Source organism: Phoenix dactylifera, chromosome 1 (genome assembly GCF_009389715.1).
Source record: "Phoenix dactylifera cultivar Barhee BC4 chromosome 1, palm_55x_up_171113_PBpolish2nd_filt_p, whole genome shotgun sequence".
Lineage (NCBI taxonomy): Eukaryota > Viridiplantae > Streptophyta > Magnoliopsida > Arecales > Arecaceae > Phoenix > Phoenix dactylifera.
In genome coordinates, this window is record NC_052392.1 from 5,168,919 (window position 1) to 5,281,717 (window position 112,799).

At 41.2% G+C, this 112,799-nt stretch overlaps 5 protein-coding genes and 1 long non-coding RNA gene across 16 annotated transcripts; 4 read left to right on the forward strand and 2 right to left on the reverse strand.

Moving 5' to 3' along the window:
* The first annotated feature begins 11,807 nt into the window (after positions 1-11,807).
* Positions 11,808-16,198, forward strand: LOC120110229 (probable mannitol dehydrogenase). Its single transcript, XM_039124577.1, has 5 exons — positions 11,808-12,022; positions 13,871-13,984; positions 14,904-15,417; positions 15,500-15,653; positions 15,754-16,198. Exons 1-5 carry the CDS (start codon positions 11,898-11,900, stop codon positions 15,954-15,956), a joined length of 1,110 nt encoding a protein of 369 aa, XP_038980505.1. The 5' UTR covers positions 11,808-11,897; the 3' UTR covers positions 15,957-16,198.
* A 17,884-nt stretch (positions 16,199-34,082) lies between these two features.
* On the forward strand, positions 34,083-42,063 carry LOC103721081 (pentatricopeptide repeat-containing protein At1g79490, mitochondrial). Of its 4 annotated transcripts, none has more exons than XM_039124579.1 (3): positions 34,083-36,319; positions 36,571-36,794; positions 41,695-42,063. In XM_039124579.1, exons 1-3 carry the CDS (start codon positions 34,166-34,168, stop codon positions 41,756-41,758), a joined length of 2,442 nt encoding a protein of 813 aa, XP_038980507.1. In that variant the 5' UTR covers positions 34,083-34,165; the 3' UTR covers positions 41,759-42,063. The 4 variants fall into 4 exon arrangements, with proteins under 4 accessions (XP_038980507.1, XP_038980512.1, XP_038980508.1 ...); XM_039124584.1 differs by having other exon boundaries at positions 41,705-42,063; XM_039124580.1 differs by having other exon boundaries at positions 41,767-42,063.
* Positions 42,064-48,189: 6,126 nt separating this feature from the next.
* LOC120104236 (protein ABERRANT PANICLE ORGANIZATION 1-like) lies at positions 48,190-49,380 on the forward strand. The gene has a single exon (XM_039115063.1). The coding sequence runs from the start codon at positions 48,190-48,192 to the stop codon at positions 49,378-49,380; it is 1,191 nt and encodes a 396-aa protein (XP_038970991.1).
* Positions 49,381-60,937: 11,557 nt separating this feature from the next.
* LOC103721085 (protein SUPPRESSOR OF FRI 4-like) lies at positions 60,938-78,107 on the reverse strand. 6 transcript variants are annotated; one of them, XM_039124623.1, is made up of 8 exons: positions 77,729-78,107; positions 74,308-74,405; positions 69,915-70,041; positions 69,345-69,763; positions 62,301-62,458; positions 62,152-62,184; positions 62,009-62,072; positions 60,938-61,349 (listed from the first exon to the last, which is right to left on the reverse strand). In XM_039124623.1, the coding sequence occupies exons 1-7, from the start codon at positions 77,917-77,919 to the stop codon at positions 62,055-62,057; spliced, it is 1,044 nt and encodes a 347-aa protein (XP_038980551.1). In that variant the 5' UTR covers positions 77,920-78,107; the 3' UTR covers positions 60,938-61,349; positions 62,009-62,054. The 6 variants fall into 6 exon arrangements, 5 of the variants coding, with proteins under 5 accessions (XP_038980551.1, XP_038980544.1, XP_038980542.1 ...); XR_005511012.1 differs by having other exon boundaries at positions 61,490-62,184; XM_039124616.1 differs by having other exon boundaries at positions 60,938-62,072.
* Positions 78,108-78,368: 261 nt separating this feature from the next.
* On the forward strand, positions 78,369-82,234 carry LOC113463648. The gene is made up of 2 exons (XR_003388304.2): positions 78,369-78,660; positions 79,056-82,234. It is a non-coding gene; the product is annotated as an uncharacterized LOC113463648 (long non-coding RNA).
* LOC103721080 (allantoate deiminase 2) lies at positions 82,228-100,462 on the reverse strand. 3 transcript variants are annotated; one of them, XM_026810017.2, is made up of 12 exons: positions 100,241-100,462; positions 100,053-100,147; positions 97,877-97,980; positions 97,719-97,803; positions 97,527-97,643; positions 85,054-85,163; positions 84,867-84,972; positions 84,702-84,788; positions 83,163-83,402; positions 82,918-83,043; positions 82,664-82,825; positions 82,228-82,584 (listed from the first exon to the last, which is right to left on the reverse strand). In XM_026810017.2, the coding sequence occupies exons 1-12, from the start codon at positions 100,422-100,424 to the stop codon at positions 82,447-82,449; spliced, it is 1,554 nt and encodes a 517-aa protein (XP_026665818.2). In that variant the 5' UTR covers positions 100,425-100,462; the 3' UTR covers positions 82,228-82,446. The 3 variants fall into 3 exon arrangements, 2 of the variants coding, with proteins under 2 accessions (XP_026665818.2, XP_038980554.1); XR_005511016.1 differs by having other exon boundaries at positions 82,290-82,584; positions 82,664-82,815; XM_039124626.1 differs by lacking the exons at positions 84,702-84,788; positions 84,867-84,972; positions 85,054-85,163.
* Between the last annotated feature and the right edge of the window lie 12,337 nt (positions 100,463-112,799).

Here is a 112,799-nt window from a genome sequence, read left to right on the forward strand (position 1 = left end):
ACTATCATCTTGGCCACCCTTTTTTTATCTCGCTTAGAATTAGTAGCAGTTCTGTTTTTAGTATTTCCCTCTCTTCAAATTATCATTGTGCTGTTTGCCCTCTTGCAAAACAGCATCGTTTATCCTTTCCACTTAGTTATATCAAATCAAAACATGCATTTGACTTAATTCATGTTGATATTTGGAGACCGTTTTCTACAGTTTCTCGTGATGGCTCTCAATATTTTTTTAACTATTATCGATGATTTTACACGTTGCACATGGGTCTATCTCATGCGCACCAAGTATGAAACCCACTCTCTTATTCGATCTTTTTTTGCACTTGTCTCTACTCAATTCAATGCAACCATTAAACAAGTGCATAGTGATAAGGGCTTTGAATTCGACATGCGAGATTTCTTTACTGAAAAGGGAGTTATTCATCAACGGAGTTGCGTCAACACACCCCAACAAAATGGAGTTGTTGAACGCAAACACTAACACATACTCAATGTTGCTCGTGCACTCCGTTTCCAAGCTAACCTCCCTCTTCAATTTTGGAGAGATTGCATACTTACAGCCACGTATCTTATCAATCGCCTCCCAACTCCACTTCTCTCGGGCAAGTCTCCTTACGAACTTCTTTTTTCTTCCAAGCCATCGTATTCCCATTTGCGCATTTTTGGATGCTTGTGTTATGCTTCCACTAATGCTACCAATCGTTCCAAGTTTGACGCCCGTGCTAGGCGTGGTCTTTTCTTAGGTTATGCATATGGTGTCAAAGGTTACAAAATCCTTGACCTTGACACTCATGCAACTTTCATTTCTCGGGACGTTGTTTTTTCATGAAACAATATTTTCCTACCACAATCATTCTCCTGAACCATCAATTGTGCTTCCTCGCCCCATTCCTGAACACGTGCCAACTTCCTCCTCGCCTCCACCCCGCACCACCACTGCTCTTTCAACCCTGCCATCGAACCTTTCCAACCCAAGGCGATCTTCACGGCCACGGCAACAACCATGATACTTGCAGGACTATCATTGCCATCTGGCATCATCTCCTCATTCTTCCCAATCATCCACCATGCGGTAGGGTCTCCAGCAGTCAGGTACTCCTCATGATCTTTCTTTATCACTCTTATGATCGTTTGTCTCCCACTCACCGTGCTTTTGCTTTAGCTATATCTTCCCATGTCAAACCTCGCACCTTTCAGCAGGCTGTTAAACATGCTCACTGGCGTGATGCCATGGCTACTGAGATTCGAGCACTTGAGGAGAACAATACTTGGACAATCACTACTCTTCCCCCTAACAAGCATCCAGTCGGCTGCAAGTGGATTTATAAAATCAAGTACAAATCCGACGACACTATCGAGCGTTACAAAGCTCGCTTAGTGGCCAAAGGTTATACGCAACGAGAAGGTTTTGTCTACCATGACACATTTCTCCTGTAGCCAAATTAACTATTGTCCGGTGTCTTCTGGCCATAGCAGCTATCAAGAATTGGGAGTTGCACCAACTTGATGTCATCAACGCCTTCCTTCATGGTGACCTCCATGAGAAAGTATACATGTCCCTTCCACCGGGTTTTTCTAGTCAGGGGGAGCATCAGGTGTGTCGACTCAACAAATCCCTTTATGGCTTGAAACAAGCCTCTCAGTAGTGGTTCTTTAAATTCTCCCACACTCTTCAAGAGCATGGCTTTCTACAAGCCTCATGTGATCATTCCCTTTTTACACGGGTACACGGTACTTCTTTTACAGCTCTCCTTGTTTATGTCGACGATATTATTATCGCTGGCAATGATAATGCTTCTATTGCCGACCTCAAAGCCTTATTCATAGTCATTTTAAGACTAAAGATCTGGGTCCTCTCAAATATTTCTTGGGTTTAGAAGTAGCTCGTACTTCCAAAAAATTTCTTTATGCCAGCGCAAGTATGCTCTGAAAATTGTTGCAGATTGTGGTCTTCTTGGCTCCAAACCTGTCACTTTTCCCATGGTTCAAAATCTGAAGCTCACCAAGACAGATGGCCCCTCTCTGGGTAATCCCACAAGTTATCGCTGACTAATTGGACGTTTACTGTATCTCACGATTACCCGCCCGGACCTATCCTATGCTATTCAGATTCTCAGTCAATTTATGGATAGCCCTTGTCAACCTCACATGGATGCAGCTACACGGGTTATTCGTTATATCAAAGGGACCCCAGGTCAAGAAATTCTTTTTCCTTCATCTTCTCCTCTACATTTGAAGGCTTTTTGTGACTCAGATTGGGCTGGTTGTCCTGATACTCGCCGCTCTGTCACCGGGTACTGCATTTTTCTTGGTGATTCTCCTATTTCTTGGCAATCAAAGAAACAAAGTATTGTGTCTTGTTCTTCGGCAGAAGCTGAGTATCGCGCAATGATTTCCACTTGTTGCAAACTTACTTGGTTGTTAACTGTTCTACAAACCTTCCAGATCCAACATCCCCAACCTGCTCTCTTATTTTGTGACAACCAAGCTGCCTTGCACATTGCTGTGAATCCCATCTTCCACGAATGAACCAAACATATAGAAATTGACTGTCATCTCATTCGTAAAAAAATGCAAGCTGGTATCGTTCGCACTCTTCATGTTTCTTCTCAGCATCATATTGGTGATCTTTTCACAAAAGCATTAGGTTCCGATTAGTTTAATTTTCTCATCCGCAAGCTGGGCGTGCATAACATACACACTCCACCTTGAGGGGGAGTCTTAAAGTATGATAGGCTAGCAGAGCAACGGCTACTATTCTTAATGTATGACAGGCTATTCTAGCAGGAAGCAACGGCTAGCTATTCCAACCGCTAGCTATTTCTCTCATTTAGTTCTTTCTTTCTTTTGTTTCTTTCTTTCTTTAGCCCTTAATTGTAGCCATTGATTATTTTACACTCTTGTATATATTGAACAAAGCATACATCAATACAAAGAAAGAACACAGAGCATCTTTCCTCCAATCTTAGTTTACTTCACATTTGTCAAGTTGGGATTGTCTGTCTGTTAGTGCTGGCCTTATTTTTATTTAGATTGCATTTTAAGTTTAATATATTTAAGTTTGTTTTTCTAATTAGAGTGGGTTATTGATATTTTCAGCTTTTAGTGGAGGAGTGTGGTTTATAAATTGGAGAAGAGAGTTATGTGAAAAGTAGGAAAGAATTATTTTTGGTTAGACGTGGCTTCTAAATGAGAGGGAGCCAATCTCATTGTTTTGACCTTTGTTTTTTCGAATAAATTTATTTTTCTCTTCCACGATTATTTTCTTTGGGCAATTCTTTACAATATATATTTTTTATTTTGGTGTTTGTTCTAGATCTTGGGCCGGTATGGTCGATTTACTCCAGATAGCATCTCGTTCTACATTGCTAGTAGATGATGCGAGAGATAAATCACCAATTTAGAGAAGTAAAAGAAAGAAGAAACCAATTGACATGTGTGAAGATTGAGATTATTCTTCTATTGCTTATTCTTATTGTTATACTTTTACTGTTGTTGATTAGCTGAACCCATTTCACATGATGAGGCCAAAGGCAATGGTGTTTTGGAGGATATCATAAAAAAAAGAGATTTCAACTCTTAAGAGGAATGCAATATGGAATTTGGTTTCTTTGTCCAGTGGTGTTCCTCCTATTTCTCATAAGTAGGTTTATAAGGTGAGGAAAAAAAGGAAAGTTTTCAATAAAAGAGCAAGTGGTGGATATCTTCACTAATGGATTGGTGATTGAGCGGGTTGAAAATTTGCATAGCTAGTTCAACATTGTTAGCCTTGATTTCTTAATGAGGAGTGTTGAGAATCATTACTTGTTTTACTTGTGTTAGGATTCTATTCCATGTTTATCTTAGCTCCTTATTTAGGGTTGGAAGTGGGCCGGGCAAGGCCATATGGCCCTACTCGAACCCGAACCAATTTTTTTGGGCTTCAAGCCGGGCTTAGGCTTGAAAATTCTTAGATAATTTAGGCCTGAGCCCAACCTAAACTTAGGCTTGAGCCTGGCCCAAATTACTTGTTTGGGGAAAAAATAGGTCCATCCCAAACCTGATCGAAGTTTAATATTCATAATATTGCTTCACAAGTAAATAAGCTAGTTAAAAATTAAGCTCTCTCCTATAACTCAAATAAATGATACATAATACATTATTCTCAATTAAATTCATTTTACCTTTACTTTCTCATTATTCAGTTTAAATAATAATATACAAAAGCAAATTGATTTGGGCCTGAATTCGGGCTCTGTTTGGAACTTGTTCGGGCTCGAGCTTAGGCTGGGCCAATGACATCTACTGGAGCCTGGCCCGAAAAATAAATAAGCTCTACATTTAAGCCCAAATCTAATCTAAACTTTTTCGGACTTAGCCCAAAGTCTGGCCCGAGCTTATTTCCAGTCATATTCTTTTTCCAACTTTAGTTGGGATAATTTGCCTTTTAGTACCATGTAAGCCTTAACTTAATATATTTGAGTTGGTTTTTTAGTCAGAATGGAATATTTTTTTGGTGGGACAAGGAGCGTGGAAACTTTCTGGTTGCTGGCACCGCCTTCCCGGTCAACCTCCTGTTTGCGGCCTCCGTTGCCTGCTACACCTCCGCCGCCGGCCTCCCTCCTTCCAGTCCTGCCGGGCGACTGCGAGACGTGGACAGGTGGCAGTGCGAGCGCCCTCCGCGGCCGCAACGCTAGTCTTCCCGGGTGCCAATGGATAGTGCGACGTGGGATTCTGCGTCCGACTTTGGTGGTTGACGTGCATCTAGGGAATTGACCTGGAGCGAGCACCGCAGTTAAACATGGATTAGAAGCAAAGAGCCAAGTAAGTACACACAACCTGCAACAGAAACTTGGAGTTATTACCTCCCAACAAAACTTCGTCACATTGTCATCTTGTCATGACAGTGGCTTCTGTCCGTCGATTGTTGTACTAGGTAATGGTCCTGGCTGTTGGGTTTATTATCACCGGCTTCAGATCTATCATCACCAGAAAAAGTGAAAAATACCAGCATATACATGCCGACGCTAGATAAAGACGTCGATAACTCTAGCTCTGGCGCCAAAATTTGCCAACATTTCAAAATAGCAACGGCAGGCATGAAAATGTGATGACACTAATAAGCGTAATGGAAAGCACAATGCTTATTAGTGTCATCAGAGGCCAAGAACTTAAGGAGGGAAAGAAGCAGATGATGCTTAAAAGTATCGTCGGAATCCTACGCCCCTGTAGCCTTGGACCTAAGACGACATTTATAAGCATCGTCGAAGGCCTCTGATGATGCTTTGAAGCGTCGTCATCGTCGGAAGCTGACACTTAATATGACGCTTATAAGTATCGCCGGAGGTCTAGACCTAAGACAACGCACATAAGCGTCGTCGGAGGGCAACTGTCCCAACCAACAAAACTCCAGCACCCAACTTGAAGCCCTCATTTTCCACTGGCACTAGCCCCTTTTTCTCCTCTCCGGCGCCCACCGACCGATCCCAAGTCCTAATGGATCTCCTCCTCCCTCCTTTTCGGCGCTGATCGACCGACCCCAACCCCTGATCCAGCTCTGCCTCTACCTGAGGTATCTTTCTCATCCTCCCTCCTCTCTAGCGTGGACCGACCGGCCCCAAGCCCCGATCGAGCTCTGCCTCGGCCAAACGTATTTGTCTCCTCCTCCCACCTCTCCGGCGCCGACCAACCGACCCCAACTCCTGATCGAGCTCTGCCTCCGCCCGAGGTATCTTTTTCCTCCTCCCCCCTCTCCGACGCCTCTTCTCTTTAATCGTTTGTATGCTTTAGATTCAATTTACAAATATTTTTTACACATAAATCCTAATGAGAAGGGCAATGTTGGGAGTGAATGGAATCTGTAAAAGGCTCAATAGGAAGAGTGTGGAGTAAAGATCTTTGCATCTATATCACCTTGCTCTTTGCTTAATTATGGACAACACCTTGGTTTTCTACTTTAAAGGGGACAATCATAAAAGTTTACAAACGAATGTTATTCTTGTTTTCTTTTTTTTTGTTAGGGCATTTTTATCTCTCTACTATTATCATAATGGTGAAAATAAGCAGTCACCTGCCACTGCTCTATCCAACTCTTCTTTAGAGACTGCCAATTGCATTTTGATCCATTTCTCTCTATCAAGAGAGAACCGCAGAGTAGTTGCATTGTAATAAAAAGTTGGTATTCATAACCTCCTTGGTACCATTTCAAGACACACCAGCATTCAGTGTAAACCTAACCCCAGATGGCAAATTTGCCTTGCTGACTGGTTTGGGGATTTTATAGAACTAGCTCAAGCTTTCGAGTTGGTGCTAAGTGAAATATAGAACAAAGATAATATTGTGATGCTTTATTTAATTAATGATAGCTATTATTCCACCGAGGAGGAGAAATAACCTTGGCTTTTCTTTTGTATTTTAATGTCTTTTTTGAGAAAGAAGTTGAAATCTTGATTAATTAACTGGTAGAAAGTAATAAAGATTGATGATGATCTTTTTTTTATTATTTTCCATTGTTTGTTTTCAGAAGAATGCTTGGTTGCCATGTATCTTGTTTTCACTTTTGTTAGGAAATTGGACTCTGTGTTAGTTAATTTTTCAAAATAAAACCTCTAAAAATTCAAAAAATAAAAGATTGTAAGTTCGATGGTTCTCTGAATAGCAAGACATATAAGGGACATATAAATCCACATGTTCATTAACATCTTCTTCTTTGATCTTTTCGTCAAATAAATTTTATGCCATCCTTCTTCATATCCTTATTTTGTTTACCTTTTTTAGATAAGTTGCAGTTCAATTAGTTTTCTAATAGAATGGACAAAAGTTGGATAAATAAGTCGAGATCCATTGCCGAATATTTGGATGGAGTTTACAATTTTATTATATTTGCTTTTGAGAAATCTAATATGAATATGAAGATTTTATGTCCATGTCAAAAATATGTAAATAGTTCTTCTCTTGTGCCAAAAACTGTTGAAGAATATTTGGTGTGGAATGATTTTCTAAAGGATTATACTGAATGGGTATTTTATAGAGAGTCCATATTGTCGTCTCTATGTAACCAACCCTCTTATATAGAACACACCTCTAGTTTTGAATCCAGTAACATGGAAACAAATTATGTAGAAGAAGATGATATAGGAGGCTTACTCAGATATGCTCTTGGACATATTATTAAAAAATTAACAAATTTTAGTAGATGACAAGAATCAGCTGTAATAGGTGATGAGCGTACAGTTACCGATTCTATACATGTTGAGAAACTTATACATTCTGATGATACAGCTCAGTATCATACTTAGAGAAATATTGTGATCAAGAACTATATCCGGGTTGTAAGAATTTTATAAATATTTTTTTTTGTGCATTTATTCTATTTGAAATATTTGAATTGATGATCTAGCAAGTCTTTTACTATGCTTCTTCAATCATTAAAGGATGCATTTCGGAAGGTGTTACTTTGCCATCCTTCTTATGAAGCCAAAAACTAGTAAAAAAATTAGATCTTGGATACAAGAAGACACACAGTTGTCCGAATGACTATATTTTATAACGTGATGAAAATATTAACCAAGAGTCATGCCGAATATCTTCACGATGGAAAAAAATATAAAGAAGACGAGCATAATTTGTTAAATGAAGTGGATGTTGCACAGATTAAAAAAAAATCGGCTAAAGTTTTGAGTATTTTCCTCTCATACTTAGATTGAAAAGGATGTATGCATCATTGAAGACAGCTTCCTCGATGAGATAGCATAACGAAAGCCGTACAAAGAATGGAATGTTAAGACACCCAGCGGATAGTTTAGTATGAAAAATATTTGATGATAGGCATCACAAAGTTGCTTCTGATGTTCACAGTATTAGGCTAGGTTTAGCTACTGAAGGTTTATTGTGCACTTAAAGGATTATGTACTCAATCGAGCATATCTCGAAGGCTCGATTGCTAAAGAATATATTGTTGAGGAGTGTTTGACAGTTTGTTCGAGATATCTTGGAAGTGTTGAAACTGCTTTCAATCGACCTTAAACGAATTATGGTATTATAGAGAATGCAGATGTTTACAAGTTCTCATCTAGTGAAAAATTTTTGAAAAAAGTTGAAAGTGTTATTCTCGACCAAAAATCGTTGGCACAGGCTATGTTTTACTTCAAAGTGACTTAATATCCGAGTATCACAGGTTAGTGTGGTTATAATATTAGATATAATATTTTTAACTAAAGATTTTTTGATCGTTCAGAGAATTTTTAATAGCTCAGCGAAGCGTCAACATTCGTCCTAACCCAAGGATTGAGCAAAAATGGTTGGTTGAGTTATTTCTTGAATAGCTTTTCAAACAGATTAGATGTTTAATACATTAATTTATGTGGACATTAACATTGAATAATTAATCATTACTTCTATCATTTTTTAGGTACCAACAATGATGGAGAGAAATTATTCTGATGAATTAATAATCATTGCTCGAGATCCGAACAATATTGTCAACAGATATGATGGGTTCATTATAAATAATTTTAAATTTCATACTAAAGAGCGTGAGAAATTTAGAAAAATCCAAAATAGTAGGATTATGGTTGAGGTGGACGAAAAACTTATTATGATGCCCTAACATATATTTATGAGATGGATTATTATGGAAAGTTAAAGGTAGTATTATTTCGATGTGATTGGGTGGATATAAACTCACCTAGTTGAGGCAAGATATAAATGGCTTCACATTTGTAAATTTTTCAAGGTTACTATATACTGGTATGCTATTGAAAGAGCCCATTCGTTTTTTTCATTTCAATCTCAACAAATGCTTTTCGTGCAAAAATCAAAAGATAAAGATTGGTTTGTTGTCATTAAGACTAAACCTAAAGACTCATATAATATGAAAAAAAGGGTTGGAAGAAGAGGATGACGAAGTTGTAGACGAGCTACAAGCGCGAGGGCATGACAAGGGAGGAGGTTGCTCGTGTTTGTCCTTCTGATGTATACCCTCATTAGTGGAGGGAGCTTTTCACTACTGGTTTTCTGAGAGAGAGGACAGGTTGTATATATTGTTTCAATACCTTATGTTGTGGTTCAAATTTGGCTCGAGGGTGACCATGCCGAGGGAGTCAAGGGAGCTGCCGGCTGGGGCGGAGAAAGAGAGGCCACCTCATGCGCGGCGGTGTACCTGCACAAAGACTCACGGGTGGTTCCGGTGAGGGCCCTCCGATGCTCAAGTTAGGGTGGATCTTAGTTGGTCTAAAAAGTTCCTTTTGTGTTACCTGATGGGGCTATTTATAGTCCTCGTAGAGGTGTCCAGGTGGCGGAGGTATGGCCCATCCTCGTCATGGGAGGAGATAGGTTTTAGACAGATAGCGCGCAGCTAGAGCTTGCTTGAGGCGCACGGCATAGGTCGTTCCTATAAATGGTGAGGCGTTAATAGGTGTGACGGGATATGGCTGGAGCAGCATAGCGTTGTCCTTGACTGTCGTTGGCGAGTAAGCAAAGCATGGCACGGTGACGTTGTAATGTACAGCCACGTAGGCTGGCATGGGTACGCACGTGGGTGCGACTGTGGGCAAGGTCGAGCTTGATGAGGGGTCGCATCATATATTCAGAGAGGTTAGCTTGGCGGGTGCTGAGGTCCACCTCGCTTTTCGGTCCCGAGGTCGTTCAGTAGAGCTTCCCGAGCTCAAGGGTCGAGGGGCGTTGATGGATAAGACGCCCCAAGCTCGGTCGAGGCGCGTCAGCGAACATAAAGGGTGTCCTGAGCTCAGTTGGGGCGAGTCGGCGAATATATAGGGCGCCCCGAGCTCGGTTGGGGTGTGTCGGCGAATATATAAAGGGGCACCCCGGACTCGGTTAGGGCGCATCGGTGAGTATAGTTCTATGGTCGAATGAGCTCTTGGGCTCGCAGCTGATACAGTGGGGTGTTCCGAGCTCGGGCCCGGGACGTCATTATAAGCATCAGAAGAGATTACTGGAGGCCGTGGTAGCGGAGAGATCCGGCCAAGGTCAGCTGAGCCTTCGGTGGAGTCCGAGATCGGGTTGATTTTGAGCAGGACTGTGGTCCTATCTAGTCGACGTTGTGGTCTGCTCAGCCGGGACGGGACGATCCCTTGCCTTGAGCGGGACGATCCATTTTGCCCCCCATCACCTTATATTCTATTTATTATTAATATGAATTGCAAATATATACATCGAATATATTACATTGTTTACTTTTTTTTTGGCAGATATATTCCGACATTGGTAGAACAGTACGAGCATCTCAGGCAGTTCCTCACACTTTAGTCTCGAAGAGTTATGCGAGGCGTAGAGATGAATTCATAAGTTTTTTTGAAACTCTTTGAAACTTTTCTATCATATAGCATATATCATGATATATAGTTTGCCAATATACTTTGTTGTAGATTGAAGAGCATGGTAGAGAGTCTAGTGAGGTGGAGTTCTATAGGATGACTCATACCCACCGAGATGGCAGCTTTTTCGGAAAGAGTCGAGAGATTTAGTTGTATGTATTCATCTTTGATTTGTGCAACAATTTTTTTATTAGTTTCATTTTTTCAAACATTAATATGTGCTATTTTTTGAGAGATATAGGACAAAATTGCATCCCTTATTTCAGAGCATATTAGGGAGTCATCATCATCCGGTGCAACTAGTCGCGTCGAAGCTCAGGTGTCCGCCAAATTGGTGAGCCCGAAGTGTTATAGTCGAGTGAGGGGTTATGGTGCTAAAGTTACTACCATTTAGTTGTCTGCAGTAAGAAGATATACCCAAAATGCTATTGCTAGATAAGGTATTAGCACTGTAGATATTTGTGGTCTGAAGGCAGCGATGGAAAAAATGAGGCAGAGCCATCAGACAGAGTTAGAGCAGATAATGCAAAGCTATCATACCGATATAGTGGAGTTGACGTAGAGCCATCAGACTGAGATACAATTTTGATAGAAATACAATTTTTAGGGGCTCAGCTTGACCAGATTTCATCTATGTTGCATAGATTTGCCCTTTCTCAGATAAATAACTACATCAATTTGAATATTTTATATAATTATAACATATTTTTGTATGAACTTAATAATTCTCGTATTCTTAACTTCTAAAGTTTCTATTTTTTTCTTATAGGTTCCCGATACTTCATCAAATCGTAGAGATGATAATGATGCCATCGATCCCCAATACCTCATAGACCGTTTATTTAGAAGTTTGATATATATATTTTTTATATTTATATGTTGCATTTTGTAAAGTCCACACCAACAACCAGTTAAATTGAAGATGTTAGTAAAACTGTTTACTTTTGGTGAAAAATTAAATTTTCATTTTATTAGTGGAGATGCACATATTTTCTTATATTTTTGGATTGTCGATATATTACTTAAGACTTTTTTTTTTTTAATGTGGCATTTAGATCTTATATAAAGTTAATGATTTAATTAATATGTTATTAAATTATATGTTAAAGTATGGGATAAAAATAAAATATAGAAGGATAATTTTTTAAAAAAATTAATTATAATTTACCTTCCTGTACCACATCAATCTCGGATTATCGTATCGGCTTGGTAAAGTAGGCGGCGGTTGGAAGTTGATTAGTAGTAGAATTTTTTTTTTTTTTCAAATTTCTATCATATTTATTAGCAAAAGCTAGGAGAAACGCCAAAAGCTGAACGCGTTTCCCATGTAATTTTATTTCCCCCTTCCCAAGTAAGGGCAACCATTTTCCAATCAATTAATGTCATCACTCACGTCATCGGCCATTACTCCCCTTTCTATATAATGCTGGTCACCTCCTAGCCTGTAGCGATACTTGAAGACCAGAAGCCTCTCTTCCCTTCTCCACATCCTCCGAATCTTTTCGTCCTTCCTCTCTCGTTCCTTCCTTTCCCCATTGTTTCCATCACACTCTCTCTGCCGGGGTCGCCGAGGAAACGAAAAGAAATGGGGTCGGTGACGGAGGAGAACGGAGTGAAGGCATCGCCGGAAACGCAGCACCCCCGGAAGGCCTTCGGGTGGGCGGCCAGAGATAACTCCGGCGTCCTCTCTCCCTTCTCCTTCTCTCGAAGGTACCATTCTTTTTCTCTTCCGTCTCCTCTTTTTTAAGAACACATGAGCTAAAACTTAGAATCCTAGCTCCTTTTTGTTTCTTCTTTGTTATTTTGGTTTATTTTCTTAATGTTATAGAAAACCCCATGGGATTCTTTCTTTCTTTCTCCCTCTCAAGTATTCCTGGCGTCATTTCTTTAGATTTGCATCGATTTTGTTCTTTCTACCGATTTTTCTATTATTTTATTTGTGTCCAAGGATAGATGGTGCGAGATTCTTTCTTTATATTGTTTATGTTATTCTAGACAATTTTATTGATATCGTTTTTAAGGTGGAAAATAATGGAAATATTTTTAAAATGAAGCAAAGCTTGGAAAGAAAAGATTAGTGGGTGTGCTATGTTTATAAACCCTTTTTGCACCTACTCCATGACCTGCCCACTTGTTATGTTTATGACCATGGTCTGAGGTCTATTTGGACCTGGTTTTATCTTTTCTTGTTTATGAACAAGCTCGGCCAAAACCTACACCATTGATCAACAACATAATTTGAGCCCAATATAATCTGATCAAATTGCACTGTCCATACTAACGCCCCATTTGGGGGAGCGGTTGGTAGCAGAGTTTTTGAAAGTAGAACTTTTGAAAGTAGAGTTTTTTGAAGTACAACTTTTATAAAAAGCTATTTGCTATTTGGTAACTACATTTCTAAAGTGTTTTGCCATTTTAACATGTGTTTGATAAACAAATTGAGAAAGTATTTTTGGTATGATAAAATAACCATAAAGGATATTGCATGGTATTATACAACAAAGCATAATAAAATATAATATATATATTAATACATAAATATATAATATAAGATAATATTACTGTAATGTAATATAAAATTATTATATTATAGTAATATAATATTGCAAAATATAGCATAATAATTAAATATAATATTAAATTATTTAACATAACATATCAATGTATTATGATATAATGCAATATAATATTATATTTATAGTATAATACAATAATAAAGATATAAAATATTATAATTATTAGCGTAAATTAATTTCTCATGATATAACAAATTTTCTAGCTAGGTGATAAAATTGGTTAAACAATTATTAAAGAGATATTTTGTGTAATTGTTATATTTTATCACGGGTATTTTGGTCAAAAAAACAGCTTTCCGACTGGGTCTAAAAGTGTTTTTTCGAAAAGCTTCAAAATAGAGCTTTCCCAAAAAGCTGTTTTTAGCTTTCTGGAAAAGCTAAAATAGCTCTCCGAAATTTTACCAAACATTCCTATTTCATCTAAAAGTCTTTTTGGAGGGCCAGAAAATGCTTTTTGGCTCTCCAAAAGCTCCTCCAAATAGGGCCTAAGGATTCAAGTTTTGGTGGGGACATCCCGCAGGTCACCAAGATGAGGTACTGTCCTATATATCGGGATAAGACCGTCTCGCCATCATCCTAGCGTCTCGATCAGCGTATCGATATTCTCTATCTCAAATGTCAGGAAGCGGCGGGACGGCGGTGCATCCCATTCAATTAGAAAATCGGGACAGCCCCGTCTGCCTTAAATGCTTGATTGATTGGTCAATGGCCATGATGGATTCAATCCTTTAGTTGAGAGGGACGAATGATAGTTTGCCTTCTAAAATAAAATTATCAAGGGGAAGTCATCTGATGAAACATGGGTAGTTTGCCTCGTGCTTAGATAACTGGCTAAGTATCTGGATATTGTTGGAATCTAATAATTATGATCTTATATTGTTTTTGTGATTGTCCGTGATTCCTGCGGTAGTTGATTGAAATCTTTAAACATTTCTTGTCTGTGAATAAATGACTAATAGCAGGACAATTGACTGGCCTACAGGAACAATGGAGATGACGATGTCACCATAAAGATACTATACTGTGGGATCTGCCACTCAGATCTTCATAGCATAAAGAATGAATGGACAAATACCATCTACCCGATTGTCCCAGGGTATGTACCTCTGAACACCAACAAACATTTTTATCCATAATGCAACCTTTCTCTAATACTCATTTAGATGAGATTAAAGAAAATGGAAAATGCATATTTTGATTATTTTTGCTGAAAAACAGCATTCTCTTTCAATGATACAGTTGCGTGTTGTAATTTACTTGTTACTAGCAGGAAGTTTCTACTCATGGTGCTGCGCCCGCTTCAGAATCTTAGGAAATTTGCTCCTCTACCTACTTCCTAAGCACTTCCAATTCTAAATTTTTTTTGAGAGACCTGCTTTTGTGCACCCGCATATGCAACTAAATCTGCTCCTGCAGCCAACCCAGTTTCTGGTAACTAAGCTTTACGTGATCTGCTTTCTTTTATTCAATGGTATGATTAGAGTCGATTTTATTTACGATATGACGCAATTATAGCGTGACTTGTCAGCATTGGAGACTCACCATAGCCATTGCATATCAATGGACACCAAAAGACTTTTGAATGCTTGCCACATAAAATAGGACCTGGAGTAAAATCTTTTAGCTTTTGCAAAATTTTGTTAGCATAATAAAATCTTTTATTTCAATTGCTGATGCATGTGCTGGCTAATAATTATCTCAAGAATCTGGTTGACTGCACCTATAAATGTTAAATGTGAAGATCTGGCCTGCTAACTGTGGCAAGTGCTCGTTTGTAATGATGTCATGGTCTGTCATGGTTTTCATCTTACTATTGCTGTTGCAGTCATGCCTGTGCATGGAGTATCAGTGCATTCATCCTTAGGGAAGCAGAAATTTTCAATATTGCTTCACTCTCAACATCATTCACATGAGCACAAAAAAATATTCACCATTGCACAAAGCAACCATTTGATAGACATCCCCCATATACATGAAAGTACATGAAGATTCACCAAAAAGAAGTAACTTTGCAGGCATGAGATTGTTGGCGCCGTTACTGAAGTGGGGAGCAATGTACGTAAGTTCAAGGTTGGAGACAAGGTGGGAGTGGGCTGCTTGGTTAATTCTTGCCGTTCCTGTGACGGCTGCAAACAAGGTTTCGAGAACTACTGTCCGAGAATGATACTTACGTACAATTCCATCGACGCTGATGGAACAATGACCTATGGAGGGTACTCTGACATGGTAGTCGTCAAAGAGCATTTCGTTATGCGGATCCCTGACACCATGCCCCTAGACAAGTGTGCCCCACTGCTTTGTGCTGGCATCACTGTATACAGCCCATTGAAGTATTTTGGACTCAATGAGCCGGGGAAGCATCTTGGGGTGGTCGGGCTCGGAGGGCTCGGCCATGTAGCTGTGAAGTTTGCCAAGGCATTTGGAGTGAAGGTCACAGTGATTAGCTCGTCCCCGAGGAAGGAGAAGGAAGCAATTGAACATTTGGGAGCTGATGCTTTCATGATCAGCAGCAACCCTGAGCAGATGCAGGTAAAATAGAGCAATTCCAACTACAAAATCCACAGCAACCAACACTTGTATCTTACTCTTGTATGTTATCTTGTCCTGTTAGGCTGCCATGGGCACGATGGATGGTATTATCAATACAGTATCTGCGGTCCATTCCCTCATGCCACTACTCTTTCTGCTGAAGACCCATGGGAAGATGATCATGGTGGGTGCTCCAGACAAGCCCCTGGAGCTACCAGTTTTCTCTTTGATCATGGGTAAGTAAAGTGCTGTTTCTTAAATGTGCTGTAAGATTGGTGTTTCCTATGTTCTACTTGATGGTGTTTTGATGAAATGAATTGCTGGATCTGCCTATAGGTGGGAAAATTGTGGCGGGCAGTTGCATTGGAGGAATGCAGGATACCCAGGAGATGTTGGACTTTGCTGCAAAGCACAATGTAACAGCGGACATCGAGCTCATTGGTATGGATTACGTGAACAAGGCGATGGAGCGACTTGCCAAGTCAGATGTCAGATATCGATTTGTCATTGATATCGCCAACACCTTGACCGCCGCTTAGATTTGGGGTTGCAAAGATTGCTATATCCCATTATTTAGGACTTTCTGGTTGCTATCGTAATGTTCTTTCCATGTTGTTGGATTGTTGTTGGTCATTCTATCCTATGTTTGCCTTACTACATCATGTCCTTATCATCTGAGATTTTGGGAGAAGCTGCTGTTTGATGGTCGTTGCTTTATAATGTGAGGTTCTGTTCTTAGTACATTGAGAATTTAATAACATATGGTGTGCCCCTCAACATATGCTTGATGGATTCCACATGTTTTAACCTGTTATTAGATGTCGAGCAAGCAGATTATTACATAATTGCATGAATGAGGAGCGTTGTATGTTGTTTCTGCCATTATTGTTGTTATATGTTTGCAAGGAAAATCCTGATGGGTATGGTAATGTGTGTATTAAACGGTATGAATGTGAGAAAAAAGTGAGGTCTGCCCAAGATATATAAGAATATATTTACATCTTAGTGAGAAAGAACTTAGGGATCAGCCTAGACTTTAAGTGCGAATTTGGTTTCCTGAGGCTGTGAAAGAATTTAGCGAACATACGGGACGATCTGAGGCAGAGTTGATACTCCAGTCTTCTCTAAAATTTGTCTTGCTGCTCTCAACTCTCTTTGTGCAATATCTGCTGGCTGCTAGAACCATAGTGGTTCTGTTGTTATTGTTGCTTTCTAGGCACTTCCTCTATATTTTTCTATCTTTTGAGGTCTGTGTTTCTTCTGATCTAGTCCCTAAATCTTATGCTCTCTTCCCTGTTATTGTTGCTATTTTGCCTCCAAATCCTGGCTGATAATGCTCTGGCTCGGTAAACAATGACCTCCAAATCATGCAAACAGTCCATACAAACATGATGAATAAAAGCACTGCAACTAAAACTTGCAGAATTGAATTCATGAAGTTTGCTGCAGAGCCTTCCATTCTGTCATCTGCTTGTCAGGAGTGGCTAGATAATTACATATATCCACAATCACCAGGTGATATTTCCTGATCTTGATGGGTTATCTGTTGATCTAATCAGTAACAGTAGAGTAGTCGCTCCCTTCCATACTCAAAGTAGGCCAAAAGATCTCAGTGCCATACGCTTGACCTTCCAAAAGTTGCTCTCAATTAAATAGATGGAACAGTAGATGGATTCGATCAGGAGTCGACCGATGTGATCTCTGAGAACAAGCTGCTTCAGTTTGTCGAAAGTTTGCTTGGTATCTTGAACAATTTTACGTCCAAGTTGCGCCAAGAGCTATTGCGATTTGGCCCAGTGTATTTATTTCCCTTTTACCTTCAGTAAAATGAAACAGAATTATAGCACCGATGCACCAGCATGCTCGCAACAGGGAAAACCGATCGATGAATTTAGCCTCATTCTCAAGATCACTTGTTAGATATGATCAGTTTGAAATAATGTGGGGCACACCAGGATAGTGCCAAATTTGCATCTGGAATAAGATTCTTTGTCTCAATTTAAGCATTGTGTTGTTTCCAATTACAGCTGAGTTGCTATCATCTGTGTAAAAAGTCAAATGTGTGCTTGCTTTCTGGTTACTTTTTTGTTAGTTTTACTAACCAAGTGGGGATGAAATGTAGGGTTGGTGAAACTTTGAGGACCCTTGGAAGGTCAATCCCTGGTTTTCCATAGCCTGACTAAATTGTTGGAACTTGGAGTTGGCAATTTCACCTTACAATTTTGGTAGGTTTGGCATTTATCCCAGGGATAAAACAGGATAAATGCATGCTTTATCCCTCCAATTATGTCGTTTCCAAACAATGTCGATTAATTAGCGCCGCCCGCTTCACAACGAATTGCTTTGAAGGATGCAATGATAGAAGGGTTAATTGAAGAGGATAGATCCGGAAAATTATAAATACGAATGCCAATCCTTATATTTATACACTATATACACTGGTAGGGGTTGATCAGGCTAATCCCAAAGCTTACCCCCCAATAACTGCCAGATTGCTCTACTGACCTTCTATCTCTTTAAACTCGCCGAACCTTCTTAGAAACTCCTTTTGCACTGATAACATAATTCATCACCGTTCTTCTCACAAGAAAGCAAGCAAGGTATGTTGACCGAATCTTCTTTCACATCCAGAAGAGAGGCAATAAGCTATCTGAGAGAGTGGTTCAGATGACTACTGGAGTCATTGATTAAGCAGGTCAGATGAGCTTAGTGTGGCATGCCAAACCCTACATAAAAACACTATCTAAGCAATTTGATATCATTATACCAAATGATATAATTAAGTTGGTTCATAAAAATCTTCAAACTAGGCTATATTTGATGGACGATGGCACAAACTAGGATCCTTTATGGTGTAGACCATGCATTGTATAGTACTATGCATCCCTGAATGGCTATTATCAGAAGATGAATGGCCATTAAACAATGTGTATTGTGCATAATACGACAAATGCTCGTGGACTATTTTGTTTGATGGTTGTCCATTTTTGATAGCGGCCATTTATAGCTGCACACCACTCTACGATGTCAGATACATATTACAGAGAATTTGTGCTCCAATGGCACAAGCTCGAACTCGAACCGAATCCTCGGTCCTCCATCAAGACGTCAAACGGAGCTCCTCCGCACGTCAATTTTAAAATTTCTAAATCATTCTTCCAATTACGAATTGGAAAAGGGCGCCCAATATAAATCCTTCTCCGAGTCGGAATAAGACGTTATATTATGCTTTTTAATTTGGTACTTTGCAGAACCAAAACCTAACTTTGCTCATCTCTTATAAATAGAGCTCCTTCCGCTGCTCCTCCCTCCACTAGGCTTTATACTTCTTTTCTTCTCCATGGCGAATCCCTCGGAGATCTCTTCTTCGGAGAGCATCCCAAGAGACGCACTGGGGCTCGTCTTTCGTTGCCTAAGCTCAAGAAGCCAGATCAATTTCAGCAGGGCCTGCAAGGCTTGGAAGGCCGCGGCCGATGCGTTCCCTCCGATCCCCAGGCGAAGAAGCGGAGGCCGGGGATACCGCTCGGAATTCTCACCCTCCTCTCCACTGGGCGATCCACGGCGTAAGATGGTGAGGACTTGGGACTCGCGTCGACTTCGTTCGAGTAGAAAGATTTAGAAATCTACATTTCGTTCTCTTCTTCTTCTTCTTTTCTGTTCTTTCTTTTTTTTTCCATTAGTAGTGGGTTTACGAAGCAGACAGAAGTTGTAATCCAAAGAGCAGTTGGGAGTGGTTTGTGTTCTGAATGATGAAATCTTCGCTCTGTTGATCTTTTGATGTATTCTGATTCCCAGTTCGTTCATCTTTCCATGGATCAGTGTTTAGTTTTTCATTGAACTGCATATTCTTATCAGTGAATTGTTCAGTTTCTATTACAATTCTTCTTGTGTTCTCATCTCCCTTCTTTCTATAATAACAATACTTTATATATATATATATCTACTCAGCTAATGTGAAACTAAACACATGTCCACACGAATTTTCACATACTTTTTCGTTCAATCCTTAACCTCTTCGTCAGGCTAAGGGTTCAAATCCATTCAAGTCTAATCACAAACACCACAATCGGCCTGTGGTCGGCCCCAATAGATCCATATTGCAGTGTCTCCTATTCCATATACGTTATAGGTCGGATTTACTTTGATACCATTTGTAACAATTCAGGTGCTCACCTAAAACGGCTAATTAGAAAGTATTATTTAAGATTTCTTAATCCTGTATATGTACCCAAGATCTACTTAGCGAATAACCGATGTAGGATTAAACACATATGTGCACGGATTCTTAGAGTATGTTTTCATTTTCACTAATTCCTAATTTTGTTTAAAAATATACATTTGTTGCTGGTGGTCCAAACCGAGAACGATTGGCACAGCGGTGTGAACGGGGTTCCGTTTGAGTTGCCTTGGTTGGTGTTGATTGCGCTCCACCTTCCACCGGGAAACCTGCAAGCAAGCCTCGCACCACCACTGGGGCAGTGGGGGCCCTCCGACGATCAAGTCAGAGGAGATTGGAGGAGAAGGAGAGATAATAGTAGCAAGTAAGAGAATGCTCTGGAAGTTCTCGCTTACCCCCCCTCCTCCCCCAGCCGCATATATACCAGGCTGGGGGGTCTTTCAGGGGGGTTCGTCATCGTGGGGCACGATGGAGCTGCCACTGACACAGCCGTTACAGGGCGTCGTGGGGCAGCGCTGGGTACGGCCATGACAGGGCGTAGTGGAGCTCCGCCTTGTACGGCTGTTACAGGGGATCGTGGAGCAGCGCCAGATACAACCGTTGCAGGGAGTAGTGGAGCAGGAGGCTGCGGCGTGCCTCTGGGGAATAGCCTGTCGTTGTCGAGAGATGTCCGACTCGGGGTCGGGCTGCGGAGACGAAGATGTCCGACTCGGGGTCGGATTGCTGGATCAAGGGGCAGCCGACTCGGGGTCGGGCTGCGGAGCCGAAGATATCCGACTCGGGGTCGGATTGCTGGATCAAGGGGCTGCCGACTCGGGGTCGGGCTGCGGAGCCGAAGATGTCCGACTCGGGGTCGGATTGCTGGATCAAGGGGCCGCCGTAGTCTTCCTGGGCGCGCGTGCCGGTCACGTGGGGCATGGTGGCTAAGTTCCCCCGTAACAGTAGCCCCCCACTTCCGAGCCCGGAACCAGAAGGGGAACGGGTGAAGGGAGTGATGCTTCGAGATTGCCGCCATCCCTCGGAGAGGCGCGCGCGCTTCGAGCTCCCCGCCTTCTTTATGGCGTATGGCGGTTGTTGCTGACCTGGCAGTCTGAGGATTTCGGCGGACATCCTTCCTTAATGGCGTCGATTCGCCTTTGGGGCGCGAGCGACCCTTCGGCAGCCAGGCATCACCGAGGCGTCACCCACCTTTCCGCCTATTTAACCGGGGGCCCTCCTCCGTCCGCCTTTCTCTTTACAGACATCTTCGAGTTTCTCCTTTGCGCTGCCGTCATTGCCGTCGGACTGTTCGCTTGCTCCTCCTTTGACGCTCTCGGAGCCGTTCTTCCTTCTCTTCCGGTAAGTTGCCCCATTCTTCAATTTAAGGCTCTCCATACTTTCTCCTTTTGTATTAGTGTACTCCAGTCGTTCCGGTCCTTTCCCCCTTCTTGACCCCGTCCTGACCGTAGATACACTGGCCATTAGGGATGGGCGAAGTGAGAGCAGACCGCATTAAGTCGGAGCTGGTCGCCGAAGACCTAGATAGGTTCGTGGCTCGATACCACCTTCCCGAGGCCTGCAATGTTACGCTCCCGGGGCCTGAGGAGAGGATGTCCCATCCTCCTCCAGGGAAGGTTGCCATCAATGAGGGCATTCTTCAGGCCGGGTTCCGCTTTCCCCCCTCGGACTTAGTCGTTCAGGTGCTTCGGGGTTTAAGAGTGGCGCCGACGCAACTGGTGCCGAACTCATGGCGCGCCCTGACGGCCTTTCAGGTTCTCTGCCGCATGCACGAGGTTCCCGCCACCCTGAATGTCTTTTGGGAATGCTACGGCCTGAGCGGCCACCCCCAGGACAAAGAGTGGTGGTGCTTTGCGGCGCGGCGAGGGTGCGGCCTCGTCAAGGAGGCTCCTACCTCCATTCACGGCTGGAAGGGGCGCTTCTTTTTCGTTGACGCAGATCCCTCTTGGGGAATCAGGGCAACCTGGGAGACGCCGATGAAGTCCCCGATTGGCCTATCGAGGTTGTCGAGGGAGGAATTCGATGGCGTCGCCGTCTTGAAGGGGTTGGTTGCCGAGGGCCGGCTCCCCCCGGTGGCTCGCCTTATTTCAGAGGATACCTTGGTGAACGTCGGTCTGAGCTCGGTCCCCGCTGACCGTGAGCCCGCCACCATTTCTTTTTTAGCTCTTTTCTCCTCTTTCGTCTCGTTCTTTCCTTCAGTTTCTCAACCTCCGACCACCTCGTCCTTTTTGCAGAGATCGACGACGTCATGCGGTCGGACAAGGCAACGGCTGTTGGTAGGACATCCCTGCTGGAAGCAGTCCGGAGGAAGAAACGAGCTCCTCCGAGCGGGGCCCCACCGGCGAAGAAGTCCCGCCGGTAGGCGACTCCGACGCCGATAGACGGGTCCGGACCCACCGATCGGGGGGACGCCGCGGGCGCGGACCGGCAGTTGACGCTGTATCAGCCCTCCGATGCCGAGACTATCGTTTCTCCGGAGGCATCACCCGGGCGCGCCCGAGATGGACGGGTCGGACGTGATCGGTCTCTAGCCCAGCCTTCGACTCGGTCGGCTCCGGATGATACGAGGAGGGACGCGCCGAGGCCCCGGCCGAGCGGGACCCTGTCAATTCCAGGGGCGGTCCCCGCCCCGAGCATGGTCAGCATGACTCTTCCCCAAGCGATGGGTAAGGGTAAGGCTGCAGAACCACCGTCCGACTCCGGGGAGAAGTCGGGGTCGGCCTTCACTTTCGCCGGCGCCCGAAACCTCATCGAGACGGTGCTGCTGGAGAAGGACCGCAGGCAGGTCCGGGAGATGAGGGTCCCTGACGTTGGGGCTGCCAGCTGCGTCTGTCTCATGTCGGTGAGTGTTCTTTTGGTCGCTTTCATCATTTATAGGCTCTGTTGATCCCCGCCTGACGCCCTCGTTTTTTCTATCTCTTAGCTCGCCCAGTACATGATCCGCCTGGAGGAGTGCTACGAGGAACAGGCGAGGCTTCTGGCGAGGGCCGAGAGCCAACTGAAGGCAGTAGAGGAGGGAGGTCAGGCTGCGGCGGGGAGGACGACCAGGGACCTCGAGATGAGGCTCCAGGTGGCCGAAGAGCGGGCACTCGGCTTCGTCACCCTCGAGAAGCAACTGTTGGAGGCTCAGGAGCAACTCAAGGTTGCCTCGGGTCTCGAGGGCGAGATCAAGAAGGCGGAGGAGCGGGCCGAGAAGCAGTCCCGGAAGGCTGCCGACTACCGGGAGAGGTGGGAGAAGGCCCAGCGGTCAGCCGACAACGCCCGCAACCGAACCCGGTCTCTTGAAGCCAAGCTGGGCGAATTGGAGTCGGCCTTGGAGAAGTTCCGCGCGAGCGACCAGGAGCTTCATTCGCGCCTGGAGGAGGCTGAGGCTGCTCGCATTGCTGCCGAGGCGAAGCACAAGGAGGCTCAGGCTGATCTGCTGAGGGTCTCCTCCGAGGCGGACGACCGGATTGTGGCGAAGGTCTTGGAGGCAAAAGCTCAGATTATGGAGCGGGCAGAGGCGGCGCTGGCCGAGAAGAGTGCGGAAATCGGGCGTCAGGCGGTACAGGCTTATCGTCAGTCCGCCGAGTTCACCCGTGATATGTCGGAGGCGGTACAGGCCTATCGTCAGTCTGACGAGTTCGTCCGTGACATGTCGGACGCGGGGTCCGACTCCTTTATCTTAGGCTTCGAGGAAGGGCTGACAAGGGTGTCGGCTAAGTACCCCGAAATTGACCTAAGTGGGATCTCTCTTCTAGACTCCTCTCCGGCGCCATTGCCTGTTGATTCTCCAACCGCCTCCCTACCCCCTGCGGACGTGCCCGGCGTTCCCGACCCGGGGGTTCCTCCAAGCTGACCTTCTGTATTTTTGTTCTTTTCTTTGTGTGTTGGCGTTTTGCCAAGTTGTATGGGTCTCGGCCCTGAAACAATGAAAGTTAATGCAAATAGAGTTTCTTCATTTCACTTTCGTCCTTCTTCCTTTTAACTCTTGGTAGCGTCTCGCTGACTCCCGACTCTTGAAATTCTTCTGGCGCTAGGCCAGGTATCTGAGGGTTAGGCCTCAGGGAATTCTTCCGGCGCTAAGCCAGGCATCCGAGGGTTAGGCCTCAGGAACTTCTTCCGGCGCTAAGCCAGGCATCCGAGGGTTAGGCCTCAGGAAATTCTTCTGGCGCTAGGCCAGGCATCCGAGGGTTAGGCTTCAGGGAATTCTTCCGGCGCTAAGCCAGGCATCCGAGGGTTAGGCCTCAGGAACTTCTTCCGGCGCTAAGCCAGGCATCCGAGGGTTAGGCCTCAGGAACTTCTTCCGGCGCTAGGCCAGGCATCCGAGGGTTAGGCCTCAGGAACTTCTTCCGGCGCTAGGCCAGGCATCCGAGGGTTAGGCCTCAGGAAATTCCGCTCGTTGGTCGGCCAAGGCTGGCGCAAGCCGAGGCGACCGGTCGGGGCTTCAGGCTAGTCTGCTCCCGGGATGATCATCGGGTTAGCCTGGCATCCGAGGGCCGAGCCTCGGGAGATTCCGCTCGTTGGTCGGCCAAGGCTGGCGCAAGCCGAGGCGACCGGTCGGGGCTTCAGGCTAGTCTGCTCCCGGGATGACCATCGGGTTAGCCTGGCATCCGAGGGCCGAGCCTCGGGAAATTCCGCTCGTTGGTCGGCCAAGGCTGGCGCAAGCCGAGGCGACCGGTCGGGGCTTCAGGCTAGTCTGCTCCCGGGATGATCATCGGGTTAGCCTGGCATCTGAGGGTTGTCAGGCCTCAGGAAATTCCGCTCGTTGGTCGGCCAAGGCTGGCGCAAGCCGAGGCGACCGGTCGGGGCTTCAGGCTAGTCTGCTCCCGGGATGATCATCGGGTTAGCCTGGCATCCGAGGGCCGAGCCTCGGGAGATTCCGCTCGTTGGTCGGCCAAGGCTGGCACAAGCCGAGGCGACCGGTCGGGGCTTCAGGCTAGTCTGCTCCCGGGATGACCATCGGGTTAGCCTGGCATCCGAGGGCCGAGCCTCGGGAGATTCCGCTCGTTGGTCGGCCAAGGCTGGCGCAAGCCGAGGCGACCGGTCGGGGCTTCAGGCTAGTCTGCTCCCGGGATGATCATCGGGTTAGCCTGGCATCTGAGGGTTGTCAGGCCTCAGGAAATTCCACTCGTTGGTCGGCCAAGGCTGGCGCAAGCCGAGGCGACCGGTCGGGGCTTCAGGCTAGTCTGCTCCCGGGATGATCATCGGGTTAGCCTGGCATCCGAGGGCCGAGCCTCGAGAAATTCCGCTCGTTGGTCGGCCAAGGCTGGCGCAAGCCGAGGCGACCGGTCGGGGCTTCAGGCTAGTCTGCTCCCGGGATGATCATCGGGTTAGCCTGGCATCCGAGGGCCGGGCCTCGGGAAATTCCGCTCGTTGGTCGGCCAAGGCTGGCGCAAGCCGAGGCGACCGGTCGGGGCTTCAGGCTAGTCTGCTCCCGGGATGATCATCGGGTTAGCCTGGCATCCGAGGGCCGGGCCTCGGGAAATTCCGCTCGTTGGTCGGCCAAGGCTGGCGCAAGCCGAGGCGACCGGTCGGGGCTTCAGGCTAGTCTGCTCCCGGGATGATCATCGGGTTAGCCTGGCATCCGAGGGCCGAGCCTCGGGAAATTCCGCTCGCTGGTCGTGCGCCTGTCGCTTGCCGTCCGACGGGATTTCTCCGTGGCCAGCTGCGATCGTGTTTCTCCTCCTCTCCAAGCGTCGCCTGGGGAACACCAGATGGGCATTAAATGCTAATTGAGGGGTTACCTGGGAAATCGGATCGCCAGTTGCTGCTTGCGAGGAGTGTCAGTTAAGCGGCCGCGATACGCGCGTTCTTCGAGGCGGATGCGGCCTGGACGCGAGCGGAGATATGTGGACCTAGGGGTACAAGCCACCCGGAGTGTCTTGCACAAAGAATGCGATTAAGGAGAATAACGCTTAGAAAATCGCGGAAAGATACGCCTCGAGAGCCGGATCGGCTCCGGATTCAATGCGCCCGCATTTATTGGAGCCACCCGCATCGGAACGACCGGGGGGGCGCAGTTTGGCTATAAATATAGGTGCAGGTGCGATGGAGCCTGCCAAGCCGGAGCTGTTCAGGTTGCCATGGATTGTGGGCCTCCTCTCCGGCGCATGGTTGAGAGACCCCTACCGAAGGAACGGGAGGCGCGCCCTTCGCGACTTCCGCCAACTAGCCGTTTCATCTGGGATCAACAAGGAGGTTCTCCCCGGCGGAACTCCGCTCTAGGCGTTTCATCCGGGATCACGTCTCCCCTCCTTGAAGTTCAGCCTCCCGATTGAGCTCCGCGCCAGACGCTTGATCCGGGACCGCGCCTCCATATGCTCTTCTCCCTTGTATTCCTTCTCTCCCCTAACACTGGGGAGGACCGGAATATCCCTTGGAGGTGGCGTTCCCCTGGAGGCAGCGGGAGCTTCTTCTGCGGCGGCTCCTCGTCTTTTTCGTGAGGCGTGGATGGCGCCTCTGGGTAGGAGCAGTGTGGACTTCTCCTTCGTCCACTTCTTCTTCATCCGTGCTGGCTCTTCGTCTTTTTCGTGAGACGTCGATGGCGCCTCCGGTTGGAAGCACCCACTTCCGGTGGGATTGCAGCCGCTTCGGATGGAGGTTTCGGGATCCCAGATCTTCAGCTCCTCGGAGTCTCCACCTCTTCTTTACTTTCTTTACACCCTAATTCTCCTCTGGGAATTCCTTGTAATCACACGAGCACGCCATTGTAACCAGAAATTATTGAAATGAAAAGTGTTATACATTTTTGAACTGTCTTTCTGGCATTGTCGTTCTACTGGTAATACATCCGCAGGTTAGCGGAATTCCAGCTTCTTGGAATTTCTCGACCATCTAGGGCCTCCAACTGGTAGGAGCCAGGTCGGTTTACCCAGCGAACCCTATACGGGCCTTCCCAATTTGGCGCTAGCTTCCCACCTTCCGCAGGTTGAGATGCTTTAGCTCGCCTTAACACCAGATCTCCGATTCTGAAAAGCTTCGGTTGGACCTTGGAGTTGTAATATCGGGCCACCCTCCGCTGATACATCGCCATCCGAACCTGCGCCATTTCCCTCGCTTCTTCCAAGAGATCCAGGTTCCCTCGGAGTTGCTCCGAATTGGCCTCGGGTCGGTGCGCGGCCACCCGAGGTGAGGGGAGTCCGAGCTCCACGGGGACAACGGCTTCCGTGCCATAGGTTAGGCTGAAAGGCGTCTCCCCGGTAGGGGTCCGATGCGTGGTCCGATACGCCCAAAGGACATTCTCGAGTTCTTCGACCCAAGCTTGCCCCGTCCGACCGATTCGCGCTTTGATTCCTTGGAGGATTGTCCGATTTGTGACCTCGGCTTCGCCGTTGGTTTGGGGATGCGACACAGATGTGAACCGATGCTCGATCCCGAACTCCTCGCAGAAGTCACGAAAATGCTTGTTGTCGAACTGTCGACCATTATCCGAGATGAGGACCCGAGGTACCCCAAATCGGACAATGATGTTCTTCTTCACGAACTTCCGGACTTGCGCCTCCGTGATAGTGGCCAGCGGCTCTGCCTCCACCCACTTGGTGAAGTAGTCGATTGCAACAATCAAAAATTTCCGCTGAGCTAAAGCGACGGGGAATGGTCCGAGGATATCCATTCCCCACTGGGTGAAGGGCCAGGGTGCAGTGATTGGTGCCAAGGGGACAGAAGGGACTCTCTGGACGTTGGCGTGGCGCTGGCAGGCGTCGCATTTCCGTACATGATCCTTTGAGTCCTCCAACAAGGTAGGCCAATAATAGCCTTGCCTCATGATCTTGTGCGCCAAGGACCTAGCCCCCAAGTGTGATCCGCAAACGCCTTCGTGGACTTCGCCGAGGACGTAGGCCGCTTCCGAGGGGCGGAGGCACTTTAAGAGGGGGGCGGTGAACGAGGTCCGATACAGCCTCCCTTCATAGAGTACGTAGTGGGCGGACTTCATAACAAGTCGCCGAGCTTGATCTTCGTCTTCAGGGAGGATCCCTTCGGCGAGGTAGGCGACAAGCGGGTCCATCCAAGACGGCTCCGGATCAATCGCCATCACCGCTCCAGCCTCGCCGATGCTCGGGGCATCCAGGGTCTCCAGGTAGATCGCCCTCGACAAGTTGTGCGCGTCTGCGCCCACTAAGCGGGACAACCTGTCGGCCCTGGCATTTTCACTTCTTGGGACCTGCTGGATGTCGACACTGCCGAGGTCGGGAATGAGTGCTTGCACCTTCCGGACGTAATTCTGCATGGTCGGGTTCCGGGCCTCGAACTCCCCACGGACCTGCCCGACCACCAGCTGGGAGTCGGTGAAGACCTTCAGGCGCCGGATGCCGAGCTCCTTGGTGAGTTTGAGTCCCGTGACTAGGGCCTCGTACTCCGCCTCGTTGTTGGTCACTGGAAATCCGAACCTCAAGGCATACTCGGCTATTACTCCATCAGGATTGGTAAGGACCAGCCCGGCCCCTCCACCTTCGGGGTTCGACGACCCATCGATGTGAAGCGTCCAAATCGGGAGGTCGAGGCTGGGTGTTTCCGGCGACCTAGGTTCCGCCTCCTGCACCGTGCACTCAGCGAGGAAATCCGCGAGCGCCTGGGCCTTGATGGCGGGTCGGGGCTGGTAGCGGATGTCGAACTCACCAAGTTCTACTGCCCACTTCACCAGCCGTCCCGCATTCTCAGGATTGCTGAGGATCTGCCGCAGCGGTTGATCGGTCAAGAAGGTGACAGAATGGGCCTGGAAATAGGGGCGAAGCCTCCTGGTCGCGGTCAGCAGCGCGAAGGCGATCTTTTCAGCCTTCGTATACCGCGTCTCGGCATCCCGTAGGACCCGGCTGATGTAGTACACAGGCTTCTGGAGCTTTGCCTCTTCCCGAACCAGTACCGCACTGACTGCGGTTGGGGAGACCGCCAGATAGAGGTAGAGCATCTCCCCTTCTTGCGGCTTGGACAGCAGGGGAGGAGACGCCAAGTATTCCTTGAGCTGGTCGAATGCTGCTTGACATTCGGCCGTCCAGAGGAAGTCTTTCGGGCGTTTCAACACCTTGAAGAAAGGTTGGCAGCGTTCGGCCGATTTTGCCACAAATCGTCCGAGCGCGGCGACCCTCCCAGCGAGCTCCTGAACCTCCTTCACTTTGGTCGGAGGGGACATATCTTGGATGGCCTTGATTTTGTCCGGGTTGGCTTCGATCCCCCGCTGGTTGACAATGAAATCGAGGAACCTCCCGGCCGAAGCGCCAAAGGCGCACTTCGCTTGGTTCAGCTTCATGCGAAACTTCCGCAAGGTGGCGAAAGTCTCCTCCAGATCCGCGATGTGCTGGTCTGCATGGCGGCTCTTCACCAGCATATCGTCCACGTACACCTCCATGTTCTGGCCGATTTGCTCTTTGAAGATTTTGTTGACGAGGCGCTGGTAAGTGGCGCCAGCATTCTTCAGACTGAAGGGCATTACCTTGTAACAGTACAGCCCCCGGTCTGTTATAAAGGCAGTTTTCTCCTCGTCCTGTGGAGCCATCATTATCTGGTTGTAGCCGGAGAAGGCGTCCATAAAAGACAGCAGCTGATATCCGGAAGTCGCGTCGACCAGTTGGTCTATCCGCGGAAGCGGAAAGCTATCCTTGGGGCATGCCTTGTTCAGGTCGGTGTAGTCGACGCACATCCTCCACTTTTCGCTCGCCTTCCGGACAAGTACGACATTTGCCAGCCATTCGGGGTAGCTGACCTCCCTTATGAATCCTGCCTCCAAGAGCTTGTCTACCTCCTGGTCGACCACTCGGATCCGATCCGGGGCACAGTGTCTCTTCTTCTGTTTTACCGGTCGGTGGGTCGGGTCGACGTTGAGGGCGTGAGAAATGACCTCCGGGTCGATCCCAGGTACATCGGCCGCCGACCAGGCAAACACATCGACATTGGCTCGGAGGAATTCCACCAACCGGGCCCGAGCTCCCGGGTCGAGATTGGCGCCGACCCGGATCGTCCTGTCCGGGCGATCTTCCTCGAGGGGAACTTCGATCACACCCTCGGCCGGCTCCCCGTGCCGCAAGGCCACCTCGTCTCTGGCGTCGAGGGACTCGACGCTTAAGGCTTCTACGGGCTTCTTCCCTTTGAGAGTTGCTAGGAAACATTGCCTTGCGGTCGGTTGGTCACCTCGGACCTCTCCAATCCCGGCCGCCGTGGGGAACCGCATGAGCAAGTGGTACGTAGAGACCACCGCGCGAAGGGCGTTCAGTCCGGGTCGTCCGAGGATAGCGTTGTAGGCCGAGGGAACACGGACGATCAAGAACCCGAGCCACACCGTGGCTTCTGCGGGTGCAACGCCCGCAGTCACAGGCAGCTCAACGACACCTTCGGCCGAGATAGCGTCACCAGTGAATCCTATGAGGGGGGTGGATGTTTTGTGCAACAATTGTCTGGACAAGCTCATCTTTTGGAAGGCCTCGTAAAACAAAATATCAGCTGAGCTTCCACTATCCACAAGAACACGCCTTACATCATAGTTTGCCATAGTGAGGGAGATCACCATGGCGTCATCGTGGGGGGTCTGAACCCCCTTTACATCTTCATCACAAAAAGTGATTACATTACCGACCCTTTGCCTTTTTGCGACGGCTGCCCCTGACGCTTCAGTCGAGCCCCCTGCGTTCCTCTCGGGCCGGGGGCAGCCCCCAGTGATAGTGTGGATCACGCCCGCGACGGGTCGATTCTGCTCCCGAGGCTCCTGAGGGGCCGGGTCGGCCGGACGCGGGTCTGCGGGGGGACGTCGGTCGTTCACATATCGACCGAGACGCCCTCGGCGGATGAGAGCCTCGATCTCGTCCCGAAGCTGGAAGCAGTCTTCGGTGTCGTGGCCGTGGTCCCGGTGGTACTCACAGTACGCCCGAGAGGGCCTCCTCCCAGGAATCTTCTTCATCTGTCTCGGGACCGGGAGGTCCTCCCGCCCCTTGATTTCCATGAGGATCTGGGCCCGGGGAGTCAGGAGAGGAGTGTACCGGTTGAAACGTCGGGGCGGAGAACGAGGGCGTAGGGCGCCGTGGTTCCTCGCCGGCGACAGGCTTCTGCGCCGACGTTGAGGCGTCGGGCTCCTCCTCTGGTGTGCCTCTTTTCGCCTTTTCTTCCCGAGCTTTGGAGGGATCTCGGCGGCCTCCTTGCTCCGGTGGGCGGCCACCTCCTCGGCGTCGGCATACTGGTTCGCCCGGGACAACAGCTCCGGGAAGCTCCGCGGCAGGCGTTTGTCCAGGGAGAAGGTGAGTCTGCCCTTTCGGAAGCCACGCTTCAGGGCTGAAAGAGCCACCTCCTGGCTCAGGTTCCGGACTTCCAGCGTAGCCTTGTTGAAGCGGGTAAGATAATCCCGCAAGCTTTCTCCCTCGTTTTGCCGGACATCAAAGAGGGAGTCGGAGACCAGTCGCCGCCGGCTACTGACGGCGAAATGGGTGATGAAGAGGCGAGTAAACTGGTCGAAGGACTGGATTGAGTTAGCCTCCAAGCCGGCGAACCACGCCCTTGCCGGGCCACGGAGGGTCGCCGGGAAGGCCTTGCAGAGGAGAGGATCTGATGCTCCGTGGAGGAGCATAAGGGTCCTGAAACTCTCGACGTGATCCCGCGGGTCCGCCGCCCCGTCATAGGGCTCGATCGCCGGCATTTTAAACCCCGGCGGATTCGGAGTCCGCAGGATCCTCGAGGCAAGCGCCGGCTGGGAGGAGATCTCCAAGTCGGCGAAGGGATCTTTGGAGTGGCCCTTCAGGACCTGGAGTTGTCGGTGGAGATCGTCCACCCGCCGGTCCAGGGAGCGCGATCGATGGGTGGGAGACAAGGAGCACCGAGAGGGGGACCGACTGGAGCGCGGGTTCCTTGAGGACTGGGGGGTCTGGGAACGCGCCCGGGCCCGCCTCTCGTACCCCGCGCAGCTCCGATGGGAAGGTCCCGGCAGAATGGACCGTGCTCGAGAATCTTCCTCGCGCCGGCGCTCCTCCCCATGGGAGAGGAAGGAGCGCGGGTTGAGGAGGACAGGTGAGCGCTCAGGGAGCAGCGGCTCCTGGGGCCCGCTGCGGCGCCCGAGACATCACACCCTGCAGGTTCTGCACTGCCTCCGCGAGGGTGCGAACCTGCTGGGCTAACTAGTCGAACTGAGCGGCTTCGACCATCTGAATGGGAGGTGGAGCGGTGGAGTGTTGCTGAGAATGTGTTGGAGACGCAGCGGCCTCCCGGCCGGAGGCGCGAGAGGCCCCGCGACCGGAGGCATTGGAAGCTCCACGACCACCTCGCCGTGCCATTACGATCGCTCTGAGATTCGTGCCCTCCTTCTAGCGCCAACTGTTGCTGGTGGTCCAAACCGAGAACGATTGGCACAGCGGTGTGAACGGGGTTCCGTTTGAGTTGCCTTGGTTGGTGTTGATTGCGCTCCACCTTCCACCGGGAAACCTGCAAGCAAGCCTCGCACCACCACTGGGGCAGTGGGGGCCCTCCGACGATCAAGTCAGAGGAGATTGGAGGAGAAGGAGAGATAATAGTAGCAAGTAAGAGAATGCTCTGGAAGTTCTCGCTTACCCCCCCTCCTCCCCCCAGCCGCATATATACCAGGCTGGGGGGTCTTTCAGGGGGGTTCGTCATCGTGGGGCACGATGGAGCTGCCACTGACACGGCCGTTACAGGGCGTCGTGGGGCAGCGCTGGGTACGGCCATGACAGGGCGTAGTGGAGCTCCGCCTTGTACGGCTGTTACAGGGGATCGTGGAGCAGCGCCAGATACAACCGTTGCAGGGAGTAGTGGAGCAGGAGGCTGCGGCGTGCCTCTGGGGAATAGCCTGTCGTTGTCGAGAGATGTCCGACTCGGGGTCGGGCTGCGGAGACGAAGATGTCCGACTTGGGGTCGGATTGCTGGATCAAGGGGCAGCCGACTCGGGGTCGGGCTGCGGCGCCGAAGATGTCCGACTCGGGGTCGGATTGCTGGATCAAGGGGCTGCCGACTCGGGGTCGGGCTGCGGAGCCGAAGATGTCCGACTCGGGGTCGGATTGCTGGATCAAGGGGCCGCCGTAGTCTTCCTGGGCGCGCGTGCCGGTCACGTGGGGCATGGTGGCTAAGTTCCCCCGTAACAACATTGATTGCAAGGATCCGTGGAGGTATATGTTTAGCCGCGACATCAGCTATGTATTGAATAGATATTGGATACTTACATAGAATCACAAAACTCAAATAATAATTTTTTTAGCCAACTGTTTTTTTTTAGATCTATTATGCTTTGGAAGCAGAAAATTGTGATGTTAAATTGTCAGGGGGACAATGGATTAACACTTCTTTAAGATAAAAGGCAATATGCGAAAACTTATAACGCGGTTATTTAGTCTTCAGTAATGTTAGGCATGCGCTTAATTGGAGTTGATTGAGTCGATATACTACTATATTTGATAATAAATCAAATCAATGATGCCAATTAAGAGAGGGAAAGAGGACATGAACCTCTTGACTAACCTTCGATTGTCAACTGGTGAAAGATCATGTTAAAGGATAGATCAACCCCTTAGATTTGCCAATCACATATGGTAAATTTCGCAAGGTGGATGAATCTCTAAATAATTAGTACACTATGAAACATCTTCTATACATATAATGGTCATAAATTTATAAAAATCAATGCAACAACTTTAGTCTATCTACATCACATCATTAAGTCTATATATCATGTAAAAGAAATAAGCGTACATTACTGCTTTATAAAGTGTGTGTCCAGACAAAGTGTGGATCAGCATGATGAATAACTGTATATTAATAAAAATCTCGCAACATCCTCCATGACTCCTTCCTCCACTCTGACCCTCGTTCTCATCCATTGCCTCGATCTAATTCGCTGCTTCACTGAATCATGCTGCAAAGAAAAGCATCAAACACATGCAAAAGCTACCCTATAATTAGCATTACATGAGTCAAGATGATGCAAGGTTCTTTTTTATAATTTTAGCAAGTCAAGTACCTTGAAGTAGCCGAGTATAGATACAACTCATAGCATTTGAAACTGTAAGATCATAATGCTCTGTAGGAATTGATTGTGGCATGGTCTGCTCCAAACTCGGCTGCCCAATTGGCCGATTTGAGGCTTTGAGAGGAAGAAGGTATCCAACAACATGGGATGCCAATCAGTGGCGGGTGAAGTATAGCTTTTGATTCAATTGACAATATTAGAGAAATCATTCTCGAGCCAAATGCAATTAATCTAGAGTCATTCAATGGCAAAGGTAATACCACTAGTATGTTCTTGTACAAGAAAAGTAAATTTACACCCATCTGAGCCATGTTATAAGGTTCGAATCGTATCTTTCATATAAAAGAAGGATTTATTTTTCTTTACATGAATCTATGATTCAATTGTGTGATGATAGTTTCGAAAAAGATGCAGGTGATGGACGAGTCAATTTGGAGTGTTTGGAGATCTGTGCATGATATGATTCACTGATTGACGTTGTGGAAGAACAGGAATCATTGCTTCGGACAAATGCAATCCTTACCTAATTTATATATCCCATTGTCCTCGTCCCAACCCTAACCCACATCCCCAGTGAGCCAAAGGCTTTCCATACTCTCACTTCTCGCCTGCTTTACCGTTCCAGATTCCAGACCAAGAAAACGATGCTCCTTCGCCTTCGAAACCTCAAGCTATCCCCAACCCATCTCCAAACTCTCCCCTTCCTCGTCTCCACGAAAATCCTAAACCCTAAACCCTTCTCCTCCTCCGAACCCCACTCCGACGCCGGCCCGCCCGAGTGGACCGACGAGATCCTCTACCTCGACGAGTCCGGCGGCGTCATCGGCTCCGGCCGCGGCCTCCGCCCCACCGAGCCCGGACGCGACGACCACATCCTCGCCGGCGGCCTCCGCCGCCCACTCCCCCGCTCTGCCGCCGTCTCCAAGCTCGTCGAGCTCGCCTGCCGCTGGCGCTGGGGCCCCGACCTCGACGCCCACCTGGACCGCCTCCCCTTCCCCCCCGACCCCTCCCTTCTCTACTCTGCCCTCGCCGCCCTCCCTGCCGCCGACCCAGAGCCCTCCCTCTCCCTCTTCCGCTGGGCCCGCCGCCAGCCCTGGTTCTCCGCCTCCGACGCCACCTACTCTCTCCTCCTCCATCGCCTCGCGGCCTCCTCCGACCTCGACGCCGTCCTATCCCTTTTCGACGACATCCTCACAGCTGCCACCTTTAGCGGTAGCGAGCTCTCTCCGGCCTCCTTCTCCTCTTCCCTCAACCTCGCCATCCAGTATTTGTGCCGGGCGTCGAAGCTCGAGGTCGCCTTTTGTTGCTTCAAGAAGCTCCGGGACCTTGGCTTCAAGGGGGTCACCACCCAGACCTACAATTCCCTCATAACCCTCTTCTTGAGCAAGGGATTGCCCTACAAGGCCTTCGAGATCTATGAATCCATGGAGGTCAGCGGGTGCTCCCTCGATGCCTCCACCTATGATTTGATGGTGCCTTCCCTTGCCAGGTCCGGTCGGCTCGATGCCGCCCTCCGTCTGTTCGAAGAAATGAAGACAAGAGATGGTGGCGGCCGGCCAGGGTTCAGCATTTACCTTGCGCTGGTGGACTCGATGGGCAAGGCTGGGAGGCTGGATGCTGCCATAGGGGTGTATCGGGAGATGCAGATGGCCGGGTACAAGCCGTCCATCATGATGTACGTTTCGATGATCGAATCTTTGGTGAAGGCTGGGAAGCTTGATGCTGGTGTAAAGATTTGGGATGAGATGAAGGCCGCTGGGTTTCGTCCAAATTTTGGTCTTTATACCATGATGGTGGAAGCACAGGCGAGGTCAGGGAGGTTAGAGGCTGCTGCCGCCCTTTTTGGTGATATGGAGAAGGCCGGGTTCCTCCCATCGCCGTCCACTTATGCTTGCCTCATCGAGATGCAGTCTGCCGCTGGTCAGGTGGATCCAGCAATGAGGCTTTACAATTCGATGAGCAATGCTGGCCTCCGGCCTGGGTTGAGTACCTTCACCTTGCTGCTGACTGTTGTTGCTAAAAGAAAGCTCTTGGATTTGGCTGCTAAGATCCTGCTCGAGATGAAGTCTGTTGGCTTTTCGGTGGATGTGAATGCAAGTGATGTGCTGATGATTTATATCAAGGATGGGTCGACGGATCTGGCATTGAGGTGGCTGCGATTTATGGGTTCAGCTGGAATTAGGACTAACAATTTTATCATCAGGCAGCTTTTTGAGTCTTGCATGAAGGCCGGGCTTTATGAGTCGGCCCGGCCATTGGTTGAGACATATGTAGGATCAGCAGCAAAGGTGGATTTGATACTCTACACTTCGATTCTTGCCCATTTGGTGCGGTGCCAGGATGAGAAGAATGAGCGAGCTATAATGGACATTATGAGTGCCACGAAGCACACAGCTCACGAGTTCATGTCTGGTCTGTTCACTGGACCAGAGCAGAGGGGGAAGCCCGTGTTGTTATTTGTTAGGGAGTTCTTTCAAGGAATTGATTATGAGGTGGAGGAGAGCGCTGCTAGATACTTTGTGAATGTGCTTCTAAATTATTTAGTGCTGATGGGCCAGATGAACAGGGCAAGATGCGTTTGGAAGGTGGCCTATGAGAATAAGTTGTTTCCAAAGGCAATTGTGTTCGACCAGCACATTGCATGGTCTTTGGATGTTCGGAACCTGTCAGTAGGGGCTGCACTGGTGGCTGTAGTGCACACCCTGCACCGATTTAGAAAGAGGATGCTGTACTATGGAGTGGTGCCCCGGCGCATCAAATTGGTCACAGGGTCCACACTTAAGATGGTTGTGGCGCAAATGCTTGAGTCAGTTGAGTCTCCATTTGAGGTGAGCAAGGTCGTGCTGAGGGCACCAGGGGATTCAGTGCTGGAGTGGTTCAAGAAGCCTATAGTACAGCAGTTCTTGTTAAATGAAATACCCTCGAAAGCAGACGTTCTGATGCACAAACTTAATGTTCTTTTCCCAAGCTCTGCACCAGAGGTTCGATCACTTTCTCCTTCAAAGGCATTGGCCATGTCAAGGTGAATATGGATTATATTTTTGGGCAAATGCTTGAGTCAGTTGAGTCTCCATTTGAGGTGAGCAAGGTCGTGCTGAGGGCACCAGGGGATTCAGTGCTGGAGTGGTTCAAGAAGCCTATAGTCCAGCAGTTCTTGTTAAATGAAATACCCTCGAAAGCAGATGTTCTGATGCACAAACTTAATGTTCTTTTTCCATGCTCTGTGCCAGAGGCTCGATCACTTTCTCCTTCAAAGGCATTGGCCATGTCAAGGTGAATATGGATTATATTTTTGAATTCCTTTGATTATATTCATTTGGAATGAAAAGAAAATTAATAAATAGTTCGGTACTAACTGTATGTATGGAAAACAAAATATTTTCCAAATGTGCTTCTGATAGAGGAATTATTGCTTATGCCCACAGTTCAGGACTTCTGTTTTTCTAAGTTCTCTCAGGGTTCATAACTGCCAGCATGCAATTAACACAGCATGTTAGAGGTGTGGGATTTTTTTTTCATGTTTGCTATTCAGTCATACCTTTAATAACTACAGCTGGAGGAAAATAGGAAAAAGAAGTGTAACATTTGTTATTGAAACAAAGTATGAATTGTTTTCTCATAAATTCTTTATTCAGTTTTAGATTGTAAAATGATTGTAACATCTGGATTTCTTTTAGAAAACTACCTGTGTTACATGATAATCATCTATATTTCATGTATTTTCTTAGGCTTAGTGCACTATCACAAGGGAATTCTGAAATCTAGCAGTCAGAGAAGCTTTCATTCTCAATCTGTAGAATTGTTAGATATCCATCTGTTTATACTTTCAACGTAATCTTTTCGATCTTCTCAAGGAAATTCATTGATAACTTGACCTTCTACTCATCCTCATCCTCTGGCTATTATCATGTCCAAATGGCTGCTCCATTCTGTTGTAAACATGTTGCTTACCTTGCCAGTGCCCTTAAACAAGCATGGGTTTTCACTCACAGCGTTTGTCTTGCTCCTCTCTTTAGTAAGTTGGATGAAGGTTTTAGGTGTCATTTGGCACTTATTCAAATATAACCAGCTTTCTCCCTCTGACTGCTTTCAAAGTCCTTGCCACTTCCATCAACTTGTTATCCTTGTCTCTTCAACATCCTTTAGGGTATTCATATCTTCGTTTTCCCACTAGTGGTGTGTTACTCATGGGGCTTTGTAGATGAAGGATCATAAGGGACCCATGGATTTCTAATCCTCACCCTCGCCATGAAGTTCCGCTTTGTAAACAATCTCTATTATATGCTTTTTCTGTCTTTCCCACCTTTAACCTTATGTTCATGGTCATTCCATGTTCCTCGATCCCCCCTACTTCTAAAGTTAGTTTCCTTATATCTGTGAGCATTTGTGTTGTCATAAATGACTGATTCCTGTGTCATACCAGTTGGAATTGATTGTTTACAAGAAGTTGACGTCCAACATCTTTACTGGATGTGAAAGATGAGAGCAATGGTTGGCCAAACTATCGCAAGCTGCCCTGTTCGGAGTGTACTAACCTGAACCGGTCAGTTACGGAACAAAACCGACTTTGGGGCTTTATGAAGTTTGATTCGGCTCATCTCCTCATTGGATCATGTTAACGCTTCTAGCTCATCTCTATTTCCACTCTCTCGCGAAGCATTTGGCTCATCTCCTTACTGCCCTCATCTCTCACCTTGCCATCCTCTCCAATGCTTCGTCCGCCACTTTCACGATGACCTCAGCTATTGCGGAACCCGTCGCTACTACCTCGAGTCTAGGCCTCTTAGATGATGATGCTCCTCCCATCCAGGTTTTGCCCGTTCATCCTCTTAATGGCATCCCTCATTGAGGGCTTATTCCTGAAGGTCATGAATCTAAAGCCCCATGGCCTCCCTTATCTCCCGGTTGTTGATGATCTCCACCAAAAAAATAACTAAAAGCCGTCATATCTGATATGAAGAAATTGAGAAAGCTTGGATTCGAGGATCTTTCTAGGTTGGATCGAAGGATTGAATCTTGGATTAGATGATCTCGCTGTCCTCTTGAGGGAGGTGTTGTTCATGGTCCAGGCGACCTTCTCTCTCTCTCTCTCCTCTCTCTTCTCCCTCTCCTCTTCTCCCTCCCGCCATCTCCTTCTTCCTCCTCTTGATTTGACTACTTGTTCTTGAAGGTCATGAAACTAAATCCCTTTGACCTTCTCATCTTTCGATCGATGATGATCTACACCAAAAAACAATCAAAAGTCATCATATTTGAGATCGATAAACATAAAAGGCTTGAATTTGCTTGAAGTTGAGGATCTTTTGATTAAGGGATCAGGACCTTGAATTCGAGGATCTCGCCGAATTGGCTGAAATTCCTCTCGAGGGAGCCATCTTTCATGGCCTAGATGAGTTGATCTCTCTCTCCCCTCCTCATCCTCTCCCCCTTTCACTCACCCTCCCTCGGTTTCGGTACGCATCAGATTGGTACGGTACGCATCAGTACTATATTGAATGGATCATCAATTGGTATGTTGCTTGGTACCGATTCGGTGAACCTTGAGTGAAAGTAATGAACTTTGTTGACATACCCTTGGACCAACCCATTGGTCTCGAGATTTTGAGACTCCAGGAAAACATGTTAGTTTTGCTGATCATAAGTGTAATTCGATTAAATTGCAATATGTTTAGTAATGAGTCTAAACAAATTTTCATGAGCCTTTCTTTATGAGGTATATCTGATGTTGTAAACATATCAAAAAGTGTCTCCATCTTTTTATATAAAATGATTGGTAGATTGTAAGAGCTTATGATTGTAAAATCTAGGTACTTAATGTTCCTTTCTGACGGGGGATAGCAAATAAGCTTTTTGTGAATTGGTTCAAGGTTTCAAATGACTAGGACAACAAGAAAGGTTGTGAGCTAGAAATAAGCTAGCATGCAGAAAATAACAGAAAATATATATTAAAACTGCACTATTGCTTCTACAAGATAAGCTACCAAAGTTTCATGGAAGCGGCCCAAAAAGAAAATTTTCACTTGACATTGTAAGACCTCCTCCAGACTACCTGTCTGCACACATGAGAAACCTGATTTGGCGCCCATATCTGTTGTTGTCCTCCACCTTCGGATCTGATTTCTGGTGCTCTTGGCTAGATTCAAGGTACATGGGTGTGGCTTAGATAGATAAATTGGATGGTTTGGTGGTGGCTTAATATTTTAGGTTTGAAGGTAAATGTTTAGGGTAGCGTAGAGGTTGTATGAGAAAGGTGTTTGCTACAGATTCAGCCAGCAACATGCTGAGAAGATGCTTGTAGCAACTTGGGGATTAGGAAGTAGGTTTCTGGGTGGCTATGGGATTGTAGTTAGAATATGGCAGCAGCAGAAGTAAATAGAACACACAGGAAAAAGAAATGAAGGGAAGATAGAACAGAAGTAGAAAGAGAGGGTCCTGTCTCATGCAGAACTCAAGAAGACATCACACCCTATCATTCTCACATTAAGAGGAAACCAGAGAACTTTCTTTATTCCTTTGTTCTTGCCTATAGAAGTGGAGTGCATGCTTTTATGTGGAATAAAAGTGATAAAGACAACACCTGTTTCATAAGAATGATTACTTCCTATGGATCAATCCTAGTTGTATCGCATGCTATCAGACCACAGGACTGGTCGAACAATCAGATGGCGTTTCCTTCATGTACAAACTTAAAATCCTCTATCCGGATATCCACCACTTTCCTTTCTCCCCCTTTTTCCGCTGCAGAACTATAACCACATGGATTATGTGCAAATTAATGCCAAGTGTAATGTGTTGTTACTTGTTAGTCAGCCCCCATATAAAGATTGCTTTCCCTCCTATCTTCACTACCAGGTGATGCATTTGTCATTTGAATCATCTTAGTTCTAGGACCATTGATAGAAAACATGGAGCAGATGCTGCCTTTGAAGCATGTGAAACAAGTGCTGCTGCTTTTCTGCCGAATTTTATTTAGGAATATCATTTTATTAGAATGTCTTCCACATATGGAAAATACAATGTGGTACCAAGACCAGTTTAGTTACTACTTAATTTGCTTGTTAAACTAGCATAAATTATTACCTTAATATGTCACCAAACAGGGCATCATCTAAACCTTAGATCAGCACTCTCGAAGCATTTGTTTTTTATCAGACAATGCTAATTAACCAGCACTCTCATCTACAAATTCAAGCATATTCCATTGTTCTAACCATTGAAACACTCCCCATAGACACCTGGATTTGCCTATAAGCACTAAGATGGAAGTGTGTTAAAGAAAATGCTTTTTGTTACTTCATGTACCTTCATGCCTCTTAAGTTATGTCTTGTAACCTGTATTCTTCATTCTAATGGGTTGAAGTTGATTGGTCACTGCCCAGAATACTGTAATGAACTAGGTGCTCCCTTTATGGATGATTCGTTATGCCACCCCTTTCTCCAACCTCATGATAGACAAGTCAAGCAATTATGCTCCATGGCTTTCTATACCTCGCTTTTCTTGCTGAACCATGCATAGTTTGATAGCATCTTGCCTGTCATTTGTCCATTCGATTGTTTCTTTGCACATATCCTCTGCATGACCCCTTAATCTTATTGGGTCATTAAAGTTGCCTTGGTGTTTTCATTCTCTTTCCTTCTTTAGAACATATATGGGCCAAGATGATGAGATAATCCTGGCCTCTTTGAACATATGTGGGCCAAGACGATGTGATGATCCCGGCCTCTTTGAAATCCATTTTTATGAGCATCATCTTAGTAAAAGAGCAAGTCTTGGATCCACATCTGAACTCCATAAAAAAGAAGAAAGTTAAGGAAAGAAAGTAAAAAGGAATAAAATAGTGGTTGGGCGCCGGGCGGGGTACCTCTTTTTTATCTTAATCATTGACTGTGGTATCTTAATCATTGACTGTGGTGAGTCCAGGTCATCCGTAAGGTTTAATTTGAGTCATCGAGGTTATTTAGAGAGGTGAAGTGAATATGTCAAATATTATGATTTATTGATGAAATTTCTGGTTATCTTGTTCTTCTTTCTTTATTATTTTCTTCAGTTGCTTGTTGATTGCCCTCAATTTAGGGCTTTACTGATGTCTCCCAAAATGCAAATTTATTCATGGTGCCAAAAATTTTAAGTGTTGACATAAAAATCTTAAATCTGAAATCAAGTTAATCATAGGGTATTGCAGGATGTGAGATCTAGTCTGAATGAAGATGATTCTGTGAAAATAGAGGTGTTATGAGTTTGCAGAAATTTGGCTGCTTTGTCCGAGGATCAACCTTGAAAGAAGAATTTCTGGATGAATCGTATTCAATATCCTTCTTCGTATGAAGGAAAAATATATCCTCTTCTTGAAGCACAGAGATATGGATGATAGGCTAGGTCAAGGTGTAACCTGATATTTTTCTGATCTATGCGTGAATTTCTGAAAACAGCACCATCCATAGTGCTGTGCAATCACCGTACGCCTGTAATAATTGAAAAATGGTTCTATAAGATTCATTGTACTGTTTCAAAGACAGAAATCATGCATGATAGTGCACAGGATATTAGTCTCTTGAGATGGGAAGAGCATAAATAAACACAAGCATAAAAACTGAACAGCAAAGTACGAAGTACTCAATTGAAATGGTTTAGCGACGTGAAGAAAAAGCTCGATAATTCTGATGTGATTTGATTAGTTCTGGATTGGACGTGCAGGTAATTGAACTGGATCATATTGGTATAGATCTATTTTTATATTTGAATCTATCTAAATAATAATTTGAGGATCCAAGTAATATCTATATTTGTATCGAGATAAAAATGGATAAAGATATGGCTAGACAATTATCCATGAATTTTTTCTTCCGATTGTAACTCTGTTTAATTTTATGGTATTGATGAACTTTTAAGAGAAATAAGCGATCGTGTTAGCATGGTATTGACTTAATATATCTTCCAATTAGTGCTATCTTTGATCAGTGGTCATAAAGTTTTTAACTGTCCAACTTATATCCGTTTGTATCTATATTCGTACTTTTAATATCTGATTTGTATCCATATTTTTTTAAAATAAGTAAAGATATAATTTTTTGTATCCGACTAATATTTGGATTGATATTTATATCCATCAAACAAAAAAGATACAAATATGTATATATTAATATCCGATCTATTTTTAACTCCAACGTAATGCCTATTAATACAGAGGAGTGAAAGAGTTGGCAGCAAGATCAGACCTTCTCCCTTAGGTTTTGCGGTATTTCTGTCTGATTATTGAATTGAAGTGTTTCTTTTAGTTGACCAAATGTAAGTTTCACTCCTCCAAGACCAGCTCCGGGGTGTTTTACTCATCATTTCACAAAAGTTGGCACTACAGTTTTGGAAGGAAATGGAAATGGAGCTGCAAGAAGTTCGGAAGTTTATGGGATTGTATGTCATGCTATGCACAATCCTAATGTTTCATAAATTCTATTAGCTTGGAGATGGCACTAAGATGCTTTCCGATATGGATACCATGATCTTCATTTCTTAACCCTTGCTCTAAATTTGTTGCTCTCTCTTTCTTCTTCTTATTCTCATGCAGGCATTTAGAATTAATATATATTAGGAATTGAGAGTTATTAGTTCCTCTTTGCTAACCAAATTCCAAATTAATCCTTTTTTTTATCAATAAAGATTTGTTGGGACCTAGTTTTTCTAGAGACGGGACATGTTGAATTCTTTAATTTCAATTTTAAAAAGGTTATTGAGTTGAAATACTAGGATTTCGATGTGATGTTGATCCCCCTTTTCCAAGCCAATTCGAAAACAGTATTCTTTTGCCACCAAGGTGGTAGCCTAGTGGTACTGGGCAGCAATTCTAACCATAAGGTCCCAAGTTCGAATCGCTGCGGCGACGATTAAATTGTGGATCGGAGCTCACTACTTTGGCCACTGCTTGGACTTGTGGTGTAGGACCGCTCTTGAACCGCTAGTAGCCGGGGTGGTGCCGGGTGTGACGTACTCACACGTGGGACTCGAGCCAGAGCTCAGAGGAGTAGCTGAGCCGGGCCTACGGGTGGGGAGGGTATGAGTAAAACCGGTCGGGGTGCCCAACACACGGCCATTTCTGCCCGCATTGAACATTCTCCTGGCGGGGCGGGGGCCCAGTGGAGCTGCTACGCGGGGGTGGGCTTGTCCCTTCCTCCCCCCTACCCCTTTTTCTAAGCTTCCTCCCCCCTACCCCTTTTTCTAAGCAAAAAAAAAAAAAAAAAAACAGTACTCTTTTGTTTGGAAAACATATAATACTTAATTTTTTTCTTATTCGGACAAAATAGTCTATATTATTCGACTAATCGTTAATTTGGTTGATCACTCTTTATTTAATGATGATTATACTTCAATTCTTTTAGCATGATAATACAAACTACTTAAAATGGATGACATACCCTCTCTCTTTTTTCCCAAAAGTTTGTGTTTAAGTAATAAAAAAAATCAAAACTACGTTCATTATTTAACAGATGACGATCAAATAAATCAGTTAGCTAGATAATTGGGATTATTTTGTCCCAGCGACCGAAAGTTAGGAGCTACTTCGTTTGTTATGGGAATATATATATATATATATATATTGGATCAGGGTTAAAAATAACTAACTTGTCAATACTTCTTAACACAAAAATTAACACTAGGTGAAATAATTTAAAATAATTTGACGCTATATATATATATATATATAATATATTGGGCTGTCTTTGATGCTGTTAGGTTCTTAAAATAAGTGGGCGGTCAAAATATTTCTTCTTTCTATTTTCTTATTGTTTCATTATCAAGAACTACATAAATATATTTTTTTGTTAAAATAGATGATTCATACCGTTCTAATATTGATATATCTAAAAATATTAAAAAAAATAACAAATTACGAAGCGATTTAAGTAATTTTCTTTTTTCAATTCAGAGAGGTTCTGTTGCAGCTGTGTTCTCAGAAGGACTTCGCACAAGTTTTTTTTTTTTTTTTTTTTGGGGTTGAAGCGATTAGTGAAACGGTAAACTGTTGCCTCAAAATTTATCATTTGAATACTAATATTACCTGAATGAGTTGGCCAGGGCTGTCTTCTTCCTCTTGTCTTTTTCCCTCTCCTTTTTGGTAGGGAAGCTTTGTGTTCTTGTTAGAGTACAAGTCCAAGTCTTGAACAGGTGTTACCATCTGATATGATAGCTTGGATATTTTCCAAGTAAAAGAATCTTATTTTTATGTTCTCTCCCACACCCAAATCCTTGCTTTTCCTTTTTGTCGTTTTAATGATTAATCCCTGCTTTTCTTTTCTGGTGCTCAATACGATGCCAATGCGATGGCCAACTGCAAATCAACACGAAGCCTCCCCCTTGCCATCTAGCATAGTGAGCCCCCGTTCTCCCTCACCTGTTGGAACGTTCTTCAATCCATTTGTCATTTAGGTAAATATGCTGTCAAAATGGTCTTTTGGACCGACAGGATGGAGTTATTTTGTGGTTATGACACCTGAGGCAAATATTCTGTGGTTTTTTTATTCCTAAACCAAGCATTGTCTAAATTTAAAGAATCTAACTGAAGTCCAACCTCAACTAGAATATCTTCCAACTCCGGATTAGGTCAGGTAATTCTGCTCCTATCATTGAATGGATTCGGATTACTGTTGAAAACAAATGGGATACCAATATATTCATTTTCAAATTTATTTTATTTGACGAATACATATATAAATACACATATGTTAGTTAGTTACAAAAATTAATATTTATATTTATTTTAAATAAATATGAATACAAATCGAATACTAAAAATATGCATATATATACAAAAATAAATTAAATAATTAAAAATTTTGACCACAAAATCAAAAATAGTATTAAGTAGATGGTAAATTAAGTTAATAGTATGTTAATATGGTATATAAAATTAAATAGGGTTACAAATAGAATTAGATATTCAGTTACCAATCAAGTAGCTATCTATTTATATCTATTTTTTGTTGATGGATATGGATAAAGTTATAGATATTAATTAGCCGCATGCTCAAATTTACATCTATATTCGGATAGTTTCGGATATGAAAATGAATCCGAATGGATATTATCCTATCCATTTTCATCCTTAGTTTGGGTTGTATCGTTTCGTTTGTGCGAAAAAATAATTTATCTTCTTTTACAACGTCAACCATTGAATCACATCTTATGCAGATCTTAAATCACTCCAATCTCTAATCACTCCTTTCTTCCATCTGCTTGTATAGATACCGAAGCAGCTATCATGCGATCTAATCCTACAGTTGATATTGCAAAAAAAAATATTTTTTTATGCAAAAGATACAATATTCCGAGCCTTTCGTGAGCATGTTACGTGGCAGAATTATAGGACAATCACATGATGATGCAAAGGCCATGCTAGGTTTAGGTTTTGAGGTTTTCTCATGCCCAAGACCCAACCCATGCAGCCAGCCGAGGCCATGACATGGGTGAGATTTGAACCCATGGGCTACGAGAAGGCGTGGTGCACCCATGTCTTTCTTGAGACGAAAAAGAGTTGAGAGGAAGTCAAGGAACGCTAGACGATAGACAGGACGTCCATTTATTACATCCTTGTAGCTGACACCAACGCAAACGCATCGAATCACGAGCCCCCAAACCATAGAACAAGCCATAAAGAAAGCGGCAAAGCGGAGGGAGCAGAACCCTAGCTTAGCAAATATAGCAACAAAGAGGAGTAGCCAAGAAAAAGATGACTTCAGATGAAATTAGCAAAAAAAAAAAAAAAAATTCCATCCATCTATCCATCCATCTATCCATCCATCAAATATCCAAAAAGCTAGCTTTTGAAACAAAACATCTTCCTCTCTCTCTTCCTTCCACTGTCCTCTGACCACTCTTCACGCCAAAGCAGCAGTGCCCCATCAACCCCCCAGCACAGGATTGGACGTATGAACCCAGTCTCTGTACTATTATCTACCACTATTTTTCGTTAAGGGAACCCCTCTCCCACCGCTATATAGATCTGCTGCTCGGTTCCCAACAGCAGAAACTCTGTGCAGGGCCAAGTAAACCAAGGTTTTGATAAGAGGTTACCAGGGAGCCGTAAACAAAGTTGGCAAATTCATGTACAGCTAGCATTGTTGAGCATTACGATGGAACTAGGCAACTAGCTTGTCATTGCTTGTCCAACCTAGCCTTATAGAAAAACTTTTCAGATAACTTGCAACAACCATTATTAGCCAATATTTTATAAGGAAGTAGCTGGAGAATATGGCTAAAATCACCATTTTTTCTCATACTACATGTTTCTTAGATGAAAATATCCATGGATAAATTGTTTAGAGGATAACCAATGGCTATATTACTGCGTGTAAAAGTTGTTATAATTTATAATAAATGTATTCCAAAATTCCCACTATATATATATGTATGTATAGTATTACTGGAGGTACATTATACGTGATGCAGCTGTTATTATTCTGAGCTACAGTTTTTCCCATATAAAACAGACTTAATGCTAGAATGATACCTTGTTTAGCTAAAGTTCTATTGACATATTGTTACATTGTTTTTTAACTGAAGCAGGACAACCGATATTATTGGCCTTAGAATGCAGGATGAAATAAGAGCATTCCCACCAGCATGCATAGATATATAGAGACAAAAATGCAAGTATTTTTCATAAGAAAGCAAGAGTCGGATAGGTTCTGTAACCTTTCTATGAGGCATTTCTTTATCTATCTTCAGGTACAGAGCAAGTACCCAAACCCTAAGTCCGCTTTAGCTGTCCGTTGATGACAATTCAGCCCCATCAAATGCCACTCCTCATGGGACCTTTGTGAAAAGAACTGGAAAGAGGAGACTTCACATGACTTTAGGACAAGGAGGATTCAGATCCTACTATCAAGAATTTTGCCGAATAATTGCCGATCTCCCGGATCTTCTTGAAATATTTAAAACTTTGTGCATTATTAGGCGTGCAAGATATGGTGCATGAGCAAGCTAAAAAGAGACAGAAGAATGCTCGACGATGGGCGGCGACTGAGGTCACTCTATAACCATTTATAACCGCCATAGCGGAATAGAATTATAGAACACATGTATCAAGTGGGCTACACCGCAGGATCTCAATGACATGATCTAAGCCAAAAAAAAAAAATTCATCATTATCTGGCTCTCTGCTGTTGAGAGCTGAACACCCAACATCCTCAGTGTCATTAGGGTTTTCCCACTTCATTACATGGCACCCCCTCCTCTTTTTTTTTCTTTCTTTTTTTTGATCCTCTTTCGAGTTGGTTTTTCACGTTGTGTACAAAGCCAGCAGTTCGTACGCTCCGCCTCCTTCACTGCCACTGTTCTCCTGTCCCTTAATGCGTCCTTCTCCCCTTCCCTCCTTGAGAGGAGCAGCTGAAGATATCCAAAGATATAGACAGATACATGGAAAACACAGCGCAACAACACCACCACCAACAGCAAAGCAGCAGTCTCCAACCCCTTTACTTCCTCTCTTCTTCTTCTTCTTCTTTTTCTTTTTATAACAACAACAACAACAACAACAACAACCTACGTGAAGAAGCATTCTCCAACTGCACCACTGCTATCACCACCACTGACGACCGTGAGCTAATGGACCCAGCCTTTACCACCGCCGCTATGACTGCCACCATCGCCACCTCCTCCACCGCCTCCGGCGTCCACATGGACAGCCGCATCTGGAGGCACCTCCCGCAAGGCCTTATCGACCGAGTCCTTGCGTTCCTGCCGCCGCCGGCGTTCTTCCGCTTCCGCTCCGTCTGTAAGCGCTGGTACTCCCTCCTCTTTTCCGACAGCTTTCTTGAAGCCCACCTCCGCCTCTCCCCCGGCCTCCCCTGGCTCGCCTTCTTCCTCCTTCCCCCCCGTCCTCCCCTCCTCTACTCCCCTTCCGCAGCCGGCCCCCCTCCTCCCCCCGCTGCCCTCCTCCTCCTCGATCCCGCCACTCCCGCCTGGTTCCGACTCCCACTCTCCCCACTCCTCCCCCGCGGCTTCTCCCCCGCCGCCTCCTCCGCGGGCCTCCTCTGCTTCCTCTCCGACGATCCCGGCGCCAAGTCCCTCCTCCTCCTAAACCCCCTCTCCAAGCTCTCCTCCCACCTCCCCCCCTCGCCCACCCCCCGCCTCTTCCCCTCTGTCGGCCTTGCGGCCGGCCCCTCCTCTCTCTCAGTCGTCCTCGCGGGCGACGATCTCATCTCTCCCTTCGCCGTCAAGAACCTCACCGCCGAGTGCTTTCATGCCGACGGCGCCACTGGCTTCTACTCCCCTTGGGCCACCGCCAGCGCACTCCCCCGGCTGTGCAACATCGACCCCGGCCGCATGGCCTTCGCCGCCGGCCGCTTCTACTGCATGAGCTGCGGGCCCTTCGCCGTGCTAGCCTACGACGTCGCCTCCAACGCCTGGTGCAAGATCCAGCCCCCCATGCGCCGCTTCCTCCGCTCCCCGAGCCTCGCCGAGTGCGGCGGCCGCGTCCTCCTGGTTGCCGCCGTCGAGAAGAGCAGGCTCAGCGTGCCTCGCAGCGTCCGTCTCTGGTCACTGCAGCCGTGCGGCCGCGCCTGGGCCGAGGTCGAGCGGATGCCGCAGGAGGTCTACGTGCGGTTCAGTGAGGCAGAAGCTGGCCGGGGATTCGAGTGTGTCGGGAATGCCGAATTCATGGCCATCACCATTAAAGGATCTACTGACGTCCTCCTGTTTGATTTCTATCGCAAGGAATGGCGGTGGGCGCCACCATGCCCGTTCATCCGCGGCGCCGCCGCTGGTGGAGGCCTTCGAGGATTCGCATACGAGCCCCGCCTCGCAACACCTGCCATCGGCCTCCTCGACTCATCGTCATCCATGCCCTTCCAGGGTTTCAATGGCTAGCCAGCTAATATTAGCAGTAGTAAGTTTGTCGTTTGACTTAGTTGCTCTTAGTTAGCAGTTTACCAGTAGCTACTATTAGGTTTCCATGGCTGCTACTAGAAATCTCATAGATATTACGTACGTACATGGTAATAGACTGGTAGTATCAGTCGTAGTTTGATGTCTTCTAAGTCTGCTACTAGGTTTCTCAGTTTCTCTAGCTACTCTCCCCATGCTTGTCCAAGGCTTCGAAGACAGTCATTTGTTATCATCAAGGCGCTTCCAAGGTTTCAATGGCTACTAGCACTGGTATTAGTTTTCTGAAGATCGAACAGCAGCAGTAGTAGCATGGCTGTGTGAGTGTTGTATGATTGTTGATGGTTCATGGCAGTAGGGTTTGTTGTTGATGTTTGCCTTTTTGATAGCAACGGGGCAGGCAGGGTGTAGTAGGGATTGGGTGCTTGTTTGTATGTAAGCTAGCTATGGTTTTCTACTATTGGAACTATGGGTCCTATTGGGATATCCTTCTCTTTTGTTTTGGTGCACTTTATGTATGATGGCATACCTGGCTGCGGTTTAGTACATGGGGGTTCTCTTTTGATGCGAAAAAGGGAGAATCTCACAGTCACATGCATGAGAAAGAGTGTGACATGGGAATAGTCCTTGACTAAACCTAGCAGAGTTGCAGAACCTTCTGACTGCTTGGATTCGGGCTGACACATGAGAGAGAGAGAGAAAGAGAGAGAGAGAGAGAGAAATGAATAATTAACCCTAGCTAGAGGTCAGTTATGCTCGTAAACTTGGCTGGTCATCAATGCCTTCGGCCAAACATGAGTTCCGAACTCTGGTTTGCATCGTCAATGGAAGAGTGGACTCGAATTTAAGTGCCCCATCCACGAGAATAATTAATGCTGGAGCATAAATGGATGTATGAGAACCTTTGGGTGTTCATATCAGTAGTACTACTCCGTGCATGAGCCCAACAAAAAGCTGCTTATATTAAAAACGGAGAATGCTGGAAATTAATATCTCTAAATCAGCCAATTTGTGCATGAAAATAATGGAGAACACGGCTTTTTATTACCAAATATCTCTAAATAAACCAGTTCTATAGTTTTAACCAATTAACAAATAATCTTCAGAAACGCAAAAACAAGTTGGAAGCATAACCTTTTATATTAAAAATAAATACATGTTTTCATTTACAGTTCCACCATGAAGAACGTGGCAGATCATTAGTGAAGCCAGGAAACTCTCTCAACAGTTGGTCAAATATTATATAATTACTGTAGATGCGAGGCTCCGGGGGGTTATTATGTGAAGGGAAAAACAGTAGATACCCTTTTGTTTTTAAAACAAGAAAGCCTGCATGACATTCATTCATTTAGGCCGCATCGTCGACGCCAATTCTAAGGCTGGATAAAATATTGCCCTCCATGCACATAAGATAGATGGTCAGCTACAAAATACTGCCCTCCATGTATAAACGTTGAATCTTTTCTATTCACAGGTAAGATCCCTACGTCAAAATACAAAGGTGGGACAAGCAAAATCTCTGGTGGAATGTATACAGGCGAGATGTATACCAAAGATGGCAGCCTATTTATGTGGGTGGATCCAGTTAGCTAGACCTAGGAGTCAACTTGGGCTGTATGAGTGCATATTCTCCAATGGATTACCAGTAATCACCTGATAAGCAACCATGAGCAGTAGACACGAACAAAAATCCTCCAGTTGCACGCTTATGGGCACACTTCCTATTTCGCCATGGTTTCTCTAGCTACCATCTTAAAGGAGAAAACCCAAATACCAAATGGGAACGGAACTTTATTACTAACGAATTCCAGCATCCCCATGACTTATAAAAGAAAAAGAAGAAAGGATCGCAGGCATGAAGAGTTGTCATTCACTCGCATCCTCCTTAATTTCCTCCTCGTCAAACCTTTTTCTATCCATTTTTTTCCTCGTCAAACCGTCCTTCCAGTCCATTAGGCCTTTCTTCTTCTATTCAAGTTTTTTTTTCTCCTCCTCTAAATCTCTTTCTTTTAAAATTAAAAAAACTTGCAGTATGTATTAGAAAGTCAATAAATATGTATTATTTGGTCATATATTGTATACTGATGAACATCGTATTCTAAAATTATGTATCAATTTATCTGGATATATGTATTAGGATTTTATATGACTATTTTGCTAGGTATGCATCACCTGGTAATGTAGTGTGTACTAGTGAACTCTATGTATTGATTTATCTGAGGGTGTGTATTGGGACGTTAGATAACTATTTTGCTAGGTGTTAGAAATTATGTATACAAATGAATAACACAGTAGAAATTTGTATACCTCACAATCGCAGAAATTTGATACTCCAGAGGTTGTTTCACGTATTCTAAAGTTTGAGCCTTCAGGATTTCTAACCTGGTGAAGAATGCACTACGAGAGTAACGTCCTAAATTCCACAACCTGAGTGCCCCAACAAAAGAGAACACAACATATCTTCTTTTTTTTTGGTTTGGTGCAGCTAAAACTGGGGAGGGGGGCCTTATGTAGTCCCCCAAAACCATAACTAATGGCCGGATTAAATCCGGCCATCAATGGCCATTTTTGGCTATTTTGCCCAAAGGCAAAATGGCATGTAACGCCTGGCCTTAAGCCGGGGGTTACTGTCAAGCCATAAAAAAGGGAGAGCCCCCACTGAGGGCGCCCTTCTTTTATTACATCTCCCACTCGCACACAATGGGCACGACCTCAGTTATGCATCTCTTTAAGTGTTCTCAATATTGTTCATACTAGTAAACAGGATGTATGACCACGAGCACGCATGTAGAAAAAATGCGGGAGCACTACACCAAATCTCTCACCAGAGAAAACCAGCATAGCAACATCCTTAAGTATCTCGTTATACCCTAGACCTATTCAGACACACCATATCAAGCCTTTTTTTAAACCCTCTCAAGTATAAATACTCAAAACAATGCTTGACCCTTACACTATTATCGTGATGTATTCACGATTATGCCACTATACACTATAGCGCCATAACCTGTCAACAGCAAATAAACTCACTGATGTGTCAACCAATAGTCTTCCCTTCACCCTTATGTCACTTAACCTGAGCCCAATCGCTTTCCTGGCAATGCCCCTTTAGACTGTATCAATCATAGTCATAGGCAACATACTAGAGTAGCTGACATCAAAATCTTAGTTATATGACATAGTCAAAAGTAAATAAGGGCATAAAATAGGTCATTAAAATGACTCAAGCACTCACATAGTGAAGAAGCAGGGTTTCATTCACTCACTTTCCACAATTAGTTGTATAAGCACTTGTACTATGAAATACATACTACTATGGAGTTCTCTTTGCTAAAGAGTATACGTCTAAACTCTAAAACATCGTACAGATCTCAGTCTAGTCGCTCGTCAAACGCCTAACCTAAGTTCTCAATTTACTCGCCTCTCCAAGGCGCCTAATAAAGATCTCGCATCTAACTAGAACACAAGCTACACGGATTGTGGGATATCCATGCATGGTGTTTACAAGATAGACCTCATCTTAGCTCCGACTAAGGCGACATTTAATGTGTCAACAATTAATTCTTCTAGAACCAAAAAAGTATTAAGAGACATAATGTCTCATCTCTGCTTGCTTCCAAGTGCTAGAGGCGATTGCTTGTGTGAGTGAGCCAATCTAACTTGTTAACATACCTTTTATATCATATGTTTAAACATATGAAAAATGTGTGTAAATCAATTCATGAATAACATCATATTCATTGATATTCCAAAATGTGTACAACTCATAGTCAACTGAATTACAATCTACGCAACCCTAAACTTTTAACATATACCTTAAAAACATCTCTTGCTATAGGCTTAGTCAAGAGGTCCTAACCATGCAACTCATAGAAATATACTTCAAGATCACCTTCTTATGCGTAATCATATCCCTCACGTAGTGATGTTTTATGTCAATATATTTGGTTCTTCCATGATACCTAGGATCCTTAGCATAGGCAATTGCTGTTGTACTATCACAATGAATCGTCACAGGATTTGAAGCATCCTTGACAACTCCAAGGTGCTGGAGGAACCTCCTTAACCAAATTGTTTCTTGAATAGCTGCTAAACATGCTACATATTCCGACTCCATAGTCGATAAAGCTATACAGGGTTGTTTCTTACTACTCCAGGTAATGACGCCATTATTAAACAAGAAAGAATATCCAGAAGTCGATTTGCGCTCATCCAGATCGCTGCCCCAATCAGTGTCAGTGTAGCCAACAAGATAGCAGAGCACATAGTCCATTGTCTCCTTGAGGTATCTTAAAACTCTCTTGAAAGCTTTACAATGAAAAAACCCAGGGTTGGACTGAAATCTGTTGACTAAGCTAACCGAATAACATATATCCGGTCATGTACACATCATGGTATACATCAAACTACCTACAACACTAGCATAAGGAACACAAGATATTTACTCAATTTCATCTAGAGTCTTAGGACACATTTCTTGACATAAGTTTTCACCTTTCGCTATAGGAGTATCAATAGGCTTATAGTCATACATCTGGAAGCATTTAAAAACCTTTTCAATATAGGTTTTTTGAGATATGCCCAGAAGTCTCTTTGAGCGGTCTTTAAAGATTTTAACTCCCAGAATGTAGTCTGTCTCACCCATATCCTTCATTTTAGAATTGGAGGATAGCTATTCTTTTGTGGCAATAATTAATTCCTTATCATTTCCGGCCAATAAGATGTCATCAACATATAATGACAAAATAATGAAACTATTCTTGGACCATTTAACATAGACACAATGGACCTCCTCGAACATTGTAAACTTCTTCGTCAGAACGGCTCGATGAAATCTAAGATACCACTATCTACACGATTGTTTCAAGCTATAAATAGACCATTTGAGCTTGCATATTTTACGCTCTTATCCATTGACCACGAAACCAACTAGCTGATCCCTATAGATCTCCTCATATAGTTTTATATTGAGAAAAGCAGTCTTAACATCCATTCGATATAATTCCAAATCAAACTTTGTAATAATGGCCAGAATTTGGCTAATTGAGGAAAACCTCATAACCGGTGAGAAAGTTTTTTCATAGTTTATGCCCTCATGTTGGGTACAATCCTTCGCCACAAGGCGAGCTTTATGCCTTTTTATTGACCCGTCCGCCTCGCGTTTGACTTTTAGAACCCATTTGTTCCCAATTGCTTTTCGTCCTGGCAGTAGGTCTACTAGATTCCAGATCTAATTAGTCCTTATTGACTCCAACTCATCGTCCATTGCTTTTATCCACTCATCTTTAGCAAAAGATGAGAGAGCCTCTTCAACTGTTCTAAGCTCCTCAGCATCATGCAGAGCAACCATGAAAGCTTCCTCTTCAATTTCAAAACGATGACAGAAAATATTTCCATATTGGCTTCTACGTAGTTGAGGTTGTTGTAGATCATCCTCTAATGGTGTACTCCCACTAGGTGGTAAGTCACTCCCACTATGCCTATGAGTTTGAGAAATTTCTTCCTCATTCTCTATTGGGTCACTTAGAGCGCCTTCCATTTGATCCATTATTTCATATAGTTCTAAACTTCTATTAACCTCTCCTCTGCTTGGAAATTCATCTTCTATGAATTTTACATCTCATAATTCAAACTCTATCACACTTCCATCAGATTATTCACCTATTAAAACATAGCCCTTAGAATGCTCTGGGTATCTTATAAAGATACATTTTCTTCCTCTAGGGCCTAACTTTCCATACATGTGAGAAGTATCATGAACAAAACCCGTTGAACCCCATGGCCGCCAGTTACTCAAATTAGGTTTCTCACCGATCCAAGCTCCTACGGGTTGGAAGGTACTGACTTTGAGGGCACCCAGTTAAGAATGTAGGCTACAGTCAATAATGCCTAACCCCAATAAGATATCGGCAGGTTTGCTTGTTTCATCATCGACCTAACCATCTCTAGCATTGTACGATTCCTCCTTTCTGCCACACTATTCTGTTGCGGTGTGCTTGGCATCGTCAATTGCCTCTTAATTTCTTTCTCATCACAGAGTCTTTTAAATTGCTCAGATAGATACTCACGACCATGATCGGTTCTAAGAGTTTTAATACTCTTGTCTAATTGATTCTCAACCATACTGATATACTGTCTAAAACAATCCAAAGCTTCAGACTTATGGCAGATGAAATAGATAAAACCAAATCATGAGAAATTATCTATAAATGTAATGAAGTAGACACCACTATGTCTTGTCCTCACGCTCATTGGACCACAAATATTAGAGTGGACTAGTTGCAACGGAAATGATGCCCGAGTGGCTTTTCCAAATGGTTTTCTCTTAGACTTTCCAATTAAATAATATTCACATGTAGGCAAGAAGACCTTAGCGAGATTGCCTATAAGGCCTTCTCTAACTAACCTAATCATCCTATCTTGCCCAATATGGCCAAGCCTAGCATGCCATATAAGTGAATCAACATTATCAGATGAAGTCAAATAAATAACTAAATTATCAACTTCAGAAAAATTCAAATCCAATATCATAAAAGCATCAGAAATAAAACTACATCTATAATAACTTGTTCTCAAATAAAATAAAACACTATTATTCTCAAAAACAAAATGGAAACCAAGTCTTATTAAAACTACCAATAAGATCTTGACCATGCTGCTTAAAATAGTAAAGCGCACATAACGATCCTTTTTGAGCCAATTTTCATAGGCATCAAAATCTCTCTTGTGTTGTTCGGTATCTTCTTTCGGAGGCTTAACCAGCGAATGTGTCAAGGTCTCCAAGACCTCTTGTTCATCCAAGATATATTGGATCTTGTGATGTCATATGTCATAATTATCCTCGTTCAGTTTCTCCCCCTTATTCAAATTAGCAATAATGCACTTTGATGCCATCTCACTACAAAATTGCGCCATACAGAAATATCATACACACATTCTAGGAATTTGCCACGTCAATCTAAGTCAAAAATTAAAAATAACTTGTGACATGTCGCTAGATCGAAAATTCGCTAAGCTTCCTAATCATCTCCAATGCCACAATATCTAGTCATTAGTTCTTTAACCTAGTTTTTGAGCAAATTATGTATTGGAGGAAAAATAATTCTTCAACTCCATCATACCATACTCTCACTTTCTAAAATGGATAGCACCTTAAGGATCTGCCATTAACAGCCCTAATAAGGATCTTCCAAGCTGTTCACAATCACGGAAACCATGGATTCTGTTGATTGATTTTCCATAATTGCTATTAATGGCCCTAATAAGAACTGTTGCTCTCAGTGACTAGCCCAAAAGACTATTTTTATGGCCATAGTAAAAACTATCGTTGTTAGTGACAAACTTAGTCCTAGATCTTAGTAACCTTTTGGGCCGGTCACTAACAGCAACAATTCTTATTAGGGCCATAAAAATAGCCTTTTGGACCAGTCACTGAGAGCAACAATTTTTACTAGGGCGATCAGACCGGCTTTCGTTCTATGCCAATATCCGTTTCTATGCACTCTAAGCCAACATGTGAAAAAAAAACATTTATAGCCAAAAATTGAGTGCAATAACATATTTCTAAGCATTTATTCAAAAATAATACCAAAGCATTAACATCAAATATAATCGCATACAAGAATATTGTGCAATATAAACAAGCCCAACAATTTCTTAATAATATACATGCGCATAAAACAAAAGCCCATAAACAATTCCAAGCATTTAAAGAAATTAATCAATTTAAATACAATAAAGGAATTAATCATCAATTCAAATCTAAATGCGCATAAATTAAGCATTTTACCAAATATAAATGCTAATAATTTAACAATATTTAAATAAATAAATATTGCTTGCTCATACAATTTATCTATAATAGCCTAATGATTAAGGCTCTCAATAACTAATAAGAGAGCCAAATAAACGTCTATGCATTTTTCTTACCACATATGGTTATATAAATAAAAGACAGGTTATAAAATGCATTAATGGTCAACCCAATGGTAGTCACTCAAATTTGGCAGTAAATTGAATGAGTTAAAATCCATATAAGTTGCATATGCCATTTAAAAATGGATATTATTAGAGCATTTAATACAATTGAAAACTATTCAATGTTAAAACATTTGCCTAGCAGCCTAATGGCTGCCAGGCTAAAATCTTTTGTGCAAGGGTTGGGGTTCGAGCCCTCACGCCTCCTCATGCCAACATTTCCAATTTTGCATTATAAAGAGAAAAATTCGGCTGGGCTTCTTTAAAAGAATATTCTGGGCTATGGTTTAACTAAACAGAAATGGGCTTTGACACAAAAAAAAAAAAGAACTGAGTAGGGTTCCTAGCAGCCCAAATCAAACAAAATCCATTTTTTTTATCAAAACTCCTGCTTTCTCTTCCGATTGTGTAAGTCGGAAACACGTTCAGCAGACAGATCAGAAAAGAGTTTTCACGAAGGGTTGGGCTTTCCTTGCACAAACAAGGCCTTCTGAAATGTTGTGATAACATAAAAGTGCCATACATATAGCGTCCAATCCAGTTTTCCACGAGCAAAGAACTAAGCAACCAAAGAATTACAACTGATTTTTTTTCTTCAGCCGCCTTTTTTTTTAACAAAAAAAAATGCCTTGCAAATCCGGCAGCAAAGATTAAAAAGAAAAATCAATTGCAATAGTGTAAACATGGAATCATTAGAGAAAAATTTTCGTGTAAATATCTCAATACCCAAAGAACACGAAAACAACCCAAATAGCTGTGATACCAATATTAAAGACTATATATACAAATGAATAACACATCAAAAATTTGTATACCTCACAATCGCGAAAATTTGATACTCCAGAGGTTGTTTCATGTATTCCAATATTTGAGCCTCCATAATTTCTAACTCGGTGAAGAACGCACAACAAGAGTAACGTTCTAAATTCCACAGCCTGAATTTTCCAACAAAAGAGAACACAATAGAATTTTTTTTTTAATGATTTGGTGCAGTTAAAACTAGGGAGGAGGGGGGCCTTATATAGGCCCCCAAAACCATAACTGATGGCCGGATTAAATCCGGCTATCAATGGCCATTTTTGGCCTTTTTGCCCAAAGGCAAAACGACATGTAAGCCGGGCGTTACTGCCAAGCCATAATAAGGGGGAGCGCCCAATGAGGGTGCCTTTCCTTTATTACACTAGGTATGTATCGTCTGGCCATATACTATATACTGGTAAATACGGTATTCTGAAAACTATATATCAATTTATCTAAAAGTGTGTATTAGGTCGCTGTAAGCTTATAGTATGTATTTGGAAGCCGACAAGTGTATATCATCTAGCCATAAAGTCTGTACTAGTAAACATCATATTCTCTAAACTATATAACAGTTTTGGAATGCTGAAAGAATGTTTGGAATGCTGGATAACAGTTTTGTCAGGTCTGTATAACTTGGTCATGTACTTGTATTTGTAAGTACTATATTTTGGAAACTATGTATCAATTGATCTAGAAGTGTGTATTGAGTCGCTAAATGATTATTTTGCTAGGTGTATATCACTTGACCATACGTGAATACTATATTTTTGACGTCTTCACAAAGAAGTAGATTCACAGGAGGAGAAAAAAACTTCGAAATGAGAGGCCTCAGAGGAAGAAAAGAGAATGTGGGTGGACGACCCTTTTCACGCACGTGATTATTTTTGCTTCTTTGTTTTTTTTTTTTAAGTTATAGAACTAACAGACTCTATTAGTAGGAGGAATCCTATTTCGATTTGACTTTTGAGTTCTCTTTAAGACAAAGAAAATATGGCAAAATAGAAAATTTGTCTTATAGGATATTTTCTGATGTATGCACTAGAGGATTTTTTGTTGGGCAGGTACCATGGCCATGTTGCATTCCGTGACTTGGGTCATTGCTCAAACTGGCTCCAATGAGAAAATATTCTTTGTTAACATGAGACCATCGCTTCTTAGGTTGATAGTCTATCCACGAAACTCTTTTTCCTTCTTTTTTTTTTTTTTGATACATTGAAGGGGTTAGGAGCTCGGCCACGACCTAACAAACTGGCCACCCAAAGCATCTGCCTGGGCGAAAGTATTCAAATGAGAAGGGAAATCATTAAACAGCAGTCAGTACTCAGTAGGAATCATTTTTAGCAGCACACCCACCTCACCATTCACCTACTTGATTGGCTTCATGCAAACATGAGATGCATAAAAGCTTCGCAGAGATGAAGACAAAACTTGAGTAATCATGGAGCATCAGAGAAGAAGAATGGTTCAGGCCAATGGCTGCAGTGATCCAATCTTTATGACCGCATTGGCCGGGATCCCCCTCGAGCCAAATGGAGGTATAGAACTGGCCCTTAACCGCAGACAAGCTATTTCTACAGTCTACACCTTCCCAAACTGTACCAAGCCCTGAGAAATCTCTGATGACATTAACCAACACCAGCTTTACCATGTTCCTCGAACGACCCATACATAAAAATCAACCTTCACCGTTCCCTCAGTGGGGGCATGCCAGGAGACCAAAAATGGACCCAGAGGATGAAGAGCTCGGAGAGTTAAAGGCTTCCGAGTGTATAGAATCGGATACAAGATTAATTTAGCTGTTAACCATCAAGAAACTTTGAAGGGAGGGAGGGATTGCCCACAAATTCTACTGCAAGGAGATGCCAATACCTGCTGCAATGCCCACAAAGTCTACTTCTTGGTATTGGAGCTCCGGTTGTTGCTTCCCCAGGTCACCAGCACGAACTCGGCACCATATATGAGAAACCTGACGCCTGATCTTAGAAGCAGACCAAGTAGGCGTATAACAAATCCAACCATCAAAGCAATATCTCTTGTTTACCATCCTTGACCAAGGAGATTTTGGATGCAAGACAAGGTTTCCTGCTGCTTTTACCATTAAAGATGACATGGAGCTGAATGACTAGACCTCCACTTGATCTGAGGTTGACAGAGATGATCCGAAGAAACCAAATGCATATTTCTTCACTGGTGTAGAACCGCCACCCCTAAGAAAATTCTTAAGCATACTTTCAAGCTTCTCAAGGAGCTTCACTGGATTACTTCTACCTGCTGAAGGTAATTCCTTCTTCTATTTCCATGCTTGTAACCGGCCCTCCACCCTATCAATCAGTTGGTGGGAATCATGAAAGTGGAGGCCTTTGTTGCCAGAGGAGAATCCAATTAACTCCAGGGTTCGGTTTCAATCTGAATTCCTTGCATTCTGCTTATCTTCCTCCATCTAGCCGTAGGGACTGATGGACTGACTAGACAGCACATAAAAGATTCGTGTATCAGGATTCAGGAATCATATCAGGCAACCACATTACAAAGAAGAGTAGTCCCTCATAGCAGTGCTCAGACAAAAGATATATAAAGAAATCGTTGAGCACAAAATTTATATAGAAGGGAGTGTTGTTTTATGCACCAATATCGAGTGCAAGCATCTAACAGACCTCAATAGAAGTATGCAAAGACTGGAGGTTACAAGTACCGATATAACAGTTTTATAAGCTTTACTCAATCAGAACAGGGCATGAGGCTTATTTGCTCATACTAAGGGACATCAACAAAAATATTCGAATGTGTGTATAGCATATGAAATTCAAATTAGTGTCAATACCATACATGAAGAAGGATCCCTAACAGAAAACAACAATAGTTAGTTTCTCATAATGGTGAGAACCTCTACTCCTAGCTAATTAAAAAGAAAGAATCATTGTAGAACTCTCCACACATATACGGATTGAATAAACTCAACAAGATGGCAGCCTTCCACTTTCAAAAAGAAAACACCTGGCTATCTGATGACCAGTGCCTCCCAAGAGTTAAAAATTTTCAAGGGATTTTATCTAGAACGGAATGCTTTGATGGGATCTGGCTGACATCCAGCTTCAGAATGACCACTAGAATGCCATACGACCAGCAAGTCTGCTTTCAGATATCCTTCTGTCTATGGCTGCATCAATAGAGTTCATCTGTAAAATCAGTAGCACCAACAAAGCAATTAGATAGGTACTGTGATCGGTGCCTATTCAACAGATTAGAATGATTTTTTCAAGCTCATTATCTAACTAATGCAAGAGGTAGCAAATTTGCTGGCAGAATGAAAGCTGACCTGTACAAAACTTTCGTCGCACACCGTGATCAAAAACAGATAACAAGATATGCTATGAATTGACAAAAGCTTGCCGGCATATATTCTTGTACCACCCAAACCCCCACGCTTGTTAAGAAGCAATAGGGAGAATGAATACCAAAATAAATAATAAAAACTGCAATTAAAGCACAATACATACACATTTTCGCATGGCCGTTGATAGGTTGCGAAGGCCCGAGTCATTTGCAGCACAAGCTTGTCAGATTTGTAACACTAACTAGAAGCAAAAATAACATAAAATACCTACTGGACCTTGATACCTCAACAATGGCAGTTTGCAAGCAAAGCAGAGGATGGGAATAAAAGATCAAACAAATTTCCCATCAACCACACGTTTAAACAACAATATGGAAAGACCATTTGGCCAATATTCATAAATTGCAAAGGGCTTTACTACTTACTACTTATTTTACAGACTAAATGCTCTAATCATTTCATTGTAGTACCTAGATTGGCATAAACAAATCACAGAAGTACCTTATAGTAGTACCAAAGAAAACCTCGGAAAGCAATAATAAATTGTCTATCCATCCAATTGCAACTGCAAACCATTTTGCACATCCATCAGAACGAATAAACAAATGACATTTATAACTTACCTGGCTAGTTTCATCATGCACCTGATACTTTGGCAGAGACATTCTCCTTTCCTCCTGGACAGCGTGCATATATTAGAAACAATCATAAAGTAATACATAATATTATAGCCTTGAATGATAGGAATAAAAACAAAAGTCAACCAGAAACTAATATAAGTGAAAAAGCTAACCATGGACATTGCCTCATCATCCCAAACCAAGTATACTTCGTTAGTAGCTGGTTGGGTGGCAGGGCCTTTATTAGATATCACAGGCGGAGGGCCAATCGAGGGCCCACCTGTGTTAGGCCCAGAAGCGTACATATGTGAAACTGTGTAGGGCGCACCACCTAGAGCAAGGGAAGACAAAGCATAATTAGCCACATCAGTAAGGATGTAATCTAGCTTCACAGATACCTGAAGATTTCTGGAGCACAGGAGTTATAATTCAGGGTTATAAATACTAGTGAGGTGGCGAGCCACCCCACTGTCCCAAGTGTCGGGACAAGGCACCATCCCAACTGTCAGAATAGGAATGCACATCCACCATCCCACATGTCAGTACCACGTTTCCATGAAAATATCAGGATAGCCCTGTTCCTTAGTATTTAAACCTTAAGTTACATAGCATCACCCTTTATGTACAGAAGAGATCAAGGACTTCCATAGGTCGTAAAAAGTGAGACAAAATATCACATATCAAAATAATTTACAAACTTTCTGGAACATAACCACAACATTTGAAGGGTTGATGAATATATACTATGGAAGCATTAACAATGCAGTTAACAGGGATTCTAACTTGCATAAATGCCGATGAATCAGTCATAGCATTCATTACATCAAATATATTTGACATGTGAGATAAACATTTCAAGAATATTAATGAAAGTTTGCATATTTCCCAATACATCAGCTGGGAAAAAGCAAACATGACGATGTCAAGGCACAAGCCTAGATCATGTGCCTTACTGTTTAACCATAGACTCATAATTTTAACGAAGAAAAGAACTTCATGAATAAAAATGCAGAGAGAACAGTTAACAGCAGAACCATTCCATGAGCAATTCTTCACCTTACTCTGTCATGCCATTCCTCGATCTCAATTATTATCCTATGTATAAAAGAATTCCTCATCTTCAAACAGTCTATAATTATTTGAAATGCAAGCCTCCATTTGACCAAGTGGACTGTGATGAACCACAAAATACTTTCTCTGAGGGTCTATGGTACAGTTACAATCATTAAAGATTACACACAATGGTTATCATCAAACATGGATATCATTTCAAACAGATTATTTTTATGTTTATTTTTTTTTCCTTTGGGCCAAACAAAAGTTCAAACCATCATGAACTAAATTCCTACAGCCGTTCAATCTATGAAAAGTTCACTATTTTTCTCAGCCCACAATTTCCATTAACAGCATATTTGAAATTATCTTCATAGCAAATTAATGCACTTCACGGATTTTCTTCAGCATAAAAAATACTCAATAAAAGTAGGGGGAACTTCAGATTGGAAAAGCAAAATTTTCAGAGAATTCCTAGCACGTAAGGAATTCGTGACTAAGCCTATGCTATCATCCATAATTTCTACACCATGAGGAAAAAGCTGCATACAATTATGACAACCTCATCAGCAATGTTAAAATCCTACCAAATCAAAAAGATACAATGGAGTTTGATTGAGTTCACTTCAGAGAGTAACATAACAACATCAAGATGACCTACGATCACCTGATAAAAGAGCAAGTCTTGATGACAGAAGGGTGTAGTATCTCATGCATAAAGCTGTTAAATCATTGGAACCCTTCTTTATCACAAACTGGTATAGAAAATGATATGATGATTATTTAGAGTCTAAGAAGTGACTAATGCATCAGACATCTGATGAGGAAACTTGACTTATACCTACTTTGCTTTTAAATACAATCTGCCACTTGCCACCTTCTCAACCTGATATTGAAAGCTAAAACATCCATGGGCATCATGAGGGGATTTTTCATTGAGAAGTGATCAGGTTTCTGAATCAACTGCATAAGTACCGTTCAGAGCTTGTTTTAAAGATCAATGAGTGCTTTATAGTGTGGCTTGAATGCATTGTATCCGCTCTTCATTCATATGACTGCAATCAACTCGAGTACCGCTCCCTTGCAACTCTATAAATGCTCAATGCTCCATGTCCAATTCATCCAGATCAATTACATCACCACGACAAATAGTAGAAAAGCAACTGCCAAAACTAAATTTTTCATCAACCCAGAATTAAAGATGTTAACATTTTACTCCTTACAAGTCCATCATGCCTCTTACACCATTACAAGTTCATCACACTAACTAGCACATACGTTCTTCAGATAAATGTCACAAACTCCACACAATTTGGCAAAGAAGACTTTTTAAGGCGATCCATTCCATGCTATCATCATCATGAATTATGTACTACTAAGAGTGTCCTCCCATACGCAGACTACAAAGATAGGACACAAGATCTCGCTATAGCTCATCTCAATAAAGCATCAAGTGCAAATGGAAAATGCCAATTTCTACATGCTCCCATCTCCAGACAAGAAATGTCTTTTACATTGAAAAGAATATATTTTCATTGTCAACACATATATGATCGAAAATCTTTTTCATGAAAATTTTTGACTTACAAGATACAAATCCAAATAGTACTCTCGATGCTCTTCAATATAAAGTTATTTATGACATAAGAATAAAATTTATATCCAATTCTTGAAACAAGGTAACCATATGCCAATTTCACATTGCTAATCCTACAAGGGTATGCTTGGGAGCATGGAAAAGACTTTTGAAAACTAACTTTTTGGGAAAATTGAGCTTCTCACCTGTCCAGATGGCGGGAAATTAAAGTAATATAGAAGTAGGTTTCCAACTTAGCTAGATATTTTTCCCCTTTTTCCTTGGAAAACTTTTTACAGAAGTAGGTTTTCCAAATTTGCAAGTTTTTCTCCTTTTCGTTGGAAAACCTTTTCATTTCCTTTTGCTTTTCCACATTTTAACAAACTCCATACAACCAACCAAACCCTTATTTCGTAGATAAAAGATGCCATTTTCTAGTGCTCCATGATCACATCTCCAAGCAGAAAAGAAAATCCTTCAGTATCTATGATAAACAATCCATTTGGGACATCTTTTACCACACAGAACCAAAGGACCATTAACTTGTCTGACCCTAAAGACAGATACTTCTCTTCTAGCCACAACAGCAGCAATGGCTTCGATGAAATAGTACTATAATCCAACTGCATATATTTACTTCAACCAACATTTGGCACTATAGAAATTGAAGTTCCTCAGATAACGAATCAGAAGCTATTTCTTCAGGAACACAAAGCATACCAACATAAGATGCCATTTGTCTAGGATATGACGGCCAATGAAATGTTGGATATAATGCCCTAAGAAAGCCATCTAAGATGCCTGTGTAGAGATAAAAATGGGAATAAGCAAGACTGTGGATGCAGAATTTTCAAGTCAGGCTGGACCTAAAAGTTAGGACCCAATAGATTCCAGGCTGGTTGGGCAACTGTTTGCACAAACCAAGCCTGACCTAGAGACCAAACCTATTAAATAACATTACACACACTACATGTGTATATATGAATACATGTATATATGTATTGTGTTAAATTTATACAAGATATCCTATGAATCCATCAATTTTTTATGCATGGCCAAGGTCACAAATACCCAGACAAAAGATAAAATCCAAACCCCTAGACTCCATTTTCTATCTTTATATCGAGTCCCTTACTCTGGTTTACTGCTCTTGCCTCACAGCATCAAAGACTTCACTTTGCTACTCTTCTTGCTGGCCTTGACCTCTTGCCTTCTTCTCTACTCCACTTGACATTGATGACATTATCCCCTCTGATGATTTGTGGAAAACTAGGGACCCTCCCATCTATTGATCTGTGATGGCCTTAGCCTCTTCTTCCTTGATCCTTAGTGGTCTCAGCCTCCTCACCTTGCCGTATGAGATAACCTTTGCAAGGCATAAATCAGATCATTTTTCTTTATCGTGCATATTCAGGTGTTATTTATAGTAGAATGAGATGGCTGGTGTGGATAAATACATAATAATTATATAGGCATTTTTTAAAAAAATAGGTTTTTTTAGATAATTGAGTGAAAGCTAAACTTCTAGCTATCTGTTCCTTCAAAAAGTCACAACTAGGGATGATGATAGGAGACCCATGTATATGACTATCAATTACATATGAAGACTATAAGATGGTAAAAACCTTTCTCAGTTGCTTGAGTAGAAATTTCATATCAACATTTAGACATTACATATCCATTGATAGGAGGACCTGATAAATTTGATTAAAATCACACTGCCAGCACAATCTGTGTTTTCATTAAGTGATAATGTATGTATCTGTTGACTTGAGGGATCCGTGTGAATCAATATAGGCTATTGTCAGTTTCCTGGTCGGGCCGCATAGATCAACATAAAATTTATATCTAGCAGTCTATTAGGAGTACATATCTTTTATAAAAGAAAAGGCGAGATGTCCAACAAAGAATCCACTATCCAACCAAGAAGAAATATTGATTTGGGTAAATATGAATTTTTATTAGATAACACAATCCAGCTTGTGACTTGCCTAGACAGTTCTATAAATTATTTTAGCAAAATGTATTGTTGGAGAAGGGGTTTTTCTGAAGTCTAAACAAACCATAAACCCCAATGAATGAATGTATCAGTTTTGTTCTAGACAGTTTTACCGATTTTCATCATGTAGACGGTTGCAAGTAATTGGATATAGTGGAGGGATGCAAGTGCAAATAGTTGAACCATCACATGATACGCATAATAGTTGGGGACAATGTTGTAGTACCACTTTGAAAACTCAAGGGACTCAAAAGATGGGACAGGTTCGGTCAAGTGTTAATTGATAGCATACCTTATAGCACACCTAAAGTTGTTTTGGCTTATTATGAAATTTGCGTTCCATTTATATCAAAATCCTACAATGACACACAAAGGCAAACTCATTGGACTACCATGGAGGGCTGTATAGCTGCTAACAGAATCTATTTATTAGACAAGAGATCATGAGATTTGTTTGGGCCCTCATTTGAAGCACCTCACTTGTGTGTATTACAGGGCTGTGCATCTCAATCCTAATCACATCCCTTCTCTTGATCCTAACTAGATTAGAAATGGAATGCAGCTGTCAACTCAAATATTGTTCCTCACTCCTAATAAAATTAGCAGGGGAGTAAGCTTATAGGGATCAAACCTCCTCTCTCCTCTAGTTCTCTATTTAGCTCTCTCCTCTCTTTTGTTCTATCTTGAAATTCTTTAGTTCTAAGTCTCAGAGAAAGCCTAAAAGGCAGTTGCCTGGGTGAAGCAAATCCAATCAAGAATCTAATCGCAATAAAGGAATTAGAGACCATGACCCTTCACTCCGAAAATGAAGTTGCTGAGATCATCATCAACATATGTTGAACGGACATATGTTGAACGGACAAAAGCTGTTAGATAAAACCCCTTATTCTTGTAAGTGATTTTCTACAAGAAATTTTTGCATGCAATTGGTTGGTTGATCTTAGGTGACTTGTTTCAAGCTGAAGATTTTGTGAAATTGCTCTTACAAACATCAATAGTTAAGTGAGAAAACAATACACATAAAAATTCCATGTTTGTTTTTTATTAAGACTCTCCACAGGTAATCTTGAGTGGCTAAATGCAGGCCTGTCCTCCCCTCTAAACTATACTAAAATATGTTATGTGCAATGCACATGGTATTTAGATGGACATATTCCCAAGTGGAGCTTCAAACATCGCTTGGGAGTTTGCTTTTGATAGTAGTTATACACCCTCTTAATGAGAATCGCATAACTTTGTATTTACTTAAAAGAATGGAAGACTAAAAGGAAAAGAAGCACATAAGATATACCTTCTATCACATCTACTCCATATAATTTTGATTGGTGTGATTATAGGGATTGTCCATCAAATGCGAAACAAAAGTGTGAATTGCACATGCCAAATATTAGTATAAACATAACAACTTTAACAATTCTACTTCAAGAGAAGGATATTTGTAAATATCCAAAAGATTACCTTCGTATATTTCCATCAACATATCATGATAATAAGGTAAAATTGTTTCAAAAATGTTTATTATCTTGTAGTTGTATGTTTATAACAATTCTACTTCAAGATAAGGATATTTGTAAATATTCAAAAAGATTACCTTCGTATATTTCCATCAACATATCATGATAATAAGGTAAAATTGTTTCATAAATGTTTACTATCTTGTAGTTGTATGTTTATAATAAAGAATATGTTTGCTATATATTTATCCCATTATTTGCTTGATACTTCTTGATTTTTATTATCTTACAAAATCCCCAAAAATATTAGACTCAATGCCTAGTGTTTCCTTACAAAATTGCCAAGAGGTACTTCAAACTAACAAAGGCATGATACATAACACTTTTCACAATTGTGAAATCAATTATATAGAAGTCTATCAAACTGATATGAAATTTAAAAGCAAAGATACTAGAAAAGATATTGCATCCATAATCCTGTATGGAAAATCATATAACTTTACAAAACTAAGTAATATATGATGGCATAAAATAGTTAATCAAGATACACTCACAAGTCAGGTAGATTAGTTGATCAAAACATTTACATTGACAAACAGAATGAAACCTAGAATCAGTTAAAGAAATCATCAAAATCAAGAAATATATATCTAGTATTTCTAACCTTTCAATTCATTGTACGGTCACCAATAAGATGTTTAAGAATCTCATGTTATTTAAGAACCTCAATTACAAAATTTGATCATCAAAAAATATTATTAGCATATGAATCATGACATTGGATCTTGCACGTGACCATAGCACAACAACAATAACAAGCAGGCAGCAATAAAAGAAAAAAAAATCATTTTAAAAGTAAAATATCTTATATATGGCGCTCAACATATAACGATGGCTAATAATATCTGCTGATGCTGCCAATAAGAATAAGTGCCAACTGAGATGAACAACCTTTTAGTTATTAGAAATCTGCCAGCAATTTTTTGAAGCTGATATTCATTAGGATTAGTAACAGAAGCATTTCAATAAATCTGATATTAGGGGAGGGTAAACTGTGCAATCAGATACTATCAAACAAAATTACCAGACTCTGCAGAAATATACATGTATTAAAAACGATAATGTATTTTTTTACCTTGATTGCTTTGGGCAGGGTATCCACTTGTTGCAGGGGTGTTGGATATAGAATTCATGTCAGCTGCACCCTTGTATACTGTGGGAGAGCTTGATGCAATTGTTGCAGGCAGTGTACTTGCCAGAAAAGGGGAACTTCGGGCAGGTATACTACTAGTACTAGTGATAGGAAACAATGGTTGGGATACTGAAGGCGGTGTGGAAGATGGCAAACCAGGTGGACCAACTTGGAATGATGACTGAAGTCCAGGAGCAGTAGTGGATGTCAAAGGAGTCACATTCTGAATAGGAAACAAGGGTTGTGGTGGCAGTACTGTCGGTGCAGAAGGAATTGGAATTGGTGGCTGTGGTGGATACCAAGACTGTGCCCGAGGTGGAGCTGGCCAACTAGGACGCTGCATCGGCAATGCCGGATTGTAACTAGTCAAAAAGATGCAATTGAAATGTAAGAACATGTGTAACATCAACAAAAAAAAGGACAGAAGGAAAAAAGGCAGGCTGATCCATAAACATTCATGAAAATAGAAGGAAAGTACTCTCTTTAAATAAGCAACAGATAATGAGGTCATACACTGGTGGCACTGCACCATAAGTTGGTGCTGCTGGAAATCCAACACCTAAAGGCCCAGGTAACACACCACTGACAGGTAAATTAGATGGTACTTCCACTTTGGCTACCTTTGCTGAGGTTTCCTCATCTGCATGGTAACAAATGGTCAAGTCAAGAAAAACAGAGTGGGGTGCAGGGGGCATATAAGCAAGTTTTATACCTCATTAGGTCTTCATAAGCAAATCATTAACTATAGATGTGGATAAAAAAAACATTTTTTACAAATTAAGGGAATATGTCTAAGTAAAGAGAATATGTCTAACTTATACTGCACAGATAACCAGATGCAATAAACTGGAAGATAAATATTTTAACAACATTCTGAACACAATTCATTGAACTGCTCTGGATTGCAAGGGCACAATATTAAACAAAAGACACAGGAACTTCATAAATTTCAGGTGTTGCAGTCAAAGCCTTTTCTTAACCTGTTCTCATGAGACTAAAGTTTATACTCAGATCAGATAGCCTCTAGATTGACAAATTCACAAAAAACAGGTGAAAGCTTCCTGAGCTGTCCAAAACATTCAACTGGATGCAACATCGATAGCCTTCTCAATAGGATAGGTAATTCTCGTTTTAGTATAAAAAAAGGAAAAATACAATAGATACATCTGCCTAAATTTATATCTGAGGAACAAGGCGCCTTTCTTCAAGGAAGGCAAATTCTGCAATTGTTCAAAAATGGAATCCACTCACATATACACAAAAGGAAAAAGATGTTATGCATGCATTAGTTAACAAATGAATTCCAATAAGATAAGTAATTGTATTTAACCAACTTGCATGTGATTCAATTATTTCTCATCTTTCTATATACTTTTTCAACTGCTTAGCAGTTTAATGATCTATTTAACGTAAAAAACTTTGTAAGCATTTAAGGATTGGAAAGCATTTAATAACCATTTAAACATTTTAAGCACCTTGCTATCACCAACGTAAGATATAGTTTAGTTGTATCATTTATGCATATAATGAAACCATACCAGAGGAAAGCCATCACTTTTTAGACCTCTCCGAGGCACTGCCATGAAGTGTATGGTATCTTGAGAATTAAGACGGTAAGTAATGAATCGAATGACAGAATCAAGAATAACATGGGTACTTGAACCGCCTAAATAATCAATTGAATGCATATAACATCTTAAAGCCCAACACTTGAACACTACCACAAATTGGAAACCTTGGAGATTCAAGCAACACTATTGCAAACTCTTTGAATGTTCCATCAACTTGCATAAGGCACTTCCAACATTAGAAGAGATGAACCTTGAGCGCTGTCCAATTTCAACCAACCAATAATGATCATGGAAGAAAATTGCTCTCTCTTAGAAAAGAAGGGATCTCTCTGTCGAGAGGCCATAAAAATAGATCCAGCACAAAATCATGAATTCCATACTTGACATGCATGACTGATCCATTCTCAATATAATTGTGGATGAACATATAGACAAATCAGGCTGCAGGCATTCAAGCAGAGACAACTTATTCGAAGCAAATGAAAAGACGGATTTCATCTGACTAAAATTATGGCAGTAAAGCTAGACGGATTTCTCCCACATTGCCTTAATAAGCCTGTTAAACTAGGTCCTCTCCATCACTTTTAGAATATGAACACACTTAGGTCAAAACAGCCTGTTAGCCCGACCTGAGGATGACCAAATGAGATTTGAAAACCTAGTTCGGTCAATACGAGTAAGGCAACTAGAAAGGGAAGAAAAGGAAAGGGCGGGGAGAGGGAGACCTTGATACAGCATTTCATCCTTGTCCTTCACAACCACCATACTGTTCCTCTCCTCCCTAGTAACACCCTCGCCTCCACCTCCAACATTACCTTCCAATTGTCAAAAGCCATCATGCCTCCCATCTAATCCCAACCAAACCCAGAACCTTAGCAAGCCATGAATTCGACTGTTAAAAAGTCCAGAATCGGGGAGCAGCACATCGGAGACTGGGAGGGGGCAAAAGAGGCAAAGGGCCCAGGGTGAGAGGTTGGGTGATGGGAGTACATGGGCCTATTCCAATCAGTAGTCAGCATCATACATGTTGCTGCTCAAACCCACTTAAATACAGCATGGGCTGCCATACACCGTACTTAGCACAATATGGTCAAAATACACCAACATAGTTCATATGCCATGACACATCAGCTGGCATGGACACCAACATGACCCCTAAGGCAGATAAGGGAATAGAGTTTTTTTCTTATAAAATTCTCATTACATCTAAAATTATTCTTAAATTAGAATTTTTTAAAATTCTAATTGTATTATAAACTGGATCCGACTCAAATTAACACAAGTTTGTCTAACATACATTTTCATCTTCTTGACTAACTATTATTCAAGTTACATTTATGTTGAGCATTTCAAATCTGACAAAAACTTAACCTTGTTCGAACTTAATTAACTAAACCTATTATGCCCATCCCTTATGAATCTATAATAAAAATTGACCATAATGAATGCAGCACCATGAATGCTTTAAGTGTAAGTTAACTAGCATGCCACTCAACAGATTTCAATAAAAATTAGTACTTTCGAGCATGTAAAATAACTTATGTTTTCATAGAAATTTATAAAGGATTATTGTTCGTACCAAATAGCTTTATCTCAAACATTTATTTGCAGTGGAAATTGAAGTTGCTCACAAACTTCAGGAATTTTGCTCAATAAATAACCAGATCAATGAATTCTTTTCATCAATGTTTATAGTAGTCATCCAACATTGCCGGATAAAGGACTTTAACAAAATAAGCATCAACTTTATAACTTAGGGTTTTTTTTCATAAATACCCTTCTAAAAATTCAAATTGGCGTGAATATCCTTTTAAAATTTATATTTATTTCTGTACCTGCATAAAACACTGTTTTTGCACAAATGCCCTAATATAACGATTCTTCTAATACCATTAATGAAAAGCATATTTATTTTAATTAAAAATAAAATAAAATTTTGAAATTACTTTTTTGTCTCCATCGCGATTTGCTCGCGATCGCAATCGCCTTCTTCCCCCGGCTATCATGGTCGCGATCCTTCTTCCCCCTATTGCGATCGTGATCCTATCGCGATTGCCTCCTTCCCCCCCGCGCGGTCGTGATCCTTCTTTCCCCCGCTATTGCGATTGCGATCATGCTCGCGATCGCGATCTTGCTCGCGATCCCGCCTGCTCGTAGTAGCGATCGCGATCCCGTTGGCAATCGGGCTCGCGGTAGCGATAGCGATCCCGTTGGCAATCGGGCTCACGGTAGCGATCGCGACCCCGTTGGCAATCGGGCTCGCGGTAGCGATCGCAATCCCACTGGCAATCGGGCTCGCAAACACCTACTTTGCCAGCAATGCCCTATGATCCCTGAAACAGCAGCATTCGACGATAAAAAAAAATCCTCGCTACTTCCAAATCTCTTCTCTCCCGAATCTAGTCGTGGACTCGATCGATCTTCTAAATCTCTCCTCTCTATTTATATCTTGGCTGCAGAAGCTAGTCCGGAGATCAATCGCCAGACTCCAGATAGTGTTCATCTTAAAGAGGTATTTCAATGTCATCTTATGATGTACTAATTCATCCTACTTGTGTAGAAGCATAAATGCATGACTCTAGCGGCTATAACAGTAATTAATAAATGTGAAATTCTGAAGGCTATAATATTAACTAATAAATACAGAATTTGAAGGTTATTACATTAATTAATGTGTTTAAATTCTTTCCATCTACTAGATTTTTTTTTGCATATATACCCTCCTAAATATGTAAAATTGCATGACTATTCTTATAAAGTTGCTATTTGCTTGTATACCCTTATAAATGTTTCTTTTTACAATCTATCCATTAAGGATATTTTAGTCATTTTAATTTGAAACCGTTAATTTTTTAATGGCGTCAGATGGCGTGGATACATGTGCAAAAACAAGGATAAAAAAGGGTAGAATAGCAAAACAAGTGTTTTATGAGGGTATACATGCAAATATCAATTTTGTGGGAGGAAGGGTATTCATGCAAAATTCGATATTTAGGAAAGTATTCATGCAAAAAACCCTATAACTTAACATCGTTGTCAGGATCCCATAACAGCTCATACCTATCTTCAAGGGTAGAGGGGATATGCCTAAGAAAAATAGACAGACAATTATGATATCTGTATATACAAAATAAAACAAGAACACAAATTATAAGCACTCATGCAAAGGTTAATTAGATTTGCGATACCATGATTAATAAATGCAAAGCCATATGCTTATGGATCGCAAGAAAAATATGCAAAGGAAATGGCAAAAAAAATCTTGCACCAACACCTAAAAAAGGAAGCAATTGGTATATTTATTTATCAGCAGAAAGCAAGCAAGCAGGCGTTACCTTCTCCATAATGAGCTGCTAAGATTTCAGGAGGAATTCCTTGCATTCCAAAAATCTCAATATCTGTTGATTCTCTATCCGGTTTAGCATTAGGAACTCTGGAAAAAGGAAATTTAAAATATGAAGCATCAACTGTAGTTGAAACTAGGACATAAGTAACTCATACAATAAAACCAAAATCATGATTAACACAAAAATAAATCCATTATCATAAATTCAACATTTTCTCAAAAAATTTAAACCATTAAAATCACATAGTTTTCATGGTTCAAAATTCAAATGGAAAACATTAGGGAACAAGAGAACCACATAACAACATACGAAAAGTTGATGAAGCATAGATCTTTAACTAAACCAAAAACTTTTGCAATACAATCTAATGTCTTCGTGTATTTTGTTGCTTAACCTTTTAGAGATACCATAAAATCCATAATTACTTTATTGGAATTGATCCAACTATATGATGTAACACTCAATGCTAGCTTTCCAATATCAGATGCATATGGAAAATGAGCAAAAAGAGAATCAAAATTAGTTGACATCACCAAATGACTATATTTCAATTAGCAATGAAGCATCAATCTCTGGTGCGCATTTTGCTGGAGCATGACTACATTGAATAAGTCACGTGATTAGGGTTTGTTAAACAAACAAGCTGTTTGTGTATAGCTGAGGTTCAGCTCGAAATTCAACTGGATTTTGGCTTGTTATGCTAGTAAACAAGCTGAACACAAGTTGGAAATATAATTGAGCTAAACACAAGCTATGCTAGGTCACTCTTTGTGCATCTCAATATAACACAAAATATAAAAATAAGTAATATTTATTTTCATTGTTATAAACAAAATTTATCTTTAAAATTTACTAATAATAATAACTTTTGTTTAAATAAGCATCCACAATAATCATTATAGCCATCAGATCAAGATCTAATAACTTAAATGTAATAAATCTTTTTTAACTCACTGGTGCCATGAATCCCTAATTTCATGAACCACTCTTCCAAGATGGTTATGGCGCCTCTCCTTTCCCTTTCGTTCTTACTCTTGATTCACTTTTTATATTCATTATGGTGCCTCACCACTCCATTCTCTTCACCTTATCCTCTTCACCTTATCCTCTCGCCATCTTCTCTCAAATCCTAAAAGCCCGTCCATAATACCAATGCCTCAAGCCTCAAAGGTGTTTAACTCCCTCTTCTCCTTGAAGACAATAATGATGACCAAAGTGAGGTTGAAAACAATATTTAGGGGGGAAATTGGCCATCATGACTATTGATGATGATAGGACTTCTAAAGCCGACATCCAGTCAATCTAGTGAGTTAACAAATTTGGGCTCCTTGAGCTTATTCTAGCAAATCTAACAAGGCATCAAGCTGACTCTGAGCTAGCTTGATTATAAATGAACCAAGCTCAAGTTAGGCACCTTGTCTCATAACTAGCTTGAGTGAGCTTGAACTAATACTAGCTCGGTCAAATTCTGCTCAGTTACACCCCTATATTTACTGTTGTTCCAATGTCCTTAGCTCACATTCCACTACAACATCCTTGGATGGTCAAACATGACTCAAGTTGAAGCACTCAAGACTAGAACAACGGATGATATTAAGAAAAGATAGAATATTGGAACACTATCCAATGTTGAGACATGTTTGGCAACCCAAACAAGCTCTAGGATGAGCCAATATGTAGTCGAAGCAATTAATGGGACCAAATTTTTAGAGCTTCAAGGTTGTTGGTTACTTGTTTTCAATTTAATAAGTTTTGATTTCAGTTTTTAGTTGTTATTTTCTGTAGTGAGACTCAAAGATGAGCAATCCATTCCTCTTGAGTGTTCGTAAAAGTCTTTCCCCCTCCTTTCTTTCTCCAAGACATCAAAGGGAAGGTGCTACTAAATAGCATTTTCTAAATAAGTTGATGTGTTTTAAGCAGGTTTTCCCATTTATTAAGTCCAATGTGGTGTATGAAAGAGAAGTTGTTTGCTGACCAAACAGATTGAAGTCTTCTTCTCTTCTCTTGAGCATAGTGGCTCATCTTTCTTCCTGTTTGTCCTAAAATCTGCAAAAATTTCCTCACTCCTCTCCACTTTTCTCTCTTTCCACATAGATTTTTTAATCCTTGGGGATTCTGTTGCGGCAGTTTGTGGTTGAATTGATTTCATTTTCAGGTCTTAAATTACTATAGCCCAGTATAACCCTAAATCTAGTGCTATTTTCAAGGGACTATATCAAGGTTGGTATTAGAACCATCCATCCAGCAGATCATGCTTCAAGTTGACAATTGTGCCTTGATTGACAAGAGATCCAAAACAACCACTTATTAAATCTCTGCTAAATATCGACAAAAAGCTTCCTCAAATAGAAACATGTGTTACAGACTCTTGCATACTAAACTCATCCCACACGTTTTACTCTATGCTTATATCCCAGCATTATTATCCAGATAGTAAAGCCAGTTTAACTGGTTAAACAGTGTTGTAGCCTCACGTATTATCATGCAATATGAAAGAAAGTTCGCTGCCATTTTCATCAATCATTCTGATTATGATGTTAATTTTTTTAAAGCTTTTACCAATCCATGATAATACAAATATAATAGAAAAAATATTCTATCCATGATCAGTAAGAAAAGTAAGTGATAATTAAAAAAAGCAAGGTGTCCCAGCATAAGATCGAAAGATGCAGCAAGAAAGGCCCCCTCCACCTCCCCCTCCCCCATCAGAAAGAAAAGGAAAAAGAAGAAGAAGAAGAAGTAGTAGTAGTTATCATGCAATATGAAGAAAGTTCTCTGCTATTTCCATCAACCATTCTGATGAGATGTTAGAACTTTTTTACCAATCCATGACAATACAAATATAATAGCAAAAACATTCTATCCATGATCAGAAAGAAAAGTAAGTGATAATTAAAAAAAAGAAGCAAAGTCTCTCAGCATAAGATCAAAAGATGCAACAAGAAAGCCCCCCTCCCCAAGGAGAAGGAAAACAACACAGCACGACATGCACAAAACGAAGCACCGTCCGTGTTCTGCAACATAGGGGTAAAATTTGAGGCAACCCTCGGCAGTTTGGTTCATCTATATTGGGTTGGTATAATTAACATCACCATAAAAGCTACAAGATCAAGCTTGAATCAAAGAACATCAAAAACTTGTTGTCCAGCTTGGGTTCTTCTTTTTCTCTTGCGGAACTTTGTATGCGCTTGAGGACATTAAAAATACCAAATCCAATGAAAAACACTAGTTTCTGACCCAGTAGAAACTTTTCAACAAGAAAAACACACATCACCAACAATCCGTTTAGATCATCACCTATCAATTTCCAGGCAGCCCGCCACTAATAGCTCAATAAACCAAAAAAAAAAAAATCGAAGATATAGAACAAGATCGAGAGAAAATGCAGGGGGGGTTTCTTTCTCCTTACTTCGTGACAGTCTCCTTGTGGACCTGGAGAACGTGGATAGACATCCCCCCGGCGGTGGAGAGCTTCTTGTGGCAAACGTGGCACTTGAAGTGTTTCGCCTTCTGGTGCTGCACCAGGATCTTCTCGTCGTCAAATTCCCGGTCGCAGTAGTAGCACCATACCTTCGACGTCCTCTTCTTCTTCTTCCCCATCCCCTCTCCTCCCCAAAAGACGATCGAACTTTAGGATTAGGGTTAGGGTTTCTCCCCTCCGTCTTCTCCTTCCTTCGATCCCGACGCCGGAGAGAGGGCGAGGGTTACGATTAGGGTTAGGGTTTTGGATATCGCCTCCTCGAGCCGATCTGGAGAGGAGAGCCGAGCGGACCTTTGTTTCTCGCCCTCGACGCGGCGAGCGTTTTTATTATAGCGGTCTTGGTATATTGACAGACACCCACGCACAGAAACATACCAATAAGAAGATGACAACTCATCACGTAGTTGTCCGCACGTGCTGCCATTTCCGGGTCGAATTTTTCCTAGGCGGATTCGAATACAAATCCTGATGAACCCGCAAAGGATTAAAACGTCTCGGATTCGGGTACAGGAGTCTTTTTCGGAATACAAATATGGACCCGGATTTTGCCCCCCCCCCACAAAAAAAAAAAAACGTCGAACGCCCCTGCCCTGATCTGTGACCCCTTCTTCCGTTCCTTCCTCTCCTCTGTCCGTAGCGTGCTCCGGTCGCGCCGGCGCCGCCCCGATCGCAGCCACAAGCACCGCTGCGAATCGCCTCTCTCCCTCTCTCTCTCTCTCTCCTCTCCTATTTTGTCCATGGTTGCCTGCCATTATCTTCGCTGTTGTGTGCTTTTGGTCTGTCTTTTTGTGTTGCCCACCACCGGTTCGATCGTAGGTCTCGCTGCCTGATTGTCCGAAAGTCGAGGAGAAGCCTAGAAGGTGAGTTTATGTTCTTCTTTTTTGAACTCTAGAAGGATTTAAAGGAACCATGAAGGTAAAACATTGGTGGTTCTTGAACTAATTACTATCTAAACAAGCGCATATATGTAAAGCATGTTTGTTTGCATATTTTACATAAAACTTTCCAAAGTAATTAACATGTGCATGTACATTACATCATTAAAGGCCATTCTGTGAGACAATCAAATAATAGCATTTATATCTCTATCCCTGTTTCAGGTTGAGAAAGTGCCATATAATCACTTGAATGATCCCTTTTTTATTGTTCTGCTTACATAATCCCGTGAACAACTTTTATTTTCATTTTTTTTTGGTTGTTAACAACTTTATTTTCATTAGTGTAAATACTTTGTTTTACTTTTGTCTGTGTGCAGATAAATTGAAGCAATGTTAGGAGTGATACAGAAGTTTGTTCTTGCATCCATGATCATGTGGGTGGCTCCAATTGCAATACTATATGGATTTAATTATCATATTTTTCTTGGTATTCTTGCTTGTCCAGCTATGATTTCTGTGTTAATTATTACTTCTACTGGCATTCTTCCCTTCTCATCAGGTTTATATTCTTATCCCTTCTCATCAGGTTTATGAAAAGGCCACATACATATAGTTCAGTTATGTGTTTTTGTATTTTGAAAATGCCTTCAAGTTCCCACTTCAGACTTTATTGACCATCTTTTTCCTATTGCCATGTGATGGCTTGATCAAAAGTATGGAATTCTACCATCCACTAGGATTTTTGTAATTTAGCTTTATGAGACTAGTCAATTTAAATCAAATTATTGGCAGCTGTCTATCCCTAATAGTGGCCCTCCATATTCTTAAGCAAAGATCAAGATAACAACTTCTCTCATACATGACTGATGATATGTCCTGCATCATAGTGTTAAAGGGGTACGGAAGGCCATCATGATGCCCCTTGTTGTTTATATTGGTGTGATATGTTATAGCAGAGTTGCAAAGTGATGCAACCACACCTAGCTGGCTTATGATTTATAAATTTTGTTCAACAGTGAAGGATGATTTTTTGTTTTTTCGTCTGAGACTGGATTTCTGTTCAAATATACAATATAAAGGTTAAGAAAACACTTGAACCAAGGAAATGTTTACATAATGTGCTTTAGAAAGTGATATCACATTCTTAAAGAGTGATGCCCAACCGTCTTCTCTAAAAATTTTGAATAAGTGCTTCTATGGTGGAAAGCTAAGTTCATTGCATTGAGAATATCTTGAGATTGACGTTGTAGAGATTGACATAAATCATATATCATTCCCATGATTTCCTCCATAAGATGCAATATCAAGACAAATTCAAAAAATGTCATTGCATCAAAAGCTGCATTAGCATTCCCTAGTAAGGAATATGTTGACCTACATAAGTTATTTTCTTCAAAATAGAACAAGTTGCATTAAACATGTTTCAAAAGCTGCAAATAAAATTCATATGAGAGCCCCATCAAGTGTCTTCTGTAAAGTACCAATTTGGTTAAGTTCCCTATCATGCTCAATTTCATCCTTGAGCAACTTCCATGACATGTGCATGAATCATGGTGTAGCAACAATATTGACAGTAGATGTCAATTTATAGAACTGATGGATATGAATGACTTCTCTGGAAGCAGCAAGCAGTGGTAACTGCAAAAAATGTGCCCTAAAATACGCATAATATGCATAAGGGCATTCTGTTATAAATAAGGCATGTAACTCATTCCACTTACCACACGTTACTGGTACAATTATATGTTTGTGCTCGGATATTTTTGGTACATAAATTATGTTGAGATAAAATTGCACATGTTGCATTTTCCAAAGTTAAAGCGTAGTATTTGCAAGATGGATAAGATCACAAAAGCACCCACATACAAATCCTTTTTTTATCAACAAATCTTGGAACAAGGTCATTTGCTCTCTTTTAGATTCGTCCTGTGCTTCATTAACAATAATAAAAAATTTGTCATGGTCAATTTTCTCGAACTGTACTCCAGACTTCTTTGGTGAAAATATGCCAAATCTCCTCTTGGGGCTTTTTGACAAAAAAGAAAAGAAAAGCATCTACACATATCCAAGGGTATAGAAAAAGACCTATTGGATTAGCCTCGAGGGAACCTGACATGATCCATGTTACTTCACCCATAATTCTAGGCCCATTTAGCAATAATAGACATTAAACCTCTACCAAGAAGAAGGGCAAGATATGTTCCTAACTGTAACCTCCCATTATTTTGCATCTTAGGGTTTGTGAAATCAGCTGCAAAGAGATCAATGAGAGCCATATAAATTAAAATTCCAGTAGAGGCAGCATCGAAAATACCCTCAACAATGAAGGCAGCCGAGCTATTTTCATTATAGTTGGATGATAGTGCAATGCCTAATGAAATTCCAGTTGGAGCTGTGAGAGAGAAAAAGACTGCCATGATCATAGCTGCCTTTGCTCTGAACTTTGCCTACAAGGAAACAATTTTGATAGAAGTCTTGATACATCAATAGCATTACTAATATGATATAATCTTTATGGTTATGCCAATTTAAATGTTCTTGTATCATTTTCAAAATGTAGCACCTAGAGGTATTAATTCTTTTTTATTTTGAATTTTCTCTTTTCTAGTCATGCCATTGACAATGTTTATGTGGGTGCATGAGAGAAATAGAGAAATTTCCAATTGAAACAATTGAGGGGGGAAGGAAGGTGCTGAGGAGCTTTGTGGAAGGCAAGTTTTATAAAAAAATGAAGGTGAATTTTCAAATATACCTTTTACCATTTAAATGTGAAAGAAGTTATCCATTTGTTTAGTGGTTTATAACTCTGACTGAAGCAAATAATCATAAAACCTGATTTTATGTTAACAAAGGTTTTTATAAGTTTTCTTGTAACTTTTGGAATCTTGTGATTTATTAGTTTTAGCAAAAGAAAAAGTTCTGTGAAATGCTAATAAATAAGTGTTTTCAAATTCACTTTAGGTTTTGTCTAAAACTACTTCAGTAAATATCTAACAACCAAACAGCCCTTAGGTGCAATTTCATAAAAGCATATCCAGGAACCCTAGTCATATAACTTGAAAATTTGGATGGATGGTGTGGATTTGGTCATGAGCTGCTCTACTTAATGGCACATTTACTTACATTGGCTATCATTAATGATCTGGCTTTTAGTTGGTTTAGCTGATAGTTTGAGTCCTCTAAGAGACTATGGGGACAAACAGTCAAATTTTAAGTTGGTTGATTTGTTCCGTCTGCCAATCTCTGGGAAGTACAAAACAATGAGCAATTGCATTAACCAATGAAACAATAATGTTTCGAATGTTGCTGGATGCAATAAGTTACTCCAGGACCTTATAACAAAATCAAGGTCTTCTATTTGAAGAAATAATTTATCTCAACCAAAAAAAAAAAGAACAACTTATCAACAAGGTTTCAAATGCCGGTCTCTGCCAACCAGTAGATCCTGTACCTAGCTAGTACAGATGCATGGCATGGATGAGCATGACACCTATTAATTTTTTTCTAATGAAAAAAAAAATTAAAATGATCCTTGATCCTGTATCTAAGTTAAAAATATTTTTTTTTTAATTTCAATGCAGTATGTCATGTTCCATCTTAACATGAAGACATGCAAGCAGCCAGCAAACCCACTGGTTACTGCTTTAACCTTTGATTGTTTATGACACATTAATTCTCCCAAGTATATGAAAGTATATGATACAACTCTATCAGCATTATGAAAAGGCCTGCTACTCTAACAATACTTCTTTCAGAAATGTACTTCTTTCAGAAATGTAACAGATTTACATGTTGATCAAAAAAATGGAGGAGTGCGAGACCAGCAGCCCAAACATCATCATCTAATACAGATTCTTCAGGAGAATGACTAATACCTCCTCGACAGCGAACAAACAACATGCCAACCTGCTTTTATACGATGAGCCAGTCAAACATGGGGGAAAAGACCATTAAATTGTTAAGTATAGTGCATGAGGTATCTGACCTTCGTTAAATGAGACATTGCCATAGCATCGTGTCCTGCTCCACTCATTAGGATAGGCACGTCACTGTGAATGTCACCTAGCATCTTCCCCAGAGCTGAACTTGTTGCGTGTTTTAGCTGCAGACTTAATCCCGAGTCACAGTGGGCTGCCTCTGCATTATGCTAAAATGATAAATGTGTCATATAGTTTATCCAGTAAAGGTATCAATACTGAAATTTGAATAGAAGACTGTAGTCCGACTGTAGTCCCACACCTTATGCTCAATGGTACAATTAACCATCCTCTCCTCACATTTTCGATAAACCTGGTTAGAAAATTCAGATACCACTAATTCTCTTGCCTCATCATCTATTGCTCTTATATCCACAGTAAAATTTACCTGCAAAATGTTTTTTTTAAAAGAAATATATAAACAAGCATGAGGAAGTAACCAAATAACATGGTCCGATTCGTGGAATATTTTCTTTTATGCAAAACAGCCGCATGGTGAACCAATACCTGGCCAGGAATGACATTGCTTGCACTTGGCCAGCAAGATATCTCTCCAACTGTGCACACCAATCCTGCAAAAGATTCCTTTCCGAAGAATCCACAATGTTCATCATAAGCCAAGAACTTATCAGGATATTTACAAAGAGACTCCACAGTTACAACAAGTTCAGCAGCAGCAGCCATTGGATCTTGGCGCATTAACATTGGAACTGTGCCAGCATGCCCTTGGGCACCACTTACTTCAACCTAGAGAGTGACTGCAGGTAAACTCAGTGGCTTCTTTAAGGCATTCTGATAAAGATCTAAACTTATGGATTACTTAAAGAATCATCTTGCAAAGCTCAAGTATTTACTCTTTAAAAAACAAAAATACATGCTGCTGTAATAGGCATCATTCAACCTTTAATGCATCTTCGGGAAAATAATTAGATTCTTATCTGGCATTGATTTTTTAATCGTAAAAACCAGTTACCGGGCTCACAATCCAATATGAATCCAGGGGGAAGAATTTCTACACTCATGTTGAGATAATATATCTCAAGAGGCAGGAAAGTCGTAAATTCAGTTGAGTGTCATAACCTGCACTTAGTGTCTTTTGACAGGGAAACCTAAAGCCGAGTGCTGATGCTCATGGCTGATGTAAGCAGAACACTTTGTTTTTTTGGATCCCATTAGTATAATTTCATGTTTAAATCTTCAGAATTTTTGAGTCAGGATACCAGAATCTGGAAAACTGAAATGTCCAGTTAATTATCCTCTCCAGTTTGGCGAAGCATAGATTCATGTGCTGAAAGTCTTTAAGCATAGATTTATGTGTTGAAAATCCTCATCCAAAATCCATGTGATTTAGCTAAGGGAATGGTTCTTCCATTTAGCTAAGAAATTTCAGAAACCACCATTACTAACAGAAATAACATGATCTTCCAGATGACTTTGATTCTTCCTGGGAATTTTGGAACAAAAGCCAAAGACTGTTCTCACTTTTCGAAACTCTTGTCCATCGTATGCCATTATAATCAACTCCTCCACATTAAGAGTGGCGCAAATGTCGAGATCTGTGCAGCTTGCTGGTCATCTATTTTTGAAAAAAAAATGTAATTTTTTAGTATGCTAGTATCTTTTTTCATGTTACCATTGCTGCACATTGTGCAAACTGTAAGTTTACCCAAAACATTAATTATTTCAATTTTAAAACATCCAAAAGATTATCCTGATATATCAGCTAGCTGCTAGTGTTTTATACCAGTTTCTAAATATCCATGAAGGCTGCATATTTATCCAGAAGCAACCGCTCCAGTTTAATAATAGTTACTCATGAAAGCAATTTCAAATGCAACAATTCCCACTACAGAGATAACAATTATCTAAGAAATGATCTAATTATCAATTTCACATTCTTAGGATGCTATAACTTTGCATTCGACACATTTATATCCAAAGCAATGTTTTAATAAATGCCCTAGAAATTGCTTGCTACTACTAGCTATAACAAATAGTTATGTTTCTATAGCTTTCCATATGATAGGATGTGCTATGCTTACAGACCTTTAATCTTGTCTGTCCAGCAATCCCTTTCACAACACCAAGGGGGTAACCAAGTGTTTCCAGTACAGGTCCTTGTTCAATGTGCACCTATGCCATATCATGGGTTATAAGCATATTTAGTTTTTGTCAAGGTCAACAGGAACAGCCATATTAGAAGTATCATACCTCAACATAACCCCAGACTGATCTTGGTTCATACTTGACCCAAACAAGGCTTTCATCAGTAGCATCAAAAGAATTTTCTCTAAGAACATCTTGCACTGTAATGCCGCTGTATACGTTCCATCTATTAAACAAACAGGAAGAAATAATCTAGCATATGGAATGAGATGGTGATGTTTAGAAAAACAACCTTTTATCAGATATTTGTAATGTTGTTGGAGGTAGAATACCAGCTATAGCAGCACTTCCTAGAAAGGTAGATTGAAACCTAACGCCCTCCTCATCGCTGAATGCGATAACCTGAAAGTTGTCCGCAGAGTTACAGCAATAAGAATTAATAAGAATCGCGTGGGGTAAGATTTATAACGTTTCAACATTTCAAACATCAGATCAAGCATCAAAATAAAAGAAACAGGGTGGACATGAACATTTGTCTATTATTTACGGAATGGTGGGACCCAAAATCCTGTATGGCACCTGCCAGTGAAGCTTTCAAGGGTTACGTTGGAATCTGGTCATGTGACCACCATTGCATGCAATAAGTCTGGCCTCAAGACATAAAGCAAATGCTTCAAAATCAAGGGGAAAAAACTATAGACTGATCTAATCTATCATTTATGTAGCCAGAACAATGGAGATTGGCAGGGGGCGGAAAACAGAGGTTGGCTGGACAATCTGGAATCAAGAAAGTAAAGTGGCAAGTAATTGCTTCCAAATCAAGAGACTGATTGATAGATGTCTGTTGCCCAAGGTGACAAGCCAAGAGGGGGGGTGAATTGGTTTCTTCTTTACTTTAGTGCTTTTAAAACTTTCTTAGTTAACTGCGATGGATGCTTACTTAGGTTATTAGAGTGAGTTAAACTAATGCAAGAATAGAAAGTAAAGCAAGAGAGAATGAAAGCACAAACACAATCCAAACACAACAATATATAGTGGTTCGGTGCTCTCCTTAGCACCTACGTCCACTCCCCAAGCGTACCCTTGGGAATTCACTATAATCTCGCGGATTACAGTTGGATTGTTTTCCGGGCTCACAATCCAAAAACCTTGTTGGTTTTACGGGATCACCAACGAACCTATACAACTTTGGTTTTCCGGGTTCACCAAAAACCTTGTTGGTTTTGCGGGCTTACCAACGAACCTTTACAACTTTGGTTTTCCGGGTTTACCAAAAACCTTTGTTGGTTTTGCGGGCTCACCAACGAACCTTTACACAGTTTTCAAACAAATGAAAAGAAAAGATTTAAACTCCTAAATGAGCATATAGAACAATATGAGCAATGAAGAAGAGTTAGAAAGAAATTATCGCTTTGAAGTCGCTTGGCTCTTCTTTGTCAAGGAAGCTTCACTCTTCAATGGGGGAAGGAGCTCTTGATGCCTCTTTGAATCTGCTCAATCCCTTTCTTTGATTTTTGAATGAAGCTCTTGATGAAGAAGATTAGGGCTCTTTGGTTTTCTTATGTATGCTTTGATTTCCCACTCAAAAGTTATTTATTCTGATGAATAGTGCCCTTTTAAATAGTTTTCAACCTTCCTTGGACAAGCCCCATTGGTCAGATTTGAAAAACTAGCCGTTACATGCCTTGGGAAGGACAAAAAGTACATCTGCAGAACTAGCCGTTACTGTTCAGCCCGTGTTTGGGTCGGCTCAACCTGTCCTTGGGTCGACCCAACTTGGCCTTGGGTCGACTCAAACTTGGGTCGACTCAAACATTCCTTGGGTCGACCCTCTCAGAGAACACAGAAACATGAATTTCAAACTTCCTTCACTTGGGTCGACCCAACCATTCTTTGGGTCGACTCAAAGTTCACTTGGGTCGACTCAACTTCTTCTTGGGTCGACCCTCTCAGTAATTTCAGAGAGCCATTTTCTGTCTGTCTTTCTGTCTTCCATTTGGGTCGACCCTCTCAGGGTTTGGGTCGACTCAAAGTTCACTTGGGTCGACTCAACTTCTTCTTGGGTCGACCCTCTCAGTAATTTCAGAGAACCATTTTCTGTCTGTCTTGCCTTTGGGTCGACCCTCTCAGGGTTTGGGTCGACTCAAGCTTGGGTCGACTCAACCACTGTGTGGGTCGACCCTCTCAGTAAATCCAGAGAGCATTTTTCCTTTGCATTTTGAGGTTCTTTGGAGGTTGGGTCGACTCATGCCTACCTTGGGTCGACCCAACTCACTGTTCATTTGTGCTGTTTTTGCATGAGTGCGCCAGATGATTCCTTTAAGTCCCGGGGTTGACCCAATCAACCTATGGGTCGACTCAATTCACACTTTGCTGCATTCTCAAGATTAGATCCATCCAAATGAACAAGACCATATATATATTTTCAATTAAACAAATATACTGAGAGTAATGAACTTATAAATGAAGTATCAATTTAACTTATAGCAAGCTCTAGATAATTGCTTGTTAATCATCAAAATAACACTATCATCCTCAATCTCCCCCTTTTTGATGATTACAAAATAAAGAGTATAAGCCTATTGATACTTGTCTTTAAAATCAGTTTATAAAAGGGATTGAATTTCTGAATTTCAGCTTTTCATATATATAAGTGAAATCTCCCCCTATATTATTCAAAATTTGCCAATTTGACTTTTTGAATGGCTCCCCCTTTCATTTATAATTCATTAGCAATGAAACTTCAAAAATTTGAGATAAAATATGAGTTTCAGCTTATGTATCGGGGTGAGAGAGGAGCGTGCCAAATTTTGAATTTATATGTGCCAAATTCTGAATTATGATAGAAATTTTTGATTTGATGGTTTTCATTGTTACAAATTGCTCCCCCTTAGATATATAAGCTCTCTTATATGATTTTCAATTTGTTTGCCCATTTATTTCTCTTTTTTTTTCTTTTCATAACTTCTTTACTCACTCTTTCTCACAAAATTAATATTTTTGTTTTTTAAACACTATCTTTGCTTCTCCCAAAATCAATACTCTTTCTTTTCTCGAAGTGAATACTCTATCTTTTCTTCTCCCCCTTTATATACTCTTTTCTTCTCGTTTCCTTTATATACTCTTTCCTTCTCTTCTCCCCCTTTTTGTTATCATCAAAAAACATATATATGGGAAAAGATGCAATAAAGAACAAACTTCAGACTTCATTGATCAAAATAGGAACATTTTCATACAATAATGCCCAAAATAAAGATAAGTACAATGTTCCTCAATCAAGATTTAAAGATATAAGGCAAAAGCAAAATACATATGAGAAAAAGCAAGATACATATGAGAACTAGATTTCTAGCCTAGGCTCTAAACATAGATACTAAGATCAGCCTAGGGGGAATCTAATGGCTGGGATCTAGTCCTCATCCTCCTAGCATACGTGGCGAGGGGAGGTCGAGCCTGGTGAGACTGAGTCTGGCGTGGAGCACGTCGAGCTGGATGACTTTGTGCCGATATCTCTGACTCAGCAGCCTGTGGCACAGATGGTCCATGTGTCTCCCTCTCTCTCCGGAGTGCTCCAATCTGCTGCCTCAGATCACTGATATCAGCAGACATGACATCCAACCGGGCGTCTAATCGGCTCGTGAGCCCGTCAGTAATAGTCCTCGCCTGAGCTGACATGAGCTCTGTCATCCTGCTCCAGAAGTCATCCGTATCTGTCGGAGGAGCAGATGACGATGGTCCAGCCTCTGAGGGTGCAGTAGGATGATCCATAGGCTCCTCATCCTCACCCTCTGGTGCCTCTCCCTCTGGTGCTTCACCCTGAATGCCTGCACCAGTATGTATCCACTGCCCGTTCACTTTCTCATAACCCATGCGTATGAGTGACCGTGCAGTGTACGTGTCTGTGGGTTGCAGATTCTTGAATGCTTCCTCCTCGAGAGGTAACCCGTGCTGACGGAAGATCAATGTAAGTATCATGCCATAAGGCAATGATACCCTGTTGCTGCTTATTACCTTTCTCATTTGCCTCAATATCATGGCCGGAAGATTTAGGGGAATCCCCCTAATCATGCACTCCATAACTGCAAGATCTCGTTCTGAGATGAGATCGAATCTCCCGGTCTTCGGAAATAAAATTCTATTTATCATATTAAGCAACAACCTCATCTCGGCGGAAAGAGAACTAGCTATTACCTTCTGAGAGAAATCGAAGTTCTCATTTTCCATGATCAGCTGAAGAGCTCTCATTTTGTTATCTGATCTTTCCGGAATAGCTCCCGTGCAAGGTAGGTGTAGAAGCTCACTCAAGCTCTCCTCGGATACACGGATCCGAACCCCTCTAACATCTGAAACAAGCCCTCCCATACCAGTCTTGAGGAAGGCGTAGAATTCTTGGACTAACCCGGGGTATATCACCACATCAAGGGAGCAAAGATACTCCCATCCTTGTCTTTGGATCCATTCCCAAATTCGAAATCCTTCTTGGTTGAAAAACTCCGAATGGATCCTTCTTCCGGTAGTAACCGGCCTCCCCGCAAATCTTGCAAGGAGCACTGAGGGGGAAGGAGGAGGAGGGACCTCCGCACGTGCCTCACGCGGTGGAGACACGGGAGAAGGCTCGGTAGGGCGCCTTTCCTCTTGTTGGACTCGGCTCACTCTTCCGGATCTTTTGGCTACGGCTCGTTTGGGACCCATTTCTCCAAGATCTTAAAGAAATCTACTGTTTGGAGGAGTCTAGTGGAGATTGGAGAGTGGGGACAAGGATTTTCGGAAGAAGACAAAGGGCAAACAGTGCCCTAGATGAGCTCTCGGGCCCCCTTTTAACAGTGGGGTCCCGACGTTGGGTCGACTCAAGAATTTTCTTGGGTCGACTCAACGTTGGGTCGACCCTTGTTCTGGGTTGGGTCGACCCAAGTGCAGAACTTGGTTTTCTCTCCCTTTTTGCTTCTAAAAAGTTTTCCTCGCTTTTAATCCTTATAAGCTCCTTATGGGACATTGATACATGAGTGAGAAATTTATAGACAACAAATTTGACTCATGTTTCATGGGATTTTTGAAGTTAGAAGAATGTATCATGAGACTACTAACTTCCTTTCATATTCATTCAATAAAAGGATCACATATACCTAATTCCCTTCTGAGCATACAGAATCTATCTTCACTCAGTGGTTTTGTGAATATATCGGCCAATTGTTTTTCCGTGCATATATGCTCAATGCATACATTTCCATTTTGCACATGATCCCTAATGAAATGGTACCTTATTTCTATGTGTTTGGCCTTAGAGTGCTGAACTGGATTTTTAGTGAGATTGATAGCACTCGTATTGTCACACTTAATAGGAATATTTTCTAGTTTAACACCATAGTCCTCTAGTTGTTGCTTGAGCCATAATACTTGAGCACAACAGCTACCAGCAGCTATGTATTCAGCTTCGGCTGTGGATAGTGCTACTGAATTCTGCTTTTTACTAAACCATGATACTAAATTGTTTCCTAAGAATTGGCATGTGCCACTTGTGCTCTTTCTATCTAATTTGCATCCGGCAAAATCTGCATCTGAGTATGCGAGCAAATCTAGACATGAGTCTCTCGAGTACCATAATCCAATGGTGGTGGTTCCTCTTAAATATCTAAGGATCCTCTTAACTGCACTTAAATGTGACTCCTTAGGATCCGATTGATATCTAGCACATATCCCTACACTAAATACAATGTCGGGTCTACTAGCCGTAAGATAGAGCAAGGATCCAATTAGTCCTCTATAGAGCTTAATATCTACACTTTTCCCTTTTTCATCCTTGTCTAGCTTATTGGTGGGATTCATTGGAGTGCCAATTTCCTTATGATTTTCATTACCAAACTTCTTCAGTATTTCCCTTGTATACTTAGTTTGATGAATGAAAATACCTTCTTTGGTTTGTTTGATTTGTAATCCTAAAAAGAAGCTTAATTCTCCCATCAAACTCATCTCAAATTCTCCATGCATTAAATCAGCAAATTCTTTGCATAGAGTATCGTTAGTGGCACCAAAGATTATGTCATCTACATATATTTGTACCACTAGTAGATTTTTGTCCTTTCTTTTGAGAAATAGAGTTTTATCTACATTTCCTCTACAAAAGTCATTATCAATGAGAAACTTACTTAGTCTATCATACCAAGCCCTAGGTGCTTGCTTTAATCCATATAATGCCTTATGCAATTTAAACACATGATTTGGTAATTCATGATTTTCAAATCCTGGAGGTTGTTCTACATATACTTCCTCTTCAATAATACCATTTAAAAATGCACTCTTCACATCCATTTGATATAATTTAAAGTCCATAAAGCATGCAAATGCTAGAAGTAATCTTATAGCTTCTAATCTAGCTACAGGAGCAAACGTCTCATCATAATCTATTCCTTCTTCCTGATTGTATCCTTTAGCTACAAGTCTAGCCTTATTTCTTATAACTACTCCATTTTCATCTAATTTATTTCTAAATACCCATTTTGTTCCAATTACTGAATTATGCTTTGGTCTTTCAGTTAATGTCCATACATTACTTCTTTTAAATTGATTTAATTCCTCTTGCATGGCATTTATCCAGTTAGTATCTTTTTCAGCTTCTTCATAAGTTTTAGGTTCTAATTGTGAAACAAAAGCAAGATAATCATTTAAATTCCTAAGAGAAGATCGAGTTCTTACCCCTTGAGATGGATCACCAATAATTAAGTCTTTGGGATGTCCATGTGCATACCTCCATTCTTTTGGCACGTCTTGGGGTTGTGGTGGCAGGCAATCTTCTCCCTTATCTTGATTTGGCACGTCATCTATATTCAACTTTTCAAAGTCTATAATTCCTGTATCATCATCAACAATACTTTCTTTCCTAGCAGACTCACTATCAGACTCATCAAATATAATATTGACCGACTCTTCCACTACTAAGGTTCTTTTGTTGAATACTCTGTATGCCTTGCTAGATGTGGAGTATCCTAAGAAGATACCTTCATCTGACTTGGCATCAAATTTACTTAAGTCCTCCTTGCCATTATTTAAGATAAAACATCTACATCCAAATACTTTAAAATATTTTGCAGTTGGTTTCCTATTGTTCCAAAGTTCATAAGGAGTTTTCTTAGTTATAGGTCGTATTAAGACTCGATTTAGAATATGGCAAGAAGTGTTTATAGCTTCAGCCCAAAAGTACTTTGGAAGATTTGACTCGCACAACATTGTGCGTGCCATTTCTGCCAATGTCCTATTTTTCCTTTCAACAATCCCATTTTGTTGAGGCGTTCTAGGTGCTGAAAATTGATGTGATATTCCATTTTTAGTGCAGAATTCCTCGAAGTGTTGATTTTCAAATTCCGTGCCATGATCACTTCGAATTGCTACCAATGTGAGTTTCTTTTCATTTATGATTTTATTGTATAGTTTCAAAAATTCTGAAAATGCTTCATTCTTATGTGCCAAAAATAAAACCCATGTGTACCTTGAAAAATCATCTACAATAACTAGTCCATACTTCTTCCCTCCTAGACTTGTAGTTCTAGTAGGTCCAAATAAATCCATATGTATGAGTTCAAATGGTCTAGTTGTTGAGACTACATTTTTCGATTTGAAGGATGACTTAGTTTGTTTTCCCAATGAACATGGTCCACATATTTTGTCTTTTTCAAAAGTCAATTTTGGCACATCTTTTATTAACTCCTTCTTAACTAGTTTTGATATTAATTCCATACTAGCATGTCCTAGTCTTCGATGCCAAAGCCAACTAGTTTCATTTTTCTTTTCTTCATTAGTAATTAAGCATAAACCATTTTTCTTGCCTAATTCTTGAAGATCTACTAAATAAATATTCCTTTGCCTTTGTCCTACAAGTACAATACTATTATCTTTAGGATTTGTGATTATACATACAGATGCTTCAAATGTAACTTTAAATCCTTTATCACAAAACTGACTTATGCTAAGAAGATTATGTTTCAAACCTTTAACTAATAAGACATTTTCTATAAAAACAGATGGAGCAATGAAAATTTTACCCTTTCCAATGATATACCCTTTACCATTGTCTCCATAGGTTACTACTCCACCATTCTTTGGTTCCAAGGTGACAAATTGATCTTCGTCACCAGTCATGTGTCTTGAACACCCGCTATCTAGATACCAACGTTTTTCAACTTTGTCAGCTGCAAGACACACCTGCAATCAAAATCAAGAAGAAACTTTAGGTACCCAAACTAAGTTGGGTCCTTTAGGGTTAGTACTCCATGTTCCTTTTGGAACCCAAACTTTTTTGAATTTTATCTTTTGATTATTACTTGATTTGTTTTGACTAGACTTTCTAAAGTTACATTCATATGCTCTATGTCCTAACTTATTGCAATAATAACAAGTAATATTTTCATTTTTAGCTTTTACAAAAATATTCTTTAATAATTTTTGTTTCCTATTTGTTTTATATCCTAAACCGGCCTTATCATATACAGCTTTTTGGCTATCAAGAATCAAATTTAATTTGGTAGAACTAAGAGTAAATTTATCTACCAAAGTTTTATATTTTTCAGCATCTTCTTTTAACTTAATATTTTCAGCAATTAAGTTCTTGGTTTCATTTTCAAGTTTCCTACTTAATGTTTCGTAGTTATGAGACAGTTTTATCTTATCTTTAATGAGAGATTGATTTTCTTCTTTTAGAGCTTTGTTTTTATTAATTACCTTTTTATGTTCTTCCATGAGTTCTAAAAATGCATCATGTAATTCATCAACAGTAAAATCGCAGTCAAGTTCAGAATCTACCTCATCGTCATTGGCCATATGACATATTTGGGCCGTGTCTTGATGATCTTCATCCTCCGAACTTGATTCCTCACTCTCACTCCAATCGGCCATAAAATTCTTCTTTTTCAATTTTCTTGCCATCCACTTCAAATCTGGGCAATCTATCTTATAATGCCCGGGTTTGTTACACTCATAGCAAATGGGAGTTTCTTTCTCCTTTTCTTTGTCCTTACCCTTTTCTTTGCTTGAGTTACCTTTAATGAAGGGCTTCTTCTTATGGAATCTATTCTTACCTCTCATGAATTTTCTGAATTTTCTCCCAAGCACTGCCATCCCTTCTTCATCAATATCTTCATCATCATTTGAATCTTCCGATTCAGTTTGTTGTCTAGGGGTGGTAGTCTTTAGGGCAATAGGCTTTCTCCTCTTGACCTCATCTTCTGAATTTTGCCTCATTGTCAACTCATAGGTCATGAGTGATCCTAGAAGCTCCTCTAACTGCAGTGTGTTGAGGTCCTTTGCTTCTTGAATAGCGGTTACCTTGGCCTCCCAATTCCTTGGTAGAGACCTGAGAATTTTACGCACCAAATCAGAGTTAGAATAAGACTTTCCTAAACTCTTAAGCCCATTTATAATATCAGTAAAACGAGTAAACATATCAGTTATGGACTCAGTAGATTCCATTTTAAACAGTTCATACTTGTGTACTAATATGTTTATCTTAGACTCCTTAACTTGATTGGTCCCTTCATGTGTGACCTCAAGTCTATCCCAAATTTCTTTGGCGGTGGTGCAAGTGGATATTCTATTAAATTCATTTACATCTAAAGAGCAGTAAAGTATATTTACAGCTTTTGCATTTAACTGTGCTAATCTTCTATCATTTTCATTCCAATCCATTTCTGGTTTGGGTATGATAGTGCCCTCTATGTTAAGTGTGGGTGTGTGAGGTCCTCTAGTGATGATTTGCCATAGTTCATAATCTGAAGCTTGAATGAATATCCTCATTCTGGCTTTCCAATATGTGTAGTTTGTGCCATTAAATAGAGGAGGTCTATTTGTGGATTGTCCCTCACTCATTGCACATCCCACTTGGGTTGTCATGATCTTTAACTCTTGATTGTTAGATCAATGAGTACTATTAGAGCACCTGGCTCTGATACCACTTGTTGCCCAAGGTGACAAGCCAAGAGGGGGGGTGAATTGGTTTCTTCTTTACTTTAGTGCTTTTAAAACTTTCTTAGTTAACTGCGATGGATGCTTACTTAGGTTATTAGAGTGAGTTAAACTAATGCAAGAATAGAAAGTAAAGCAAGAGAGAATGAAAGCACAAACACAATCCAAACACAACAATATATAGTGGTTCGGTGCTCTCCTTAGCACCTACGTCCACTCCCCAAGCGTACCCTTGGGAATTCACTATAATCTCGCGGATTACAGTTGGATTGTTTTCCGGGCTCACAATCCAAAAACCTTGTTGGTTTTACGGGATCACCAACGAACCTATACAACTTTGGTTTTTCGGGTTCACCAAAAACCTTGTTGGTTTTGCGGGCTTACCAACGAACCTTTACAACTTTGGTTTTCCGGGTTTACCAAAAACCTTTGTTGGTTTTGCGGGCTCACCAACGAACCTTTACACAGTTTTCAAACAAATGAAAAGAAAAGATTTAAACTCCTAAATAAGCATATAGAACAATATGAGCAATGAAGAAGAGTTAGAAAGAAATTATCGCTTTGAAGTCGCTTGGCTCTTCTTTGTCAAGGAAGCTTCACTCTTCAATGGGGGAAGGAGCTCTTGATGCCTCTTTGAATCTGCTCAATCCCTTTCTTTGATTTTTGAATGAAGCTCTTGATGAAGAAGATTAGGGCTCTTTGGTTTTCTTATGTATGCTTTGATTTCCCACTCAAAAGTTATTTATTCTGATGAATAGTGCCCTTTTAAATAGTTTTCAACCTTCCTTGGACAAGCCCCATTGGTCAGATTTGAAAAACTAGCCGTTACATGCCTTGGGAAGGACAAAAAGTACATCTGCAGAACTAGCCGTTACTGTTCAGCCCGTGTTTGGGTCGGCTCAACCTGTCCTTGGGTCGACCCAACTTGGCCTTGGGTCGACTCAAACATTCCTTGGGTCGACCTTCTCAGAGAACACAGAAACATGAATTTCAAACTTCCTTCACTTGGGTCGACCCAACCATTCTTTGGGTCGACTCAAAGTTCACTTGGGTCGACTCAACTTCTTCTTGGGTCGACCCTCTCAGTAATTTCAGAGAGCCATTTTCTGTCTGTCTTTCTGTCTTCCATTTGGGTCGACCCTCTCAGGGTTTGGGTCGACTCAAAGTTCACTTGAGTCGACTCAACTTCTTCTTGGGTCGACCCTCTCAGTAATTTCAGAGAACCATTTTCTGTCTGTCTTGCCTTTGGGTCGACCCTCTCAGGGTTTGGGTCGACTCAAGCTTGGGTCGACTCAACCACTGTGTGGGTCGACCCTCTCAGTAAATCCAGAGAGCATTTTTCCTTTGCATTTTGAGGTTCTTTGGAGGTTGGGTCGACTCATGCCTACCTTGGGTCGACCCAACTCACTGTTCATTTGTGCTGTTTTTGCATGAGTGTGCCAGATGATTCCTTTAAGTCCCGGGGTTGACCCAATCAACCTATGGGTCGACTCAATTCACACTTTGCTGCATTCTCAAGATTAGATCCATCCAAATGAACAAGACCATATATATATTTTCAATTAAACAAATATACTGAGAGTAATGAACTTATAAATGAAGTATCAATTTAACTTATAGCAAGCTCTAGATAATTGCTTGTTAATCATCAAAATAACACTATCATCCTCAATGTCAATAATAAGAGCCTAGCCCTTTGATCAACTTAATGTGGCTGCCCAAGATCAACTTGTTACCCTTTATGTTGAAAAGTTCCAAATAATTGTTGGAGAAAAGTATTGCTGTTGTATTCATACTGGGAATAGTTTGTACCATAACCACCTATTACCTTTCCCACTAGCTCTATGCATCAATCAACTAATAATCTACCTGACAATAGAAGGAGAGGAGATAATATCTTCCATTCAGGCAGTCCCTTCAAAATCTGCAGTAACACAATTTGTCGAATTTCCATACCCTTCAAAATGCATGCAACAAGAATTTCCGCAAGGTTCTAGTACTGTTTCAAGTTTTAGAATAATTGTTAGGTCTTAGACATAAGATCCTAGATAAGTACACTAAGTTTTCCTATGGAAATTTGTCTTTCTTTCATTCTTTCTTCCTTTCCCACTCCTTGCTCTGTTTTTCCACTTCCTAAACATGTATGTCCTGAACTATTCACTCATCTTGCTCATAAAGTCCAAACGCATAAAACTCAGGAGAAGGCGAAAAAGATTGATAATTGAATTCAGAGAATGCAGCTGTGCTCTCTCTCAAGCTAAAAACCATTCATATTATCATGTACAAAGCCATCTAAAGTTTAAGGCAATCATATAAATTCATGTTATCTATAACTTGGTCACTTGGTCATATCATAAACATGTTGTCCCAAGGAAAGAACAGTTAAGAATTATGCAGAGATCATTAGCAACACATTCTGCATAAGTCTGATTGACGGCCATATATAAGTTATCATCAAAATCAATGATTAACTACATAAGAGTGATCACTAAAATGAAAAATGTGTTTCTTACATCCAAGGAGGATTGTGAAAAATGGAGTGTACCAGTTTTGAGTCAGTCTGGGCTGGGATCATGTCACTAAGCAATCCATATCTGATTCATATAAAAAAACAGGCCATTTTTTTGATCCAGTTGTTAGTGGGCAAAGTAATTCACAGGATGGCTGTGGATTAGAAGCAGGTAAATCCAATACAATTGCAGGCTCAAATGTTGGGATGCTAAGTCCTGATATCTGGTTAATATAGACTAAAAGATGTGTCACTTGAGTTTGCACTTTATTTACAAAAAAAAAAAAAAGAGGAGTAAAAACACTAACCTCTACTGGCCTATAAAGTTTCTCCAACTTCCCTTTGACCTTCAAAACCTTCAAAGCAGAGATTGCACAAACTATACCCAATGACCCATCATACTTTCCAGCATCAACAACAGTGTCCTGTTTAGACCACAAATTGTTAAGGCTACATGAACCAAGTTATCTTGATTAGAAAGATCAATCTTGAGACATTACCAAATGAGATCCAATTAATAACGTCTCTGCAGTTGCATTAATTGCATTGGTTCGACCATGTAGGTTGCCCATTTGGTCCACCCACCTGAAGGTCAACATACGTTTTCAATCAATTACATTGAAATAATTCATGGAAGAAAGATGAAAAACAAACATACGTTTTCAACCCAGCATCCTGCATCCAGCTCATAATAAGATCTGTAGCTCTTATAGAGCCTGGACTTAAGAATGTTCTTTCAAGATAACCATCAGCATCAGATATCTGTACAGAATGACCAAAGTAGCCATTAGGAGGGAAAGAATGTTTCTTGAAGCACCAATATAACAAATTAGAAATTCATACCATCAAGCTTAGTAAGAATATTGCACAAAAAAGTGAGTACTCAGTATTACACAATAAGAGTGTAATCCAAATAACAAGAAATTTTAAGTCAACTAGTTCCGAAATGCCTGATATATTTTTGCAAACAAAAAACTGTAAATGAGAGACAAGGTGGACTGTAGACAGATAGACTTAAATCTTCATTAGAGTTTCTAGCCCCTCAATTATTTAAACTCAGATTATTGGTTCTTTGGATCTGTAATGCATGGTCAAGCTTCATATTTTTCAGTTTCTTCTCTTGGTGCTTACATAGTTTTGCATCTGATAACACAACAACTTTGGCTCACAATTTTACTTTCCAGGACTTTAGTACTGAGAAAAATGATCATACCTCGCACCAACTCAATCATGCTTCTCTTGCATTTAGAATGAGGCTAGTATTTGAAATTTTCATTCTAATCGACGCCCTCGATGATTTTTTTCTCAAGAAAAAAAAAAGAAAATCCTTCCCCAGGATTTAAATGAGTTTATTAGGAAAAAATACTTAAACCTTGTTGGTTTCTCTAAAGATCCAAGTCTTTGTGCCTGCAACCAGACATCCTCAGGAAAATTATGGCGGTGCTATCAGCCAAAGATTTAAATTGAAACTTAGCAAGCATTCCTAAAATAGTTAGCATATCTCCTTTATAAGCTTAGACTATTACTGCTTGGATGTCATTTCTAATACCTCAAACATGCATCATGGAATTGAACACCTGAGTAACTATCATGTTATGATCCTACATGAGCAAGAATGAGACCCTGAATTCAGTACAACTAAAACTAAATTTAAGATGCTTAAACAGGATCCGATTTCCGTGCAAGATTTTCACAGGGAAAACCACTTAAGCACTTAAAAACCAAGATGTGTTCCAATTAAGCAGCCATGAAAACCTTCAATAAACTCTTAAAACCATTACCCAAAATCAAAATTGTGACACCTAAATATAATAATCAATGCATTGAGAAGCCTTGAGAGCAACTCAGTGGAACAAAGATATTCTTCACTAAGCTACTCTAGCAGCATGTATGTTGTACAAGTACTAAACATTGCTAGATCAACAAGAAATTTTATGCATGTGGTTGCATCAGATTAGCACTCTTTGGGTCCAGCACCTTGTCATTGCCCCCAGAATGTCCAAAGTTCACAGGCACTTTTCACACAAAACCTAAATTAAAAAAAAAAATCCTGTAAATGTGATGATCATTTTGTCTTCCAGTCTTATATCCCGAGGACATGATAAAGTATTTACCATTAAGCTGCCAATATAATGTGAAAACTGAAACAAAAAAAATAAAAAGAGAAAGAAAGCAAGCAAAAATTTAGCCTTCCCTGTACATATAAACAGAAAAAATATGTTATTTTACTAATAATCATATAGCCAAAAAAATAATATTTCTAGTAACAGTATTAGTAAAATTATATTAATTTCGATATTTCAGAAGCTATATTTATACCATACACTGGCATTCGTGACCCACAAGAAGTAATTTCCGTATTATCATACATTTCACCAACATCTATTTTCTTATCCATTCATGTAGCTTATAAAGGGCCCTACCTAATCAAAATGTTCTGCTCCATAAACTAGTTCATATTAATTCAAAAAAGAAATGATTAACCATCATAAGGCTACAGGAGCATGTTAAAAATTTGAAGTTTATGAACCTATAAAAAATTAATTAAAATCAAAATTAATGCATACCCCTTCTCAAAGTTTCAAAGGTAGCTACCATACTCATCTAGCAAAAAAACAAAATTTCTAAGAACCATCTTTATCCAAGTTCTCTTGTTCAACATTGAACCAACATCAAGCAATACCAAGATTCTTAGAAAAAAAATTGTGAAAAACAGAAAAAATACAGTAAGATTTCACACCACGGGATTCAATAACTGATTACAATCTAATATCTCCATCTTATATAAAACAGAAAAAAGAAAAATTGGACAAAAACGTAATGGTTTTCCGAACCTTTCCTAGCTGATTAATTCTAGACACTGCCTCGTCCCTCAGAATCTCTCGAAACAGCTCGTCTCCTCCATCTTCTCCACTTCCCACCTCCAAACCTTCTTACAGCGAAATCTTTCTCGTATGATTAAGATAATGGGAAAAATCGCATAAAATTTGGGGGGAAATCCAAGAAAGCACTGAGCAAGTACCCGAGATTAAAAGGGATGCGAGAAGGATCGAAACAGAGAAAATTAGAGCTTTGCGGTCATCAACAAGGGAGAAAGGTGAGAGCTTTGGGGGAAGCGAAGCCATGGCCCCTGCTCCACTGTGCACCGCCACGAAGAGATCATGCGTCGGGGGAAAAAATGTAGACCAAGATTTCGTGTTTCCCATGTTCCGTCAGACCACATTATGGTATACACTCAGTGATAAGCCCTACCCGCTTGATCAGTAATGGGACGTAGAAAACAATAATTTCTCTTAACTAAAATAAACCTGAGGTGCACGTTATTGCCTTCCGTAATAAACTGCACCTCTCTCGAAGCTGGCTTGCAAAAGGGCGCATAGATATTTATATGCGGACACTCGATCGGCCTCTTGCGATTCCGGAGGCGAATCGCAACCGCCAGATGGTCTCGACTGCCGTGATGTGGACGGCAGATTGGAAGGTCGCAGAGTAAATTATATGCCGCAGGAGTGGAAGATGAGGAAATTATATGCGTAGGAACAGTGGGGACGGAGGAATCTCAGCGAACAAATAAAATATTATGCGATAGATTCTACGGCGACGTGACTCGTGCCAGAGATTGGTATGGGATCAATTGATTACGTTAGGCCATAAAATGTTAATTATGTTCATGGACCCTTTAGATGGTGGGTGAATATACATGGAATCAAGGAAAGGATGATAGAATGCATGCATGCTTGGACAGCATGTTGGATGTATATGTGAATAAAAGATTAAGAATCCAGTGTGTTGGCAAAAGCATAAGAACAAGAATCCAATGGTGCACTGTAATGTTGCATTGGTGACAAAGATTCAAATAGCTTTATGGTCATGGACTCCGAGTGGGACTAAGCTAGCCAACATGGCGGTGATCCGGAAAATACCGTGCATAAAATCAAATTTTATAGGTTAAATGCATGCATGTGACATTTGATCAAGTATAGGGATATTATTGAGGTTGGAGCTATAAATTTTATGTAAAGAAGGTGAAAAATTTGTATTGAACATATGATTTGAACTGCCTTATTCTATTCGTAGCAATGATGTGCTTTATATACAAGTTGAGCTCGAGATATAGTAGAATACAATAATAAAATTTATGATTATAGAAAAATATTAAGGATTAGATATAGTATAATATAATAGCAAATTTTTATAATTTGATACAAATACTAATTTTGAATATGACAATCAGATCCTATAAATTTTGAAGATTGATCTGAGATATTATACCAAAATTATCCATGCAATATATGGCAACTATGATATAATATCAACATTGTGCATGCAATATGTGGCAATTATGATTTTCAATATCGTATATACTATAATAGGCGAGGTTGTGTATGATTCTAAGCTATAATAAAGGGGAAGGGGGTGCTTGAGTGTGGACAACAAGGATTATATCTTTGTGGGAAAAAAGGATTCATCTTCTTTCTTGGATGATGCAATAGTTTCTTTGAGATTTATGCAAATAGATCAATAAAAGAGTATGGAATACTTCAAGATCTACATGGAAAGCGATCCAATGGCCGATGTCACGAAAGAAGATCGATCATTCTTTCGTGCAAAAGATAAATCCGAACCGAGTATGGAAGCATCCCTCCTCTCATAACAAATTAATTCAACCACGCCGAGCTTCTCCACACTGCCTGCATTGATATGTTTCAGAGACACTATTCTTTCCCCAATGTACCATATTTTGTCTGTAAGAGATTTTTGAAATTTGAATAGAATAGTTACGAAACCGTCTCTCATTTAAACTGATCCTTGAAGATTTGCCTGTTGAAGAACTTAACGAACGATGGTTCAAAACTGTCTTGAATAGGGAAACGTTGGTCTCCAACGTTTCTCTAAGTGAAGCCTATAAAAGGCCACACCGAGAGGGAGAGAAAAGGGGATTCTCTCATTTTCTCATTTCTGATTTCAAAGCTTTGTTTTTTCACGGTTTCACATGTAGAGAGTCTTTCAAGCTCTGTTTTCTTCCATTTATCTATGCTCTTTTCATCACCCACCAACTTATCGTGTACGAGCATACAGAAAAGTTCCTGCCGAGTTCAAGATAATTTGTAGTACTGTGTACGTCTGCAAATTCAACGGTCTGTTGTATCTTAGGAAGGATCGTCAGAATCCGGTGCACAAAGGAGGCGAATCTCTTTTAAAGATAGTGATTACACGCCTCAGACCGACCTACAGGTACTATTTAACTTATTTTTTTTATTGTGGATCGAAAGAAAATGATACTAAAGAGTTACGCATTGGAACTAGTTGTTTCAGTGAAATTAAATTATTTGTGGATTATTTGAGTTTTGTTCCAGCAAATATTCCAACATTTTTGAAAGAGATTCCTTTTCGAAACACAAAGATGGACAAATTTAAAAACTCATTAAACGATATCCTGACACATGAGCCATTTGACGGAAAGAATTTTGTTAGATGACAAACAAAGATGGAGTCTTGGTTAGACACATTAGATTTATATTATGTGGTTTCAAATGATCCTTCAACTAAGGACCCAATGGATCATGAACCCGGCAGATCAGCTGCTAAATACAAATTTAAAAGAGATGATCGTCTGTACAAAAGTTTGATACTTAGTGCACTAAATTTTAACTTATACGACATCTACTTTAGAGCTAAAGGTGTAACTAAGACATTGTGGGATGAACTTGAGTCGAAATATAGTAAAGAAACCAAATCAAAAGAAAAGTTCGTCATAGGAGAATAACTTTTTTACAAAATGGTAGATCACAAATCAATAATTGATCAAGCACATAAAGTTCAAAATATAATGGCGAAGATCATCGCAATGGATATCCCCATTGATGAGAGAATTCAGGTGGCAACCCTCATAAAAAAAGTTTCCATCTTTCTGGACGAATGTTAAAGTCTCTTGAAACATAAAAGACACACCCTTTCTTTGGATCAAGTACTAGTGTCCCTTCAAATAAAAGAAAAATATAAGATAACCATAAACAGAACTTGGATAATGACTCAAAAGTTAGTGCAAAGGAAAACTTAGTAGAAATAAAGAAAACTAACTTTTCAAGGAATAAACATAAGAAACACTTTAAGAAGCCAAAACTGAAAATTCAAAAGGAATAGAGCAAGAGAACATGTTATGTCCGTGAAAAACCAGGACACTATTCCAAATAATGTAGACATACAAAGGACAAGGTCAAGGAGCAAGGAGACAAAGTGACTCCTCAGACAAACAAGATAACTAGTTCTGGCTCTGTTGGAACCAAGGATAGGTTAGTAATCTTGAAATTTGAGTTAAATCTGGCATACAATCCAACCGAATAGTGGATTGACACAGAAGCTATTATCCATATTTGTTCTGATATTTTCTCTTTTTCTTTCTACCAGGAGGTTAAAGAGAGAACTATGACCATGGGGCAACTCCAGTGTTGCACAAGTGATTGGAGAAGGAGAAGTAAAATTAAAGTTCACATCTGAAAAATTTCTTACTCTCCATAACATGTAATATGTGCCAGATGTTCGCAAGAATCTTGTTAGTGGTTTCCTTTTGAGTCAGTTAGGTTTTAAATTTGTGTTTGAATCAAACAAGATTGTAATTACCAAAGGTGGGACATTTGTAGGGAGAGGTTATGTTGCTGATGGGTTATTTAAATTAAATATATTACCATGCAACAGTGTGAATGAAAATATTTTTTCTCTACTTATTATGTATATCAACTCTTTAGAGATGTGGCATAGTAGACTTGGACACGTGAATAATACCCTTAAAAGAATGATGAATTTACATTTAATTCCTAATAATAATTTAGAGAAGAACAACAAATGCGAAATTTGAGTTCAAGCTAAACAACCTAGCAAACCATTTAAATCAATACGTAGAAGTTCTAACCTACTTGATTTAATACATAGTAATATTTGCGAGATGAGCGGTATTTTGATGAGAGGAGGAAAAGGGTACTTTATTACCTTTATAGATGATGTGTTAAAATATTGCTATATATACTTAATAAAAACTAAGGATGAAGCCTTAGAAAAATTTAAAATTTATAAATTAGAGATTGAAAATCAAACCCAAAAAATAATAAAAAGACTCAGGTCAGACAGAGAAGAAAAATATAGTTCAACAGAATTTGAGAAATTCTGTGTGGAACATAGGATTATACATGAGACTACTGCCTCTTATACTTCTTAATCAAATGAAGTTGCTGAAAGAAAAAATAAAACTTTTGAGGATGATAGTGTTATTTTGATGATTAACACAACCATTGAGAGAATATCTAATTAAATACTACAAGTTAACATGATACATCATTACTGAGTTCGACACTCTCGATACATTAGAAGAATGAGATCAAGATGTCTTTCAATGATTAACAATGAGATAAAATTTGCGATAGAAAAGGGATAGTGAATTCTAAATTCTAATCCAGCAAAGTTTCAAGTGAAACGTACTCTTAAGGGCACAATAGTAATTTTTATTGTTAAGAGTATGTAGCACTACCATGGCATACATTCAAATTGCTTGAACTATATTTCATTGATTGTATGGATGTATCTAACCTTAAGATGCAGCAAAGTGTGGAATGAGTCGACTCCAAGAAAGGTGGAGTCGATCCCGGCACATCATGGAACCATCAGGCACACCTCTGCGAAAATGGCACGGATGAACAGTAGTGGAGTCGACCCCAAGCATGCTTAGGTCGACCCCATCTTCAAGCCTCAAGAAAACAAGTCTCTGAAATTTACTGAGAGGGCTGACCCCAAGCTTCCTTGAGCCGACCCCAGATGGAGCCGACCCCAGGAATGCTTGAGTCGACCCTAATGGAGTCGACCCCAACTGAACATGAGTCGACCCCAAGGCTGTGTCGTTCAAAACTGTGTCTCTGGAATCCCTAAAAGGGTCGACCCTAATGGAACTTGAGTCGACCACACTGTACCTTGAGTCGACCCCAAAAAGTGTTGAGTCGATCCTAGTGAAAAACAGCTGAAATATAAGGTTCTGTGTTTCCTGAGAGGGCCGACCCCAATGTAGCAGGAGTCGACCCCAGTGAAAGTTGGGTCGACCCTAGTGAAAGTTGAGTCGACCCCAAGTATGATGAACAGTGGTTTGAGTCGACCCCAGGAAAGTTTGGGTCGATCCCAGCACGGGCAGAAGTATAACGGCTAGTTCTGCAGAAGTACTTTTTGACCTCCCAACAGCAAGTAACGGCAAGTTTTTGAAATCTAACCAATGGGAGATGTCCAATGGATGAGGAAAACTATTTAAAGTGACACTATTTATCAGAGAAGACATCCTTTTTGCAAAATATCAAAGCTTACACAAGAAAGATAAGAGCCCTAATTTTCTTCATCCAAGTGCTTCATTCAAAGTGCCAAAAGAAAGTGATTGAGCAAATTCCAAGAAACATTAAGAGCTCCATCAACCCTTGAAGAGTGAAGCAATCTTGACAAAGAAGAGAGAAGTCTCATCAAAGCGATAACTATATTCTAAACTCTTCTTAGTAGCTCATAGTTGTTATAATTGCTCATCTAGGAGTTTCATTTTTCTTCTTGTTCTTAATCACCTTATAAAGGTTTGTTGGTGAGCCCGTAAAACCAACGGTGTAGGTTTGTTGGTGAACCCGTAAAACCAACTATCAAGGTTTGTTGGTGAGCCCGTAAAACCAACATAGATTTTTGGTGATCCCGGAAAACCAAAGTGTAAAGGTTTTTGAATTGTGAGCCCGGAAAATAATCCAACTGTAATCCATGGGATTGTAGTGAATTCCCAAGGAGTCGCTTGGGGAGTGGACGTAGGTGCTTGGGAGAGCACCGAACCACTATACTTCTTGTGTGTTTGAATTATGTATTGTTTTAACTTCACTCACTCATCAATTGACTCAATTAAGGTAGTAAAAATTTAGAGAAACCAATTCACCCCCCCCCCCCCCCCCCCGGCTTGTCACCTTGGGCAACAAGTGGTATCAGAGCAAGGTACTCTCATAGTATTTGCTAATCTCACAATCAAGAGATAAAAATCATTACAACCCAAGTAGGATGTTCTATGAGCGAGGGGCAATCCACAAATAAACCTCCTCTGTTTAATGGCACTAATTACACATACTGGAAAGCTAAGATGAGGATATTCATTCAAGCTCTAGACTATGAATTGTGAAATATCATAACTAGAGGACCATACACACCCACAATTAGCATAGAGGGCACAATCATTCCCAAACCAGAAATGGATTGGAATGAGAGTGATAGAAGACTAGCACAACTAAATGCTAAAGCAATTAATGTACTTTACTGTTCACTAGATGTAAGTGAATTCAATAGAATATCTACTTGCATCTCCGCGAAAGAAATTTGGGATAAACTGGAGGTCACACATGAAGGAACTAATCAAGTCAAGGAGTCAAAAATAAATATATTAGTACATAAGTATGAGTTGTTTAAAATGGAATCCACTAAGTCCATAACTAAAATGTTTACTCGATTCACGAAAATCATAAATGGGCTAAAGAGCTTAGGAAAGTCTTATACTAACTCTGAACTAGTGCGAAAAATTTTCAGGTCTCTACCAAAAATTTGGGAGGCCAAGGTAACCGCAATTCAAGAAGCAAAGGACCTCAATACACTGCAATTGAAAGAACTTCTAAAATCACTCATGATCCATGAGTTGACCGTGAGGCAAAATTCAGAAGATGAGGTCAAGAAAAGAAAGACCATTGCTTTGAAGTCTACCACTCCAAAACAGAAAACTGAATCAGAAGAATCTGATGATGAGGAGGAACATGATGAAGAAGGAATGGCTATGCTTGCAAGAAAATTTAGAAAATTTATAAGAGGAAAGAAGAAATTTTATAAAAGGAAGCCCTTCCTCAAAGGTAGCTCAAGCAAGGAAAAGGGTAAGGACAAAGAAAAGAAAAGGAAAACACCAATTTGCTATGAGTGTAACAAGCCCAGGCATTTCAAGATAGATTGTCCGGAATTGAAATGGATGGCAAAAAAAACTTAAGAAGAGGAACCTCATGGCTGAATGGAGTGAAAGTGAGGAGTCAAGTTCGGAAGAGGAAGATCAACAAGAGACAGCCCAAATCTACTATATGGCCAATGACGATGAGGTAGATTCTGAACTTGAATGTGATTTTACAGTAGAAGAGTTACATGATGCATTTTTAGAACTCATGGAAGAACACAAGAAATTAATCAATAAAAATAAAGTTCTAAAAGATGAAAATCAATCTCTTATCAAAAAAAAGCTAAAACTATCTAATGACTATGAAACATTAAGTAGGAGATTCACCAATAAAATCAAAAGTCAAATTGCTGAAAATGTCAAGTTAAAAGAAGATGCAGAAAAATATAAATCCTTAGTGGACAAGTTTACACTTAGCTCAACTAAATTGAATATGATTCTTGATAGTCAAAAAGCTGTATATGATAAAGCTAGGTTAGGATATAAAATAAATAGAAAACAAAAATACCTAAAGAACATATTTGTAAAAGCCAAAAATGAAAATATAAGTTGTCATTGCTGCAATAAAGTAGGACATAAAGCATATGAATGTAATTATAGAAAGTCTAGCTACAACAAATTGAGTGATAATTATAAGCTAATATCCAAGAAAATTTGGGTTCCAAAAGGATCATCAAGTACGAACCCTAAAGGACCCAACATAGTTTGGGTACCTAAAGTATATTCTTGATCTTGATTGCAGGGGTGTCTTGCAGCTAATAAGGTGGATAAACGATGGTATTTAGATAGCGGCTGTTCAAGACACATGACAGGTGACGTAGAACAATTTGTCACCTTGGAATCTAAGAAGGGTGGAGTGATAACCTATGGAGACAATGGAAAAGAACTTATCATTGGAAAGGGTAAAATTTATATTACTCCATCCACCTTCATAGAAAATATTTTATTATTAATGGGCTGAAACATAACCTACTTATCATAAGTCAATTTTGTAATAAAGGTCTTAAAGTCACATTTGAAGCCTCAGTATGCATAATCACAAATCCTAAAGATAATAGCATTGTACTTATAGGACAAAGATAGAGAAATATTTACATGGTAGATCTTCATGATTTAGGCAAGAAAAATGGATTATGTTTAATTACTAATGAAAAAAAAAATGAAACAAGTTGGCTTTGGCATCGTAGACTAGGACATGCTAGTATGGACTTAATATCAAAACTAGTCAAGAAGAATTTGATAAAAGATGTGCCAAAATTGATCTTTGAAAAGGACAAAATCTGTGGACCATGCTCATTAGGAAAGCAAACAAAGTCATCCTTCAAATCAAAGAATATAGTATCAACCACTAGGCCTTTTGAACTCATACACATGGATCTATTTGGACCTACTAAAACCGCGAGTCTAGGAGGGAAGAAGTATGGACTAGTTATAGTAGATGATTTCTCAAGATATACATGGGTTTCATTTCTTGCACATAAGAATGAAGCATTTTCAGCATTCTTAAAATATTATAAAAATATTATAACTGAAAAGAAGTTCATCTTAATAGCAATTCGAAGTGATCATAGAACTGAATTTGAAAATCAACACTTTGAAGAATTTTGTAATGAAAATGGTATCTCACATCAATTTTCAGCATCTAGAACGCCTCAACAAAATGGGGTTGTTGAAAGAAAAAATAGGACCTTGGCAGAAATGGCATGCACAATGTTGTGCGAGTCAAATCTTTCAAAGTACTTTTGGGCTGAAGCTATAAGTACTGCTTGCCATAGTCTAAATCGGATCTTAATACGACCTATAACCAAGAAAACTCCTTATGAATTTTGGAAGAATAAGAAACCAACTGCTAAATATCTTAGAGTATTTGGATGTAGATGTTTCATTTTAAACAATGGTAAGGAGGATCTAAGTAAATTTGATGCCAAGTCAGATGAAGGTATCTTCTTGGGATACTCTACATCTAGCAAGGCATACAAAGTGTTCAACAAAAGAACTCTTGTAGCTGAAGAGTCAATTAATATCATTTTGATGAGTCTGATAGTGAGTCTCCTAGGAGAGAAAATACTCTTGATGATGATGCAGGAATTATTGACTTTGAAAAATTGAATCTTGATGACGTGCCAAATCAAGAAAAGAAAAATGATCACGTGCCACCACAATCTCAAGACTTGCCAAAGGAATGGAGGTATGCATATGGACACCCTAAAGACTTAATCATTGGTGATCCATCTCAAGGGGTAAGAACTCGATCCTCTCTTAGAAATTTAAATGACTATCTTGCTTTTGTTTCACAAATAGAACCTAAGACTTATGAAGAAGCTGAAAAAGACATAAATTGGATAAATACTATGCAAGAAGAATTAAATCAATTCAAAAGAAATAATGTATGGACATTAACTGAGAGACCAAAGCATAACTCTATAATTGAAACAAAATGGATCTTTAGAAATAAATTAGATGAAAATGGGGTAGTTATAAGAAATAAAGCTAGACTTGTAGCTAAGGGATACAATCAAGAAGAAGGAATAGATTTTGAGGAAACTTTTGCTCTCGTGGCTAGATTAGAAGCTTAGATTACTTCTAGCTTTTGCATGCTTCATGGATTTCAAATTGTATCAAATGGATGTAAAAAGTGTCTTCTTAAACGGTTTTATAGAGGAAGAAGTATATGTAGAGCAACCTCCTGATTTTGAGAATCATGAATTGTCAAATCATGTGTTTAGATTACATAAGGCATTATATGGATTGAAACAAGCACCTAGGGCTTGGTCTGATCGACTAAGCAAATATCTACTGAATAATGATTTCAATAGAGAAAATGTAGATAAAATATTTTTTCTCAAAAGAAAAGACAAAAATCTGCTAGTAATACAAATATACGTAGATGACATAATCTTTGGTGCCACTAATGATAATCTTTGCAAAGAGTTTGCTAAATTAATGCAAGGAGAATTCGAGATGAGCATGATGGGAGAACTAAATTTCTTTCTCGGATTACAAATCAAGTAAACTAAGGAAGGTATCTTTATTCATCAAACTAAGAACACAAAGGAAATATTAAAGAAGTTTGGAAATGAAAATCACAAGAAAATAGGCACCCCAATAAATCTCACTAGTAAGCTAGACAAAGATGAAAAAGAGAAAAGTATAAATATGAAGCTTTATAGAGGCTTAATTGGATCTTTGCTTTACCTTACTACTAGTAGGCCAGATATAGTGTTTAGTGTGGGAATATGTGCTAGATACCAATCAGATCCTAAGGAGTCACATCTAAGTGCTGTCAAACGAATTCTTAGATATTTGAGAGCAACCACAAACATAGGTTTATGGTACTCTAGAGACTCCTATCTACATTTACTTGCATATTCTGATGCAGATTTTGCTGGCTGCGAATTAGATAGGAAGAGCACTAGTGGAACATGTCAATTTTTAGGAAATAACTTAGTATCATGGTTTAGCAAAAAGCAGAATTCAGTAGCATTGTCCACGGCTGAGGCCGAATATATAGCTGTCGGGAGTTGCTGTTCTCAAGTACTATGGCTCAAGCAACAACTAGAGGACTATGAAATTAAGCTAGATAATATTCCTATAAAGTGTGATAACACTAGTGCTATTAACCTTACCAAAAATCCGGTTCAGCACTCTAAAGCCAAACACATTGAAATAAGATATCATTTCATTAGAGATCATGTGCAAAATGGGAACATATGTATTGAGCATGTATGTACTGAGAAATAATTAGCTGACATATTCACAAAACCTTTAAGTGAAGATAGATTTTGTATGCTTAGGAGAAAATTAGGCATATGTGATCCTTTTGATTGAAGAGATATAAAAGGAACAAGTTGTCTTATGATACTCTCCTCCCATTTCGAGAAACCTATAAAACATTAGTCAAACTAGCCATCTATAGACTCCTTACTCATGTATCATTGTCCCATAAAGAATTTGTAAGGATTGAAGGAAAGGAAGAATTTTTTTAAGAAAAAGGAAAGAGGGAAAATTTTTCTGAACTGGGGCCGACCCGAGCCAGAATGGGGTCGACCCCACGTTGAGTCGACCCAAGAAAAATCTGGGGTCGACCCAACGGCGGGAATCCTGTTTTTAAAGAGGGACCCGTGAGCTATTCTAGGGCACTGTTTCATCTTGTCCTCTTCCTAAAACCCTATTTTCCACTTTCCAATCCCTTCCAATCATCTCCAAACAGTGCTAAATTGTTTCTCTACGTCGTTAGATCAAGACCTAAGGAAGGATTTGGTGAAAATGGGACCCAAGCGAGCAGTTGCTAAGAGATCCGGAAGAGTCTCACGCCCAACCCTTGTAGATAGACATGCTAGAGATTCCTCTACAGTTCCCCCACAATGTGAGACACGTGTTGAGCCTCCTCCACCTCCTTCCCCTTCAGTTCAACTTGCTAAATATGCAGAGAGACCGGTAACCACGGGGAGAAGGATCTACTCTGAATTTTTGGATCAAGAAGGGTTCCGTTTGGAGGATTGGATCCGAAGGCAAGGATGGGAGTATCTTTGCTCCCCAGATTTGGTGACCTATCCGGGCTTGGTTCGTGAGTTCTATGCCTTCCTAAAAGTTGGAATGGGAGGGCTTGTGTCTGAGGTCCGAGGTGTACGGGTTAGGGTTTCAGAAGAAAGTTTGAGTGAGTTGCTCCATCTCCCCTGTGAAGGTGCAACTCCAGAAAGGCCGGAAAGCAAGTTGAGAGCTCTACAGTTGATCTTTGAGAACGATGATTTTGACTATTCCGAAAATGTGATAGCTAGCTCTCTATCAGCTAAGATGAGGTTGTTGCACAACTTCATAAATCGAATTTTGTTTCCGAAAAGTGGAAGATTTGATCACATATCTGAGCGAGATTTGGTCATTATGGAGCACGTCATTTAGGGCATTCCCCTGAACCTCCTAGCTATGATGATAAGGCAGATGAGAGAGGCTATATGCAAGTCGAGAGTTTTCCTACCCTATGGTATGATACTCACCCTGGTCTTCCGACAGCATGACATATCAGTGGAGGGAGAGATCTCCAGGCATCTATTATTTACCGACACTTACACTGCACGGTCTCTAGTTCGCATGGGTTATAAGAAGGTGAACGGGCAGTGGGTGCGTGGAGGAGCAGGGATATATGCACCAAAGGGTGATGCACCAGAGGTTAGAGACCCCATCCCTGAGGCCGAGGTACCTGAGGATCATCCTATGGCACCTTCAAAGGCTGGCCCATCGTCATCCGTACCCACGGGATGCACAGAGGAGTTTTGGAGTAGGATGACTGAGCTTGTGTCAGCTCAAGTGAGGACTCTCTCTGACGATTTGATGAGCAGGATGGACATTATGACTGCTGAGATTGGAGACATCAGAGAGCAGGTGGGAGCATTACGGAGAGAGAGAGAGGCTCATGGTCCATCTGTGCTCCGAGCAGCTGAGTCGGAGGTTTCGGCACAGAGTCATCCAGCTCAGCGAGGTCCATGCCAGACTTAGTCCCATCAGGCTCGACCTCCCCTCGCCACTTATACTAGGAGAATGAGGACTAAATCACAGCCCTTAGATACCCCCTAGGCTGATGTTAGCATTATGATTAGTGCCT

Coding starts and splice junctions, on each gene's coding strand:
- LOC120104236 (XM_039115063.1), top strand. CDS start 48,190: ATGGACAGCCGCATCTGGAGGCACCTCCCGCAAGGCCTTATCGACCGA.
- LOC103721085 (XM_039124598.1), bottom strand. CDS start 77,919: ATGGGGAAGAAGAAGAAGAGGACGTCGAAGGTATGGTGCTACTACTGC. Junction 70,042..74,307: donor AGCAGCTCATTATGGAGAAG/GTAACGCCTGCT, acceptor GTTACCATGCAG/ATGAGGAAACCTCAGCAAAG. Junction 69,764..69,914: donor TATGGTGCAGTGCCACCAGT/GTATGACCTCAT, acceptor CTTTTTGACTAG/TTACAATCCGGCATTGCCGA.
- LOC120110229 (XM_039124577.1), top strand. CDS start 11,898: ATGGGGTCGGTGACGGAGGAGAACGGAGTGAAGGCATCGCCGGAAACG. Junction 15,418..15,499: donor GCAACCCTGAGCAGATGCAG/GTAAAATAGAGC, acceptor TTGTCCTGTTAG/GCTGCCATGGGCACGATGGA. Junction 15,654..15,753: donor AGTTTTCTCTTTGATCATGG/GTAAGTAAAGTG, acceptor ATCTGCCTATAG/GTGGGAAAATTGTGGCGGGC.
- LOC103721080 (XM_026810017.2), bottom strand. CDS start 100,424: ATGGGAAACACGAAATCTTGGTCTACATTTTTTCCCCCGACGCATGAT. Junction 85,164..97,526: donor AACTTTATAGGCCAGTAGAG/GTTAGTGTTTTT, acceptor GACAACTTTCAG/GTTATCGCATTCAGCGATGA. Junction 84,973..85,053: donor TTACAAATATCTGATAAAAG/GTTGTTTTTCTA, acceptor GAACGTATACAG/CGGCATTACAGTGCAAGATG.
- LOC103721081 (XM_039124579.1), top strand. CDS start 34,166: ATGCTCCTTCGCCTTCGAAACCTCAAGCTATCCCCAACCCATCTCCAA. Junction 36,320..36,570: donor TTAAGATGGTTGTGGCGCAA/ATGCTTGAGTCA, acceptor ATTTTTGGGCAA/ATGCTTGAGTCAGTTGAGTC. Junction 36,795..41,694: donor AAGGCATTGGCCATGTCAAG/GTGAATATGGAT, acceptor AGTTAATCATAG/GGTATTGCAGGATGTGAGAT.